Source organism: Epinephelus fuscoguttatus, linkage group LG19, assembly GCF_011397635.1.
Source record: "Epinephelus fuscoguttatus linkage group LG19, E.fuscoguttatus.final_Chr_v1".
NCBI lineage: Eukaryota > Metazoa > Chordata > Actinopteri > Perciformes > Serranidae > Epinephelus > Epinephelus fuscoguttatus.
The window spans coordinates 16,059,360-16,170,899 of NC_064770.1; the positions used below are offsets into that span (position 1 = coordinate 16,059,360).

The window sequence follows — 111,540 nt, forward strand, 5'->3', positions numbered from 1 at the left end:
ATAGACAAGACGTCTACTTGGAATGAGATATTTTTACTTTGAGGCACTGCTACTGTAAGCAGGCTGAATAATTTTAATACCTCTTTCACCACTGTTAAATACGGAGCAAAAAAACCCAGAAATGCACAGACTGTGGTTTTAAAGGTTGATGCGCTCACATGACCTGCCAAGCTGCTTGGTAAAAACAGACACAAGGTGTTAAAGCCATCATGTTCTCAGAAACCAGTGGCTGTGTCTGCTACCTTCAACAGTGAATTAATTATCTACAGATGGTGGCGATGAGGGTGTTAATGAGCATTCTCTCTTTTTCAACTCCCACTTTTGTAATTACAGGGAACTTCTCTTAGATCGGTTCTGGCATTGTTACTGAAGTTCTATTTGCAACCAAGTGCCGTCTACTTAAGGAAATAGAATAAGACACAGGAGAATTCGAGGTGACCCACATTTTAAGAATGACGTTTCTGAATCTAGAATCCAGCACCCACACAAAATGTATTTTTTCTTCATGAAAAATACATTTCTGCACCCCACACGTTCAGCTGTTCACACACTGTACAGTTACTTATTAAAAAGAGATTCACTTTCACAGGAAAAACTTATTAGGGATAAACTGTTTCGAAGAAAGTCACAGGCAAATGGTTGCTTATTGTGAGTCTCAACCCACCTCATTGGCATTGATGCCATTGTTGACAGACCAGGTGGCCTGAAAGTACTCAAGCATCCTCTGCTTCAGCAGCTGAGGCAGCCGATGCACACGGATGAAGTCCTTGAGATCCTTCATTCGAGTGTGGTAGAGAGAGCGCCGTGAGTACATGCGCTGGATGATGGCTGTTACATTGCCAAAGACCACAGCGTGCATCAGGGCTGGAGGTGGGAGAGGGATGCAACATTAAGATAATCTTACAATAAATCATATTTCTGGGAATGGTCTGTGATCACCAGTTAACTCACCACCCATGAGCATGATGCAGATGGAGAAGATTTTCTCGGCGTCTGTATTGGCGCAGACGTTGCCAAAACCGACGCTGGTGAGGCTGCTGAGGGTGAAGTAGAGGGAGGCGATGTAGGCACTAGGGATGGAGGGGCCCCCCGCTGTGCGGTTGATGTACGGTGTCTCCAGACGCTTTCCCAACTCCTGAAGCCAGCCTGGTGGATGAGATCAGAAGATGGTTGCATAAGACTGACTGAAATTGATTGTCGAGAATCAGTGTTTTCATGTCTGTGTTAATGAATGACTCTGTCGCCTTTGGTAGGTTATATGATGGATGAACTAATGTAGAATGATATAATGCATTACTGGTAATATAATGGAATTATTCCGTGACCTTCACTTCCTCTGGGCTGAAAGGAGACAAGCATGAGGTTGTAATGATGCTCAGGCATTCAGGCGTGACTAGAGATGTGCAGTACTGGCCCTTTGGGGTTGCCAAGTGAGACACTAAAAATGTCTTAGGAAAGCTTAATGAGTGAGGAAAAACGGTATGCTCTTGATTTAGTGGTGTTGGAGCTGTGAAACACACACACATAACACAATGTGCTCACCTATGTCCCAAGTAACAGGGTCACTGCTTTCTATCTCCTTGCGCCCGATGATGTACCAGACACAAGCCATCCAGTGAGCCAGCAGAGCAAACACAGACATGAGCAGGGTCAGGACTACAGCACTGTACTGGGAGTAGCGATCCAGTTTCTGCAACAGGCGCAGCAGACGCAGCAGACGAACAGTCTTCAGCAGGTGCACCAGCGAGGTCTGGGTGAGGAGAGGGAGAGCAGAACATACAAGCTGAACCTTTTGTGTCATGTTTGCTTTGTTTTCTATCATCTCTTTAATATCTTACCTATGTGGTTTTATTCCAAGCTTGTTCTATTTGGCAGCTTTGTTGGTACAACCTGTGACTCATCCTCTTTTCTCTTCTAACCTTGATTCACTGTCTTTTAATAGTCTCTATTGGAGAAGCACTTGCTCTGAATTTAATGTTACTGTTAGCAGGAACATTTTTATCCAGAGTCAATTTCAACAAATCCAAGGCTGTAGCTATGAGGAGGGCAAAGCAAAGCAAAGCGAGTTTAGCACCTGTAGACAAGGACAACATAGAAAGACATAAATGACAAGGATTTTAAAAAGAGTCAAACAAAAGACATAGAAGACAAAGTTACAATAAGACAAATCAAATGATAGAAACAAACAGTGCAGCAACAGTGCGGTGTAAGATAAGAATAAATATAATACAATAAATGAAAGCTTGCCAGCGTGCACAACACAGCTATGACTAGGAAGGACTAAGGAAGAAAGAATATGAGCCTATACAGAGACTGTAAGTGCAGGCAGTCTTAAAACAAACATCAGCGGACTCTCCACATCCTTTCATCTCTGAATATAACCTCTGCCATCAGGAAGAAGACTCTGAGAGCCAAAGTGCAAATGAGAATGCTTGAAGCTATCGTTTGTTCCAGCCTCCATCAAGCTGCTGAACTTTTATGCTTAATCTTAGAGCAATAGAGCAATGTTTATCTCTATCTCTAATAGGGCTGACCCAAATGCTTCGAAGCTTCAACTGTTGCCATGGTAATCAGCATTCAAATCAGTATTCAATTGCTTTGTTTTTTCTTTATTTTTTCACCAGTAAACTGTTGGAGGAAACTGAAAGGGGGTAATCAGTGTCAGACACAGATGAGGCCAGTGTCCTCAGCGCGATCATTAACCCCTGCTTCAAGCAATTAAATTGGCTGTCAGTCAAGGAAAAGGAAAGGTGAGATGAACTTGGCAACTGTAGTGAAGCACTTGCTTTGCATCAAGTGATGTGATGTGACCCGGCATTCCACACACACACACAAACACACACACACACACAAAGCAGTGTTACGTAAGTTGGGTTGGATTTGGGTAGCTGGTTAGTGTATAATTATGAAAGTGATTGATTACTATTTTAACTAAGGTTAAAGCCCTGATAGGGAGATGTCTTTGCGTGTCATCTGAAGCGGGCAGCAAAGTAAGACTAATCCATGAGAAGCACCAGTGTTTATCTGGAGGATAAAACTGAAGCGGACAGACAAACGAGAATGCTCAGTGAAGTGGCTGAATGTAGAGGGATAATAGTCTCCAGTCCAATGCTCAGGGGGGAACAATACTATTAGATCATTAATGGCAAGTCTCAAAGTTAGTGCACTTGAAGAGACAGGAAAGTCTAAAACCCGGGGACACACTGTACTTTATGATTCCTCAAAAAGATCCTCTTACCACTGTGATGTTAAAAGCATAGAGGAGGTCAAAGGGCAACGCTGCTATCAGATCCACAAAGAACCAAGTGGTGCAGTAATGGAGGTAGATGGAGCGGGCGTCGTACACTACCTGACCTGACTGACTCACATAGGTAGTACGAAAATTCAGGATAATATCTGAAAGGAGAGAAGCAAAAGAAAATGTATCACAAAACAGAATTAAAACCCCAGAAGAAAAATGTTTCAAGACTGGGAGTTTGGGAGTTTACTTGGTTACGTACAAAATAATTAAAATTTAACTGACTAATAATAAATACCTTGGAATTATAAAATAGGTGATTCCTTTGTATCTCACTAGGAAAAACAGTAAACTGTAATATATATTTAGCTGTCTTTAAAGCTACAGTTGGTGATTTTATGAAAATAACTTTGTGTCATATTTGCTGAAACTGTCACTGTATTCTGAAAGAAGTACATAAAACAGATAGTGTATGTAAAAGAAATCATGTCCCTCCTCCTCTTCCCACTACCTCTAATGGCATTCGATAGAATCAGATCACGGCGCAACAGAAACAACCAATTAGAGCCGAGGAGTCTCTCACACACCTCTCAATTATGTCAATCACTGCTCGTGAACTGAGGTCAAACTGTCAAATTAGGCAGCGCTGATCAAATGTGAATCAAGATTCTGTTACTGCATTACCTGTTTCTTGTCTCAAATGTTTTCAGAAACGTATTTTAGTGTACTGTTTAGCTATAAAATGAGAAAGTTTGTGAGCTGGCAACCCGACAAACATTGACTTTCACCCGGGAGATCGGTGTTTGCGTCCCATAATATTATAAAGCCAAACCCTGTTCTTTTTTCCTTAACCCAACCACACGGATTTGTTGTTTGTTGAAGGAGAAAAAAGCAAATCTGTGGTGTTGTACTGACATAGGTGCGTGTATTTTGAAGAGACAGTATGTAAATGTTAAATTTCCTGTAAATAAAGAAGGTGTAATTTGGAAGACAATGCATGTAACAGGCAGAACTTGACACGGTGTCCCAGAACATCAAAACCAACGCACCAGGTTACCTTGCACATCACATGTTGACGTGGTCGACCAAAAGTCAATATGTGACGAGGTTGGAGTGAGAATGTGTTGGAGCTGGTAACCATGCTGGAACACTAGACTGAAGTACTAACTAGGAACCAACTTTCTCATTTTTATTTCTAAATAAAATATATAATAAAATAAATAAATAAAACAAATAAAATATGTGGGAGCACATATGAAACAGGGGTTTGGGGGTTCTCTGCCAGAAAACTTTGAGCTTTAAACACTATGAATTTAATCTATCAAAATAAAAGTCCTCTGCTACTTTGATGTTTTTATTCAGAGGGGCAAAGGTACATGGTCTAAATAGTTGGGGGACGTGTCCTCTGCGCCCCCCTGAAATCTACACTTATGTAGTGCAGTAGCAGAACCTTGACTCATATTTGATCAGCGCTGCCTAGTCTGACAGTTTGGCTGGAGTTCATGAGCAGTGATTGAAATGATTGACAGCTGCATTAGAGACTCCTCTGCTCTGGCTGGTTGTGTTTGTTCACATGCGGTAAGACCATTAGAAACGCTACAAGGCAATATAGTAAGCAGAGGAGTATGACTTTTTTTCCCCTAAGATCTCTTTAAGTGGTATAAATATAGTGACAGTTCCAGCAAATATGACAAAAGTTATTTTTTTTATAGAAGTTACCAATTGTAGCTTTAAAATAATGGCTGCAGTAGCTGTTATGGATGTAGTCTGAAACATGAAAAAAAAAAACATACTACAGATATTAGGGGCATAATAAATAGCTGGAGGAGGTGAGATTATGTCAGTCATTTTCAATATTGCAGTAAACTACAGTATATTAAGCCGGTGGTTAATTATTTGAAAGCAAATGTTCAATTGGAAATAAAACCCTGTAGCTCTAGACTGATATTTAGAAAACACATTGTAATTCATCCATGACATTATATGACAACTAAAAAGGACAAGCTCTTTTCTTGTTTATTGCAATACGATTGAATCGAGAGTGTTCATGAATTTAAATGAAGCTGGCTCAGGGACAAGCATTTGTAGTACTCTACTCTAAATGTCTTCACTGACGCTTGCCATGAAAATGATTTACTTTCACCAACAAGGAAAGATGGAGCAGCAGCATACACCAGGCGAACTCATTTTGTCCAGATAGGAAGTCACAGAGCGTCATGACAGATGTGCTATCACACTTCGTTTGGAGGAAAAGTGGGACGAAGTGAGAGAAATCTAATTATGATTCGTAACCTGGGGCAACAGAGACACCCTGAGTGGGCGAGGGAAGGTGGGAGGTGTAGCTGTGTGTTAGCCATCGTCAGGGAAACTACTGCAGCTGCACTGGGAAATAAAGTTGTTTTTAATTTAAACTGTACTGCTGTTTCTTCATAATTCTGCTCAAGATGCTTCAGCATGAAGGTCAGCTAGTGTGTAGCATGCAATCACTGCAGGAGATGTTACTTTAAAATTATAGTGGTACAAGCTACCAATTATCCCACAGAAAGAAGAATACAACCACCCACTATCTGGAGAAATGACTGGCATGAGTGCAAACATACGCAACGATAGCGAAAATGTTTTATTCAAACATGAATATATCATACCAAGTATGAAGAGCATCTCCACTGCTATGTCACTGCCCATAGTGCTGCGGCTGACAAGTGAGTGGTAGTCGCTGCCCTCATCGTGACTGACAAAGCAGATGTCATAAGGCACAGCCACAGCAACATAGAATGTCGCCAGTAGAATGAGCCAGTCCCACAAGGCCTTGGAGATGCTGTAGTGTAGCAGGATGAAGCGTGATTTCTTAACAGCTGCCACCTTGTACTCAGGTAGAGACGGTTTCTGAAACACACTCTGAAAGACAATGGCACATGTACACCGCATTATAATCCTGAAAGCATCACAAGGATCTGAGCTCTGTGAAAAAAATGGAAGGCATGAGATTTTAAACTGCATTGCTCTCACTGACATCCCGGTGCTGAGTCAAACAGTACTAAATATTTATAAACTGATTTAAGATTACAAATCAGAAGTGCTTGGAATATATTTATAGCCACATCGAACCCTGATGTGTGATGAGTTCTTCTGATAAATGAAACCAAATTTGAAAATTAAATAGGACAAATGCTGCGTATTTTCTTCAGTGCCTACTGATGCAGCACTGGCATTAATCAGCTCAGCATGAAACAGTGAAGGTATCAAGTACACGTGCCTATCATTATCTACATAACAGTTCGAATATATTTTGAATAGACTTGAATGAATAATTTATGCTGATAAGACAGCAGTGGTTTAAAGGTTCTATATGTGACGTTCAGAACATTTATAGAGTGGCAAACGACTATTTGTTATGTATAGATTTAGTGGAATAATTGCAACCTGAGCAGAGAAAGACGTCACACTCCTTCTGTGTTTGCTGTAACCTGACCTTCACTGTTCGTTGTTGTGGGTGGAGGTCAAGCAACACGTGCATGGTATGCTATGACTCCCTGTTTTTGTATCCCATTAAAAAGCTCGTCACGCCTCTCTCCACTGCGCTCATACCCTGTCTCAACCATTATTGCAGAAACATAGCACCCACCTTCCGGTTGTCCCCTAGCTTAACACTAGTAATTTTCATATTTGAGTACTCACATTAAATTATTGTCGAATAAAAAATCGAATGTAAGAATAGGGTCCAAAATGAACACCCAAGTAAAAATGCAGGCAGGGGTAAGGGTTAGCAGACTATAGAGCAGTGGCTCCCAACTGGTGGATTGCGGGTCCATTCTGAATGGACCGCAAGTGACTCGCAAGCACTGACACTTTAGTTTTAAGTACACTGAATTTCTGACACAAAGATTTTATTTTATAGTGGTATTTCCTGCTGTAGATTAAGTGACCTATGGACAGCTACTTGACAGAGACAGCAAACCATGTATGGCCAAACACAAGTATGATGCTTAATGTAGTAAACTGTGTGGACCTTCAACTTATAACTACGGAGAAATCTGGACCCTGGGGCTGGACCAGTTGGGAACCACCGCTATAGAAAATAGTTAGGATATTATGCAAGTTTAATGCTTAATTCACTCCATTTATTTGGGCAAAATACTTGCAAACACCACTCTTATGTCTGGTCGCCATTCTGCCTGTAACGTTAGGTTGAGTTTAAAAGTTTAAAGTTATTAACAGACTAATTCTCTTTCAGGGGTAAAATATTATTTTTTTAAAGGATTTATCTATATGAAATAAATATGATTTATAAAATATTTTTGATCTGCTTGCATTTTTTAACTTCTAAACTTGTCCTGTGCCAAAAAAACACCCTTGTCCCAGACAAGAATTCACAACTTAAACAATTAAAAATTATGTTAAAATTGTAAAAAATGTTCCCAAAATGGCAGGTATGCTCAAGTACTGGTGAGCTTTCTGATTTTTTAATACTTCAGTAAATAATATTGCTATCGGGTGTGTCTCAACTATACCATGGCAACTCTGTAGCCCTTCTAAATAAAACTAGATAAGAATTATGGTTTAAAAATGAATATTTTGATCAGCATTAAGAGAACTTTGCAACTTTGAAAAATTCTAAATGGCTACTTAATAGTCAAGACTTTGATCTTTCAAAATGTATTTTTTTTTCAGCCTAATTGAAGTCTAAAAATCAAAAACCCCAAAAGTAAGATTTTGCCCAAATTCTTGAGTGCTGGCTCAGCCAATTCCGTGTTGAGAACTGTGAGGAGACAACCTGGATCAGGTTCTGAATCATAGATACGCTCTGAATGTTGCATACAGCTCCTTTAAAGATAATAAATGCTTACCCTAAAGAAAGTAGCCAAACTTTACTCAGTAATATGATAAATACTGAGACACATACAGATCATGGGTTTAATAATCTTAGTGATCCAGGGTTTTGCACTTACATTGGTCAGTTTCCTCTTTCCCCTCTTGGTGAACAGGTTGGTCAGGTGGTGCAGAATTGTCCTACCCCGCTCTCGAGCTTGGGAAAAGTGTGATTGATTACTCTTCCTGCTGTGGTGAGCAGCATCCGATAAACCTGTGAGCAAAATCATCATACTCACTGAATTAATAAAAGTGCTGTATTCCATTTAACTTTAAATTGTATAGATAAATGTGGCAGCATGACATTTTGAAGATGAATAAGCACATAGCCAGGCCTTACTGTCTCCTTGGCTGTAGTGATGGCTTTTCCCATATGACTCAGTGATGTCTTTGAAGGACAAGAGGAAGAGCACCACTTCACCTTTCTCATTTTTAATCGGCACAATATCCAGGAGGCACCAAAATTGATTTCCTAAGGATATTAAAAAAAGTTATTACTCTGAGATTACTGCTATAGTTGTTCCCTCTAAAAGGATGATTGGATTTCTATTAATGCTGGAAAAACATTTTTTTTTCTCTCATCACCTTATCACCTCACTCGCTTCTGTTTGTGATCTGGAGTTGCTTTATTTGAAAATAAATTAACCTCACACTAAAAGAAGGGTTCAAATTCGGAACACTATCATCAGTTCTCACGTGTACAAATACTTTTTAGGTTAGGTTTCAATACAGTATTAAAACATGTGTTTCAGAGTGCATGGCCAACTCAACATCTGGCTGATCACCTGAATATGAGCCTCACCATTTTTCCTATAGAAGCAGACTTCTCCCTGGTACTCCTGTTGGCCCTCCAGAGCTTTGTCTACCTGCTGGATTACACTCTCATTGGTCTCGGCTCCATGGAGGAAGCTGCAGGTGCAAGTTTTCTGCATCACCTCAGTGCGAACAAAGCCAGTCAGCTCACAGAAACCATCAGAGCAGTATACGATGGGGTAGCCATGACGACCCTGAGCATTTCCCAGCAGGAAGTTACTGTCTGCAAGGGAAATAAAGGTTAGAGGTAAAGCTATTGTGTGACCCTGAGCAATAGAAAAAATTGACAATATCTTGTGCTTTTCGAATTGCACTGCTCGAGATAGCTGCAGCTCTGAAAGAAAGCTCTGAACAAGTAACACTGAGATACAGCGACCAGGTTGTCCTCTCTTTCCCCATTTCCTCTACAGATTTCACTCCAGATTTGATTTGTTTGTTGATGCACCAAAAGAAAACAACTATTTTTTTTTTCTTTTTCAGAGTCATTCCATCTGCCTTCAGCTCAGAGCCCTGAAATCATCTAGTGCACATCAGAGAGGGCTTTGAAGTAAGCCGGTGGTGTGTGTGTGTATGAAGTCTAAGGATATATGCAGGGTCCAGCTGGCTCCATGGGGGACCAGTGCCTCAGTGAGGCTTTGGCCCTTAATTAGCATGCAAGGCACATTTTCATCCTGCCACCAGTTGTGCATTGGATTTTAGGCAAATTTTTACACAGCCAGACACACACACGCACAATATCTTTTTTAAAGATCCATCCATCCGTCCCTCTACCACTGATTATCAGCGGCCTTGTCACTGTGGCAGCAGGCTAAGCAAGGTATAGACGTCCCGCTCCCCAGCAACCTTCTTCGGCCCCTTAAGGCATTCCCAAGCTAGGCAAAATGTATAATCACCCCAGCATGCCATGGATCTGCCATGAGGTCTCCTACCACTTGGGCATGCTTGGAAAACCTCCAAAGGAGGGTGTCCAGAGGGGGAATCCTGATCAGATGCCTGAAACACCTCCACTGGCTCCTTTCAGCGCAGGAACAAGTGACTAGCACGAGTGCACAAGATCCCAAGAGACTTAACCTCCTTCACTTGGGCAGGAAATTCACTCCCAAACTGTTTCAGAGAGTTGGTTCAACTTTATAATCACTTTGGATGATGCAGTTTGTGGTGCTGTTGAATTGTGTCGCATTATGCTGACAGGTGTTTCAGTCATATTGTCCATTTATATCAATGAGTGTGGGTGAAATAACCAGATCCTCTCTGTATAATGCAATACAGTCCAACAGCTGCACAAACTACATCCTCCAAAAATGCCATAAAGTTGAAGCAATACCTCTGTCACACAGTAAAAACAAAAATTGAACATTCAAACCTTCATGAAGGTATAATTTGATATGAAGGACTGTAGTTATTAGACTGTATTAGCTGGATATGCTTACCTAATAAACTTGCAGTAGCCAGGCAACCAGACAGGAAGTTACTGGTCTTGACCAAAAAATTGGCTCATAACTTTCTTTCTTCATTTTTACATATTGCTTTTTGGATGGATTAAACAAACAAACAATAAACAAAATATTAACTGGTGAACTTTTGCTGGTAAGCAGATTTTGATGCCTTTAGACAGAGACAGTTTAACGGTCTCCCCGATTCAATCTTGTGCTAAGCTAGAGAGAGAGAGACTTCTATGTCTAAAAGATGCTTTCATTCCTGAGAAATGATGGTGGAGATGACAAGCTTTGCTAAATCCACTCAGACAGATACTTGAAAATGAAAGCCTATTTTTTTTCCCTTTAAGATTCATTCTTTCTAACTGCTGGAACACTGAGGAGTCATTGTAGGTCAGGAAGTGTAGGTGGTAAGGCAGAAGAAAATGATAATGAAACTTCAACTAGACAAATGACTAAATTCAATCTGCAGGATGTTCTATGTTTCTTTTGTAATAAACAGAACAGTTACACAACAGAGTTTCTTCACATCAGTCTTCTAGGAGGGCTGTGACAGGGTGCCATGTGGGTAGAAAGAATTTAACTGGGAAATAAATAGGTCAGACATGATGCTATGACATTAAGATTTGGTGTTTTCTGTCTATGGAAACCACACAGAAGGTGTGTGTGAGTAATCTCCCTGTTGACAAGCTGTCATCTGCTAAAAAGGAATATAGAGCTTGGAAGTGAAGTAGCCTACCTAATTTAATCCATTCTTTAGGAGATGCAAAATAATTTGTAAGAATATTTGATATGGGGTCATGCACTACAGGGTTCACTTTAAAGAAACAAAAGCAAAATCTCTCCATCTTTTACTGACTAATGCATGTCTGCTTTCACTCATCTCCAAATAATACTAAATATCCCTTCAATATTTAGACAGATGGACCGAGTCACTGAACGGTGTCTTCTTTCATTTATTTGTTCAGTCATTCTCTGAATGCCAGCTGATTCAATTTCAAACAAACATCTTTGTCCGACTATGCTGCAAAACACTATAATGATGAAAAAGCTGCAAAGACAACACCGAACACCTGTACTGCTGTCCATTTTAATGCAAGTGTTGCTTTGTTTTCTCCCCAATGCTGGGGAAGTAAACACATTGTGATGATACCAGATGCAGCTGTAGATTCACCTGTTCCATTCTAGGCTACATTATTTTTAGGCAGCATCTGGGGGGGTTAACAAGTGTTAACAAGTGTTAGTTCTGGAGGAAGAGACATGCAATTAGTGATATGTGTGGAAATTCTCTACCTGATAAGTGTTCAGTTAATCTCACAAGAAACTAAATTAAGATCCCTCCACACTTGTGTTGCCATAGCAATTTGTGTAGGAAAGAAAAGCATATGCCAATGCTGCAATTTGCATCTGCAGGGTTACTAAGACACTGAGCCCACTAAAGAACAGTTGTACACAATAAAGGATATGCAATATTCATACTCAACGCATTTAATGGATGTAAATGACTGATTACTTAAGTGAGGATTGGGTACCAATACAATTGCTCCTCAGCTAAAACTGAAGATCCTTGTGCAGATTTTCATCCATTATATTTTATATACAGTCTTTGAAGAAGACACAGAAGAACATTAGGCTTGCTCTTTTCTGGCTAACCAAAATTCACATTATCTCCAAAATATGTCACCAACCTATCCTATCTGTCCTTTAATTGTCCTTTAAGTCCTTTAATGTTATCACAAGAATAAGAAGGAAGCAAAAATGATAGAAGTTGTTGGGTTTCTTTACAACATTTTAGCACATAGCATATCTCAGTAGCATATATCAGTACAACAGGCAAGAGAAAAGTTGACTGAAGTTCTGCCGTGTTCCAGGCTTGCTCAATCATTATTGGACCACAGAGAGAAAAGAGACGGGACTTAGGACGGTTAATTTCAAAGCATAATCGAATCCCTGGAAATCAGTTATGGGTTTTGGTTTTGTTGTGCCACCCCAAAATTTTCAGTGACCCCTCTGGCCACCCCTAAGAAAAGTTTCTTGGGGTGCCACTGCCTAAATCTCCAGCTTTGATGGGAGCAGCTCAGACTCCACTAATGGATATAAGGTTTTTGCAATCTTTGGCCTTCCTGTCTTCAGCACTACCAAAAAATACTGCAAAGTTGTTTCTGTGACTTGCCAATCACCTTCCCTGCAATTTAGCAATCTTGGAGAACTTGTTTTTTGCTCTTGACACTCAAGTTGCAGTACCATGCAGTTATGTTATGCTTTTAACCAGGCTTTTGTATGCCATCCTAAGTATGTGTTGGCTCACACCAAAACTCCTCCGCTTCCTGATGAAAAACAAATTGCTGATTGGCTCTCTTAAAAATGCTCTCTGAGCTCTCATTAAAAGTTGGGGTCTGTTCAGTGACAGTCTGTAAGTACATGAAATGTTCCACTTTTCCTAGGCTGGAGTGTGACATGGAGGATCATATATCATATATAAATGTAGTCATTACTGATGCAAATCAGTCAGATTGCTCTCTCAACTGTAATCTTTACAAGCAAAAGTATATCTTGCTGTCTCTGAAATCAAACTCTTCCACTTTCCTCTACCACTTTTCTCTCCTTCAGCATGTTTTTATGGCTTAATGTTAATCCAGAGAACAGTATGGCTCACACTGACAGCCATAAATGCCTGACTGACCCAAGAATTGTTCATCAGAACAAGAAAATAAGTGCACAAGAATTTTTAATATCTTACCCAATGTTATGTCTCTAGTTCCACTTGGCCGTCACCTAATACATTTGCTTCCTTTCAGTTAAATTGCAGTCACTCAAACACAATGATTCTTACTACTAATTATCCGTGACAGCACTTATAAAGAGGAGAAAGATGAAATTTCAACATGGGCAATTAGTAGAAGAGATTGTAGATGAGGAATAAAAGGAAACTACAGCTTTCTATGGCTGGTACTGTACTCTTATATCACTGAAACAATTACTATGATTCTCCACAGTTCACAAAGTAAAAATATTATAATAGATATCATAAATGTTACCCTAAACCGTCAATTTAATTCTGTCTCTAGCTGACCAGCTGATCACCTATATTTAGAGGTGACAATCAATATTGAGTAATTATAATGTTTTCTCTGCTTTCAAAGATGATGAATGAGCAAAACCTCTGATGATATTTGATTGACTCTTGACCTTTACATAATTATTTTAATTCATTTCCCTGCAAATATCAGGGCTGTGTGAATACCACCTTCATTCCCCTGAGCCCAGCCTCAATTTACATTCACACTGTGGATATTTGTTTAATTTTTTTCTGCATAGTGATATGACTTGAAATCGTCATACCCTTGTCCTCTAAGAGATGTCATCACACAGAAAGGCTTCCGATTACACCAAGAGGGATTTAAGGCAGTTCCTCAAATCGAACAGCGCTCTGCTCTGAAGTCATCTCTTCTCAGTTGGCCCTTTCACCTCCCACTCAGCTACTTGGTCAGTCCGCCCACTTGCAAACTGATACAGAGGTATTGTAGCAGCTAAGATTAAGAAAATGTCTGCCGCACTATGTGCAAGACTCTATATGTGTGCCTCATACAGGAAGCACGGACAAGACGAGATAGTGTCATCACACTGAGTTGGTGAAGTTGTTAAGGAAATGGACAGTCTGACCTATACACACTTTGTCATACCTTTCATCATGTTATGGAAAAAGCTGACAAGTGCCTGCTGATGACTTTCTACTCTGCTTGTACACTAACAGACTGAGATGGCGGGAACAAACAGTATACAGCAAAGCAAGGGTCAAAATTAATGAACAGTGGGTGAACATCCTTACTGGCCAAGCATGAGAATAAACAACCACTAATTGTTAGACTGTATTTTGATAATGCAATAGCACAGATTGGTATGGTTCATGTGTGTCACATCTGTGAGGCTGCATCCAGGTAGGCCTACATCTGCTATTATATTGAGGTACAGCATGATCTGTGCAAAAAGGTTGTTCTGGGTAAAACACTTTATAAAACAAGGAGCCTGGCCTCTACAAATAGGAAAATGATAATGCTACCTGAGAACCATTTTGCATGTGTTTTTTTTAAGTTGAATTTAGACTTGCGGAGATATTGATAGTCCAATCGTGTCATGTTTTTGATGCATAATCTTTAATTTTTTTTAAACACAATAACAGCAAAAGACAATAGTAAAAATAAAATAAGACAAGCAAAAAGGTAAAATGTGTTATATTTTGTAAGTAAAGATTTGCTTCTTCAAGTCTACTTGTGATCGCAGATTGTTTTATTACAAGTTTTCAGTTATAGTATTTAGTATAATTCTGTAATAGTTGCCATACATTTCCATCAAGTATTTTTTGTGTCCTTATGGACCTATCCTGGTTAAATAAGGGTAAAAAAAGCACTTGCTGGCAGAAACACACAGTGACTGAAAGAGTGATACTGTACTGAAACAGATCTGCTCCTGACTGACATGGATCTATCTTCAGCAGTAACACAAAGCCAATTTTCACTAATTAACACCTCCGTAGTCTCATTTGCATAGACCTTCCATTTTGTTGTGCCTCTCCCAGGGTGTTAACAGGTATCAGACACTTACATTCAATGCTTTTGACCTCTAATAGTGAGTTAGGTTAATCTACATTTTGCCAACAGGTAACTTTAAATATAGTGTAAAAAGGTGGTACAAGGTTCAGTGGGTTTAAAAATCTGTAACATTAGAAATGTCGATTTAAATGCAGAAGAGCTTGACTCATTTTGACAAAAGGAAATTAAAAGATGGATAAATTATATAAGATAAAAATATTTGTTGCATTTACAACCTCACAATTAAGACTATTTAATGACTTTATGGCTTAATGTTAATAAAACTGAAATGAAGATACTTAAAGACTTTTTTAGGACCTGAAGATACCCTTTCTCCAGCTGTCCTTATGTGCCCTAAGCATGGCAGAAAAACATCTGGATGTGCAAAACAAATATCAACATCAAAATATTACCAACATACCGTACTGTACTGTTGTGGAAGTCTGTTGTGCTGCTAATGTTTTAAAGTTTAATGTTGAAGAAGAACATGTATAAGCAACATGTAAAACCTGCTGAATCCACACAGACATTCTTAGGCAAATGTATGGGTACTTCTTGTTTAGTAACAATAAATTGGAGGAATGAGGACAAAAATAAGCTTTACAGCCTTTGAAATTGCTGCTGAAGGATTTTACTTAGCACGTCTTCATTCTAAATAAAGACCTTGACTGAAAAACTCATGAATCTCAACAGTGAAACATCATAATAAGCAGCTCTGTGGCTCAACAAGTAGCTCCTCAGTTCCAATACATCATCCTAAACTGCACTGTCCGTCTCCATTTCTACTGTAGGTCTGCTTTACTGTCACAACTTGCAGTCTTTTAATTGGATCTCACAATTGTTGGACACATTTTTCGACAGCAGTGATTTTCATTGCCAGTCACTCACAATCCAAAACTGGGTTACAAAAATGCCAAAGGCTAAACTCCTAAAAGCTTAGTTGGTACAGCCGCTACCTTAAAACTGAGCGGAATCTTTTTGCAGCATCGCAATTTTAACATGGTGATGCATGTCTCTGGAAACAAAGTTTGCAACGTATTTACTGCAGTATTGTGATGATACAGTTTGCCCAAAGTCCCAACACAGGCAACTTGTCCAAAGATGTACACAACCAGAAAGAAAGTAGCCTACTGAATTTTTTGTTTGTCTCACAAATATCATTTAAACTACAAGCCTTTGTGCCTTTGCATAATATGCATTTTTTTTTTACCTTGACAAGGTATAAAGGTAAAGTCATAAATATGCAGGGAAAACTGTAGAGTGTCATGGAAATATCTTCTCCAAAAATATACTCACGAGTGCCATCAAAATGGTTTGCAATGGTTTCCAGGAAAGTGTTCTGTGGAGCGAGGAGGCCCTTCATCACAGGCATCTTGTACAAGCTTAGGAGACGACTGCAGACTCTCAGACAGCACTTTCCAATAGTTCCTCACCATTCCCCAAAGACGTTCTGAAATAACGTCCTCTCCTTGGGCTTGCTTCTAACTCTTCCACAATGATTTGATGAGAACACAAGTTGTTCCTATTCTATGCTGTCGAGAGAAAACCATTGACTTGCATTATTTCTTCTTCGGTGCAGAGCTTGAAGGTGTTGCAGTTCTCTAAAGCTTCTCTTTCAGTATTGAGTCAGATTTCAGCTGCGCATCCCTCCGCTCTCAGCGCAGCTCCTGTACCACAGTGAAGCCTCAGCCTCTCTTCAGTCAGTGTAACTCCACTCACCATGGTTCCTGCCATCTCCCAGTCCCCTGCCTATCGCTCTCTCTCTTTCTCTCTCTCTCCCTCCCTCTGTCTCTCATACAAAAGACTGTACCATCCCCCTTTTCCACACACAGTGAATTTATTAGTTCTATGTCTGTGTCTTTTCTGAAACTACATGATGCTGCTCTGTTGCTCAGGCTGCTCGCCTCAAGTTGTTGATCATTAATGTGTGTACAGTATATGTAACACTGTGAAACAATAAAAGAGTGTTTGCATGGATATCCTTCAAAACAGAGGACAAGACCTTTTTTTTTATTGTTAAAGATTTTTTTGGGGCATTTTGCCCTTATAGATAGGATAGTCAAGTGTGAAAGGGGGAGGCTGGATTCGAACCCAGGCCGCTGCAGCAACAGCCTTGTACATGGGGCACCTGCTCTGCCACTAAGCCACCGATACCCCGGGATAAGACCTTTTAAGTATCTGTACAAAGAAACTGCCGTCTTTGCTGCTTCTTTATGGACATATGGAGGTCAGAGGTCAGGTTTGATAAAGAGCAGCATTGGGTGATGATTCACCGTCTAACTCAATAACACGATAGCACATTAGTGGTAAATGTCTGTCAGCAGCTTGAAGTATCAAACAGCCTGCTGTCTGTATCACCAGCACATTTTCTTTGCTGCCTATACTGCACATAAACAAACACCCACACATACATAGCCGCTTTAACACACGGAGTACAAGCTTTCATGCACACACACACATGCACACACGCATACATGCACACACACACACACACACACACACACACACACACACACACACACACACACACACACACACACAAACCCACTGATGGCATTTCTAAATAACAACACGGAGTGGTTCTTTGTATAGCATCCATGCCAATTACTGCCTTTCCTCAAGGTTTCATGTGGAGAGTAAATTTGTTGTGCACAATCACACATCCACTTGGAGCTGACATTTCATTAATGCTTAGGTTATCTACACTTATTCATAGAAAGGTCAAACACACAGCCTGTTAAAATTGATAGAAGTTTTCTTACTACAAAAACACTTTTGTTGTAAACTGTCTGGTTGGTTTGTCAGATTCAGAATACTTAAGCAAATATAAGCAGTAATCGGTGCAAAATGGCTGCTTGATGTAACATGTTCCTCAACTGCAGTTCTCATGTGGTTTATATGTGTTAGCATAGTTTATCGTTAGCTAAAGAGTCCTTCATAAGCTTTCTCCTGATTGTGTTGTTATATTACATATAGAGAGATTATTTTTGCATATATTAATATCTGTACATAGTAGTTAAATGTTTATTTTCACCTTTGTTTTCCTTGCTTCAACTGTAAGTCTATTTCTATGAATAAACATCGAGGACACAAAGTCAGTTCTGTGTCTGTGTATGTACTGACTTGGCCATTAAAGCTAAATTTGATTTTGATTGAGCAACTCAATTCACGAACATTTCCACAACAGCTACAGTAATTCCAGCTTCTTATTATTTTTCTATAATGCTCCTATATCACAAAAGGTTGACTGCTGGTAAAATGATCAGAAAATGATTTACCCGACATTGTGGACAGAAAAAACCCATTCAGCATAATAAAGCACCGCTCAGCAAAAACACACTGAGCAGAGGCCTTAACAATGGTCAGTTCAATTCAAAAAGCAGATCTGAAATATGCAGATGTTATTATGACATCTGAGAGAAACTTTATTTAGGATAAAGGATATTTAGGATAAAAAGTAAATCGTTAAATACTGGGATGAGAGGATGTGAAAAAAATGTTTTCTGAGGAATATCTACAGTCTGAATGGTAATATTCTTACTGTAGTATTGAACCACCGAGATTATCCATGTAAGGCTTAAACAAAAATCATTCATTCAGCATGTGTAAATACAAACACACTGCTGTGCTGATAGATCAGTGCTACAGTACCACACACAGGTCAGAGCAAACGGACGTGATGGTGGAATAATTCTACATATCATTGCCTTTATACGGCATGCACAAGGCATCCTATTATCTCTATCACTATCCTTCTCACTTTTTATCATATCAGCACCATCTTGTGTTCTCCTTTATTCCCACACTGTGATGGACTCCTACTGTATGACCAAGCTGTACTAGATTGAAATAGAAGTCTAGAGTTGCTGGGCTTTGATTCAATGTAAGGGACTGTACAAACATTATGTATAGGTGTTAAGGAAAGCAGAGCTCCAGAAAAATGATATCAGTGCAAGTAGATTTTGACAGAAGTCAAAAGAGAGACAGCAAAAAGGTTGCAAGATGCCAAAAAAAACCTTCTGAAAATTCCTGTGCAGCATTATCCAAGTATCTTGTATTCATCACAAACACAGCTATTTTGCTAAACTACTGATAAGCAAAGCATTTCCAAGGAATAATCTAATCATCGGTGCTAGATGGCCTTTTTTTCCGCTGATTCAGCATTTTGAATCAGCCCGTCAGCAAATGTAATCAATTTGATTGGCAGTTTAGCTCAGCACATGAGATTTTCACTGGTACATGGTAGATACGCTCTGTTCTTTCAATATTGGATTGTGTTGTTAATGTGCTTACTGGCTAACTAGTGTCAAGAAGGTCTTCTGGATTTCCTTTTTGAATGACGATCACAGACGATCACCGTCTGCTGGTGTGGAGGAATATGTCCTCTAAGGTGCAGAACATACGTGCTTATTAGCTATTGGTTTGGTGCGTTCATGTGCAACTTTTTGGCCAAGCCATGGCAACTGGAGATGACCCTCTTGTCCTACAACATCGGTTTGGTGTGTCTTGGTTTGGGTTAAGTTTAGGTAGGTGGAAACAAATATTAAGGGGGAAACAAACACTGTGACTTTGAGATGGAGATGGAGAGGCCTTTCATGCAAGCACACAAAGGGTGGGAGCAGAAAATTTTAACAATAATGCTTTTTTCACAATATAAGGAGGTTCTGATGATGCTGAAGACCTTATTGACACTTTAGGTTGTCTTGTTGGCACCTGCTTCCTCACACTTCACCACTGCACTGAATCAAAACAATACCAGGCTAGGCAAGCCTAGGTGAGCTGGGACACTGAGGTACAGTATGCTACTGCCAACCACAACATATACAGTCAATCAGAGTTCTAAAATAGTTACAAATGCTCACACTTATATGGACACTCTGATAATAAGTGTTTATCAATATATAATTTTCTAAAAAACTATCCTACAGATAGAGCAAATAAAAACTTTGTGTTGGTGTGTGTAAAAGGCATAAAGCAGCTTATCATTTAAGTCAAAGCAAATTTTGGGAGACAGACACAAACAATCTCTAAGGTATACAGCCTTACACCTCCTCAGGAAACCCAAACAAATGGAGACTGTCCTCCCTGATCTCAGCTTCAAACCTCAGAGCAGTCCAGCAGTCATCAGTGGCCTAACAGTGGCCACAGCAACCTTGGCTCTTGGCTACGTAAAGATCTGATAGTTTGACAAGCTTTAGCTGCATCTTGCACCAACATCTTTGCTTCATAGCTCCTATTTTTCTGCCCCACACATTCTTTTTTTCTGCTCCTTTCTTCAATATTTAATAATGTTTATCACAAAAACTTTACACAGGTGGAAACTATGGACGTATTAAGAGACAATCTAGTACAGCTTGCTCATGGAGAGTAAGTCCGTCACAGTGTGGGAATAAAGTAGAACACAAGATGGTGCTGATATGATAAAAAGTGAGGAGGATAATGATAGAGATGATAGACTATCCAATAGGATGCCTTGTGTGTGTAAAGATAAAGATATATGTAAAATTGTTTGCTCTGACATGTTTGATAGCACGGATCTATCAGCAAAAAAAGAGTGTTTGTATTTACACTTGCTGAATTAATGATCATTGTTTAAGACTTTCATGTGTGACCCGCCCAACTGGAGGATAAGGCACTGTTAAACCCTTAACGTGGGTCCCCCCAAGATCTATTGACACCTACAGATCAACACACAGATACATTTAAAGAAAGTTAGGCCAAGACATGGCTTCAAGCGCAATTGTACAAAAAATATTTTTTAAAAAATGTATGTAAAATAGTAATTTTAATATAAAACTGAATAAAATGAAGAAGCAGATACTCAGATTTAAAACATCAATATTGTGGTCTCAAATATGCTATACTGGTTCTAGCGACTGAAATTAAAAAAGAGATCATTAATCTACAAAGGGAAATAAAAAGGTTTTAATTTGGACTAATTTTATCCAATTCTACTTCACCACGTGCTCCCCTCAGGCCATGAGCTCACACAAATACACACTCACTGCAGACGAGCACACCTAAGTGTCATGGGATGCTTATCTGCATGCAGGTGACCAGCCAAGGCAACAGTACAGCCTGGATGTTATTACTAAATAAATGAGCACAGAAACAGCAGTGGGCGGCACGGTGGTGTGGTGGTTAGCACTCTTGCCTCACAGCAAGAGGGTTGCCGGTTCGATCCTGGGCGTGGGAGCCCTTCTGTGTGGAGTTTGCATGTTCTCCCCGTGTCAGCGTGGGTTCTCTCCAGCTTCCTCCCACAGTCCAAAGACATGCAGACTGGGGACTAGGTTAATTGGTAACTCTAAATTGTCCGTAGATGTGAATGTGAGCTTGTTTGTCTCTATGTGTCAGCCCTGCGATAGTCTGGCGACCTGTCCAGGGTGTACCCTGCCTCTCGCCCGATGTAGCTGGGATAGGCTCCAGCCCCCCCGCGACCCTCAAGAGGATAAAGCGGTTAGAAGATGAATGAATGAATGAAACAGCAGTGAAACATCCAGGGTCTAGGGTTTGTGAAGCAGCAGTGACTGGCCAGGTAGAAATGGCTTGGCAGGGGCTATGTGGCTGTAAAAGGGAGCATTATTGGAATCACCCTGCTACACATGGATGATCACTTTTTAATGCAAGAACATTGCAGTAAGATTATCACTATTCATACTGTAAGTAAAAAACTCTTCTGAATACACCAATCAGATTTCAGCAAAAATGAGGATCAGTCCAAAGTGAGATGGGCGCTTATATCCTCCCTCAGTGTTAATAGTCATAGATTGGTGCTGTCTGACAGACAATGTTCCATTTTATGCTGTCTGTGGCTGTGAAGGGCAGCTGAGAGAATTTTTTTTGCCAGAAATGGATCTCTTGGTTAAGGTTAGAAACAAAGTTGTGGTTTGGGTTAAAAGGAATGGATTTCTGTTAAAAGAGCTTTCTGGGGAAAAGCCTACAAAGACAACTTCTCCTAAGGGCCTGTGAAGGCCAAGCAGCAGGTTGGACTATGGACCATACACAGCCGAGGACCATAACCACTGACATCAGAAATAAAAAAATTACCTGACAGTTTGGCCTGGAATGAACCAGCTGTTCAGGGGTCTTCCCGAATTTCCTGATAGCTAATACTATAGTGAATACTATATAGAATTTATATTATTGTTGGATGAACTATTCTTTTAATGTGTTAATGGAAAAACAATATTTTACATAACACAATTTGAACATTAGAAGTGGACTTTTTAGCAACTGCCAGAATTATGGAAAAATAATTATATGTTCTTTAGAAGGAAAGTTTAATCCCAACTAGCTACTGAGATCCATGTCATAGTTTCTCAAAACAGACAGAAAATAACGCCCTGGGACAAAGACATGATAGCTGTCCACTGCATATGGTCCGTAGTGCACCACACAAAGCAGTTAATTTTTTTAAGTAACTGTTCTGATGTAACCAACTATTCTTTTTTTTTAGTAAATCATGCACTGACAAATAAAATATAATATAAATATATATAAGTTATTTTATTTCCTCTGTCATGAAGTTGTTATTCTACAAGATTTTGAAGTTATTTGAACTGCAGCCTTTTTGTTATATAAAGAAATTGTATAAAAAATAGAATTATAATAAGTGACATGATTCTCATTTCATGGTTAATACAACATAAGCTTTAACCGTAATAGAATAATTACTGCATTTTAATCTTATCAAATATTTCGATGATATGAGCTTGCTGACAGATTTTGAACACTTTCGCCATAGAAAATGTAAGAAATATTGAGTTCTGACCCTCGAAACCCACACAAGAAGAATAATTAAAAACATGTCAGCTTTAGATTTTTTATTACACCACAAGGATTTTTACAAAATTACACATTGTCCTAATGTCATCTGATAAGCCAGTACACAGAGCATCACATTCATAAAGGCACAATGAAAAACAAAATCACAAAATTATTTCTACATGAGCAGGTAACACACATTTTGTGTAATAATGGTAACCAAATAGGTGTTATTTTTTCACTTAGATTTTAACAGAGTCTTTTGTTTATACCATGAGGTATTTAGTTTAAAATGGGCAGTGGCGTTGTAAGGGTTCTTGACTGAGTCATCCAGTCTATGTATTGCTCTCTACCCATCTCTTCAGTCCTCTTGCCCATTGTCAGGATCCCTGCTGCTTGGTTCCTGGAGCCTTGGAGGAGCTGGTGGAGTCGGCTCTGCAAGCGATCATCTTCTCTCCGTTTACCCAGGGTGAGAATGCCAGCAGCAGCGTCTCCTGTGAGCGTTCCCCCCAGATTTTTGCTGCCAGAGCGACAAAGTAACACATGGAGGCGACAACTGCGAGGTGGTTGTCTGCAGCACTCAGACACGCTGTGAGCATCACAGGCCAGTTGAGACAGCAGCAACATCAAAACCAGCACCAGGACTTTCTGCTGGGCAAAAGAGATTCGTTTACACCCAAATGAACTGATACAAGAGTTCATAGTTAAAAAAAAGTACAGTGAATATGAGTCACTGAATTTCCAACAAGTGGATGCTGACATTGATTCATATACAAAATAAACCCCTAACCTCTGGTCAAAGATACATAGAGTATCACCACGAGCAGCTGTTAGGATAATCCATACATAAAGGATAAGAGTTACTGAATCTTGACTAATATCATACTGACATTTATTCCACATATGCATGGTAAACAAAATCATATCCATCTAACAGAGTGCATTTTTTGTAAAGTTCTTGATTGATTATATGGGCATAGTCATGACTAAGCATTTTGTCAAAATACTAAACAAATTATTTTTGTTTATTTTTAGAGAAATAAGAACAGAATGGCACATAGGCTCATCTGCAACCATTATCTGTAGATGTCGACAATAATACAAAGCACAAACATGACATAGAAAAAAGGGGCAGAGCCAGATGTTGTAAATATTCAGAGCAAACCTAGGGGGTTTGACGGCATGCGCCCCCTGGGTGATTTGTCTCATTTACTGCAGCTATATGCTCTATTTTCAAGCCATTTCAGATGATAGAATGTCGAGAAATCTGTACATCATTTGGGAAAAAACATGACAGTCATCAAGGAAAAAAACTCATCCTCTAGAGCTTACATTCTTTTTTCTATCTATTTTTCCCCAGCTGTCTTCATTAGTCTGAAACCACATCACAACAACTGTTGTGGATGATTAATTTTCACTCTGCCACCTAAAAAGGCAAGAATTGTCTGATCATACTATTTTCAAGTTATATAACATATTTAGAGTAGGGATGTGGCATAAACAGCATTAATAACCTCACAGAATGAATGTTTAGCTAACAAATCTGTTACATTTGAATTCATACCATAATAATCTGGACTGCTCTATTAAGGATCCCCAGTAACGGCAAATAAATGAGGTCTTTAATACTCTGAATTATGATCCATATTGACCCCCTGACTGAAAAGATGTTTTGTAGAAAGGGATGCACGACAGTTCCCTGTAAATGCAATATTATGATTTCACCATGTGAATTTAGGATCACAGTGACATGGTGAAACAATGTCAGGAGTAAAATAAATGCAACATTTTTTTCTTACATAAATACTGGAACTTTGAATAAAAATCAACATCACAAATGTATTAAAACACCTTTAAGTCACCTGCCTCTGTCCAGGTGAGGATTTCAAAGGATATGAGAAAGACCACAAACCACAAACAAACTCATGAATGAATAACCACCCTTAGGCATCTTTAAAAACTACAAATTCATCATGTTAAAGAAATGAAGCTGAAGCTGTCTTACCCTGTTAGACATGTCCTTCCCAGCAGCTGTCTGTAAGTTGGTGGGGACCCACGGCATCTTCTGGCTTGTATGAAGGGAAGCCATCTTCTTATCTCCCCAGGGGAAAGAACAAGTGTCCTTTATATTGTCCTGTGGCGTCCAAACCAGTGGACGTCATTCAGGCCAACCACAAACATGACACAAAACCACACATTCTGCTCTTTGCTCATTTGAGGGGTTGATGTCATGCTCGCTGCCATTAATTAGTCTCCTTCAGCGGATCATCTCCAAGACACTTCTCTGGACCTTTGATGAACTGCAGGTATTTCTTTGTGGTTGCGTGCCACAAGTTTATGAAGACATACCATTATGATGAGTGCTGAAGGACGGTAGTCAATTAGCTGATGTGTCCTACGAGTTCCAGAACATAAATATATATTTAAAGAAGCCCGGATGCCCTTTCTCAGTGCTAATGACAACCTCGTTTAAAAGTCATGCTTAATAAGATTCTATGGGCTTTATTCTCTCGTACAAAAGGCGCCATAGTGACATATCAAGACCAGTTTTGTCTTGCTCCTACATCGTATTTACCAATGTGATAAACAGTATTGATATACTACATAAGTCCACAGCTAAAAAGGACCCCAAAACTTCAGAAAGGATTATCTTAATTGAAAATATAGAAAGCTTTAGCTATATTCCTTTGGGAGACCGGGTACTCCAGTGCTCCCACATGACTGTAAACTGTAGAATACTGGCACACTCAGAGGTTAACGTAACAGAATGACAAAAATCACTTGAAAGCAATTATTGACTTTCTGATTGCTGTTTGTCATCTTTTTGGTCCTCACATCCTAATTTACATTAATAACTGTTGCCATCTTATGGACAACAGGAAGCATTGCTTTGAATAGACAAATATATATAAATAAATATATATATTTATAATAAAATAGATGGCCTCCTTCTTGTTTATTGATAAGAGGAGAAGATCAAGAGAATTAACAGTGCATCGTAGTGCATCAAAAGCAATCAATAAAGCTTTTAGAAGGCTTTATTGATTGCTTTACAGTAGGTTCACTGTGAAAGCCGCTTTCAAAATGCTCTGAAGAGCTGGTGATGTCAGTTTGAATGCAATCGAATCAGTCACTTCACTCACAGTCAGTCTCTGAAATATTTTTCAGTAAAATATCAGCACAGGTACTTATTGCAGACTTTAAAGTCAACTGACAGAGAATAGGCATATTTAACATTCTTGTAATGTGATGACTTAAGATCCAGACATTCAGAATGTTTTAAATGGGAGCCAGATTATCCACAGAGGTCTCCTCCTCTCTAAAACAAACAGACCCAATGATTTAAACCAGTAAAAACACTGAATAAAGCAGTTTCATGTTAGAAATCTGGTTTTACGATACCGTTTGGCTCGTCACAGAGTGGTGTCGGACATGAAAATGCTAATGACTGTATCTAGAACCAGTGTTTCATTTGTCCATTCTGGGCTACAGTAGAAGCATGGTGGTCCAACATGGCGTACGAAGACCTGCTCCCTATGTAGATACAGACGGCCAAGGTAATGAATTTTCAGGTGACTATACACTAAAGAAAATACACTTGTATTTTCTTTCATTTCTGCCAATATATACCCCTAAATACTACACAAAGGACCTATAAATACATTTTCCTGACTGTACTTATACACTCTTACTTATGTAACATATTCAATGCTGGTCTTTTACTAGTAACAGGGTATTTTTTACAGCATGGTATTAGTACCTTTACTTAAGTAAAGGATATGAATACTTCCTCCACCACTGCTCGTAAATTATACTTCCATGTATCCCCATTTCAACATCATTAAAAAGAAATGAACGAGAGGAGACAGGATAAACAATGAAGCCAGTTTTAATGGGCCACTTAAAGGAGCTCTTACAGAATCCACACTCACTTTGCAGTGAAACACGTCAGGTTATTGTTTGACCCTTGTGTTGTGGCACTAACCAGTGATCCCTCCCTCCTGTCCCACGTGTACTGGTTGTCCTGATCTGCACCACAGACCAACAGGTGTCAAATCACTGTATATGCAGAAGTAATGTTAAAAAAAGAATCAGAATATCAATAGAATTAACAACAATTATTATAATATCAATCATTAATGTCTGTGTCTGCAAGAATTATTATAGCAATATAGTATATGTTCCCTTCATACATTTTACATACACTTTACATCTATATTCACTTTTGTGTTTTTATTGACAGCAGTACCATGTTCCTGTTGACCTCTAACAAGCAAGGTCAAATATTCCAGTTGTGATTGGCTGGTGAGCTTACGGACGTGGGCTAGCTCCACCCCGGGGACCAAAACACCGACTCACGTACAGTAACATCACACACAGCCCCTGGGGAAGAGATGAGGAGACCCTGTGGGGAGAGTGCAGGAATTGCTGGAGAACTTAAATCCTGTGGAATGACACGGGAGATGTGTGGGGGCTTGACACCAGCAAAGGATGCAGGAAGAGCATCAGTGTGACTGAAAACATCAACAGCTGCAGTTTGTTTTCCTATTTTGGCTCTATGGCTTCCTGATTTGTGCTGAAATGGACATCTGTGAGTGACACCTACAGAGCTCAGCCTAGTTGAGCTGCTCTACATTGTACACTTAAAATGAAAATGGCATCCTCCTCATCAAAAGGAGTGAAGGTTTGCACTTATCTTTACGTCTAAGATGGAAGAGGAAGAGTGTGAATAAAAAAAAAAAAACCTCAAAGACATGCCGAGACGTCTCTGAAAATGAAAAGGCAAATTTGTGGCAGAAAACGCCAATGTGAGGTAAAGCCTGTACCCACAGAGCTAGAGTACATAATGGAGGGGCGTGTAATTAGCACTGCCCAAAGAGAGACATCTAACTGATCCATCTACCGAATGCATTCCTAGCGAAAACACACACCAGAAGTTTGTTACCAGCTGTTACCCTTTTGGCTTTTCACAAGAGAGAAGACAGAAGAGACCTTAACTTTCTGGCTCAGATGGAAGATTATCTTCCAAATCTACGGCAGAGAAAAGTAAACATCATCTTTCCAGTTTTCCATTCTGTTTAGAAATGTGTAATTAAAGTGTGAGGTCTCTCTATCTTTTCTCCTTCCGCCCTCTGGCCAAATCAAACCTCCTCTTTTAGACTTGTGTCTCACTCCTAACACGACGAGTCTTCCTCACCATCATCATCTCCTTAATTCTCTCAGCCACCTCCTCCATCTCCCTTTCGATACTGGTCTCCCACTTTTCCTCTACGCCCTTCTCCATCTCCTGCTCTCTGTCTCGCTTTGGGTAGGATTCTCTGTGGGCACAGGCTGCGGGTCAGCAGGATCCCGCAGGATCGCCACTGACCATCTCTTTCTCAGGGGTGGCATCCAGAGGTCCTGCTGCCCTCTGCTGCTGGCTCTGGAACTGAAACTGGAGCTGTGGGAGGGGTGGGGGTTGGGTATAGGCAGGCGGTTTCGAAACAGTTTGAACCAGAGGAAGAGCTGGTAGCTGGGGATGTTGTTGGGGAAGGGGATGAAGGTAAGCCTGAGGTGCTGTTTGGGACTGGGGCTGAATTTGGGGCGGGTGCAGTGGTACAGGCTGTGGGTGGGCCTTGGCCTGAGGCTGTTGCTGCATCTGGACCTGCTGTGGCTGGTGGTGAGGATGGTGCTGGAGCTGTGGGGAAGCTGCTCCGTTCTTGCTGAGACCACAGGACTGAGCTGCACAGTGGATCTGACGCAGAGTGTCCAGTGCCTCACTCTTAGCGTGCTTCAGTAGGTCTGCCTGGCCCTGAGATTGAGACAGATAGAAGGAGATATACAGAAAGGCCGCTTTGTCAGCAACACACAATCATATCAGTTTTAAAGGCAACAAAAATAGCAGGAAACCTTTTAAACGTATCTGAGTTAGATAATATCATCTAACTCACTGGTTCCCAACCTGGGGTCGCCACCCCCGCTTGGGTTCGCCAAAGTTTTCCAGGGGGTCACAAGGCCTTCTGGATTTTAAAGGGTGTACGAAAACTTTAAAAAAGAACTAATAAATACGGAGCTATTTTTAAAGTTTACATTATCATTCAAAATACAGATCTTAGAAAATCTCACAGAATAAGGGCACAGTGAAGACCTGAACACAATATTTACAGAGCTTAACTCTCTGCTGAACAGACTTGTCCTGCAATAAAAAAGCACACAGTTTAAACAACCACAGAGCAAACAGAACAATGGCCAAGTGTCAGGGAGAAGAAAACACTGAATTTGTCTTTGATGCAACATTCCGAGGAAATAATCTGGTCAAAATTAATTTAAATCACGCATTTTGCAAACTTCCTGCAGTTACTGTATTCACTGTTTGAGTTAATTGTACAGTTGTTCTGTACTGTTTATGTTGTGCAATAAATATAATATGAAATATCCATAAAATATGCCAGTTTACTCAACAACACAAAGGGGGTCCTTTAAGGAAAAGTTTGGAAACCTGTGATCTTGTTCTTTGTTACCTTTTTTTGGCCTGATCTCTTCTAAAAAAAAAGATTTTCATCTCAAAATATAAATAAAGATGAAATAAGGGGGTAAAATCAGATAGAAGTGGTACAGCACAATTTCTCCTTAGTGTATTAACTTATACGATGCAGAAGGGGGCAGTATGAAGCCAGTCAATGAAGGCCTTTGGGTTGCATGCCAGCCCTTCATACTGCTCCTCTCAGCTGGTGAATAGTGCTGTCATATGGTGATAATATTATACTACATTTCTGCTCTTTATTTGGGAGCACCCCAGAGACGAATCCCTGCCATATGTGGAGGAAGTGGTCAGGCCAGGCATCCTGCTTTACAGCACTGTCAAGTCAATCTGGGCCACTGCCATGGCTGCCTGCCACCTTAAGCTAGCTGTCTCTGCCATGTGGAAATGTGGTGGAGTCTTCTCCACAGGCGGTTATTTGTGTGTGAGAGGTGCTTATATTATTAGAACTGGCCAAACAAAAAAAAGGAAATATCTGACCACATGCTTTTAAAAACTCTCTCCACCTCTACAGTCTTAAAATCCTTCACTCTTACCCTCAGGCCTTGCAGCCTTGCTGCACACACCCCTCTCTTTCAGCCTGTCCGGTCTAACACTTTCTTTACTCCTCCAACATCTGTTCACAAGCAAGTTGAAAGCAGTTCTTATCTGTAAATCTGTACATTTTCCCTCCCTCCTACTGAACTTCACTCTGGACTCAGTCTGACCCACCTTGACAGCTCGTTAAGTTAACATCCCTATGAGGAGGCACAGGCTGACCGGTACTGCACAACACAAAAGTGCACTGTAAATGTTGAAAGGCAGGCGCAGCACACTCTGACATATTGCAAAATGAGTAAAGGTGCTGCCCTGCACACAATGCCCCAACGCTCTATTCCCAGGTGACGTTAATATGCTGCAAGTGGCCTTTTACCTGAGCCACTCCAGCACGCAAAACACAAGCATGAATAAGTCATATATCTGAAAAAGGAAAAAAAAAAAAAAAAAACAGAAATTATGTAAGTCATGACTCACCAGGCATAAAATAAGACAGTGAGAAGACGGTTCTGTGCTGCAAGAACCAAATCACAACAGCTCCTGTGTTTGGGTAAATTCACCCCTACAGCTGGCCTAAAACTATCCACAGGGGGCTAAGCCCCAGCAAGGGCAGCCACCAAATCCCGCTACTATATCCTCATTAAATTTTCTCCTAATACCCCACTTGTTTACCAAAATCAGCGCACCCCTTTGATAGAAATCGGACAGTCAAAAACCAGCCTTTACTGTGTAATGTTTTGAGGTGGTAGACCTAGATAAAGAGTGGTATGTAACAGCAAAGCATGAGCAGGACCGAGAGCCATGCATCTCGACTTGAACCATTATTTATGGACTCAATAAATGCGTATTTGAATCATCATGTATATAGAACAAAATAAATCTGTGAGCTCAATGGTGAACAGTGCCGTACCAAGCACAATTAGTGTCTTAGGCAAGCTCCCCCTTGTGCACCCCCCCCCGCCCCAACTTTTATATTTACTGTATTTATTATTAACAAGAAGAATAGCTAAAAAGAAATCGACTCAATAAACAACTATTGTTCTTGTACTGTGCCCCAGATGGCTTTTTGCCTTTTTATTTTCTCTTACTATAATGCTTTCCACATACACTCCACCATTCCCCTTATTTCGAGGGGTGGGAGGCTGGGAGGAGCCTGAGGCGGTTATCTATGTTGCCTATAGTAAGATCCGTCACTGAGAGTAAAATAACATAAAATGTGTGCCGGCAGGACAAAAGGGAGCCAGCGTTATATTGGAAATCTAAGCTACTTTAGCAGAGGCGCGATTAGTTATGTAATGCAATGCCTAAAACAACAGTTAATTACAGTGGAAGCTGACAATGGTGAGTGATTTGGGAGACAACAAGAATCAACATGTTTTTGGAGCCTGTTATTCTTCTTAAAAAGCAACTACAATATGCTCGACATTTGCTTCAAAGCCTCCTTTTTTGTCTCTCTGGTTTTGCTTTTCTCTTGACAGCAAGGCACGATGAGTGACAGGGTGGTATCACTGGTAGAAATGGGGCAAATATCCACATTCACCATGACAGCTCTGATGTGACTGTAACTGTCAAAGTGAGGGCGAAGAGGGAGTTGGAAACAGGGAGAATACACAAGTCTTTCTCCCTCACTCTTAGTTCCTCACAGCTTCCTCACCATCTACCAGCGAGCTCTTCCAGGCCTGCTGAGAATCTGAAGAGGATGACAGGTGAAATAACTGCACATGGCTGCCAGCCTTGGCAAACATGCACCAGGCTCTCACCAAATGTTCAGTATGAGACACAGCTTTACAATCGAAGAATGGGAGGAGGAAGGAGAGGAGGAGGAGGAGGAGGAGGAGGAGGAGGAGTCATGTGCACGCCAAGATGCCTTCATGTAGAGACTGTGGCTCATCGAAGACATTAGAGGACTGGGGAAGGACGAAAGAGGGATCTGTGTGTTTGGACAGACAAGGCAGGGATGGGAGGAGTTCAGGGAGTGTGAGTGAGAAGGGATTATGTTTGGGTGCCCACCTGTTATGCCATTTCGCAATTCCACAGAGTGCTATGAAGCTTAATTAAGATAAATCTGGCTGTTGCACATACGACTGCTGTATTAGTGCAAGAAACAAAGCAGGAACATTAATACTTCGAACATTTTTAGTGCTATAGCCATAACCTTCACCAGTTCTGAGACATCTAGTCAGTTAATCAATGAGTCAAAAATGTTGGGGAAACAAATCTGATAATCTGTTAACCATTTAGGTCTCTCTCTCCACAGCTAATTTCCTAAACTACAGGACCAATCAGCCTCATATTTTGTGTGCACACTTATGACTGTAGGCTCAAGGACCTCTCATTGTTGTGATGATTCACAATTGTTGAAAAACCTGTTTTATTGACTATTTTATACCGTCCCTGACTGCTGACTCCTCACTCTTCTTAAAGTTTTCTAGAAATCGGCTCGGCTAAAATCAACAAGCCGAACAGTCTGTTAAGGGCTACATGTTGGCCTTTGTCATGGCTTGAAAATGGACTTTCAAGTTTGGTCTGAATCTGAAGCAGAACATCTGCAGATTAACTCCATACCCAATATGTTATGATCCACTTAAGTTAGGCACATTACAAGATGAATTACTACCCGTTTTTGTTATCTTCACCGCCATCTTCACTAAGCTAGGGGGAACAATTGGGTGAAGCTGCACCGTGTTCGGCTGCCATAGCTGTGACCCAGTTTTGTTCCATCCACCGCATAGCAAGCCAAGTGTCTTGCCTGCCCAGTTAGTAGACCTGCAGATTTGTTGATTTGGTCATTTCTCCTTTGATCTAATTAGTGACTTTTTTGTTTCCAGCATCCTAAATTTGAGAATTTGCAGCTTTTAATATTCTTTTCTATAATTATAAATCAAATCTATTCAGACACTTAATAGGGGAAAACAAGCAATCTTAAGCTGTCACATTGATTTCTGGGAACTTGTCATTTTTCACTATTTTCTGCCATTTTATAGATGAACCTATTAATCAGCTCATTGACAAAGGATTGATAAAACTAATTGTTAGTTGCAGCCCTAATCGTTAGTATCTAGGCAAACATGAAAAGGCAAAGAAGCATCAAGCAATCACACATCTACCTAACCTGGCACTCAAGCAAAAAGCTCAGCCAAGGGAGCTTCTCCACTCAATACTAAATGATTTCAGGGTGATGAGTTGAGATAAAAATATCCTGGCTGCTCAGTCCTTACTTAGCAAAACAGGCCCACTGTGCAGAGCACAGTCTGAGCAGCATGTGGTGTTTATCAGTCCTGGTATTACCAATGGTGTTCATAGAGGCAACGAGACAAGGGCATTAGGAAACCTTATCTCACCGTGTCATGGGGCAGGCATAGACAAGAAAGCATTTTGCTGAGCATCATCTTCAAGGCATGTCCAAGGGACCCAATGTACCCTTATGAGAAATAATAGCATGGCATGTGTGTGTCTACAAACAAGTATGAACAATCGTATCATGTCTCGTCAAGACAGTTGCATGAGCAAATAAATAAAACAGTGTTCGGCATCAACAGTAATTAATTAACAGATTAAGGGATTAGAGATGAGGCAAATACAATTAGCCCAGAGAGCTTTCTTAAGACACCATGTACTTTAATCACAGCAACAGAATCTGGGAATGCTTATTCAGCTGATTATAGTCTCTAAAATAATCTCACATGTTGACATCAATCAAAGGTATTAGCCAGTGCTTTACAGAGGCTGGAGGTATGTTGTGAAATTATACAGGGTTTTGTTGTGCTGAAAGCCACATGCCAGCAGGTGTGGTTCAGTCTATCTCACCTTGAGGACAGTGATGTTCCAGGCGTAGCTCTCCATGGCCTTTTGAAGTTTGCGGCCTTTCAGACCCTCCTTTGCTCCAATGCGATGCAGGTCCTCATGGAAGTCCAGACCTGCACACAGAAAGACAGACGGACACATGATGTGTGAATTATAAATAGAACACGCAATATTAGGTTTGGGTCAGTAAAGCCAAAAAAAGGACCGCAATGAAAAAATGACATATAAAAAAGTCATTGTCTGTTAGAGTATTGTATTTACATTCGCCTGTGTGGCGTTTGCATGTTCTCCCCGTGTCAGCGTGCATTTTCTCCCGGTTCTCTGGCTTCCTCCCATAGCCCAAAGACATGCAGTTTAGGTTAACTGGTGACTTTAATGTGAATGTGAGAAAGAATGGTTGTCTGTCTCTATGTGTCAGCTCTGTGACTGTCTGGCGGCCTGTCCAGGGTGTACCATGCCTCTCGCCCAATGTCAGCGGGTACATCCTAAACCCCCCCCCCCCCCCCCCCCCAAATCTGTACTGGGATAAGCAGTTACAGATAATGAATGAATAAAAACTGACAGCTGCTGTTGTATTTTATGCTATGTATCAATGTATTATGTCTAGTTTTCTATTTCTTATCTGATACCTAACTGTATGTACTGTATGTATGCATGTGTGTGTACGTCTATGCATGCGTTTAAATGAATAACCTGTTTATGATAGGGTTTTTGAAGTATCCTGTTTATGTCTTTGACCATGTAAACACCATATTCCATTTACGAGAAACCTAAATATGCTAGCTGAAGTACTATGAAAGAAACCAGGATGTATAAGGGGAATATAAATAACCCAATTTCTGTCCTCATGTAAACACCGTATCCAAATCTGACTATAACCAGGATAAGCTACAAAAACGGGTTATTCATGTCCATATAATCGCACTCTATATCACTGGTTCTCAAACTGTGAGGGGGCTCCCCTGGGAGGACATAAGGCCACTGCAGGTGGAGCGTGGATTACCAGGGCAAAAAATATGGAGTGAAACAAAGTTGAATATGATTTATTTAGAGAATTTAAAAAAACACTGTATATTCATGAAGGGGTGCATATGCATGTACACGAATGGGCTATGTGTATTTCTTGTTTCTTACTTACAGACCTATTGTACATTGTAGGGATGAGCCACAGCATGGTCGTATTTAAGAGCAGGAGTTAAACAGAGAGTGCATACGTCCTCTACATATGTTCTTTTATAAGATACAAATGCCAAGACATCAAAATACCTTTTAAACTTACAGAGCATTTTAAGTAGGGAAGATAAAATTCCAAATATTTTGAATGATCCTTAATCCTTAAAAGGTTTAAAAGGCTCACTTTTTTCATTTTTGCATTGTGCAACACAAAGTCTGCAGAACAAAAGACATCTAGTCAATGCAGTCTCAGAATGTGCCAAATATTTTGAATGATCCTTAATCCTTAAAAGGTTTAAAAGGCAGACCATTACTAATCCTCTGGGCTTTAAGAACAAACTCCTCCTAAAGCTGTATGTCTCAGCCTGCTTGTCAGTCTGTCCCTGACAACTGACCTTCTGCTTTGATTCACTGCAAAGACATTGAAGGCACATAATATGCGATAATGCACAAAAGCCCATCATCAAAAATCATTTATTCTAGTCATCAGCTCTTTTCAGTCACAAGTATGATGTGTATGACAAGTGTTTTTACAAAACAAGCTCTGTTGAATAATATGTATTTAACAGACTTATATGATATTGAATAATACAATTGTTTGTTTTTTATTTAATGCTCTGGTTACAATTTGCATGATAAAAATATCTAGTCTTGCAGTTACATTGTCTCCCTCTACACAAATTTATGCATGCATCAGAGCTCAAAAGCACAAAAACCTCCAAACATGTGTGTGCACATGTACAAATACATGCATTGGCCTGCTCATCTGATTAAAACCATCAAGGCAAGGTCAGTGTAGAGAACTATAGTTAAATATTTGAAGGTACCATGAATCCATGTTAACCCAAACGATCAAAAATACAGTATTTTAAGCCACAGCTCACTTTACTCACATCATCTGAGCCACCCCTGCTGTACACCTCAACACAAATTTCAACCCAGTTGTCTTTGAACCACACCAAACATATGCAAATGTAACTCGGGCAACTTGACATAATTGTGTTTGACACTTAAAACAAGAACAATTTTCCAAAATAATCTGCAGCACACTTAAAACAGATCAAGAGGTCAAGAAGCAAATGCAGAAAATATGATCTCTGGCCTTCAGTGCCCATCAGACTCAACCCTTAAAAAGAAAGAGCCAGGACCCCTGTTGTCCTTTAATTTCCATATAATTGCTGATGTAGAGCCATTGCGGAATATCTCTCTCTGAGCCTGAAAGTTGTGTTAACAGGGTTTAGGGCTGATTTGATCTTGTAATCTGGTGTAGTTAATGGGCTGCTGCTGGTGCAGAGCTGAGCCAAGGCGATTGCAGGACTTGGGGAGAAAAGCAGGCAGAGAGCTGAATAAGAGATGAAATTAGCTGGAGGCGGCTCATTGCAATACAGCCTCTTCAAGCATTTAATTTCCCAATTATTAAGCATTTCCTTCCCCCAACAGTCACACAGTTGCTGTTCCTTACTGTCACTTAAACTGATAATAATAAACAAAATGTGGCCCCCTAGCACACTCTGATGAGATGGGATCTTATGCGATGCTCCTCTACTGGAAAGAGAAAGAGTAAGAGTGAGGGGGTGCTTAGACAGACGGGAAGACAGAGGGGACAACATGTCTTTTCTGAGTAGACACACACATGCAGCCACAAAACCACATACACACCTCAGTAAAGGCTCACAGTCTCTGCATAGAGCAGTTTTTTGCCTTTGTAATGAGTACTGCAGTAGCACCTCTTATGCTCCACATACACATACACAGAAAATGAGACAGCTACATGCAGAGAGAGGGAGGGAGGGAGAGAGGAAGATAAGTAAATAATAAAATCAAACAGAATATCCAAACAGGATCTGATGAAAAGAAATGATGAAAACAAAGATGGGAAAGGGGCTGAGGAGGAGATACACATAGCCAGATCAGTGTGTCATTAATTTATCAAGTCATACACACTGCAGAGCCCAGTCAGAGCCCAGTATCATCATTGCAAACAGAGGATGGGATTTTCCAGCAGCTGATGAGCCTGGAAAACAATGACAGTACAAAGGCAGGGAAGATAAAGGAAGGGAAATGCCTTCATTCCTTGGATCCCCATAGTAATGGATGCCACATAGACTCAAACTACACCAACAAAGTTGGAGTGGTCAGTTACAGGAGAGAGTCATCAATAAATAAGCACAGTCAGGCTTGCAGAAAATGCAGCAGCTCCCTAACTCGTACAGTGAGCTTGCACCTGTTCAGGGCAGGCTGCAGGGCTATAGTCAAATGAGACACCTGAATGCCTCACAACTTGCAAAATGCAAAGAGTTGCATGTTGTATCAATAAATTAATTAAGCCCTGACTCCTCCCTAAGGTAGCAGGTGTTCCACCTAGCATCTATAACTCCAAGGGTTTTCTCAGCCTTTCAGAAATATATATCTAAAGGGATACTTTGCTGATTTTCAACCATCTTTGTATCATAACAATATAGGTAGTAAATTAACTGTAGTAAACCTCCCTTCATATTACCAGCACCGAGCTCTCCCTGCTCATCTTCTAGCTCAAATCTGCTGGATAACCTCTTTTGCAACATCCAGTGGAATTTCGCTGGCTCTGTGGCTGTCGCTCAAACTACTTGTGCTTCTGCAATTTTGTATGCCTTCAAAGATATTCTATAACAACAGATAACACATTGCAAGCTGCAACAATGATATGTAATGGTATACACTTCTGGTCTCCTAAGTAGGCGCAGGCATCTCTCACCTGCATACCCCCACGCAAATTTGCAAATCCTGGGATAGGAAAGGAATGACCTGCCCTAAGCTCCCCATGACTGGCTGGTACTTGTTGCCTTTGTTGGGTAGAGTGGTTAGGTTTAAGCAAGTGGAATGGGATTGATTAGAGTTAGGGTAAGAATGTCAGGGAAAGCCAATCAGAGGCAGAATAAGCCAGAGTAAAGTGGACCATTCCTTTGCTATCCTAGGATTCACAAATTCGCCACCCCACCTCATTTTGAATTGTTGTGAACATTGTGTGGATGCATGAAAGCAGATTAAAAACAACACAACACTATGTACACAGCAAATTAATGTTGTTCCTTATTTCGTGGCTCATTTTTCAACTGCGAGCTTAATAGTCTATCTGATATTTACCCAGTTATTGCCAGATCTTGCAAAAGTATGTTGCTAAAGAAGATATGTGGCTTGTGAAAAATAGATACAATATTTACTTCCTGGTCATGACGCATGCCATCACACAGATCATCGGTCATGATCCTGCTCCTGTTCACTTCTCCCAATGGATTGAATAGACTTGAAGACCTACTGCTAGTCTCCTGAAGGGGTGGGATACAGATACAAGAAATTATTCTCAAGTGAGCAGTCTTGGTTTATCAGTGGTCTCTGATATCCACAACTACGGTCACAAAGAGTATAGAGGTGGATTGACAAAAAGAGCTACCCCTCTCTCTCAAACTCAGATGAAACTTATCAAAAACTAAAACTAGGCATCGCCGGTCAAACACAAACCAAGATTCTGTTACTATATTGCCTTTTGATCACCTACAATGTCTTTCGAAACATATTGAAAATGAGCTTGTATGGCTAAATCTGGCACATTTACGTGACTTAAGTGATCATGTTAATTAATGTGCACTGTCCCTTCTTAAATAAAATAAACATAAACATAAACATTTTAGGGCACTGTTTGGATGTGATACGAGAATTTGTGAACAGGAAGTGGGTGCCACGTTTCCTGTATTGTAAAAACGGAGGCTGAAAATACTGAGAATAAACGCTAAAAGTAAGCAGTGTTGATCAAATATGAACCAAAATTCTGTTACTGTGTTTTCAAATAAGCATTTTAGCTTACAGTTTATCTGTAATTCATGATAATTTGTCACCAGCCAGCTCCTGTACTGTTTCCTATATTGTTAAAATAAGCTGCATTCCGCCACCATTGTGCATTGTGGTAGTTGTAGGTTTTCTGCCTCTTGAGAAAAAGCAAATGCCACAGCCCTTTTACTCAGTCATGTAGCACTGATTTCTTAAGTATTTGTGTCTTTCTATTGCATAGACAGTCAAATTTTATAAAAAGACAATCTTTCCAGCAGTGAAATACATCTTTAAATTGTTCAGAAAAACAGTTGAGATACTTAGTGGTTAGCTAAAGCTGGTTAGAAGAGGAAGTGGGAGTTGCGCTCTCCATACACAAACAGATTAGATATGCATGCAGACACATAAGCCAGTGTACAGAGTACACGCACAGACACAAACACACAGTGGTAGCATCTGGAGGTGCCGGAGTGTGCATCCCAGCTGTCTATCTGGTCCCCCATTAGCGGTGTGTGTGATGGCGAGCCATCAATAGTGCCCATGGGGGATCATCCAGCACCTCTCCATCCTCATCAACACGTCAGCTTCACTGCCCAAATTAAACTGATTAGCTGCAATAATGACTGGGCATAAACTGAACACAGGAAGGAAAGAGGATAGGGAGGAGGGATATAAGAGTCACAGCAACCCGAAACTGTCCCGCATCATCATTTCTTATACCCTACACTGTGTGAGAGGTGAATCCGCCAACGTGCCACTCATTCCACGTTGCTTAAATTCAAAATGAAAGGTAATTTAGGAGGTAAGAGGTTAGCTCAGGTCGCTCATTTCAGATCACAGCTAGCGTGTCATTGTGATTATGGCTTTGTCACAACAGCGTTTTGCTGATGAGCAGAGCACACTTTTAATAGCTAGGGCAAACGTGTTAGGTCCAATCAAAGGCCTTAAATTGAGCTTAGATGCAGCGTGCACAGACACGCATCCAACTCCATCCCATATTCTCTCTCCGATGCTGACAGCCTGTCCTCTAATAGCACCTTTTTACACTTCCCACACAGCCATTACACCAAAATTATACCTTTGGCTTCCGGATCGATCATAGGGACAAAACCTTCTATTCCATGCAAATCCACCATTTCGTTTTTCGTATCCCTCCACTCTCTGATTCTCTGTCTGTGTTCAGGCTGTTGCTATTGTCATCCTCAGTCTCTACATAATCATGTGGCTTATGAGATGGCTTCTGAAGGATGCATTCAGTGCCTGTCAGTCTATCAAAAGGGATGTTGTGCCAGCCATCACAAAGATGCAGCATTCTGTTGGGAAGTCATGGGTTCATCCCAGTGTCCTCTGCTCTCAAGAGGATAAAAAATGCTTAGAATGAACAAGACATGGGCTAAACAAGACAAAGATGACAGAAAAACGGAGAGCCCATTTAGGATACAGGAGAATGGGTTGTTGTTGCATTTGCGTAGGGAGACAGGTGAGTCTGTGTGGCATTTCATTAGATCCACTGATTGTAAAATGAGATTGAAGTAGCTTAGCTCAACCCCACTCAACCTTTCTATCTGTCACATATTCAGCATGATGAAGGTCAAGTTCAAGCAGATTTTAGAGCAGTTTCCCACTGAACAATACAAGTTTCCTCAGCAGCTCAACAATTTTCAAGAATGACAAAAAACAATCAATCTAGTTCTTCTAATTGGGCTACCGTTAGCCAATGCATTTAATTTTCCATTTACACTAAAAACTACACTTTAACGAACAATGTATAATTTTCTGCCACTAGGGGTCTCTCAGTCAAAACAAATAACAAAAGATGGATCAATGCTGTGATTGCAAAACAAACAGACCCAGTGATTTAAATTATTAGAAACACTTGGCAGGGGGTGGAGCTGAGCTGCTGCTAATGTTTGCTTGGCTTGTTTCTTTGATAATTTAAGGTCCAGATGTCTGATGACTAAAATCCATCATTCAATTAAAACATAGCCTATAATTAACTCAAATTACCACCTCATGGTTGTATGCTTCCGTGATCCAGTCAGATTCCAATTTACATCCATGTCTGTCAGACTCATATGTAACCATGACAACTGACAATGCTTCAAATATGGATGTTGCTGAAAAGAAGCTACATATTCTAACAAGTTCATGCTTTAAACACATCTTCAGCCTGGCAGCACAGAAGATCTGTACCATGAGCACAGTTTCAAGATGGACACCCATGATTAGTGTCACCAATTCAGTATAGTACCAGATGTCGCCCCTTCTGTTCCGCAGTTATCGTGCTGAATAATGGCCAGACAATGTGTTTGTAGAACATAATGATGTCACAGTAAAGTTAACCTTTGACCTTTTGGGTATAAATGGTCATCACTTCATCATTTTATCCTGTTACACGTCTGTGTGAAATTTTGTCATAATTAGTGTAAGAATTTTTTTTAGTTATGGTCTTTCTTTGACCACCAAAATCTAATCAGTTCATCCCTGGTCCAAGTGGACATTTGTGCCATTTGAAGAAATTTCTCTCAGAGGGTTCTTGGGGTATCATGTTCATGAAAATTGGACAGACGTGGTAAAGTGACCTTGGCCTTTGACCACCAAAATCTAATCAGTACATTCTTGAGTCCAAGTGGTAATTCAGTAAAGGCATTCTTGAGACGTCACATTCATGAGAACGGGACGGAGGGACCACCCGAAAACATAATGCCTCCGGCCATGTCTATCGCCGTCATGTAGGCATAAAAATGACCAACATCTAAAGAGCATATTGTATAAGTTTGGTTTAAAACTGGATAAAAAGTCAATTTATGACCCTGGCGCATGCTCAAAGGGGATATGACGCCTCTGACAGGCGACAGTGACCAAATGACTGTATCCTTGATTAAAATGACAGATTTCTGTGGGTTTGAACATTAGAAATGACTGGGATAATGTAAGTGCACAACTTATACAAATATATGAGTCTAGTTGTTTTTCGACATTTCATCATGGACAAGATACATATTTTAAAACTTGATGGACTGCATGTTTGCGAGCAAAAGCAGCAGCTGATATACAGACAACAGGGACCTGATGAGACAAGAAGCAGATGGAGGGAACAAAGAGCACTCTAAGTGGAGGAGCGGGACAGAGGTGTCTGATTTAATATGAGAAAGTAATTACTTTATTAATGCAGGGGGGAGATTATTATAGCAGATCTAAAAATGTTGACTTACGGAGGAAGCATGAGGAATAGTAATTTCCCGATTAAGCATTTTTCATATCTTGAAATGCTTATAATTGATATTCAAGAACTGCATGCACAGATACATTTTTGCTTCTGTAATCATAAATGCACAACAGCTTTTACTTTCTGCTTGCATGTGTTGATGGAGACAGAGCTGTTAAACACTAGCAACAAGAAAGGAAAGATTATAACAATTTTGAGAAGAAAAAATTGTACAACATGTTTTGTATTCTGATAAAACTTTATATTCCCTCAGGCCAACAAGGTTAAATTATATTAAATGTTTGGAATTGTTATTTCCCAATTTTGATTTGAGGCAATAGATTACATTATGTAGCCCTTTTACACATAAAAAGTTGAGTAATTGGATTTTGGTAAACAGTGCTGGGGCATCTGTTCCTCTGGCAGCCTGTTTGAAAACAGCACTATGCTATTTGTACAATACATTTTTCCTTTTTTTCAGCCTCACACATCACAGTCAAAACTACATTAGCTACAAGAAATGTCCAGAAGCATGAATGAACAGAAATGGCAGTTATGTACGTTTGAGAATGGCAGTTTGGATTAGGCGTGTGTGTTAGTGCTGGGGGCAGGGGAGTGGTAGTGGGTGATAGGGAAAGTGCTATGTTTGGCATGCAGCTGAGGCCCCTCAGGGTTGTCGCTCCAACCCTCTGCCTCATTGTATCATTCTTACATAATGCTGCACTTATGTAAAAAAACATTGTCACTCTAAAATTTAGGAATGACCACGTTTTCACCTAAATTGGATTGTAAGCATTACATGATCTTTGAGAAAATGCTTCAACCCCTGGGCTTTACAGGCCCTTTCAAAATTAATTACTTTGAACAAGCATACTTACCAGCCACAAAACAAGGTGGATTTTGTGACTGTAACTCCTGGAAATTTGACATTTTGGAAGCACAAGGTTTCACCAGACAGCAGCAGTAAGCTGAGCATCAGCCTCCAGTATCCAGCTACTGACATCGCTGTGAGTGTGGCTGTGGCTGTGTGGGGTTTAAGCTCTGCTTAACTCTGCAGTCATCGCCTTTGAAGATGCTTTCAGCTCTAGGCTGGGGAACCTTGGAGCCAGGGGACAGCTCTGTGATTGAAGCCCCAGCGTTCAACCTACATCCCTGGGTAACTGCACAGCACGAATATCAGCTTGGCTTGTTGTGGCAGGGTGAGTGAAGCATATGCCTGCCTCTGTGTGACACCAGGGAGTAATGCTGGGCATAGCGGGCTTAAATTGGCTTATCGGCCTCAGGATATTGGTTTGGCATGTGCCAGTGAGTGAGTGAGCATTCCCTGTCTACTCTAGGGGTTTATCATACACAACAACACACAAACACATAGCATTCCATGTATACACCAGCTAGTAAGCTCTTTAATAGGTCTGGAGCGGTAGCAAGGTAGTAATTTAATATGTATTCTTGTATGAATTTTTTTTTGGGAGGCATATTTAGCATATTCAAATATGCTCAAAATATTTCCCCCGACTTACTGATAAAGAATAATGAACTAGAATTACCGCATCGCCATTGTATGCCTCCACAAACCAGTCAAGTTGCAGTAACATCCATGTCTGTCCAGACTCATATGTAGCTATGACATCTGACAATGCTTCAAATATGGATGTTGCTGCAAAAAGCTACAAATTCTAAAATATGAATGCCTCACACACATCTTCAACCAGCAGCACAGAAGATCTATACAATGTCCAAGGTGGACACCCATGATTAGCGTCACCAATTCAATATCCGTCCAAATGTCTGCCCTTCTGTTCCTGAGTTATGGTGTTGAGTAATGGCCAGAAAAAGTGTTTTTGCAGAACATTATGATGTCATGGTGAAGCTGACCTTTGACCTTTTAAATATAAAATGTCATCACTTCATCATTTTATCCAATTAGACATTTGCGTGTAATTTATATCATAATCAGCATATGATTCCCCGAGTTGTGGACAAAAACAAGTTTTCTGAGATCACAGTGACCTGTGACCACCAAAATCTAATCAGATCATTGTCGATTCTAAGTGGACATTTGTGCCAAATTTAAAGAAATTCTCTCAAGGTGTCTTGAGATACCACATTCATGGGGGGGGGGGTCGGGGGCAGACAGATCGACAACACAAAAACGTGATGCCATACACCCCCCAGACTTCATGGCTACAGCTTTGATCTGCAAGTTTCACATTTGTTTCAGTCATGTCTTTGGTTGCCTACAGAGAGGATGTGAGGTATAAACATTCGAGATGAAGAAGTCAGTATTTGAGGAGCTCTTCAGCGGAGGCACTGCTCTGTAGCAGAGAAGCGAAGCAAAGCAAATGAGGAACAATTACTGCTGCTGAATGTAAAAGAGGCTGGAGAAGGCAAGCCACAGGATTTTTTGATTTGAAGCCATCTCTATCCTAATGATTGTGGGATGGTCAATTTTATCCTCACCCCTTAAAAGGCCAAACCTCTTACATCGAGCACCCTTCCTAAAAACGCAGCACTGGCGAAACTCTTTTTTAATTCAATCCTTTTCTCTCTGTTTTGCTGTCCCTCCCCCTCTCACGCCACACTCTCACACACACCTTTTCATTTCTCTCTTCCTCTCAAAGGATGTTTATGCTCTCTGTCCTCTCTCTCCAGTAGCCTTTTGTTTGTGTGGCTGGCTGATTGTTTTCACCTGCCCACTGACATGATAACTACTCGGTGCTGACTCACTGATGATGGCCTGTTCTATTGACAGCAGCCACTGCTGTCGATGTTGATGGAGATGCTGTAGCGGTGGACACACTACGCTCATTCTATTAGGCAGGAGGACACGACACATAATAGGTTTGGAGGCTGCAGATGTGCGTTCTTCCAGTACATGACTCAACTAGACCCAAAGGCAGAGCAACTGAAAACATTCATCTCCCCAAATGAATTTCCGTTGCTTTGTGTCTTATGATCTTATCTCTCATAATACAATTAAAGAAAATATGCCAGTCAGGTAATTCGATTTGTGTCTGACACAGTCATCGTCCTTACAGTAGTAAATCTACCTTATAAGGCTTTGTTTCATGGTGCTACTGCTTAAATTTCATAAAATGAGAAGGAATCATTACAAGGTCATTTAAAAAAACAAAACAAATATCAGCTTGGAAAGCTCATCCAGTTGTGATCAACATGATCGTAGAAAATGTAAAGGACAAACGGGGATGTTGTAGCAGAGAACTCTGCTCATCCCAAGATGCAGCGTACCTGCCCGTTGTGCTTGTGTGAGCTTGGAGTAGACGACATCAGCTGACTCAATCAGTGTTCTGCTGGTTTGGATCATCTGGAGGACAAAAAAGACATGTAATTAATTTGCATCACATCTCAACACTATACCAGGAGCACACCTGAAAAGCTTTGAGCAGAGGCCTGGACAAACACAGCGGACTTTCATGGTATAGTATATACTGTAAATACAAAGCAAAGAGAAATAGCAAGAGGGAAACACTTCATATGCTTCATATTGAGTGGTGCCTATCTTCCTAGATTTGATCCTGTCAACAGCCAGGGTTTATTTTAAAGTATTTGGGCTGTTAGTTGCTATGTTTACAGGCACACTAACAATTCAGTCTTAACCCAATTAACGCAACGCAGCTGTCATGTAAATGTCTTCATCTGATTACTTTAATTTTAATTGGGGTAAGATCATAATCAGAGCAAGCAAATTCTTTCCAATTAATTGGGCGTGTAAACAACATAGTTAAGATTTCTTTGGCCTTGTGTGCAAGTACAAAGGAAGGCTAGATAAATTCACAATAAATTCACAAATTCAAGATAACGTGGCATGACTAACATCATTTTGTGGGTGAAGTATTCCTCTAATAGACTATAAAAATCTGTACTTAAATTTAACTAGGATATTTTGGCTTCGTTTTTGTACAGTGGGAGGTGGAGAGTGAAGTGGAGACATGTTATCCATCTATACAATCTACACAGTGATTATTTATTTGAACTGCGTCATTAGAGTTGATTAGTCCATAAAAAGTAAAGTCCATTGAGAGATACTGAGAACCAGAGTCAGGTTCCTTATACGTTCTAATATATGGTTGATTCTGACTCTGAATATCTGAATCACACATGTATCGGTACCACAAGGAATCCAATAGTGGCAGAGATGCAACTTTCTGTTTTCACCTCTACTTTCGCATCTGACAAACACCATCTGACAACTCTATGTAGTTTGAGCCCTAAACATCATCCCACAGGCTGAGGAGAAGCAGCTGGACCAGCCCTGCAGCACTGAGGAGGAAGCTAATGAAGTTTCACACTCCTTGTTAGCAGGGAGACAGGAAGTAGACTCTCATACTGTGTGCATGTGTATGCCTGTTCTTGTTTTGCTGTCATTATGAGAACTGGTTTAAGTTTTGTAAAGTGAGCTCATTTGGGCAGTGCTTTCATTAAAGTACCTTCATTAAAAAATATGCAGAATCTTTGATGTCTTATACATTAAGTATCCAATAAACCTACACTTACAAGAATTTGTATGCACAGGTGATAGTGAAAGTAAGAGTCAAGCAAGCAAGAGTCTTGAATGCAACATGTCTAGAAGCTGCACTGCATTCTGGTCTTGAAAGTAACACCCTTTCCTCTACTGTAGTGGATTTCTTCCTGTGTGACTGTTAGTGAGTGAGTGCTGGTGCACGAAACTGTGAGTCAACAAAGAAGCTCTGAATCTCACTAAACTGACATTAGTGTCTGATCAAGACAATTCTGCTGCACTGTACATACATCAACACACAGTTGCATTGTCCACATTTGGCCAATTATCCATAAAAATAAAACACTAACAAAATGAATGTTCATACACAATGACTGCTTTATGTTCAAGACACTTGGATTCATTTTTTCTGAATAGTTGAGGAACACGTGTAGACAATAGTGTCAATGAAGAAACATATCTGTGTGCATTATGTGTATAAATGTGCAGAAACATATGTGTGTACATGAGCCTGACTGGCTTCTGGAAACAGAGTCCAGTGTGCTGACGCTTTGTTCAGTTCAGGGTTACAAGACAAGCTGGCTGCAGCCCACATGGGGGTAACTGAGGACATGCACTGCACACTGATATCCTACAGTAAATGGCTGGTTGTTGGCAGCCGTGAAGTCACATGCATTTACACACATGCACACACATACACTGGGTCCTCTGTTCTTGAGCGAGGAGTGTGCCAACTGCCAGCTAATGAGCCCTAAGCCTCAGGACAAGACCATATGTTGATACATGCATATGGTTTTATTAACTCCTTAGACTATAACTGACAAAAACTGCTGACCACTGATATAGTTAAATATATAGGCAAATTTGTATGTGCTGGGCAATTAAGAGGTCAAGAAAAGTGAATGCATGTTCTGATCTTTAAAAGTCTAAAATATGGACTCTGGGTCTGCTCTTCTGCCTGTCCCCAAAAAGTTTTTTGTGGAATGGAGCGTGAGAGTTACTCCGACAGCACCAAACCTGCTGCCTGGTGGGAGGTCTCATAAAAGCCCAAGCAGATTCTATTTGGAGCCTCTCACTGCGTCGCTCTTGATGTCATCGCACTCCTGTAGGTGTCGGCAGCAGGAGCGCTGACGACCCGAGCAGCGTGGATACGACATCCTTGTTCCTAGCTTGTGACCCACTTGCCCAGCTCCCACCAAGCCTTGCAGGAGGGGAGGCAGAGGGGAGAGGAAGCAGCGGGTGATAACTAATTACAGACAGAGTCCTCCAAGCCCCTTTTGGGCTGTGCCAATGTCAAGTGGTGAAAAATGCAGTGTTCGTGTAAAAGAGGAGGCAGGATGTAGAAGGACACGTGAAATTATACAATAAGTGGCTGCAGCTTGACAATCTTACTGGTCAAATAGGTAGTTTCAGCCATGTTTAGAAGCCTTGTAAAACAGACCCAGCTGTGTGCGTGCTTGAATCAAATGATAAGCAAACAAGTATTCAGGAAGGAAGGAAGCTAATCTCCTCTTTGTGCTTTTCTGTTTTCTTTTTGTAAGAGCAGCACCTATAAAGATCTGTACGAAGCAGGAAGTGCATACTGTTATCAGACTTAAATGCCTGCTGAGATATTATGATATTACACACCATAATCAAAGTGTTATTGTCTCACATGAACACCGTATAAGATGCATATCAGCGTGTATGTAGGCAAGAGTACTGAATTTGTACGTCAATACTGACTTTTAAAATGATTTCTTTTGTTCAGGAGATTGCTCATATGTGTAATACCACATTTAGTCTTTAACAACAGCAGTATAAAAACTTTTGTTTCCTACATGCTGGTAAATACACTCCTTAGTGTGCATGCGGGTTAGTTACCATGTCATAGGCGTTGAGCACTTTGCGCAGCAACTCAGGCACCGGACCCTGAGCTTCCATGGTGGGGTAAGTCTCGCTCAAGTCCACTGTTACCCTCAGTGACCGCTCGCTGTTCATCAGCCAAGTTGACACAGTCAGGATACATTGCTTCATGTTGGCTGCCGGGGTCAGGCCACACAACTCTTTGAAGGACACCATGGCATTCTGGGAAAGAAAACACCAACAGTAAAGGAAAGCAATTCAGGTATGAACATATAAAAAAGGCACAAATAAAAATAGTCAACGCTGTATGGAGCATTTGTACATATTTTGTTTTTACTTTAAGGTTTAGTGTGGAGTATTTAGTAGGCTAATTAATAGATAAACATTAAGTTGCCCTGGGAAGCAGCATTAACTAGGATTAAGTGTTCAATAAATTCAATATATAAATACACATAAATATTCTCTATTCTCTGCACCTCTTAGCTATAACTACAGTACCAAAGTTACCAAAGCGACTGATGCCGGCCTTACACCAAACAACTTTTCAAGCAGTTTCACTGCGGCAGACAAGAGATTGCTTGGTGTAAGGTGGTCATAAAACTCCAAGCTGTCTCAACTCTTTTTTCTCATATTGACATTTTGAGAAAATTAAATGTTTAATATTGCCATAAGTTTTTAGACTTGGCTCATGCAAATAATGAATTTCAATGAACATGGTCAGCAACCAATAGGTGCATTCTCTCCAGCACCAAACAAAAAGCATCAAACTGGGTAGATAGTAAACATGGAGGGAACTCTGGGGAGGTGCAAGAGTGTGAAGAAGTCTGGGTTCTCTTGTATGGTGGGAAAGGAGGAGAAACTGGTGGACTGGTGGAGTGAACAAGAGTGTTTAATTTGGTGTGTATCTGATCCACCAAACCAGCATTTATTTCAGTAAGAAATCTTGATTTTTAAAATAGTTTGCTTCTCATTACCACGGTCTCCCCCCACTAAAATAAGCAAACCAAAGGGGGCTGGCAGTGAATTGAGGTGTCAAAGTCAAAAATGTAAAGTTTGTACACAAATACAGTTCACTGTTATAGATTATATTGATGTTGAATTGACAAGAACACCGTCAACGTGTGATGTAAGTCGTGACCCTGCAAGATCCTCAGTCTTTGCACGAGCTTAATGTCTGTGACATTAAACCACATTGTCTTAAGATGTGAGAGTTTGTCAGACTTTAGACTTTGAAAAGTCTTTTCAAGGTCTTTTCTTCTGTGATAGGCAATGGCATACGGCAAATATCTGCAGAGTTATTGTGCTTGGCAAATGAAATGCTTGTGGTCCTAATGGAATGGCAAATATTGCTACCACTTTTTGCATATGACCTTGAGTGAGAAGATTTAATAAGAGGGATTGTGATATTCCCCTCAGACCAGAAACGAGATAAGATAGTGGCGAGTGTTTGTCTTGGTGACGGCTTGGTGATCGCTTTCCCATAACGTCAGTCTGCTCATTCAACAGCCCAGAGTTTTCAGAGCCAAACCTCTGACCACAGCCTGAGGGTACGTTCAGCCCCTAACCCCTCTCTTTCTTAATTTTTCCTTCTCTTTTCTCGCCTTTTCCTGCACATATCTGTGTATTTATCTTTCTTCTCTCACTGCCAATATCCATCTTACAACTATCAAAAATTAAGTAATCACCAAAGCATTCTTCTTCTGATGTTCTTGTTTCTACATGGACCATTTTAGCTCTCTGCTGCTAGATAAATAAAGAATTCCATCTCAACATGTCCTGTTTATTTAATCTAGTACTGATAGCAAATCTTATTTTTCATCTGGTGCAGCTGCAACTCAGTTAGTAGAGCGGGTCTGTAATCAATCACAAAGTCAGTGACTCGAACCTTGAGCTCCTCCTTTCCACATGTTTGAGTGTCCTTGAGCAAGACACTGAACCCCAAATTGCTCCCAAAATGTGTCAAATGCATCTACAAAATTAATGAAATGTAGAGTCATCACAGAGAGTGAAAAAAGGATGGTGATTTCACTTGTTTTCAGTCAAACCTGTAAGAAGAATTTGTTTTTTTTACACCTTCATTTCACAAAAGCCTCATTTGGCAGGTTTTGATGGAGATTTGGAAACAGAGCAAAGAACAGAGTGTGTTTTTTAGTTTACCGTCCAGTCCGATTTCTACACAGCCACCATTAATGCTTTTTATCAAGTAGGGCAGCATGATATGAGGAAAAATGTGCAATATATGATAATGATGTTAAACATTGCAATAACAATATTGCTTGCGATAAATAAACACGTTAAATTGCACTCAGGTCTGCCTTTCTGCTGCTTTCAGAAAGAAACAACAAATTGCTTGTTGAGTTAAAATTGAAAAGAATTTATTTCCAACATTCTTTTCTTGATCAAATTGAACACTGAGCTGAACACAAAAGGCACCAATAAGAAAGAATGATAGTGACACTTTTAAAGTGCAATTTTCTACCGATTCTCTCTACCAAATTAAAAATCCCTGAGTGCAATATTGCAGTTTTTTGCAATGTGTTTATTGCATAAGTGGACATCACTATTACAGCCCAACTCAGAATTGTGTCAGTCCAAATGGATTTGGATGTTCAATATGAATATTGGCCTATTCGTTCCTTTTTTCCATATAGAGTTTGAGAGTTTGAACAGGGTTCAACAGGACACTCAGAGTGATGTTCATGTAATATAGCAAACAAGCAAAGTTAGCTTTCAGTGCGTACTAACTGTGCTAACGATGAATCGTAATTTTTTTTTTTTTTTTCATTTTAATTTTTTTTCTGACATTAGATATCCATCAAAAGCCAGAGACAATATAATTTTCCGGCCAGAAGATAGCGTTATCTTGGAATCTGACCGGGCAAAGCTTCTCTTTCCCTAGGCAGCTACCTCCATCTCACTCAGGGTCTGGGCCTGCAGCAGCCTATACTGGAGAGCAGCTTGAAAGCAAAGAGTGATCACTCAGCTAAATCTGGGGACCAGAAAGTCCCCAGAAGTACACTGCACACTGACTAACACAAAAAACAAACAACAGAACAAAAAATGACTGCTCAACTCAAATAATCTCAATCAACTGAGGGGTCTCCGCCTGATGATTCACATTTATAACTTTAAGGGGGGTAGATTTGTGTGTTTTTTTCCCCCGATTTGAGGATTTCTTTTAAGTGCACAACTCTTACAACAGAGCAGATTCAGTGTTTGTGAGCAGCCAGCCTGCTCTCCAGTCCACCAAAGCCAGAGTTTCTTCATGTCTGGATTCAAAGGTTTTGCAGCCCCAGCAACTGGGCAACTGCCTCTCAAGGCGTTTCATTCCTCTGCCAGCATGGGAATTTAAGTGGCCAAACCAGGCCCACAGTTTTTCGCACAGCACCCTGTCAGTTTTTTTTTTGTTAAAAGACAGCCAAAAAAGAGGAGAGCGTGACAGAGTGAGGTGAGAGAAAAGTGAGGGACAGTGAAGGAAGAGAGCGAAAAAGAGCAGTTGAGGCTGAGTCTGCAAAGAGACATGAAGGGGGAGGGCAATTGGAAACACAAGGCAGGTAACAGAGCGTGAGAGAGAAAAAAAGTGCCAGTGTTGGTACTTGGGAATCCGTCCACATACTCGGCACTCTGCAGTGTGGGAACCAGCTGTCTCCCTGGGCAAGCCCTCCAGGCCCGCAGAAAATTCCACCCCACCACCCGCCTTCCCCAAAGGATGTGCTGTCACTGCGGGGCCCGACCTTCCTCTAGACAGAGAGGGTGGCCAGGGGATGCAGTCGGCATCTGTATGCTAAGCCTCAACCACAGTTAACACCTCCCGGGGCCATTGAGCACAGCCACAAGAGGAAACACAATGGTGGAAGCGGGGCAGCTCTGGGGCTCTGGATTAAAACCCGGTGTGTGTGTGTGTGTGTGTGTGTGTGTGTGTGTGTGTGTGTGTGTGAACTATGAGCATGTGAGATTGCATGTGTTTATGTCTCAGTGTGGTCTGAGCTGAACTTATTAGCATTCATTATGCTTTGTGTAATTCCACTTATGTGTGTGTAGGGGACCACATGCGTCAATGTTTTTCCGATAATTGTTGTGCTATAAAAGCCATACCGTTTCCAAGCCATGGTGTTAAAAAACACCAACAAGATGCTTGTGTTTTTAATTACCCCTTCCCCCTTCTTTACTCCCCGTCCAACATTCCCCAAATGAACGTCCGGGTCTGGTTACAACACTGCTTTTGTTTCTGTTTGCTCCTCTCTCTCCGCTTCAATCTCTCTCATCTTCTCTCTGGCTCGCAGCATTGAGTGGTGGTGAATGTGCCGATGATGGCGCACACACACACACACACACACACACACACACACACACACACACACACACACACACACACTTTTCATCGAATAAAAAAGAAACTCAAGGCTGGCAGCTCTCCTCCACCTCCATCAACACTTAAGTTCATGAGCAGCAGCACTCCGGAAAGGACTTCATTCAAGTCTCCAGCAGAAAAAATAATTGATTTGCTGCCTAGATCCACATATAAAACATGGCAACCTATCATATCTGCCCACTGGTCCATGTTCACGGATCTCTTCATCATCTTTTTAACAGTCAAACACACTTGTCTTCCTGTCATTATTCAAATCAGACCACCTGGCAGCTTCACTGTTTGAGCATAAAAGGAGTCCTAAAGGAACTTAGTGAAGTGAAATAACACTTTTGACGGCGACATCTGACGTGTGTGCACTGCTGTCATGGCTAAAGTTGTATGCCATGATATCTGGTAATTCTGTGAGTACGAAAGGTATTTCTTACACACGTTAATCTTGGCTTTAAGTCAGGGGTGGCAAACTTCCAGAGCCGGCCTGTTTGTTGCCTTGTGGGTTGTTGGCCACAGGCCTTGCTTCTGCCCCCCAGCTCTCTCCAGATTAAAGGCACCAGGCTCCTCGCAGCTGGCCTCTACAAAGCTCTCACAACAGTCTATTTTTTTTACATTTAAAAGGCAAAAGCCTTATTCTTCATTTATCCTCTTTAAAGCATCCCTCTCAACTTCACCTCTTTCATTTATTTCATCAACTTTTATCTCTTCATTTCAAAAAGAAAAATTTACATTTCAATCCCGAGGATGTTGTGGTTAGGGGAGCGGCTGTGGTGCCAGTGTTGTTTGATCAGGTTAAAAGGCACCAATTCACATCCAATCATGTGCTCCCATGTTTTTGTCAGCCTATAGATTCATTTACAAAGCCACAGAGCAGATGAGAGTGTCTGCTATGACACATGATATGCCTGTGATTATTTCATATGTAGCATAAGGTATTTGGAGTTTTACAAAAGTTAGTATGTGTTTAAAAGTCTGTGTCAGCTTGACAGGGCTGTCTTCACAGTGAGCAATATTTCATGTCTTATTTGTGAAATGTTCTCGTGCTGACTCACACCCAAACAAAGATAAGAGCCCAATCAGGACAAACTGTTGAGGTATCCATTTGTCGCTAATTCAAATTATTCAAACAAGCAACACTTTCATTGGACCAAATATTATAATCTTTTGCCTGGTGAGGAAACACTTTTTTGAATTGTTCATTATTTGCCTGTATTGACACTTTTATTTCCACTGATTTCCCTGAAATTACCTTCCTCGTATCCCATTTAGGCCGTAATTTGCTAATGCTACTACCTCTAAAATTACAGGATCAATTTCACCTCACTCGCAATTCACAAATATACTTCTCTTTGTGCTGGGGTCTTGGAGAGGAAAATGATGTCCTCTTTCAGAACCATTTCCACAACTGAAAAATGCATGACAGCATGCCACAGGATCTCTAATCACATCTCTGCTTATTTAGACTGGTCTGGTCTTTTGTTTGCTGTGCCATTAGACTGAGGTTACTGCTCACTGAAGACAGATGGACAGACCTTGGTATTTATGACCTTGATACATAAAAAGGAGTGTGCTACATTTGCCTCTGTTGGAACGAAGAAGAGTTGGTCTAACTGAATGTCTAACACAAGAAATAAAAATTACATATTTGATTTTGTTACACCTGCATCCTGGCTACTTGTGTGCAAAACACCTGGTGTAACTGTAGATATCAGTTTAAGGAGATCAGAGAAGATAATCAGGAATAACATTTGTCAATGACCTACTACTTCATTTTTAAAGCAAGACTAGCATAATTGTGTGCATTTATTAGAGCTGTCAAAATAACATGTTAATTTAGATGAATTAATCACAGAAAAAATAATGCATTAAAAAAAATTAACGCTGATAAATTGTTTTCCGTGGTGCCCTTTGACCCTGTGCGTCACTGAAGGCCACAGTGGCTTTGTCACATGATGGAGGCAGACGTGACGATGCTGCTTGGTCCTGTGAATGGAACATTTACATTTAAAAATGCCTAGATGGAACTGTTGATAGGAGCACCATTCTCTGCAATTTCTGCAGTAAGGAATTTTCGTACCATTGGACAAGGGGACAATTGTATCCATTGTATCCAAAATCAAGCAGCTTTTTATTACGACACATCTGCCAAAATTCATTGGAGTTGAAATTTTAAAAAAATACTTTCACAGCTATCAACAGCTGATATATGAGATTAATTTGGATTCATTAATCACAGAGCATGTGATTGATTAGATTCATTTTTTTAATTGCTTGACAGCCCCGGCATTTATATGTGATGAAGAAAATATTTTTTGTTATTTTTTTTGCCAATATGAAGTAAGTACTCTTGTTGGTTACTTGACTGCCAAGGCACTTTAAGAGCCACAAAAATAAATTGCATTTGTTTAGTAATCAGGGTTTTTTTTACATGGGTATATAAGGACCATTGTAAGTTAAAAAAAAATAATAATACAGAGCTAAGGGAGGAAGGTAATATCCCAAGAAAAATGAGATTTGTGGCACAGCAGAAAACAATATGACAGATCATCAAATTAATCAATCCTCACAGTTTCTAGGCACCAGCAGTACAACATTAAATTAAACTGCCTGTAAATGCAACCAGCGATATCTTTTAATCTGCCAATTGTGTTGTAGTTCCTGGTGCACAAAAGCTATCACCTTATTAAAAGCAGTATGTTGTTTTCCTCTAAATAGACCCAATTCAGAGCAATGTTTCCTCAAAGTCCTCATGATAAAATGGTGATTCTGGGCTAAAACCATGAGTTTTTCCTTATTGCTAAATCTGATGGCAAAGTATATTTTTAGGTCATCTACTGCAGGCATAATATATGGTCAGCGGAGGTGTCTACAATGTGATGAAGTTGGTCCAACCTTGTAAAGTGAAGCTATGTTGTTCCTTGGCAAAAAAAAGAAGAAGAAGAAGAAGAAGAAGAAGAAGAAGAAGAAGACGAAGAAGAAGAAGAAGAAGAAAGGAATCTGATGTTTTCTTTCTCAGAAATTTGTTACTTTGATCTGAGAAAATTTCTGAGTCTTTTCACTCAAATTTATCATAATCTCAGAGTGTAAATGTTAGCATTTTTAATTGGAATATTACCCTCTTCTCCCAGCTCTGTTTATTTTATTTCATTTTTTTAAACCTATAGAGGCCCTAACACGTCATTGTAGTTTTTTAACTACACAATTTGATTCACTCTTTTTTAAGGGTTGACAGAATCATTGTTGATTTAGATGTTTCAACAGTTAAAAGTGTACAGCATGATTATTTTTTATGTTGTTAGCTGTCAGAGAAGAAAAGCGCCTGCCACTCTTAACTGTCAACCAAACAACACCCAATGTGGCATTCAAAAAGGCTCACCGGCTCTCCCTGTGTTGTAATTTGTAGACTTAACAAATGAGACAAGCTTCATATCACACCCCTCAGTCATCACAAACAAAATGATACATGCAATGGAAGGCTTCTGGCTATTGGTCATCAGCCAAATACTCTGTGGTTACTAATCTTCATTTGCTCATCCAGAGGAGTTTTTAAGTAGTGCACTAAGTGCCTAGCAACCCAGTCCTCTCTCCCCTGGGCAGTAATTGTCCCTCATTAATGATTACACTATTCATAAACTTCATAATTGTAAAGCAATGTCACTTTATTACCGTTCTCTGCTAAAACATTAATAGAGCACAATTAGTGACGAGCCTTTATCCACAACAGCAAGTGAAATTAGTCTAACCAGCAACACTTACATCAGATTGCAGAAGCAATAAAGGGTTATAGAATTTTATTTGGTTGAAAAGGCTTGTCTGTCTTTTTGTATCTCAACTTATAGGTACACTTATAGGTAAAAAAAAACAAAAAAACATTTCAACTGCAGTATTGTTTATCAGTCTAGATTGTTTTGGTGTTAGTTGCCGAGTGTTGAAGATATCGGCCATAGAAATGTCTGCTTTCTTTGGACTTTAATGGAGCTAGATGGCACTAAGCTTTTGGTGCTCAAAGCTCCAAAAAATACATTAGAAAACTCAACAGCAAACTAGGAACTATTTTCTTTTTACTGAGCCACACCCAGAACCGTGCATGTAATGCTAGCTCACCTAGCACCACTGAGCTAGGTAACGTTACTTCTCAGCCAAGACGGAAGCCATTAATCTTTACATCTGATTATGTGTTATAAATACTTAAAGAAAATAGCTCCTTACCTGCACATTTTCTCTGAGGTCTGTGGCCTCCCTGAGGGGCTGGGTTGAAGCCCTGAAGAGCTCATCCACTACTTTGATCCCTGTGGTCTTAGTGGTGGTGTACTCCCGGGCCTTCCTACCCTTCCTGACAGAAATGCCTCTCTTATGAGCCTTTCCCCCACCTCGCCTGTTGGTGATGGCTACATGGACAAACAGGGTGGTGTTGGGAAGGAACTCTCCTGTCAGAGATTGCAGGGGGACATGTCTATAGCCTGGCTGTAGGCACTCAAATGGGATGGTGTACTGGCCAATGAACTCGTCTCCAATGTAGTCGTCATCCAGCACCACAAAGCGCAGTACTGCAAGTTCAGGTAAATTGATCTGAAATTCAAAGCTCTCTTCAAAAATGGGGTTGTCACCATTCTGGGACACAGTCTTGGTTCTTTGCTCAGCACAGTCAGCTGGGATGCCGTGGATCTCCACATATATGTAGGGCTCCACCACGTCACCCTTAGCTGCAGAGCCACGAGGCTTGGGCAGATTCTGCCCACTGATGACCTTGATGTGGAGAAGCTGTGCAGACACCCCTGGTAGGGAATCCCGTGCATTGGCACTGAAGTAGGACACTTCCTCCCTCATGATGGCTGGCCGTAAAACATACCCGCAGTTGCCATTCTGCCTAAACCAACCGAGGTTGAGGTCCATCATCAGGCCTGGTGTCTGGTAGTTCATGGCCACAATCTGGCAGCCACACTTCCAGAAATCCTGGGGGTTCATGTTGCTGGCATCAATTCTCATTGGTGTGGGATATATCCGGGAGAGAAAGCGTTTGTTATAACAAACAAATTCCTCCGGGAACTCATTGGCAAACCTGTTTGCATCTACCTCATTAAAGGAGCAAATCTCCCAGTATTTCTGGTCCCTCTTAGAGATCTCAAAATCCCTAAACTGGACAGATTTGCAGAGAGATACAAGGTCAGAGAGCTCCCTGCACAACCTGAGTCTCTTGTAGCCTAAGCCATTTATCTGGTCCTTCTCATCAGCTCCCACTCTTCGGGACATTTCCAGTCCCTCCTCCTCATCCGTCACATCTCCCTCAGTGTCAGTGCAGTTGGGCAGTAGCTTCTTACCCTTGATGAGGATTTTACCTTTGAGCTTCTCAGGGGAGGGTAGGTAGTTTTCCTCCTTGTTGGGGGGTTCAATGTACAGCTTGTCCCCAAGAATCTTTTTCATGTGCTGTGCCATGACCCTCTGCTGGGGGATGCAGCAGTGGGTCACTAAGCAGAGAATCAGGGGATACTCTGAGCTCTCAAAAGCATATTGGTTTATAATGTCCAGGACTTTAGAGAAAGCTAGGTGTGAGGCCACAGAACTACCCACATACACCACTGGTTCATTGTCAGGGCCATCCCAAACAATGACCTCAATGCTGCGACAGCCCATTCTTAGAGCTCGAATGTAGCTGCTGATGTCTGACGAACCCCAGAAATGGTCTTCCAGAAGGGAGGCATTATGTGACGAGTTGATGTAGTAGTGGGACAGAGGCTGGGTCATATCCTGGCACACACGTTTGTGTTGGGGGTCAAAGATGTGGCATTCAGAGGAGAGGAGGTAGTGTGTAAAGCCATCAATGGAGAGGTAGGCCCTGTCCCTACCTTCAGCAGATGGCTCAAATTTCTGAACAATTTCCCTGCACATGTCCTCCGTAACACCTTCCACACCCTGCTCCACCTCCACGAATAGCATTAGATCTTTACTGTCCAGATACTCCTTGTTACTGGAGAACTGCACCAGTAGGAAGAAGATCTCTGGTCGTGTGCAGAGCTCACAGTAGGCCTCAACAAAGGTGTCCATGTTAATTGCCTCTCCGTATTGGTCTTTAGCTTTCTGGAGCTCCTTGAACTTCAGCTCTATCCTGGACTCTTTCATTCCAGGGTTGAGCCCCTTGATTATCTGGGTAGCCCTGAACAGGTCTATGTGTCCCTCCTTTTCCATGTCTGCTAGCTCAAACACTGAGCCAATCCAAGATGTTCGTAGACTTGGTTGGCTGGGTTCCACCATGTCCACGGTGTGCCGACCATAAGACACCAGGTACCTCAGGCCCATCACCCAGGTGCTGACAACATCTGCTGTGCTAGCTACCAGATCTAAGGACTCATAGTTATCCCCATAGATGATTGAGAATGCACATTCATCGGGGAACTGATCTGAGAGACCATTACTGCGCAGAACTGGAGTTTTCTTTCCTAAACGGACCTCCTTAATGCCCTTGATCTCCAGTTTGGCCTTTTCTGAATCCTTTTTGGATGGCTCCCAACGGAGCCAGTGCATGTCTGGATCCAGCAGGAAGTAGCGGTTGTACATGCGTGAGTTGGAGCGCACCTTCTTCATCTCACAACCCTCCATCATGAAGGCCATGCAGGCAGCTGTGCTGTTGATCTTGCGGTCGCTTGGCATTGTGCTGAAGGACACTGTTTTCTTCCTCACCTGCCTCTGTTTGGAACCATCCTGGAAACAGAACGGGTAGGGGGAGGGTTGGGGAGGAGAAAGATTTTTTGGTTACACTTTGTATCTGAATTCAGGAAACAGCAGTGAGTACTTCAGTGAGATTATAATGAACAGAAGAAGAGAAAGGAGACAAAAGGCTAAGCTAGCCATTTCATCATAGTGGCTTCACACCTAGACAAATATATGAACATTAAATTAAAAAAGTCTTAAATTTAAACACAAGCTATTATGCTGCTAAAATGCAAAAATGGACATGATGTACCATTCCCATCAGTAAATTGCGCTGAGCTGCTGAAGGCATAAATATGACAGTTTATATTAACGGGCTGTCATTAAACTCTCAGTTATCAGCTACTTGGTGGAAATCTGTCTTTCTTTTATGCTCTCCAGCAGTGAGCCAACATGCTGGGGCCCATATTAGGGAGATGGGACACAGTGGTGAATGGGAACGATGGGGGTCTGCTTTGACATTTCACTATTCAAACGGCAAAAAACAATCAGTGCTTTTCATAATATATTTATGACAGGCCAACAGCCTCAGAGATAATTGTATGCTTATTTAAAATGCACATCTCCTTGTCTAATTATTCTGCTCGTGTTTTTAAACTGCATAACGTCATGTGGAGGGCAGAGTAACTTCTGGGGTTTTCCTTTGAGACAAATCGTAATGTACTGTAATGCATGCTGCATGAGGTCTGTTTCTTTTTTAAAACAAGACTGCTTGCTGTAATGATAGGATACGAAACTGGAAATACGATTTCGGCTTGGCTCAAGTCACAATGGTTTCATCTCTCAAACAAAGCTGAGTGCTTTAAAATTGCTTTCAAGTTACCTTATGAGATAAATATTCATCCTGTGGGTAACCTCTCACAAATACATTTCTTGCCAGCCGATTCCGAAGACACTGAAATGTCTTTGGAAGCTTTAATCTAGAGGGACTGTCACTCTACAACCCAGGCAAACACCGAACTTGTGAAAGTAGTAAAACAGATGCACCACACACCACCTGCCATGACATGGCTGAACTTTTGCAGCTTTTAGGTCATGAGCCTAGTTGGCAGAAAGCAGACAGACAGCGCTGCCCTATTTTCACACAAGGCTGTGGTTAGCTAGATAGCCTGAATGCAGATGGCCTGGTTAAGGCCTTGGAAAATAGGCTTGTTGAATAATGCATACCACATACAACAGTACATCAAAACCAAAACAAAACTAATCCACAAATTACTTTGACATATTTAAGATTGTATACAAAGCCTTTGAGACTCATTGTTGAAAAAGTACTTCCTGAAAACATGTCGGTGGTGATGTTTGATTACTTGCAACACCTCCAGTGTAAACTAAATGTAACCAAAGCCATCTCATCTCAATTTTCTTCTTGATTCTGTGTCTTTTGATTGTTTTTAGTTTGGAGAAACAAAGTTAGAATGGGCAGAGGACCCCAGGGCTACAGAGAGGTGAGTGTGTGTTCGCCCCCAAACCATAACTGCATGTACAGGTCTGATGGATCTCCCCTGAGCGTGGTTCAACTCTACCTACAGTGAAATAGCTCAGAGACATCCATCTTCCACCTGACGGGCAGAGGCAGATGACACCTGCCACCCCATTGCGATCAATGAGCACCACTCGATGCAAAACTGAAAATATGACACGATCATCGCTCTCTGGTTTTGCCCTTGTTTTTTACGACCTCTATCTCTTTCCCCTACACATTAAGTACTCAATATCATAATTTAGACATCTGTAATCTGTAATAGTGATCAAATCATTTTTAATGTGGATGAAAATACCTTTTGGATATTCTAGTCAGTGGTCTTACACCAGATAGTGTGCTATGGCTTGATGATACAGGGACCACCCAGGTCAAAAAGGTTGCTCTCTATGTGTTAAAATAGAGTTATTCAAGCATTTATTTTCTTCCCCTCAAGAAGTACTTGCATGCAATTGTTGTGAGAGCTAGTGCCAAGACCCACAGGCACATGGTAATGCATGCACCCTTGCCAAGAATGTGAGGGTTAGGAGGGTGATGTAGGTTCAACTGGGGGATAATACAATTCAAACTCTTTCGCAGAAGTAACCTTGGAGTGAAAATAACTTGTCAACCACTTCTCATGAGAAGCTCTTGCTTGTGTCATGCTCTCGATTCCTCCAACAAATCATCTGCCTCCAAACCCATCATAGTGCTCGCAGAGCGAGATAAATCTGGAGGCCGTAATCAAAAGATCACATTTCAACCTAAATGTCACGCTCTTTGATTTCACTAGCCTGCTTCTTTCGCCTCATGAGACAGAAAACTACATTTAACAAATCTAGCCTATTTTTTTAAGCAATCCAAAGACACAGGTGGTCTCTCGTCTGGTTTGCTATTCTGCTATTTGTGAAAAATCAAGCAGATGGACATCTATGTTAAGTGGGGTATTGGGGATATGTGAAGAAAGCTCTGTGAGACAGAAAGCAGACTGAGCAAGTGGCAAGAGGGGGAGGTCTGTTCAGGTCTGATTGTTTCCAGGCCTTCTTTGGGGAAGTGCTGTGGCAACAGAAGGTCAAAGAGTAGCAGGCTAATGTTGTGTCTCATTAACATGCTGTTACAATTAGCCGGACAGCTAGGTTGGATGACATGCTGTTCAGCTCCAGCCTCTCAATCAAAACCAAGCAGGCAAAATGTGTCTGTTAGGGGTCACTTCACACACTATTGAAACTGAGTACTATTTACTCAAGAGTCCCTTCAGGATTTTGCAGGCTCTTTTTGGGATTGTAGCAGCCTGACATGCCTGATTTCACAGCAGCTTTTCTGAAAAACTGCAATGCATGTTGTTGTTTATAAGCATTTTCTTGCAATGAAATCAGGGTGCAAGTGAAAATGATACAAATACTGTGATATAGTGATGCTGTCACAGATTTTTGTGAGCATTTAGTGTTTCCCACAGAATTAGAATCTATCTGTGATGGAGAGGCACTGATAGCTGATTGCCGCCGGTCAGCTGTTAACGCCCTTCAATGCAGTGCTGAGGGACCGTCTTCGTCCTGCTCTCTTCTTCGTTTGCGGTGTGATGGTAACAGTTAGCCCAGTCACTCTGTGTGTAACTCTGCCCCAGGCACAGACCCCTCGGTCCTGGAGGGTCTGATAGAATTTAAATGCAAAGTCATAAAGCTGGTGACCGGGAGGTGATGGACGAATCAGTTGCTGTGGACATGTGCATAAATAACAAAGGTCAGGCCCAAAAAGGAGAGAAAAAAAATCTGTTGTAATTTTTTTTAAAATTTACTTCTAACAATTCATTTATTAACCTTTTTTTTAACAGTTCTGCCTCTGGTTTTTCCTACATTGCTACACTGTCTTTTTTCCCTTGATCGATCGCACCTCTGCTGCACTCTCTCACCATCTATTCACAGCCCTGGGGATTTTCCTGGTAGAGATGTCAGTATTTCTGTTTATATGCGTGCATGTGTGCACGAGTGCTTCTGGCTTGGCTGCCTGTTGCTGCCGCAGTGATGTAGGGGTATTTTGGTAGTCCTCCACACCCCCCCCACCCTCTCTCCTGTGGTGACACTGGCTGCCCCGGGCTGGGTCAAACAGTCCCTGATGGAAGGGTGAAGCTTCTGGGGACAGGGCAGGCTGTGAGACAAGTCGCCCAACATCCTCCGAAAGGCAGTGGCATGTCACACTCACTCCACCTCCTGTCACTGTTGTCACACCCTGATGCTGGGCATCATACGCAGTGCAACATGAGGTACTTAACTCCAGGGAGGCAATTAATGCAACATGAGCTCTCAGGTTGCCTGTTACACTGCAGTGCCCCACTGAGCGGAGTGTGCCAAAACAATAACTCTTTAAAATGGTACTGCAGGGCACAATGGAAAAGTTATTTTCATAGACTTCCTATCTTTGTATAATTTCATAATCATTATATTTCCAATGTTATGGTTATATCATCTCGAAAACCAATATACATCTAGTTGGACTTCCTGTATCCCTCAGTCTGCTGTGTATCCTGGAGTGCAGCACTATCAGAACAGCTAATGCCTGCTTTATCTCTGGAGAGTATGTATGTTTGTGTGGGTGCAACACAAGCACCCCAACAAAAAAAAACCCAAGGGCTTCCTATGCTGCCTGAACTCTTGTTATGTCAGAAAGCACAAGCTAAACTAAAAAGTCCTCTTACTCAGATGGAAAAATACAACACTGTACCATAGCTCAACATTTTAAGGCTACACGTAAAAAAAAAGGTGCAAGTTTCAGCCACTGGACTGTCAAATGCCCAACCTGTGTTTGAACACATGGAGGATGAATCTCTCCCCTAAAGGTCTTCCTGTGGGACTCTGGACATACTGCCTCTCTCACTACCCACTTCCTCCCCATCCTACCAAACCTCAAACCATCCCACCTCCTCGTCACGGCTGGGCTGGCTGGCTGCCACTCGCTACTCCTCGCTCCTATCATATCTCAACTCTAAAAAGGGGTCTGCACAAAGTAGTCAGGCACGGCTCAGTTCCTCTCGCCCACAGAGCCACTGTGTCATTCATGTGTGTGTGCAATGCGAATCGGTGAATAAGGCAACAGGGGAGCGTGGGTAATGGGGAATGAAGACAGAACAGAACAGAGCAGAGCAGAGCCCTCTTGATGACGTGCTCTCCAAGATGTGAGTCACAGTATGTGTGTTGTGTTTGCCTGCATGTGTGATGGGGGATCATGGGATCAGTGTCTACACACATATATAACACCCTGACAGACAACTAGTCACAGCTAAGCCACATTACACATCAAATGCACAGACTGACATATCAAACACTGAGAACTCAAACACACAGAGACATCACAAAGACACATGCTTACTGTGTTTTGATGGCAAAGCGTAACTGTCAAAGTGCCCTCTGTTGATCTGTGTAACTAATTACTTTTTCAATTTCTGATAATATTACAGGCGAGGCAAAATATCTTATACTCTAATTATCAGATTAATGATTTTCATCATAGTAGCTGCTCGCCTATCTGGATGAAAAATTAAGCAATAAATCACTCTCTCCAGGTCAAATTATTTCCACCATCTAATCTTTATACAAATATTATGCACATTTTTAAAAAGGTGTCGTGTGTAGGATCTACCAATGTGGTCTCACTATCAACTCGTCAAATACCATCACTTAGACAGCAGCCCTTAGCGTCAGATACAGATGCACAGAGGCACCCCTTAGCAGTGGTATGAGACGTCCCAGGTGTTGACATTTTTTGACAGCCCGAGCAACTGCCGTAGTATAAAGTATGTAAATGGCTCATTTTAAGGAATTGAAAGCACGACAATTCTTATTTTTAGGTGATTGTAAACTAATCAAACCATGGGTCTGACTATTATATACCATTTCTGCCATTATATGCAACTAAATCCTGAACATTGGACCTTTAAATCTTTTGGCTGTGTATCTGTCAGACAAGGGTATCGACACGGCTGTACTCCATACACCTTCATGCAATCATTTTAGATTTTCTTCATTCTCACCCTGGTTTTGTGGAATTAGAGCTAAACGTTGCAGCTCAGGCCAGTCGTGTAATGATGACACTCGTTATCCCAAGAGGCTGGAAGGACATATATATATATGTTTCTTTCCTGTTCCAAAACCAAAATCAAACCCTGAAAAGTGAAGGGTTGACTAGCTTGCTACTGAAGATATAGCGTACTGAATGCTACTTTTGCATTTACACGATTATAACACAGAATAACTATCTGCCCCACTTTACAGGAACCAGTGAAGGGAAAGAGAGAAACTTGCTGGTATTCAACTGGCTGTGTGTCATCACAGTGTGTGCAGATAAACAGTGTTATGCTTCAACCAGGGCTCCCTGGCTGTCCGCCAGCAGATGTTTATCTGTTCATCTGCCCACACTGAGATGACACATAGCTGGTTAAATATTGGCAAAGTTTCCCTTTATCGGCAGGTGATGTTGTGGTTCACTTATACATTGTGATCTTCAGCCTTTAACATTAGCTTCTCTCTTAATCTTTTTAACCTGTTTTTTGCTGCTGAAAGAGTCTGAAATCTTGGATTTATCCTTCAAGTTCATGTTATAGACTTATCTGTCTGCTTCTCTCTGAAATAGCTTTTTCGTTTTTCTCAGAAATTTGTTAATATTTTTTCAGGGAGTGCACTTAGTTGCAGTGTGGGCTCCATGCCACCTCCAACAGTTTGATGGACCTTCACAAAGGGGTGGGGCACCGCGAAGGGTCACTTACTAAATTAACAAGTGAATTTGATCTGATAAATATGCGTTTTGTCTTTTTTTTGGAGCAAGCCCAACACTGTTCCCTTCAGAGGCAGTGGACCTGAAGAGCCAAAGATTTCTGGCTTTTGCCTTGAAGGATTTCACAGCTCAGTAAGCCACAGTGTGCTTGGATGAGGTAGGTGGGAGGTCATCATCGGAAACATCCCCCCTCCCTTTCCCTCCTCAAGTCTGGGCTGCCCACCACTACCCCAAGGCACCACACTTCCACCATCCAAGATGGTTACACAAACTGACATCTGAATCCTGCCACACAGAGCTCAGGGCAAACATAATTTAGCCTCTAACAGACTCTACTTCCTAAAACTGGGAGGAAAGAGGCATCTGATGAGAGAGAATGAAGGAGCGATAGAGAGGTAAAGTGGATGTAAGATTGTGCATATGCAAGAAAGAGAGACAGAAGGAGCAATTGACAGAAATTGAGAAAGAGGGGAAGTTTAATGATCTTAATCTTAACTTAATCTGTTTAGATGTTTCGGCAGTGCTGTGCAACCTCAATGCCAATAAAGCAAATTAAATCAAATTGCAAAACTACATTCTCATAGGGGAGAAGAGGGAGCGAAGGAGAGGGATGTAGAGATAAATACAATGTCAGTAACATTTTGCCTTGGCAACACATCATTGTTATCTGTCATGCTCATAAAGCATCTCCGAAGTGAATACAGATTTTGGTTGTAGGAGAGACGAGGGAGGGATGGAGAAAATAAAGAGAGATAGATGAGGGAAAGAGAGTCAGGGGGAGAGAGAGAGAAGTCGGGCCTGTCACCGTTTGTCACTGTAATCTCATGTGGGCGACTGCTTTAATTCTCACAGCGGTACTCTCAGCCGCACATCATGCAACTCATCGCACCATCTTTGTGCAAGTTTCGCGGAACACGAACATAATGTCTGAGTAGGCGAGAAAGTCGAAGGTCTGAGAGGGGATGTGAGATGCTGGAGTGTGTGCTTGTGTTTGTCCCAGTGCAAGAATGGATTTACATTTTCATCCAGGTGGTCCTTTTGTGCACATTGCTATCTTGAATGTAGAGCCCCTGCTCTGCTGTAAACTCTCTCTCCAAGCTCTGATAATAAGTAATAATCCCCCAGAGGACTCTGAACAAGCTAAAGAGCCCCAAACTGTCTTACTAATTACTGGCCCACAGAGAGAGTGGAGGTCAATGCTATCGAGCTGTAGAACCATAGAAAAAAAAAGTCCTGCCATCCAGCTTAGATAATTCAGTCTCAAAGCATTTGTGTTTAGGAGTCCATTTATTTCCACTATCAGTCATGAGCAGGGTTGCCAGGTCCACTTGTTAGCCGCGACTTTGGTCTTCTGTTTTTGCAAAGTCACTTACAAATATTGGTAGTCGCGGGTTGCGTTCTTTTGGGCTTGTTTCTAAAGTAGAGTTGCTTATTTAGGCTTGCTCTCTAAATGTCGCCTTTCTCTCTATATATCCATTGCTTCTTTTGGGCTTGTTTCCATAGCCCTGGTTGCTTGTTTCTCTCCCAAGATCTGGCAACACTGGTCATGAGGCCACTCAATACATCGAGTATGGCACATCTATAGGTTGGGCCATAAATCATATTGAACCTTTCTGAATTCACTGCACATTCAAATCCACACACACACACACACACACACACACACACACACAGACACACACACAGGCACACAAACACACACAGACACAGCGATGTCAGGCTCTCTTGTGGCTTCTCCATCACGCCACCCTCGTTCTCCCCAGCTGCTTTCTTCATGCTTTCCATCATTTCCCCTCACCAATGGGGCCAATTATTTCCTGCAGAACCTATTTCATAAGCTCAGTTCAGGTGAGTTTGTGTGTGTTCATGCGTGCATGCTTGTTGCTAAGCATGGGGAAGAGGAACAGACAAGGAGAGAGACAAAGAGAGAGAGTCTTGTTCCTTTTGCAGGGGTCAAGTCACATCCAGTTCAAGATTCCCTCACGGTTAGCTTCCTGTCTTTTCAGCCTGCAGTTGTCCTCTTCCGTGGGCAAGGTGTTTGCTGTCAGTCTCAGCTCTTGCTCGCTCTAAGTGATTGTGTGTGTCTGTTAGGTCATGTTGGTAATTCTGTAGAAGCTGTGTTAAATAATAACACAATAATCCTTGTATATGGGAGGTGGGGGGGGCAGGAAGGGGTTGTTTGTCCCTGGATTCCCTTACAATCTCCTGCCGAATATACTCTGTTTTCCTGCTTTAATGGAGGATGTTTGAAGGTTGTTTTATCTCACACCTCCTCCACTGACTATGCCAATTCTGTACAAGCTCTGTGCCCCCATTCAACTAATGTGTCTGAGTGTCCCAGAACAGAGTCTGCCAAGATTACAAGGTTCAGTTCTCACTGGAGACACACATACATCTAAAAATGCATGCACCCATGGCACTGTCAGGAACTTTGGATAAAACTATTCATAAAATGGCACACTGTTGCTGTCAGATGAAAATCTTTATCTCCTACAGGATCCAAAGGTTTTCACTAGTAAAAGCTGCATTTGGGACCTTTGCACATTGGTGTTTTAATCTCCAAGTGACAGTGAAAAGAAGTAGTTTTAAAGTTTTGAAATAACTTTAGGTTTTGAATACTGGAGGCACCAGAGGGACAAGCGAGGTCTGGTGAGTATTTGCTTAGCTTCTGTGTATAAATTAGTTCATTATTTTGCTTTAAGGCTTGGATTAGTTACTTCCTGTGCATGAAAAATACTATATAAACAACTTAATTTATCTGGGCAAACAAGCTGAGATTATGTACTCAGTTAATAAAAGGATGCTTGTATTTAATGCAGCACTTCCTTGTGTGAGTGAATGTTCAGGAACATTTCCTGCATGGGGTCATGTGTGAGTGGGAGCATTGATATTCAAGGAAATTTGTATCGCCAGTGTGTCATCTCAAGACTCCGTAACATTTCAGGGAAAAAGCCGCTGAAGTTATTGTGTGAATGAAAGCTGATGAAAGACGCTTTCATGTTGAGCGAGCTAACCAATCACAAGACTCCCTAATGACGAATGACGTTTGAATCCGCGACTTGTTTATGTTTTAGCATTTACGCCAATGTATCACTTGCGTGTTTCTGATTCCAACGAATCATGAAAAAAAAAAACATTACTAGTCTCACAAACTTGCTGAACACTGAATACAAGAACACTGGCATTGGACAAAAACAGCTCATCGTCTGCCATATTCTTAAAAATATAAGAGACATCTTCCACTGTGTACTTGTGCACATCTAGCCTTTCGCACATCTTCTTCTTCTGTTGAGTTTTATAACAATTGGCATCCATAAGTGTTAAATTACCCACTGTCCCTTGCTTTATCTACAGGGTAATTCAAAGGAGGCTAGGACACAAGATGCGAGCTATGGGGTATGACACGTGCAATGTAACTGGAGCTGCGATGTTGGAGGGTTACAGCAGATGGCACTATGAATAAAGGCATGGTGTCCGCTCAGGTACTCTTTGGGTGCTCATTTTAGCCTTTTTGGATATGCTCAGCCTGACAGAACCTTTTGGGTACACTCGAATGGATGGCGGCCGATATACAAAAGAGCATTTGTTATGTTGAAAGCATTTGTTTTAAGTCTTTTATCAGGGATCTTTTCAGTAATCGCAGAATTGTAAATAAATTTCAGACTGAGGACGCCTCAGTGTAACAAATCAATCATCCATGCATTTCTATGATATTGCACCAACTATTGAGCCTTTCGTATACCAATAATTTGATGCAATATGCTGTGACTTCTCCTCTTTTTTTTTACCTCTTTGACTATCTATTCCCACATTGCCTTGACATTCGTTAAAAGGCTCAAGACTGAAATGTTATCCCAGTAATTTAGTAGGACCTATGTGTAAAAGAGGCTTAATTTTGAGCATCCTGCATTTTTAAAATCATACATGAGGCTGAGGTAATTTTCCCTTGAGCCAAGGACTAATTGAATCTCACAGCACACTGACAACTGTGTCTCCTTCCAACTCCAATAAAATTATGAGAGTCAATAAAATGAAGTTGCAGGGTCTTTATTTGACAACAGCCTAATGCTAACAAACTTATAGCTGTGTGCCAAGTCCCTCACAGCAATCACTACTGAAGGCACTCATCGACTCCTATCAGATATAACTATGTTTAATACTCCCTCATGGTCTGCATTGCTTTAATTAAACAGTGTTGTCTGATCTCAAAGCATTCCTCTCATTGCATTCATTACCGCAGTATTTTCTCATTTCCCCAAATGGTTTTCAGCCACAGGCTCCAGATCTGTGGCTGTGTTTGCCAAAGATGTGGAGGATGTGACATGGAAGTGTGTTTGCCCAACACCTGATAATGACCAATGAAAGGATAATAGTTGACAATGGTGCTTTGACACCCGAGTCTCGTCATCAGTCCTCTTTGTCTTTTGCGTGTCCTTCCACTCTCTCATGATTGTTTGCTCTCCAGCTTTGTCTTTATCTCTGTCACTCAATCTTTGCATCTCTTGGTTGTTGAATTAATTTCTTTTTTCCAGCCTCCGTCTCTCTGTCTCTTTCTCTACATACATATATTCCTTTATATAGCGTCAATAAAGAGATGCGATTGATACTGAGAAACAATTAAGGTCAGACTAGCGGTGTGCTGAATGTTTCCACCCTGTGGGAAATGATCTATCACTTCCTCAATAACATCTGACAGAGGCAGCTGTTTTGAAACGGCTCACAATGAATCGTCTGCCTGAGCCTCGGGCGCAACAAAAGGGGAAGCCAGAGGAATTCTTATGGGTACATGCATGCGCACACACACACACACACACACACACACACACACACACACACACACACACACACACACACAGGATGTGGAAATTTGGCTATCCTCCTCTGTCTCCCCTCTGTGTGTCTATGTAAGACTGCAGCTCACTTTGAACAGGAAGTGAGAATGTTGCAGTAGCTCTTATGTGCAACACAACCAGATGTGGCTTTTCTCTGATCCACGTCCATTGTAACTATGCACAGGACCTCTCCAGAGCACTGACCATACACAGCCTGCAGTCCTCAGCGTTGCAGCGCGGCTGAGACTGACATGTTTATCACAGCCAGACAGCGGAAGCTGAGGATGAGCAGGAGGCTGATTAACAACAAATGTCACCCTGCCAGTCCATGTGCCACACATCTCCGCGGCATTTACCCTCCACCTCAGACACAATGCTCGTATGAAATGACAGCCTGCCAGAAGATTACAGGCAACTCGGCCAGAAAGAGGGAAATAAGAGAGATGTTATCTGTACAGTGTAAAAAAAACAACAAAATGTGGCCTTTTAAAGGCCCAGAAACATCAAGTGCTATTGAAGGAGTTGATATGGGATTTGTAAGTCTGAGCATGAAGGTTCTATGGCTATAAATAAAACCATTACAGTACAACCAGGCCACAAGTTTCCCGAAGCTCAATCGTTGTCTCTCGGACTGCATGCCCCGGCATCCTCAATACTTCAGCTTGTCAATGCGGCCGCACAGGCATAACCTTGAATGCCGTCTGCAATGCAGCGAACGGCGGGGAGAAAAGAGTGCCCCTGCCTGCCACCAGAGAGCTGTGCTGCTGCAGTACAGGACACCTCTGCTACACTCCTCTCCCCTCCTCCACCCTCCCCACACCTCACCTCGCTTTTTTACCCTCCTCTCCTCTACTCCCAGAACAGGACCAGAGCGGAGAAACATCCTGCACTGTCCTCTGACAGATGTGCCTCGTGGTGTTCACAGACCAACACACACAGACACACACACACACACACAGACACACAGACACACACACACACACCACTGCAGCCTGTCATTTGATAGCAATTCTGTGTTTGTCTCCATCTTTTTTAGATGTACATTGAAGAAAAATTCACAAAGTGACAAAGCACAAGATCCGAAATCGATGCCTACAATTCTTGTGACACAATCCAAAAAGACACACACAGACACACAGACACAGACACAGAGACACAGAGACACAGACGCACAGACACACAGACACACACACTGCTTCGTTGTAAAGCCCACACATTTTTGTGGAGGTACGCACCTGCCTCCAGGTGCAGCACACTCACTCTCCAGACGCCCACAATGAATGTATTTTAAACATCCAGGGCTGAGAAGCTAGTTAGATGCAGGAGTAGAAAAAGAGGAGAAGGAGGCTAAAATTGGCAAGTGTTCAGTGAAGTCCAGTCACCTGTGTAGGTGCAGAGGACTCTGTGTGGGTAGAAGAGCAGGCGAGCTTACTATAGCACAGCACACATGGAGCCTTTGGTAAAAGGCTATTGTTTTCTTCCAAACCCCCGTCTCTGCTCAGCGTTTGGCAAAAATAAGACTACATCTCTGAGCAGGCTTTGATCAATGATGCATTTTCTCTCTGACACATTCCACGCCTGCGTCCGTGAAGCCCACTCAACTCTATAAATAATCCCTGTGAGCCTGATCCTTGGCTGGGCTCCTTCTGTCTCGTCAAGAGGCTGGCAAACCAACTCACGGACTGTTCCAGTGCCAGTGAAAAAAAACAACAAGACTGGTTTGGTATCTGCACCCGCTTCTCTTTGATCTGCAGGACGATGAGCCTTCTTACACAGCTCCTTCCCTCTCCTTTTCTATTAGATAATCACTCTCCACAGCACTTAATTGGTTAGGCATACTTGGGCCATTCCTTGAATGTTTTACATTACCTCTAAAATGATATCATACCAGTAGATGGAAGGTAAGTGAGCACATCCAGTTCTGCACTTCTGATGTATATTCCATGTACTTTATACTTTATTATTATATAGCATTTATACTTTATACTACCTTAAAATTTTACCAACTAGCCACACAAAAATGCTGCTTGCACATTAACACATCAGTTATTACAGTCCAATTATGTAATGTGCAATAATACACATAACACTGCCAAGAGCCATTCTGAACAATGAGTTATTTGAATGCAGGATTTGAATAATGTATCTCTGTGATGTGTAATTGCTACTTTTAAGTAAAGCATACCACCACTGGTTAGGGCAGACTGGGGATAACTGGCAAGAGCTGGGAGCAGATCTCTGCTGAATAGCTGCTGAGATGAATAACAGTTTCATTAGCTTTTTCTTCTAGTCCTGGAGACAAATGTAGGACATGGGAGGAAGTGGGTGTGTTCGTGTAAATGCACAGTGAAGGGAGGGTGGAGGACACAGGAGCAGAGTGGTTCAATGTGCCCACTTTGCAGAAGAGCTTTGGGTGAAGGTGACCTTCATGTTTGCCCTGAAAGCCTGAGTGACAGGACTGCAGTGATGAGAACGAGGACCATCCTGCACTGAGCAGGCTTGATGGATTCGGTGATGTGATGGATCGGCAGAGGAAAGGGGTGCAAAACAGGGGGTCTCTTCAGGAAGAAATAAGGCGGTTGGCATGTGAGGGAAGAACAGGGAGAACAATGATTCCTATTTTTAGGTCTGGCCTCACTCCTCTACTGAGAAGAGGGGAGTTAGGATTCCCTAGGAGAGAACTCAACAGCAGGAGGGGAGGTGAATCTGACGAGGATGCGTAAGAAAGCCACACTAATATCCAGGCCCCGATACAAGCTGACCCAGTTTCACTAAAAAGCCCTGGCCACCACAATAAACTGAACTCATCTCTCCTAGCAAGAATGTGCTTTTGCTGCTAAAGGTCATGTCAAGGTGATGGAGAGAAAGAGAACAAGGTTGGAGTCCTAAATCTCTTGAGCTCTCATATATAATCTGGACAATGTTCAGAGAATCAGGTCCAAACAGGAGTTTCCCTTTCACACATGTAGCATACAACAGGACATTGTCTGTGTCAGAACAGTTCTCCCCCACTGGAAATACTCAATTTATCATAGGCTAGGGATGGCACCTGGTTAGAGTGTACACGACACAGACTACATAGTGGTCACATTGCCGATTCGTTATTTGGTCATCTCTTGCCATTTCTTGAATTTGTCTGACAATTTCAGCTTTAACCTTGACCGACAGACGTTCCTGAATCTCGTCATCTCTCCGGTAAAACATTTTCGTTTGTCTTTGTGGAAATGATCCTTCTTCTTCAACCTCAGATGATTGTTTTCTTTCAGTTTTGTGTAAGCCACATGACAGAAAGGAATTCTCCGGTCAATTACCTGTTCTATTCAGACCTGGGCTCAATCAGATATTATGCAGACTTAATACTAGGGAGCTTGCAACACAAAGTCTGATTAATGTACGATCCAACTGATTCAGACATTCGCATTTCACATACAGCTCCTCAGGTTAATATCTAAATGATTTCAGGTTTGCAGTGCATGTGTGAAAGTGATTCTACGGTATTTTTTTTAATAACTCAACTATTCTGCCATCTTAGGGTGCTTTCAGACCTAGAGTTCACTTGCTTTGGTCCGAATCAGGGACTAATTTCGTTACAAAGTTGCATAATTGCCTAGAGTTGGTCCGTGTTCTCACAGCAGCATTCAAAAGTGGACCAGATAAAATGCTTTGTGCGAGAAAGCTTTGTCAGAATTTCCATGCAGGAAAAATCCAGGAAGTAAACAAAATGTTGAAGAAGAGTACACTTGCAAAATAAATGTGACACTTTCTAATGTCACAATGGAGGGACAACTACATGGGCTGATTTTAGCGCTGGTTATTGTGTATTGTTCACTTTAGGCAAACCATACAGTTTGAAAATGAAGCACAGCTGCAACTAGAAAACAATTTTTCAATGCATTGGATTCACCAAATGTGCATATTAAGACAGTACAGGAGGAGGCGCACATTAACAATCCTCCGGGACTGTAACATGCTCATGCTTATTTAACCCAAACAATTGCGTAAATCCACACCTGAGTTCATTACAAACCGGATAGAGACTTCCTCTTCAAGAAGGTCTCGGTTCAGTTGTCTTGGTGTGCACCTGAGTGCGATTGCTGTGTTCACACCTGCCCAAACAAACTGCACTTAGGGGGAAAACAGACTTGAATTTGACTGAATTGTACCAACTAGGGCAGGTGTGAAAGCTCCCTTAATATAAAACAAATTCTGTAAGGCATCACCTGCGTCATTTCTCATGCTGTACCTTTTTCTTTGACTAGATTCTTACTCTCAGCGCAGTATAGCAGCAGCAGGCCTAAAACAATCAGCTCACTGTATGTAATCTTATGCAACGTGATCCTCGGGAGTTCTTTGGTGTAAAAACTGCCATTTAATTGAATGTGGAACTCAATCTGCTACATTAAAAGAAACAACTAGGGAAAAGATGAGTGCCTTAGCCACAATCCTGGGCTTCACCGAGATCACCATCTCAATGTGCTTCTCAAGAGTCGGAAAAGTCTAGGTTTACTTTACTTAATCACAAAGTCTCTTTTGTCTTGAAAAAGAAGCATGGACTTTCAGCCGCTCCTTTTGGCTGGCTCAAATGGAGTCAAATTCACTTTGAGATTATTTGTAACCCCTTTGTGTTTGTATGACTTGTAATGCAAGCTAAAAAGATCATCTTAGCACTACAATTCTAGCCTACAAAGATCTACTTAGATCCCAACTGCACACACTCCCACACAGCTTCAGAGAGAAACTGAAATCCATATCAAATGGAGGAAGCACAAAAATGAGTTTGATACGTGAGAGAAGCACCGTTATGCTGTTTTGGTCTTCTGTTGTGTTATCTCTTCATGTGGTTGACTTTACAGCTCCCTGTGGAGCACAAAAAAACCTGTGTAAGCCTTCAACCAGCAGCTACAGAAGCAGTAGTTCCGGCAGCAGAACCACATCAGTGTTTAAGGGAGGACGTGCCAGGGCTGGGCCCTCAGCCCTGTCATTAGCACTCTCTGTGGGGAGATATAAGACCTGGTTTCTGAAGACTGCCTGAAAGACAACTTTTGCCCCAACCAGCATCACTTCAGTGAACACTTCCTGCTTTCCTGCACCCCTCTCCCATTCCCTGAGCAACATTTGTGTTACCACTCTTGAGAGATGGAACATGAAATCCAAAACAGCACATAAACATAGTCGGGGGCCTTATTTTCAATGGCGGAAACTATGCCCAAAGTCAAAGTATTACTCACATCTCTCCAAGGACAACAAAGGCTTTTGTTGGGCATTTGCTTAATTAATTATGGAGAGAGAAAAAAGTGCAGTGTGTGGTACTCGATGTCCTTCAAAAAGGAAAAATAAAAATCCCACTGCGGAATGGCTGCTTTGACATAGCAGGCTGGAGTGTGTGGGTGTTACAAGGGCATGAAAGGGGGAACCAGGGTCAGAACAGCTGTTGAGGGCTTCGAGGGGGATGGGGGGTGGGGGGTAGCAGTGGGAGAGAAAAACACAACACAAAGCTCCATTAATTCAAATAAACAATCTCCCCCTGCAGTGACAAATCCAGCTCAACCACAGCTTAGAATAAAATTTCTGCATTTCACAATGTAAGACCCAGTAATTCTTCTACCCTGAGAAAGAAAAAGACCATATCTTTGCTGTATGCTTATACACGCAGTGAATAAAATTCCTACGTGAGCTTGAAAAAACAATACTCTTACAGTGCAGATGGTTTTGACGAACTCAGCAGCATTTGAGTCTGGTCCACTGAACGGTCACATGCAGTTGGGATCCTACAGGGCACTCCTCTCCTCATCCATCTGCTGTTCCCACTGACCCCTCCCCTCCTTTCTTCCCTCCACTTGGCATCTCTTTTTTAGGTCTAAACAGACACATCTGCAGGATGCATCCTCATCAGAGCTAAATATGACCATCATTTGTATAGTGTCTTTGTTATTTCCCTCCGCCTGTGCTGTTTAGCAGAAGTTGTTCAATCACTGGGCCGTGCAGGTGGAAGCTCCTTTGTCACTTCCCGTACAAAGGAGTTATTGTGTTTTAACATGCTGCATCTGCGAGAATCCTGGCTGATTTAATACACTCATTAAGGACAACAGCAACGCCAGCTCTGCACTGCTCCACTGTACAGGCTTACTGTGCAGGTGGGATTTAACAGTATTGTAACACTGCAGCAAGGTGATAATGATTCTGAAAGTTTTACTACATGCCTGCAGTGGATGTTAGGGAGAAGCATGTAGGGCCATTGCTTTTATTTCTGTTATGTTCTATGCATATATGTTAATATCTTTTGTTTAGATCTCTGTTTGCATGGCAAGAGCACCTGAAGGACAAGAAATGTCACACACATACATATATGCATATTGCACACACAACATAATGCAAATACTCAGCTGCTAATCCAATCAAACATAAGGGAGGCAGAAAAAACACATCTCGCTGCATAATCCGATAAGATTGTCATCAGTGAGCAAACAATGCTGTGTCTCTCGTCTCTTCTTCTGGGACGAAGTTTTGCTCACTTTCAAGAAAAACAGGAAGCAAAACAACACATACATATATATACATTTCATACAGTTCTTCCGCCAGAGAGTAGCAGAGGGTACCTATTCTCACAACACTTAATCAGAGATCTGCATGCTATTGATTTCACAAATGCCTCCTGTGCAGTGCCCACAGCCCAAACAGCTCCATCTGCATCCCATCCTTCACACACAGACATTTTTCTCATGGGCTATGAGTGCGTTGTGTTGTCAATCAAAATGCAGTTGACTACGTTTGAACCGAGATTACAATCAACTGCCAATTTGTGGGTGTTTGAGTGATTGAAATTCATCAGCGGTGACCTTTTTTTCCAGGGAAGCTAGCTGCATCCAGCATTTTTATTTTATTCACAAACCTGTCTGTGACAGATAACAGTGAAATTATGAGCAGGAAAAGGAAATGAGATGTACTAAATGCATACAATTTGCTCTCTTTTTTGCATATTGTCAACACATTAATTAAATGATAATTCACAGATAGATTCTTACATGATTTGCCACGTACAGCAGATAGGAGAACTCATCAGGTGATGAATGAACAAGCTTTGTTACGCAGGTATGCTGGCAGGCAGTGTGCTGGAATGATGAGTTTTCATTTACATCTAATTGCAAAGTGAAAGTTCAGATAAGAGAGCATTTTAAACGACATTTAGCAAGCAATGAAGGCTTGTTCACACACACTGTGTAAAGGGGCCTTTCCTCTGGCTGTAGCTGCTGCTGTTCCGGTCCTCCCCAGATAACAAGGTCATGCGAACAGAAGGGGAGCTCGATTTGGGGAATCCCTGCATCGTGCTAAACCCATCAAAGCCCATATTCAGGCATCACAAGGGCCAATACAAAAACAAATGGCAACAGAACCTGAAGGAAATTTGAGGTAGGGCCTAAGTGCATTTTCAAGATTAAATAAAGGGGTAAGTAGAGCGCTGAAGTGGCCTGATCTGCTTTCCTCTGTCATGAGAAGAGAGAGGCCTTTTGAGATAAAGCGTTTTGTTGTTTTTTTTCCTTGAAGAAGCTTAGCCTATTGGCATTCATACAACTATTCAATGTAACAGCTTAAGAGCTTACATGTTTTGTGGAGACTAAGAAGCCTGCACACCCTCCCCATCCTTCCACAATACTGTGGAACTGGGCTCAGTGCCTTTCTCTCCACCTATAGTACATTATTAGTTTCTCAGAGCCTTAACAACATGCAAAGCACTCAGCAATGATGGATTGTTAGACTAATTAAGTTAATTTATCTGAAAAAGAAATCAGTTCTAAAATGTTAAAGTCAGAGCACACCCTTCTCACAGCAGATATATTGATCTAAAGGTATAACCAATATCATTAATGACTAATAACATTAATATGGCTCCATTACATTTAGAACAGAGACATAAACAACTATAATCTGGCTGTATCTTAGGTTATTCAGCAGCTTATTTGCTTTACATGCATCTGAAAGTACTCGCACTCACAACAATTACATTAACTGTACCACATGGCAAATGCAGTGCTGCTGCGGGTGCTTTATTGGAACAGCTTTTCTGAAAACACTGCTGTCACAGCAAGGCTGAAGGTTTTAATTACATAAGCTTGTTGTCCAAACTGATGTCTTTTCTGCTGAGGGAAAAATAAAACATGATTGAGCAGCAATGCAGGGGCTGATTCACTAACTCGGGGCACATGGGAAGTGACCTCTTACAAGGATACAATTAAAAACAGATCCAATAAAAATAATCATATCAAATGACTTGTGAGAGGAGCAAATTATTGTCACTTTCCAGCCAAAACAGCTTTGTCAAATTTCGAAATAAACCAGGTCTGTCCCCTACTAAAAATGAACAAATAGCCTAGTGAATGTATGTTAGCTAGCTTAGTATTTGCTGTACAGGCATGAGAGTAGTTGATTTTGGCAGTGGTGGCCCCAAGGCATGACCAGGGTGGGCACATCCCCCCTGACAGTAAGTGAAAATAATTGGAGGCCACCATTACAGTATTTAAGAGGCTGTGGCACACTCATCTTTAAACTAGTGCTATGGTAGTGGTATCTATAAAGCTAGTAAACCTTTGGCATTGTTTGGTACCAACCATGTCATGCTAGCTTGTTAGGGAGGGGGTGAAATGACATTACAAACGTAGGCTAAATTTTGGTGAGAGAAGAAACTGGCATGGCCATTTTAGAAGAGGTAGCTAAATTCAGTTATGGTTTTTGGGATTGGTGTGCCACCCCAAGATTTTCATTGGCTCCATCTAGCCACCACTATGAAAAAAAATTGTGGGCGCACCACAGAATTCTTGGCAGAAAAGCAAATACGCCTATTTTCCAAAATGTCAAACTACCCCTTTCAGTGACGCTGAAAGAAAAATCTGCAAATGACCAGTAAATACAGAGTTTGATCTTTCACTGATGATACTTTGATTCTTTCTGGCATGAAGCACATTGTTGGATCTTATTACATAATATGTTTACGTGTTTAATCCAGCATTCCTAGTATAATTTATTAATTTGAGATGGAGAGAAAAATGTACAAAGAGGTTAACAGAGTGGCCTGGTTGCCTAGCAACTCAGCAATGCCTTTCATGTGTTAATTTACACTCAAAGAAGGTCAGAAACTCAAGGGCCCACAGAAGGAAGAACGACTTCGATATGACACAAGAGGACAACAAGAGTCTGGAATTGTTACAACATACAGTCAGTCAGAATGCAAATGCAAACTCAACCTGCTATTAACTCTTTATACTTTGCCTTATATCACCTATACTCTATAGTTAAATACATAATTGATATTGTTATGTAACCTTTATTTAACCAGGTCGAAGTCTCATTGAGATTAAAATATCCTCTGACGTTACAATATTTGACACACACCATAAGCAGGCCATGAAACTTATTCATTATGGAATGGTTAAGTAACATTTTGGCACATTCATCACTAAATATTTGATGCATATTTTCTAAGAGCATTATGCATACATCCAACACTTGATTCTATGGGGGAATAAAATTGATCATACAGGGAAATATAGCTGCATATGACGAGCATCAGCCAGGAAAAGAGATGTGGGTGAGAGACAGAAGCCAGTCTCACTAACAGTGGGGAAGAGAAGCAAAAGCTGCTGTGCACCACTCACTGAGCCTAGTACATCCAGTTCCTGAGCTGTGCAGAGGTGGTCTGAAGGACACCAATCTCAGTGTATACTGCCAGTGCATGAGGAAAACAATGGACACGGCGAAATGAGTCATCCTGTTTTAACTCTGTCCAAACACTGTGAAAATGCAGAGGGGAATCAATACACAGGTTGATGGGAGTTTGAGAGAAGGTGAGTGAAGCTGTGGGCGTTTGCTTCTGCGTTTTCCAGCACAGTGGCTAATTCTGACAACGTCAAAGGGCAGATGTCTGAAAATATAAAGGGGGGGCAGATAGATCTCTGTTGGGAAGCAGAGTTACAAAAGCCAAAATAAAAAATAAATGAAATCTCACTTTTTCCCCCCTCACTCACTTGATGTTCTCATCAATCTGTCAGGATTAATTTTAGTTTGCACTCCTGCAGTTCTTTCACATCGTGTTACATCGTGAGGATGCAGGGAGAAAGGGGTGATGGAAAGCTGTCTTTAAAAGAGTTCAGCAAGGACATTAGTGCACTTACAGACTCTCTCTCTCTATTTCTTTCTCTCTGAGTGCTGAGTCAGCATGATGCAAGCATGCAAGGCATAAATATCACATCAGTTGGTCAAAAGATATCAACTGCCAGCCGCAGAGCATTGGTATTGAAGCTTTTTTTTTTTTTTTTGTCTTAGTTATAGTCTTGTATCAAATGTCCTTGATAGTTTTAATTAGATGCCATTAACCTCATCCTGTTTTTGAGTCAAGTTTTAGTTAATTAAAGTTGTGTTTCCATCCAAACTTATCACAAATTTTAATCAGAAAATCAGTAAAAGAAAATGCGACTGTATGAGCTTTGCTATCCACTACTACTCTGCGAATCGGGAGGTGGTTCATCAACATAAGCAGTTGGTGGTGCTAATTCTCCTGCCAAGTGCCACTGCAGAAGACAGCACAATGAGATGGCATAATTAGAGATGTTCCAATATCATTTTTGCCTTCCAGATAATGATTTTGATACCAGAACTTGTGTATCTGCCAATACCAAGTACCGATCCGCAACTAGACGAACTTAAATTGCAGCAATATTTAGTAGAATAAAAGACGATTAAGTTTTTAAATAGCACAGTAATGGTATAAAACACTGGTGTAACAGCTGCTTAATGTTCTGGAAATCAAAAGTTCTTTGTTGCTCTAAAACAGTAGTTGCACAGTGCAACTTGCTGTTTAGGCTACTGTTTTAAAGTGGTGAAGAATTGATTTCTGGGAAAACTGCCATCTTAGCCAGGTATGAAACTACTTTCAAGTTTATCAATACATTACACAGTATTGGATCAGTGCATACTTACTGATACCCGATCTAGGGTTTTAGGCAGTAGTGAAGGCATTTCTGATACTAGTATTGGAACTACTCGAGACATAATTAAAAGAGCATCAGTTGAACCTCAAAATGAAGGACAACAATGGATGTAAATATGGAGAGAACACTGAACAAATAAAAAATGAGTTTTTGTACAACTAATATTAAAGCTCTGTGCTCTGTGCTAACACACAAGTGTGTTAAAAACCATCCAGCAACAATGAAGAGAGCTTGCAGCGGTCTATGCAATGATGGTAAGTCATGACTGTACTTAATCACTTATTTGCTGAATCTGTTCCCATTGTACTTGGTCACATTTAAATTTTAACAATATACAAACTGTTCTACCTCCCCTAAGCATAAAAACTTTTTTTCAATATTTTGAGATTTTTTCAAATTTCTGGCATCTCCACTTAGGTTTTATTTTATTTTTATTTTATTATGTGCAAAAAAGTGGATGGAAACACACTAAGTCTTATCTTAGTCAAAGAGAGTGGTCTCTGTTTTGGTTACCCATCTAGTTATGGTAAAGTTTTAGTATATAAAAACTCTTGTTCTCTACAAAAACAAACGTCGATTAAAATCTTATGTCGGGTGCTTGTAGAGAACGTAAAACAAGATGGACAAGATGGCAATCCCGAGTCCCGAAACTCCAAAAAAAAATATAGAAAAACAAGGAAGGACATATTAAAAAGCCTTTATTGTAGTGGCTAAATCATTAAAAGAGCCAACATGTTTCAACCACTGTAGGTCTTTGCCAGGGCTTTCAAAACATACAACACAGGTATGGCCCCACCTATATAGTGGCAGGAACCAATCAGAGGCCATCACATGACCCATATAATGGCATGACAGGTAAAACAAATAGACAGTAATGAAAAAATAACAAGTTACTAAAGAACACAGAGTGACATGAGATAAGATAAACAAGAAAAAATAGATTCAAATATATACACACCTGTCTTAAAATATCCTGGTCTCATTGAGGATATAGACAATTTCTGTGATTTGTCATTATTCTCTACAAGCTTCACCACTTTTCTCACAGCCTGTGGGTTAAAATAGGCGTGTATATATTAAAATTTACTTTTCTTATTCTTCTTGTTAAAAACTCTTGACATTTTAGTTCTTTTTAGATTATATTGAATATTTCAGTCAATATAGTCTTGCCAAAACCAATAATTGTGTCAATTTAGTCACATAAGATTTAACCTCACAGACAGTTAAGGATGCAGCTTCACAGAAAGTGTCTGATCTAGTGGTTTGATGGTATGATGTTCTGATTTGCATATTTATTTTGATCCAACTAAATTCCACAACTGGTCTCAGCCCAATTCTCTCTTTAAAACTATTGTAAAACAATGAGAGCTGCTACCTCTATGGTGCATGCAACACAGGACACAAAACTGCTGTAGTGAAAAAAACAGTCAGTAAATATTCCAGCCCCACTTTCTGTTGATGAAAATAAAGAGAGAGTACTTTTTTTTCAACTATATTTTAGTCTTGTCTCTTTTCGTCAACAATAGTGTATGTTGCTTTAGTCACAGTTAGTGTTTAGTGAGGGTGCTGTCTCATCTTAGTGATTGAAAAAAAGGTCATTGACAAACAAATTTTTCTTTTAACGAAATTAACATTCCAGAGCATGCAAGTTTTTAACTTTCTATTGCCTTTGGGTTGCTGTTTGTCATTTTAAACCAGGTCCAGCTGTTTTGTTTGTCCTGTCCCCAGCAGACCCCCCTCCCTACAATGTCCCTTGTCCCTCCAAAACAAAACCAGACACACAGAGAAAACCTCATGAGGCATTACCTCACAGATGTCTTCCCTTCTCTGGGTCTCTCTCCCTCTCACACGCACAAACATGCACACACAAATACAGCCGACTCACCACTTTTTCCGGCTGATTGTTCAGCTTTCAGCTTCTGCTTTTTTAAAGTGAAGAGAAAACAATTTCCAGTGGCACATCCTCTTTCACTTTCTGTCATGCTCTTAAACCAGACAAAGCTCCAACTAGACACAAATAAACAGCCAAAAATATGCCTGAACCGAAAACAACAACGCTCACATCATTATTCCAATTTGAGTTTTGGCTGTTCATTTTCAAAGCTCTAAGTTGCCAGATACCCGGGTATCAACTGATCAGAAAATTTCCAATTTAGTCATGGATCACTACAGGTGATTTTTACACCTTTGAATGTAAACATACCATTTTTACAAGATATGATAACCTTACTTTGCTCTAGTTTCAACTGCGTGCCTGACACAACAGTGCCCTGCTCCCTGTCATAAAGAGCATGCAGGAGTTGTTCGGCTCATATGGCTGTCTGAGGCTTGACGAGGCTTATGTGTGTCTAATGGGCTTTTTTCCCCCCACAGATCTCACTGATGACACAATAGCACACACCACAGCCGGCTTGATACAGATGAGCTTTAATCAACAGCAGAATGAATTCTGATGGATGACTAAAGTGGAGAGTCACAGTCAGGTGGCACTGCCAGTCTTCCATCAAGGAATAAATCAGATTTTCGGGGGAATTGATGAGAACATTGACACACAATGGATGTTTGACTAGAGGCGTGAAATTATGCGTCTCTTCCATCTAACATCTTGCAAACGTGAGGAAATTAAGGAGAAATATTTCTCATTGATATGCAAGCAGCACTAGCACTCTGAGAGAGCAGAGAAGGCCATGACTTAAAAGGTTTTGGAAATGTACCTGTGGCTGTCATTCAGACCTGAAAAATATTTCCAGACACTTTTATACCATACTATCCGAGACCCCTTTTAAGAAGCTGAAACATTAAAAAACAGACTCACGGAGCTAACGTTAACTTAATTAGCAAGCAAGCTAATAAATTTGGTGCCATGCCATTGCTCTGACGGACCAAATTCCAAAGCCCTGTTAGGCTGAAAAATGTTCCATTGGGCCGAAAGGCCGTTTCTCCGACAGCCCACTATTCCCCAAAACAAACACCCACTGCTCTGAAGTCCCGGTTCTCTAAAAATACACACTCCCTGTCGGTGTTTTTACAGACCCTTCGCAGCGTTTCACAGTGGCATTTGAGCCCCTAGTCCCGGGTGTTTTTTCCTGACCCGTTCCTGCTTTTCCAGCAACTATTGTGCCATCAAACATCTATGTTTTGAGCCAATAACATGATCTTTTTCTGAACATTACCAAGTAATTTTTGTGCCTAAACCTAACCACATATTCACCACAGCATTGTTGACAAAGGTAAGGTATCACGTAAACATACAATACAAACATTTTTTGGGGCGATTGTGTTGTCTAACAGAAGGGAGTGTGTATTTTCCAAGGACTTTGGTGCAATGGGCACTTGTTTTTGGGATAACAGGCTGTCAGGGAAATGGGCTGTTGGGCTGTTGGTCCAATGGGACATTTTTTAGACAACCGGGGAATCAGAATATTGGACTGTCTGAACAAAGGGCAGTCCCCTTCAATTCTGCCACCAACAATGGTCATTTCAGTGTGCAAAATCAATGGTTGTTGGCTAGAAATTAGAAGCCTGCTTTTGCCTACCTTTGTCTGAAATCAAAGATCCACTGCTTCAAAAATTAAGAATTTTGTGGTAAGACTGCCACTGTTATTACTGTAAACTGCATTACTGTATGTGCCGTACTACTGTATGTGACTAAGGGGACCTAACAGTAGGCCTACAGAGAGTGGTGTGCACATCTTCATTCTTTTAAAGATGGTAAGACCCTCTTTTTACTGCCAGAAGTGTGACTAAAACTGTCTGAAAGCTTCTGTATCACAGCAAGTCAATGCTGCTGCACTGAGGACTGATCTAAACTAATTTTATGTTCAGCCGTCGGTGGGCTATTAAGTTAATACCTGCTTTCTCTGATGGGCTGCAATTTTCACAGCTGACAAGACGTGCCGTTCCAAACATTGCTGTTATTTTAGGAAGTTTGGCAGTAAATTCTACTGGTTCTTGTTTATTGTGTCATTCCTGGGCATCACCCTGGTATTTTCTTTTTATCTTGGTTGTCTCTGTATGCTCATCTGTCTCCAAAATACATTACAAATTTGTCACCTGATGGGTCAAATAGACTGACAAACACAAATGCATAGTGTGCACCCAGGATTTTTAGATAGATAGATAGATAGATAGATAGATAGATAGATAGATAGATAGATAGACTCTTGAAATACATTATGATAAAATGTAGCCTATTTAATCTTCATATAATCATACAGGGTCTGTGGCCCTCTTATTTTGCATTGCTGAAAGCCGGGGCCCTGTAGGCGTGCATGGCCCCTCCACCTCATGTGGGCTGCAGAGATATACTTTACTTTACAGCCCAGGCAACATCAATTCCAACACATTTTCACAGTGGGGGCATCTTTTTCAATTTATTTCCAGTCAAGAGCTTTATCAATAAAGGATGCAGCAATTGACCTGATGCGACAAGCATACTAATGGCCCTACATACATGACAGCCATAACATACAGGCAGGGCAGGCAAACACACTGCCAGATCTACGCTGGCGATCACAACTCCTGTCAGTCTGAAATCAATACTTGAAGTGGGGGTGGAGATTGTGGAGGTTCTTGGCATGGGCCGGGCTGGAAGATGCTTATGACTGATAGCTGGCTGCCAGGTTCCTATATCACCTCTGCAGCGTTGACTCTGGGAAATGCGATCCTCCTTTCTCTCCTCCTCTATCTCCCTCTTGCCTGGCAGCGAGTCTGTACATGTGAGGGAGGGGCAGAGCAGGAGAGGGGGGAGGAGTAGCACATCTTCTTGCAAGGACAAACTCCAGCGTGGACAGGAAAGCGTTTAACAACATTAGCAAACAGTGCACGTGCATGTGTGTGGGGTTGAATGTATGCTTGTGCTTGTAGTCTGGAGTCGCCCTGGGATGTGCAGTTTGGCCTTCACCTGTGTTCCACTCCAGTGCTCCTAGCATCACTGTGTGATAAACTAGCCTTTAATCGGATTGCTGTGCAGTTATCTGCTAATCAAATGACGCCTGACCAGCCTCAAGATTTAGCTGACCATCACGTCAACCCTCCCACTCTACCCCGATGTTCTTCTCCGCCTCCTTCCCACTTTTCTTCTTCTGCATCCAACTGTATAGCTGTCTACCTTGTAAACACCCCTCACTCCCTCCAGCTTTCACCTTGACCTCTGCAGACTCGTGCCAGCTTGCTCTCTATCTTCGGCACCACCTGGATTTTTCTCTCTCACCTCCACCCAAGTTGTTTGTTTTCCATTCCCTCATTTGTGGAACACGTAAATGCACCCCAACACCAAAACAATGTTGTTTTTCTTTCTCTCTCGCTTTCCCTGTATCCTAAGCCAGACCTCCTCCTCTCATCCTTTCATGTCCTCTTTTTTCCTCCCTTCCCTCTGCTCTGTGATAGCAGGCAGCTCCATTGTGTGGGCCAGCAGTGGTGTTTTGAAGCGACACAAGCGCATTCACACACACGCACACATACACACACATTATGGGTCTACGGGTCTCTGGAGTCTGTAGTGTAAGTGGCAGGTGGGAGAAAGGCTGCACCACAGGGGCTAGTGTTGTTGCCAGCACCATGGATGCTTCTTCCACAGTAGAAACAATAACATACACACATACACACATGCATTCACAGTGTACCCTCCTCGTAGCCACAGGACATGTAAACAAACGAGGATATTCACACCTGTTTCCCACACTAAACACACACACGCACATATGCAAGACCTGAGGGAGATTTATCAATCTCAGCATGAGGTGAATACAGTGTGAATACTAATTACCTGGAGTGATGGAGAAGACTGACACGAATTCTCCTGTCTTCTCCCATCCTGTGCTCCCTCCTGACCTGCAGTTACCCCTGTCACATGACCTCCCTCACCCACCTGCACACTTGTTCCTACTTCTCATGCCTAGTATTGACTTTTGCCTGTTTTTAACCACAAAATAAAAGAGAACTTATTAACTTTTCCGTCCGGTCTCTGGGTTGTGCGTTTGGGTGCAGACCTGAGCTGTTACAGCTGTTTCCTGGAATACCTCCCACGTTTCTCAGAAACAGAACCTCAGTTGGTGACAGAAATCAGTTGTGATCTTTGCTCATCTGCGGTCACACCCATGAAAACACACACACTCTGAAACTGACGAAAATAAATGTTATCAGATAAACATGAAGTAGAGCATCTATTCTCTCAACAATGAATTCTTTAAAAATGACAGATTTAGAGTGATGAGGATGCTCTATTTGCAATCAGCAGGCAGTCATGGCCTACTTTGCTGACTTTGTCCAGTTGTCTGCTTGTAATGTCCTCAATGAGTCACTCAAGATTCAAAACTTTGTCATTTGGGGAATAAGTGCACTGCACTATTGAATTCTTAAGTTCCTACTCTCTTTAATTGCTTAAAAAATACAAAAAAGAATAAAAAAAACACAAAACAAATGTATTAATAGTAAGCTATAAAAAGTGCAGTTACATTTGCATGTGTCACATACACAGTTTCAGCTGAGAGAAGGGTACTTCTGCTGATTTGATATCTAATTGGTTGCGGATCACTCTGCATGTTGCGTAAACAATTAGGGTAAAGCGCGTGACTTAGATAAAACTGTGAAAACTAGAAGAGGAAAAAGAGAGAAGTGAAATTGGAACAGCAATATGATTCCTAAAAGCACAAACAGACACTCAACCACCTCTCGGTTTCTTCATCAGTGAGTCTTTCATATAAGACAGTAAGAAAAACAAAGAAGAAAACATAGAACTGCTACTGATGTCACAATTTTGGAATTTTGTTTTTAATTATTACATAATTGTAAAAAAGATTCAAACTCAGCTAAAGCTGACTGACAGAAAATTAATCCACAATTGTTCTGATAATCCATTCATTGTTTAAAGTACATTTTTTCTATCAAAAAATGCCAAATACTGTCTGGGTACAGCTTTGCAAATGGGTACAATTTCTGTCTTTACTTGTCTTATATTAGAACAAATTAAACATATTTGAATTTTTGACAGCTGGTACAAAACAAGCAATGGACAACATTTTCCTGGAACTTCTGATGGGCAACAATTATGTGATCAAATGACAAAACTAACTGAATAAATTAGGGCTGCAAATAAGTTTTTAGTTGAAGCCCTAAACTCAACACAAATAATCTAGTAATGAATATTTTAATAGATTAATTGATTAATCTCTGATTCGTACATTAAATTGAGCTTGCACACACATACACAGGCATACACACACAAATACATTGACACACAATACCTGTGACTGACAATCTCAATCTGCTGGACACACACACACACACACACACACACAGAGTTTTGTTTTGCTTGACAAGCCAGTTATTACACTTCATTTCAAAATGGCACCTTATAACTGCCAAACAACACACACATTTGTGAGAGTCTCGAAGCAAACAGCGTCCGCCCAGTCCTCACACAAGCAGCATTTTCTGTTAGAAACAATTGGTTGAAAAAGCTGCCTTTGTCATTTCAAACCTCTTGTGGACGGGAGACAAGGCCTATACTCAGGTGAAATGACAGGAGGAGCACCCTCGTGGCTTCACTGAAGTACGCACATGCAAAATGTATGGCTTTGCACCTTCGCTCTCTCCCTTCATCTGTGTCTCACCATCTCTCTCTGCATCCTCCTGCTTCGTGACTGGGCTGCTGGGAGAAGACTGCAGTCCTCGCAGTTCAGGATGACTGCCAACTGAAGGTGCTAATGGCCTATAGCTGTAGAACAGACAATGCCCTCCCAGTTCTTCTATTTCTCCATCTCCATCCCTCTGCCTTTTCATACTTCTCTCACTGACTCTCTCTCCCCCTCCCTTTTCTTTTCTACCATTGGTGAGCAGTATTTAACAGAGCAGCCCGGCCATTAATCTGTATGTTATTCTCTCACTGCTGGTCCAGCACGGGACATTTAACATCCAACAAAGTGTTACATTTGCACAGAACAGGCTTTCTGCTTCACTGTGTTTCCAGTCTTTATGCTAAGCTATGCTAACCAACAGACAGTAGCTTCATATTTAGTGTACAGACATGACTCACAGCAAGAGAGCAAATAAGCACATAAGCTAATGTTGAGGCCCAAATGCCAGCCTCTCCAACCAAGGGCCTCTTAAAGTTTGACATTCCTGAGGACACTACTAGTATGGACCAGGGTGACTGCCTCACTTCTTACGTTAGGGGTGTGATGGAAGGCATTGATGTCTTCACATTAGTGTACTCAGGGACTTCTGTGTCATTAATTAGTGCAGACTTCCACGTCTGTCTCCCACCCTGCAGAACTGCCCCCTGAGAAAGAATTTTATTGACTCTTGTGCAGTAAATGGATAAACGTTGGGCACCACTGATGTCATCTTCCGTGTTCTGTGGGCCTGAACTTTCTAACCAAAAACCATGCACCACTGGACTTACAGCGGATGTGTGACAGTTGTGGGACATTACTGGGCCACTGCTTTGGGGTGGTGAGTTGGTCCCTGAATGCTGTAACATGTCCCATGTCAGGTGGTGCTGGCTTGCCTGCCGCAGGCTTTGAGGGGTATCTGGAATCAAATATCTCAGGAACGACAGGACTGGTGGTAGCTCACACAGTCAATAGTGTGAAATACAGTGTAACAGCTCCAACAGCAACCACTGTCCTTTTATTTTCTGGACCAAAACTCCCACACATGCATTAGCCCCTAAAACAGTGGAAGTCCTCCAAAAAAAAACTTTTTTCTGCCCTATGACAACTCAAGAGAGTGAAGCTAATGCATCAAGCCAAGCTACACCTGCTCCCGACTTAGTAGCTACAGGTAAGCACAAATGTGAGAAGACCAAAAAATATTCATATAATTATCTCAAGTGCAACTCTACCGTTTTATACCATATATGTAGTAGGGGGTCCCTGCTTGGTCTCTCTTTTACCTAAGGTGTCCTAGGCCTGAAAAATGTTGAAGAGTCCTGCTCTAAAGAGAATAACCCTCTACATAATCTTTTTTTTCTTTTTTCTTTTTTTTTTTACTGTTAATAGTGGTTAACATAGTGGTGAAGAGTGTCTTCTTGCAACAGAGAATTTGGATGTGTGGGAACATTAAATCAAGTTGAAAATCAATCTGTCAGAAAATTATTCTCTGCTTAAAAGATATGGCTGCATCAAATCTTTCAAAACAGTTATGAGCCTAAACAAACTACACCAAGCATGGAGTTTATTATTGTCACTCAAAGCTTCCACTTAAGCAACACTTTTGTTTGAGCACTATAACAGCTATAAATGTGTCAGCTGATGCTTTAAGACAGTTGTATCCTTTGTCAGGATCAATCCTGAGCTTTCAATTAGTTAGATTGAGATTCTCGTGTTTATTTTTGGCTCATGCTGTGTGCCACCCACATCTCTCAGCACCCAGCAACCCGCTGACAATCAGAGCTACACACTGACCTTAATTCTGCCTGATTACCAAACTGACTTCCCCATTGCATGAGTGTCTGACCTTTTCACACGTGACGTGCATACAATCATGCAGTCAAAATTAAACTTAGCCATGTGCGTACACCCACCCCTCCAACAGCGTCTCACAGACAAACACACACATACAAGCACACAAATAAAAATCAAATTCCCGGTACAGTCTCTCCTCCTCCTCCTCCTCCTCCACTACACCTCTGCCTCCATCTAAAAAGGGCCCATGACAACCAGTGCTCCTCTCACATGCATTGTCAAGGCTTTTGACAAAGGGGTCACCCTGTGCTGAGAATTTGTACCCACTTACTCTGACTGACCTGCTCTGTTCAGGCTAATTGGAATCTGACATTATGCAATGACATTAATAAGGTGCCCACATAAAAAGCACGGCTTGGCACTGGGAACTTATTTCAGGGCCATGCTGGTTATTTGGTTTTTGCCCATTAGCTACAAATTGCATGCACTTTTCAGTTTTCAGATTCATTCACCTGCAGGCATCCAGTAGTTTTCCTTCACTTCACTACAGCATGAATATCTAATATGAATAAATGGAAGCACGAGTGGTTTTCAAAACTCTTCCCTGATGATACATTCAAGTACTTAAGGAAAAAAATATCCTATATTTTAAGACTTCAAAGTGGCCTGCATCAAACAGCAGCTTTTTATTGTGTAAAGACCAACCAAACATCTGAATGTTTATTATTGATCTTACTGTGGACAACCTCCTGGAGCTCATGAATGATTTTTTTTCACAGTTTCCAGGAATGTCGAATGCCAGAGAATTCCTTGAATGGAGCTCCTAGAAGAGTTTTCGAACAGTTTATGCTCAAAACTACCTCGCAATGACAATCAAACTTTTACAAAAAGTGGACAATCAACATTTTCCATGCGATGGATTCAAGTCTATGGACAAAAAACGCAATAATGGCTTTATGGAAGGTGGGAAATCCATTTGGGTTGGATGATTGGACAAATGTAATGCGTGTCAGTGATTGGCTGAGTGCATTGCCGGTTGTTTGTTTCGGGCGATTTTTTTGGGAGACTGTGGTCTTTTTTTTTGCTAATTTAATGGTTTGCGTCCATGTCAGTGAAAGAAACTGTGAGGAAAAACAACGTATAGAATCGGCATTTTTTCAAATGTAGTTCAGCAAATTAAGGGTTTATATCAAACAAACCAGAATTGGAGATTTTTAAAACAGTGGCAAGACTAAACAAGATGGTTTTGGTGAGTTTTTATTTTGTTTTGTTTGAATGAAGTGTGTTTTATGGTGCATTAACAACACAGTTATGCTAGTTCTAGTTTAGTGAATGGAAGCAACTTCAATTCAGAAGGTGTTTATTAACTGTGTTATTTATTATATCTACTTGAATATGTCTGCAATTGCAGAGTTGTTGGTCTGACAGTGTCCAGTTGGAAAAAATCAACATATCCCCCAATCCATCTCACAGTATGCTATCAAAAATGGTTGACTTTAAAGCCTTAGGGCTCAAAAATGGAAGATTTGGTTGTTTTTTGGGGGAGGAAAATGAGGGGGTGGAAGGTGAACCACAGGGATTCTACTGTTCTGAAAGGATCTGCGCTTTTCACCACTTGTTCACTGTTCTGTGCCTTTTATCGACCCTTTCCTGACTCATTTTTCCTCTTGCTGCGAAGGAAAAAAGGTGTTTGCTCCTCGCTGAGAGGCTCAGCTGGAGCTACAGCAGCCACAGAAGCAGAAATAAACATGAGATGGTGGAAATAATATTCACTCCAGTTTAGCATTGAGCTAGTGTTGGTTGTCCAACTGTGTTGCACTTATGCAAAGATGGTGCTTGGAGCGGCATTTGCAGGTTGTGGTTGGGTCCTATTGTTCTTTTACTTTACTTTGATTTGTACCTTGCTTTAAATCTTGCATTTCCCTTTTCTTTTTTTAGTGAAGTGTTCCCAAACTTTCCACACGCTTTTCATGTTGCTCTTTAAAAGATTAAAATCTTATGAGGGATTAGCTTTGGGAACCTGGGTATTCTACAAACAAATGGATCTAAAAATGTTAATTTGAACCTTCTTTTTGCAATGCTGCTTCATCTTCATCAAGAAAACCAACATCAATGAACTCCCTCTCTGTCATCACAGCCTTCTACTTTTCTCCCTCTCTCAATTTCCCAGCTCCAGGGGAGAGCTTACTGCACAGTATCACATTTCACACAGTAAAGTCCAGATCTATCTCTCTCAAGACCCCTACACATGCAGGGCAAAGAACAACCATACAATCCTTCACTCTGAAGTCACAGCGAAGCCCATCCTGCTCTCCCTTCACACACTAACTGTATACTTTCAGAGAAAACATAAATATACAAAATGATATGCAGAACATTCAGGCTGACTGAGGCCGGGCAGACCAAAGGCCCAGAGCAGATGGAAAGCTGGGATCCCACGAGACCCCTGCACCTAAACCTCCAATCCCCAAACTCCTATCTTATATATGCTCAAGGATGACTGAGGGCTTCCTCTGTCAGTAACTACCACTGCACACATACTGCACAGTACTGCCAACATACATAGTACCGTACAGAAGAGATGAACACACACACTCACACACATAGAGCTTCATACTTGTAGAAGGTAAAAAAAAGTGTTTTAGTGAAGCCCTGGAGAAGAAACTGTAAATAATGTATTCAGTTTAAGCTGCAGAGAAACAAACTGACGCTGCAAAGGAAATGCTTGCAATGTGTGCGTGCGTGTGTGTGTGTATGTGTGTGTGCCTGTTTCGAGCATCAGTGGAATGTGTGAGTGACATGCCCGTGCTTGCACTGTAACCTGCAGACAGACACCCCGGGGCACCACACACTCAGGTCACAGGCGGCATGAATGATGACACGAAAGGAACAAGAAGCAGCCAGTTTGACATCTTAAAAACAAACCAGGCAGATGGCTTCAGTAACATCTGTGCAAGATCTGGGGTGAACAGTAATTAGTGATATTATGAGAAACAAGGTCTCCTGTGGAAGAGGAAAGTCCAATGAGGGAGCTCTGAGGTACACTTGGTTCCATCTCATGTTCAGCTTGTGTAGGTGTTGCAGTTTAAGAATGGCTCATCAATAAAGGCACATGAGATTTCTTCTAATGTGTGGGCAGCCACCACAACTTGCGGTAAATTGTAAAAACATGGAACAAAACAGACAAAATGCATGAATGGAAGAGCGTAACCTAAATTATCTTTTCATCTTTGACTTATTCATTTCCAGACGAATGTTGAGGTTGATTTCTAACAACCTAAAATACCGAAAAAGGGTCAGTTATTGAATCAAACAAGACAGTTAAACTGCATGTCACATCCCCCACCAATCACACTCAGCTCCTGTGCTTAAAGCCCCCAAATGTCCTCATTCTGTGCCATCTGTACCAGGGCAAAGAGAAAAATGGCACCATCTGTGAATCCCTGGCAAGATTTGTGAACCAGTGGTTGTCACCGACCACAACAGTAAAAAGACATCAGAATACAACAAGCATCTCCACACACACCAACCCATGTTGTTCATGGAACATGGTATTGAATACTGACACTGTTAGAGGTTCCTTTCACATTGGTGTCACCTTAGTGCTGCAGAAGAAATGAACCTGATCTCATTCAATATTAGCAGGTGATAGATTTCTATGAGCTGTTTTCAGTGTGATGCATAATGCATTGTGCAATTTGCATCAGGCTTTTGCAGTGCATCGAGCTCCATAAAGTGGTTCAGACCAAAGATTCATGACTAGACGAGTTGAAGCTTGCAACTACTTGCAATGCGCTGGTCTGCAGCATTCTGAAAACAGGCCAGTTTACACCAATGCAACTAGACAAGACAATGTGTCATCTCCATAGCAACAACACTCTCTGTACTTTCCAGGCTTATTTTGTAGCTGAATTTGATTTGTAGCTTTTTACAATATGAATGAGGATAATGATAGTGAGATACTTGCTACAATTTAGTTTAGTTTAGTTTATTTGTTTATTTGAAAAGGGACAATGTACATTAATCAACATTTAAAAAAAAAAAAAAAAAAATGTAAAATGCACCCGAAATAGCTGAGAGGCTAATTTTCATCGGTAGTCCCTTTGCCAGTTGTTAAAGGTATCAATAAAATACAACATCCAATATATATAAAAAAATAACCCATTAAAGATAAACATTATATACAAGATAAACATTCTGTACGGCACACACATACCAATTGCATTTCTAGTTGTAATGAAAGGGCAAAACATTAATAAAATGATCCAAGCTTAAGGCGGATTGTATCCATAATAAATATGCCACAATAATTTAAATAACCAGCGCTGATTAATCAGTCAATGAGTATGTGTGTGACATGAGCACATACAGCAAGAAACAGCAGTGACCCATGGTCTGACACCGACACATCATGAGGACAGAGACTGACGTATGTGTCAATAGCCACAGGGATTTAAATTGGACTCAGGCTTGGCGGGGAAAAAGCCGTCTATAGACAGTTTGTAACTGACTTGGCCAGCAGACGTCACTACAAGTTGATTGGCTGTTGAAACAGGTGATGTGCCTTACGTTCTAAAACCAACCACTAGTGACCTGACAAGCTGAGTTGCGGGTGATGTCATCATCCAGCTTGAGTCGAGCTGACATAGGCCAGTTCACACAGCTGCGTCTCACTGGGAATCTTTGATCTGAGCCGTGATTAAGACTTAAGAGCCATTCTAACAGTTCTGTAGGGCTTGGGAACATGCTCACAATGGCAGTGCTACAATGTTCATGGTTTACAGGTATAATATATACCATGTTAAGCATCTTAGCTTTGCATGTCAGCATGCTTAGATTTTCTAACTATCGCTGAACACAAAGTGAAGCTGAGTCTGACAGGAACCGTATTATTACCTTGTCTAAGGAGGTTATGTTTTCAGTTTGGTTTGTTTGTTCCTTAGCAGGATTATGTAAAAACTACAGGCCCGATTTTTATGAAACTTTGCGAAAGGTTGTAGTTTGGGCCAAGGAAGAACCCATAGTATTTTGGAGAGAATCCAAATCAAGGAGCAGAGACACAATTTATTTTACCCTTCTGGTAATATTGCTAGATAGGGCCTTGGCAGAGGTCTCCGTTCTCTGAGTGCCCTTCTAGTTTCTGCATGTATTTCGTCATAAAACTGACATGTGAACATGTGAATGTGCTTGAGAAGAAGGCAGAGGAGAAGGCAGGGGATCACCAAGGTTATTAGGATTCATCCTGTGGGAACCATGAATGTAATATAAAGGACAACAAAGGAGACCTATATCGTTTACAGGTTTTTTTTTTCCTACAGCCACATTGACTTTAAAGGCACAGTTTTACCTGAGGTACAGAGGGTTCTTCTCTGTGCTGGTTATTGTTTGAGATTGTTTTGCTATAATGGACCTACACCTGCACTTGTATAGCGCCTTTCTAGTCTTCTGACCACTTTTTACACGATGAGTCACATTTGCCCATTCAAACACACATTCACACACTGGTGGCCCAGGCAAGGTGCCACCTGCTACTCAGTTTAACACACTCACACACCAATGGAACAGCCATCAGTTTGGTAAATTGCTCAGGGATGCTTTGATGGGGATTGCTGGAGGAGCATGGGATCGATCGGCTCATCTTCTGATTGGTGGACGACCCACTTCTCCTCATGAGCCACAGCCACGCCAATATTTTATTTGAATTTTGGTACCAAATCCGAAACACTGGATGAAGTCGAAAGTAGGACAATGAATTAAGAAAACAAAACTTTGCTCTGTAGCTTTAAGAATCTGTTTTTTATGGGCTACCAACGTGTTACAGTCAGTACCAAAAAAATATTGAGGTTTGACACTCAGCCCTGTTGATAACGTGACTGAAAGCTGCAAACTGATCATAAGATAATCTCATTATGATGTCTGTCAACGACACCTTGAAAACACAGAGGCCTGCTCTGCCTTGTAAACCTCAAAAACAAAGATAAGAAGCACTTTGTGTTGTTCAGCTTTCAGAGTAGATGATTATAAGATCAAGCCCATGATTATAAAATCTATAAATAAGCTGAGGCCCGTGGTTAGTTGGGTCTTGACATGGTGCAAGGTTAGACAGAATGCAAGAGTCGAAGAACGCAATGACAAAAAAAAGCAAATATAGCAAAGCGGAGTAGACAGAACCCAGAATCCACACTGACAAGGGAGAAAAAAATCTAGAAACCAGACAACATAAGAAAGCCAGTGGGGTTTTTTTTTTCAGTAGCTCCACAAAAGAAGTTTCCACTCTAATCTATGGAAGTTCAAACCTCCAAACACAAGCTGTATTTGACCTGTGGTGAAACTGCAAAAAAAGGGCAGCAGAATGTGCTTTCAGTAAAACTAAAGATAACTTTGGCGAGTGATCAATATTTGTTGCCCACGATTAGGTCTGAAACACACTGATTATGACGAGCATATCTACATATATGTGTCGAAAAAGCTGCCAGACAGTTTGACTTGTATATGACTCAGACTACGTACACACACAGTATACTGTAACACCTAATAATATCCATGACGTCCTAACATCTCACCCGCTCTGGAATGCCTTAATGCACATCCACCCACAAGGTCTTATGGTCATGTTGCATCACTTCCTTCCTCCTGCAGTTCTCTCGTCTTATCTTTAGTTATTTGTTTCCCCTCATCTTATTGTACTCTCTCAGGAAGCAGGTCTGAAGCTTTTAGTTTTCTGTCACAATTAACTTTCAGTAAGGAATCTCCTGCTTCCTCCTAGCACTTTGCAAGAATGCTGCAATATTCACCATTAACATTCACTGCTGTCACTTTCGATATTGGAGTGTCTGCGGCTGAAAATGACCACACACATGCACAAAGATACACATGTCCTAATTCATCCATCGCACCATTCATTCTACTAATTGTTCTCTCTCTGTTCTGATCTCAGGCACAGGGATAACTGCACTAGCCCACCCTGGGTCGCAGGAGGAGGAGAAGGAACAGAAGAATGAAATGGTGCAGACGTGAAGACAGTGCGCTCCCTCCGGCTAGCCAAACCTAACAGATTGACTGTCTGACTAAATAAAGCAAGGCCGATGAGGACTTGGCGCTGGTCTTACCTGTTACCATCCTTTTCTGCTCTTTTTGATTAAGCTGCACAATGAAAGAAACCCAAAGAAACAGAGCCAGCTCCATCTCCTGTGTTTCCTTCCCATCAGTGGGATAACCAGGGGAAAACATCGGATTCACACAGAAGTCTGTAATATAACCTGATGCAAAACTTGAAGCACAGGTGCTACACGTTGTGAACGAAAAAAATAGACAAGTGAGTATCGCACATAATTAAACATGACTCTCCTGAATATCCTTGAGTGTTGCACAGGATGCACTGAAACAATGCATTCTTGGGCTATTACACAGATTTGAAATTGTTTTCAAATGGCGATGTTAAAAAATGAATGTGCAACTTTTTATTTTGTTGAGCTGTTGCAAACAGTTTCATCATCCTTAGTCACACAGCACTCATCTGAGTGCGCTGGTACATTCCCTTCCTGTCTTACTGCACATTAACAAGAGGAAAAAAATGTGATTGAGAGGATGTGCCACATGTTCTATGTACAGACTGTAAAAAACATGTCAGAGCAAAGCCAGGTGGAGCATCTTTCTCAGACATATTGTCTCTTTCATCCATCTGAACCTCGCTCCTCTAGCCCAGATGAACCTGGCAAACATCCAGCTGATAAATCTGAATATTACTCATCCTTACTTATGTCCTTGAAAACACCTATCCTGGGAGACCCTTCTGGTATCATCCCCTGATCTGTCCTGCTCAGACATTTTTTTCTGTCACGAGGTCAGACCACATGCACAATAAAGCACCAGCATCCTGCCTGGCTGTGGTCTTGTTGCTTCTGCACACGTCCCGCAAGCATCATCAAGATAAGGCATCACCTCAAACACACCCTGGTGGTGTCCAATCAAATCAACTGGCCTTGTTTGAAAGAGTTGTCTTTGTCTGGGGCCCAATTTGACACCTGGGTAACTGAGGTTCCAGCTCAAGTCATTATCCTTTAAGGGAATAAAGGCAGAGGAAGGATTACGAGGCAACTTTGGACAACTCCACCCCCGTGAAAAAAGAGGCAGACAGCCAAAGGACAAGAGGAACTCTATTGGTCTGTGTCGTCTATGCTGTTAAGGGAGTGGAAAAGTCAAATATACCAAATCCTTGTCAGAGCTGTGATAGCTGTTAGCCTAGTCTAGTGTTTGCTAATTAGCATTAGTGATTTGAAACTGTAGCTACGGCTAAATAAAGAGAATGGCTGAATAAAGCGTTCTCATCCCAAACATAAGCTGAAGAGGTGACACATTTCTCAATGACAGGGGTTTTCCAAATCTGACACACACTCCTGTTATAGAATGTGTTTGAAACCAAGCTTCTCAGATATAGACACCCCATATCACTCTCCAATAGAAACTTGTGACTGATCTGTTTAATTTTTCCCTTCTTTAAGACACCTTGTCTTTCTCTGCTCTGATCTGGTAGTTAAACGACAGCAATGTAGCTTGAAGCGATAACACATTTTGAAGAGACAACAGAAACTTGCCAAGTCTGCCAAATAACCCTGAAGTACACAGACAAACAAAAAACATAAAACTAAAAAATATATGAATCACACCTCCATCTCGCTCTGCCGAGACATTAATCACTCCTGGTAATGTATTTGGAGCTCCTGAGTTCAGTGTTTCTCTGTGCGCGAGTGACCTTTATAAAACTTGCTCCCTGTTTGATGATAAACTGTGAACTCAGATACAAAGAGGCCTATTTGAGATGTTTGTATTTTGCAGATTGTTGCTTTGAGAGAAGCAGCCAAGAGAGCAAGCAATGATTCAGCAGCCCCAGACGTCTGTAATCACCACTTCACATCTTCTGCTGCCGCCTTTCCAAAGCAGTGCAGATCTCTGTTTTCCAAAAATATCTAAGCGTTCAGTGCGGGGTGCTGCTGCAGGAGACATGGGAATCACATTAAAATCCTTAGAAGACACGTGGATTTTATTCCAACTTTCTGGATCTCTGACCATATTCCATTACTTTGAATGAAATTTTTGGAGGGAGCCCTTAATCTATATAAAGCCTATGACAAGAGCAGTGAAGCGTGGATAGACTCTTATTCCAATTCTCATCATCATCATCTCAGATGATCCCACTAAATGTAATCAGTGTTATAAGTTCAGGCTCGTACCGAGGTGTCCTAAGTCCTTGAGAGGATCAAACAAATCTCACATTAGCTAAACAATAGCCAGAAGCAGAGCCAGCCTGATGGTGGGATCCATCAGGGGGCAGAAATTTGTGTATTGGCAAGAATTTGGGGAATCGATATGTTGTATGGTTTTTTGCCAACACTAGATATCAAACAAAAGTCTGAGACTGTGTCATGTTAAATTGCTAAGAGCTGAAAATTCTTCTGTGAAGAAAGCAGAAGATAAAATATCTTGGAGCCTGAATGGGCAAAGCCTCTCCTCCTCTAGGCAGCTGCCCCATGTCCACAGCTGCCTGTACCAAGGAGCAGCATCAAAGCAAGGAGCGCTCACTCTGCAGCTAAATCTGGAGTTTGAAACATCCACAACACTACAATGACAAAGACAAACAAACAAACAAACAAGCAAACAACAAAAAGAACACAACTGCTTGACTTGTAGTAATCTCTGTTGATTGAGGGGTCTGCGACTGATGATTAGAATCTTGGAGGGCAGTGCTAAAAAACTTGTGCTTTTTTATGCTATCATAACAGTGGGATCTGCTTTTGTATTTATCACAGTCCCTGTAACACATTAATGATATGCTATGTTATGTTGGAGGAGGAGTCAAATGGCTGAAGATAGATTACAACACCGAAGGATCTAGCAGTTGAGGGTCTAAAAACAACACAAAATGAACCACTAACACCAATTATTTATTTTCTTTTTTTTTTTTGAGTCAATACAGTATCACAAAACACAATATCACAATATTCAAGTGTACCTATAATTTCTTACATACCTAAGACAATGTACTCTTGTGTGACAGATCCCCCACAGCTATGCTCCTAAACAGGTTTTTAAGTAAACTTTTTAAAATGTCACAGAGGAAAACACTGAATTGCTTGTGTTTCCTTCACCAGGAGGCTTCTGGAAAATATATTACACGGTAGCTAAATGCAAAAGTAAAAAATCAATTACTATTGTGCACTGCTTCTGACTGCCAGCTGGTACTACTGACATTATAAGGCAATCCACATATACTAAGAATTTTGATAGTGATCAATTTGTTGCTGCTGCTTAAAAATAAATACAAAGAAGACATGCACTTGTGTTTGTTGATTGCATCAATTAAGATGTGAATGGCCATACAATCACACCTACCTTGAAACAAATGAAACACAAATATATCAGCACCTAGAGGCTGCAGTGGACGAATATTTCAGAACATCAGCAGTCACTTGTTGCAGCTACTGAGCAATATATCAAGCTGAGCTTTCCAGCAGACAAACTGACAAATATTGACAAACTAATTTCCAACCCAAGTGAGTTTAAACACTTTTGGGGATATCGAGAAAAAAACATCATCGTTTGGATACAAATAAGAATTTATGAGAGGTCTTTGGACACCCGAGGAGGACTTGGGGAGCCGGAGCAATGACAGTTAGAATCTACATTTCAATGCAAACAACATGCTGCGCATAAGAAGCGGGCCCTCCCTTTATGTTTGCATAAGCCTATATGTCACTAAATAAACAAATGCCTGCAACAACAGCTCTATACTTGTTTTGCACATGAGCAACAACTGACAGTTGGTGTCAAATAACAGGCAAAGCCATAGTTGTTGGTGCCTCAACTAATTTCCATGTTAATGTTACACTACAAATTTGGAGTACGGTGACCGATTCTTTTCACAGGGGCTTTTATTACTTGTAGAATCAGAAAAAAAGAAGAATTTAAAAACCCTCCTCCTGCAATTCCCTCTCTTCTCTGTCTGTCCTAAGCCCCCTCACTAGACAACTACGGGCATACGCTCATGTTGCATACGGTAACCCTGTGTTTCCCGTACATTGATTTGTTTTATTTAATTTCATACACAGCTCATTCACTCAGCCCCTCTTTGCCCCACTCTCTCTCTGTTAATCAGACCACCAATGAGACAAGAATTAGCTAAGTAGCCACTCCATGGTCCGCTTACCTCACTCCCCCACATTGCTGCGGCTGCTGACTGGGTGTCCATCTCTGAAGCTGCTGCCTGCTCTTGTATGGGAGATTTGGTATGCAGCAGCGGGAGTGAGGTGGAGGATACACTGTGATTTGAGGATATAGCTAATGTTTGTTCACATAAAAGTGAACCTGAAGCCACAGCCATGAGCCTTTAGCTCCGGTTAGTGAAAGGCTAAACAGTTAGCAACATTTTCTTTCCATCTCTGAAACGCCTTGCTGATACCGACACATATTTTATTTCATAAATTGTCAGACTCTCTTTTAAATAAGTCTGTCTTACTCTTGGTTGCTTTGAAGTGTAGGCACTTGTTGCCAATGCTGGTATAGTAACATTCTCTACAAGATTCTTCGCCATTAAATCAGGTTTTCACAGAGGGGACGTTTGCATTTGTAGAACAGCCAATAAGAACATCCCATAGCGCACTCGATTTTCTAAAGCCTGAAAACAGAGCCAAGAGGAGTTTTCTCTCAGTCCCCTTGAATTACAATATGCTGAAGGTTTATTATGGGATTTTTGCCCAATGATACCAAAATTAAATTGCCTACCCCAGCTTTAACTAAAGATACCGACTTTGGTTGGCTTAAATGGAAAAGAGTAAATCTCTTTTTTATTTATGGGGCTTTCACACCACTACACAGTAACCTAAAGTCATTCCAGTGAGGGGAAGGTGACAGGGGGGAAGTGGTTTCAAACACAGCAGTAGAGGTATGAAGCAGTTGATGCCCGTGTGAACATGCACAGGTTTTTTTATGTTGTGCAGAATTCACTGCATCGAACTTCTGGTGGTAGCTGCCTGGATTTCGGCAATTTAAATAGAAAGGGGTGGGAATCACGAAAAAGAAAGAAGACAGGATGGAGGCGCAAATAATGCTGCTGTCTAAAGACCAGTTGGACAAGATGGCGCTAACAACTTATAAGGACAACCAAAACAAATTTTAAGCTGGGATAGCATTTCCACAAACTTTCAGCTGACTGCTTAATTGTCCAAATATGTAAAAATCTTTGGTAATTTTAGTCTTGTTTAACTACAGTGTGCAGCAACAGGCTAGCTTGCACTTCTGCCAGTGGTGTTCACCAAAGCACCTGCCTGTTAGCCAGGCTGTGGACTGTAGCAGCAGCAGCAGCAGCCACTTTTAAAAAAGCTCTTGCAGGTAGGTGGTTGTCAGGGCAGTTGCTGCGTGGCAGTAACACAGCGGCTTTAGACTGATTGAAAATCAAAGCATCACTTCCTCCTCTAGGATGTCCTCTTTTTCACTCATTCGGAGAAGCTTTAGCTCTCAGTCGACAGGACTGACCCCTCCATAAGCCCATCATGCATGTCCCTTATTGAGCATCCCGATACACTCTTGAGTTGATGAGGGGCACACTGGGTCATATTGGCGCCCAAATCTATTATGTGAGGTCATGAACGAGAAGATGAATTGATATCCTGCCACTCATGGAGGCAGAGTGCGGAGGTGGATGGGAGAGAGGACCTTACGCAAGACAGACTGATAACCGAGTCTGATCTTTATTGATCTTAATTCCGCACGGACATTAACGGTGTTACATCATTGATGTCTTTCTTTCTATTTGGATTACTTTTAACCCAGCCATCAACTGTTTTTTTTTCTATCTCTGAAAATAAATGTTTGACCTTTAATCTGCTGCTAAGGTTAAAGGCTCAACAAAATGTAGGGAAGAGGAGAGGGGAAAAGGTAATAATGAAGAAGAGAAAGATATGGCAAATGTTTTGGAGAGCTGCAGTTATAATAAGATGCGATAGCGTCAGCCCTTAAATTCTGCGTAAATTCATGCTCTTTCTCTAGTCGTGCTGGCTGTCAGTTCCCTCCACCCAGCAGCCAGGCTGGAGCCGGCCTTGCAGCTGTCCACAGTCCAGCATTACATAACGAGGCTGCATCACAAACCCCCCTCTAGACACTTTGCAGCCTCTCCACGATGACACTGTCACCTCCGCTGAGGAAATGGCAAGAGGACAAAGTTGCATGCCCGCTTCAGGGACGGACGCACTAACTCTCTCTTCTAAGATTTGCTTGTCGAGGGCCAAGTTAATGAGGTAATGCAGTACGGTAATTGCTCATTTGCTTCCCTATTCCCATGGACCCATGGCCCCTTCACCTTTTAAAACTCTATTCAAACACACACACACACACACACACACACACACACACAGCAAAGTGTTGCTCAAGTGTGGTTGGCATGCAGGAGCTATACATGAACCAAGTCTACAGAATGGCTGACCCAGTTTCCCGCCATGCTCTGCTCGAAGAGTGCATATCATTTCGTGACTATAATGTGTAATGCCTCTTTCCAGAGGTGCTCAAGCAAATCAAACCCCACTTAGACACACCTGCTGAACGTGATACAGTGTCAAGTGGTACAAGACACATTTCAGGCAATGTGACAGGAGAGCGTCACCTTGAGTATCTGAAATGCTCAAACCTGTTCTACAAGGCCATGTGATCAACATAAGACAGAGTGACTACAATGATATTTGCTAACAAGTTATGGCTGAAGGACCTTTGTCAACTTGAAACTGTTCCTGAAAAGGAGAAGACATTGAACTGGTGATTTGTTTGAAAACTGTCTATTAAAATCATTTTAAATTCAATCAAAATAGCAGAAGTTTATAATAGTTTCATATCTGAAAAAGTGTTAGAATGGTCTGAAGTGCAGCTGAAACATAAAAGAAGGGAATTCCTCAAGCTGTGCAAGTACATTTTCCCTATGTGACTATTGTCAGCTGATCAGTCTTTCACATATGAAGAAGAGCCTTGGAAATGTCAGCGCATTCAGAGAGAGTATAATGGATCACTACTGGGGTCATTAGAACAACTGTAGAGTGACAAGAGTCCAGCAACACTTGATGTTATTCAAGACAGTCAAACACCAACAGTATGTTGATTCTTCTGATCTCCAAATCTATTACATAGGCCATTTCATTCCAGTGCAGTGAGATCATGTCTCAGTTATAGAAACACATCGACACAGCCTCAGGTTCAGTTAATGGGTTTGTGCACCACCACTGATGAACTCATTTTTAGAGCTGTCCTTGGTTATTTTAGGAGACAATACATGAGAATTCGCTGTACTTCATCACACCATGCTACCGAAGCTCAGCAGGATCACTTTCTGACGGCGTGTGAACACGATACTCAGAGAATCAACCTTTGAAGATTTGTTATCAATCACATTTAGACAGTACAATCCCCTCCAGCTTTCCTGTCATGTTTTGCTCATGAGCTTCACATCCGTGGGCTGATTGTTGTGGAGGCAGAGGAGGGATGTAAGGTTTTCAAGACATGTAATATTTCAAATTTTTTTGTGTTTGCTGTAAACACCATGGAAAAACCTCAGGATAAAAACAGCAAAGAATTCTACCTTTATTTATATTCTATTACATTGACAACACTCAACCAACATTGGCGTCTGTGTTAATACAAACATACATGCTGTTTGTGGGAGGGTACACTGTATTTGCCCACATCCAAAGGGAATCCAGTGATGGGGGCTACAAACAATTAGCCACTGTTTTGTGTCAGTTGCTCAATAAACTAGGTCTAATATGACAGAACGCAACTCTCCAGTGTGTCCCACCTACGCAATCCTTGTATCTCCACCAAGGACCCCATAATGCAGTCTGCCATGATAACAGATTGCACTCTGTGTTGTAAAAGCAATTCATTCTTGTGCATTAAATTCACAGCATGGGGTACCATTATTTAATTCATATGAGGAAACTTGCCACTTTGCCTATGTTCATGTGTGGAGGACCAGTTCATTAACCTCCAGTAATGGGAGCACAAATTCGGGTTGGACAACCACTAAAATTTTAACATTACACTGTCCATTACTGAAAGAGCTACAGCATATGGAGAGAGAGATGGTCTACAAATTAAGTTTATAGTGGCAAAAGTTTCAAAGCACGCCAGATTCTGTGCACCTTCTGTTTAACCAAAACCTGCTATTACTTCAGCACTGTCAGGTGTTAAAAAAAATTACACCCGGCTGCACAGCAACTCAACTGAAAGCTTGATATACTGACTACTGAATGTTTTACCTAAATCCAAGGGTGTAGCTTTTGTTTCAACATTAGGGGGCAACACATATAAAATGAGGGGTTTGGGGGTCCTCTGATAAAAAAAAGAGCATCAAACACTTAATTTCCTGCATTCTGGTGAATTTTCATGCACCAGTTTGTGCCTTTTCTACATCAATGTCTTTAATGTGGTCAAAATAATAGTCCTCTGCTTTTTTAATGTTTTTATTGGGAGAGACAAAAGCACATCCACCCCCCACCCACAGTTTTTTTTATTTTTTTTTTAAAAGGCTACACCTATATCTAAATCTAAACTTTGGCTACTGCAGATGTAGCAACTAATTCCAGAGAACGCAAATTCTCAAACTCTTTTTGCTTAAGTCTGAATTGGCATTAAAGCTCACAACCTGCAGAGATTAGGTAATAACTAAATAAATACAGTTTTTTTCAGATAGCCAACTTCATGTCAGAGAGTTCATTTAATCAGATTGACATATAAATGCAGGGACATCCACATGTGAAGGATCCAAAATACAGGAGAGCCTAATCCGTTATTCTTAACTATTGTGTCATATTTGTGTTGTTGCAATAAGTGGGGACATAACGTCTGATTCAGGGTCATTCTGGGTAATTCCCTTATGCATGTGATTGTGCTAAACTTCTACAGTGAGTTGCTAAAATTAAAGCATCTTAATCCTCATGTTCCTGGGGTACCCAGTGGAACTCTAAGGACCCCTGGAAGTGTCTGGACCACACATTTATAAAGCCCTTTCTAACGCTATAAAGTGGCAAAGCCACTTAGCAAATTACCCTTGTGTCACCTTGACAATCGCTGACAAGGAGAATTAAGTGTTTCAATCTAGGCTACCAACCTTCATGATGCCGCAAGGTGTGTTTCCAGCTCCCTGACTTCTCTCGGCGGAATTATCACGGCTGCCACTCCCGATCCTTGGACTGCTGTGCTCCCTGTACCGTCCATTGGTGTAAACTCCTTCGGCGCCGTAGCCCTGGGCGGCAGCCGACACCTCCAAGTATGCCCGGGTACCGGTCAGACTCACTGCCGCCGCATCGCCGGTGATTCCCGCTGTATTGGTCGCGCCCTGGGCTGGCGGGGCGCCGATGGTAGGATCCAGAAAATGTCCCGACACAACATCTGAAGCGTGTACCCCTGCCATGATCCGCCGGTGTTACAGCAAAGCCCTCCCCTCCTCAATGTAAAAACAGCCCATTTTCTCACAGTACGGTGGACTTGTTGACGTCCAGGGCGGCTCGCCTTCTTCTCCGGATCACCAGTGCTGGTCCATCATCGGGGCGCACGGTCGCGTGTGAAGCCGGGCAGCGGATGGTTAGACTGAAGCCGTCCTGGTCAAATAATGAGCAGACGGCGTACCCCGCACGCGACCTCCTCCGAGAAGCTTTCTGGAGCCGTCTGCTGAAAAACACTTAAGAGAATGACTTATGCCGGGGGTTTTGCTGCTGCCGGTTATGTTTACGGCTTGCACTTTCGTCTCCTTGTCCTCAAAAATCTGTTTCGCTCACCACGTCCGCTTCTGTGGACTCTCCGCTGTGTGCATCGCCTCGCGTCCTGCTCACTTTTGCAGTGCTTGCAGACGGGAGAGAGCTTCCCCTCTCACATGCATCCGCGGGACAAATTCAAGACTGCGAGAGCGCAATCGCAATGAGCCCCAAAACGCATGCACACAGGAGCGCGTGTGGGTACAATTCAACCCGGCATCTCTCGCGCGCAATCACAGTGATTGTTCAGACGTGTGCGCGCACCACCTCCCCACTACTTACAGACGATATTGAATGTTTGTGCGTTCAAGGCCAAACATTGGATCCTTTGTTATTCACTTTAGACTCTGTAGTTCTATTATAGAAAACAGCAACGTTCTGTTTAATGTGAAGAACACTATACAGCTCTCAACTCCCCCACAAACTCACTCTCTACCAGTAAGCAGGCTCTCCATAGGAGGGCGCTAGGGAAAAAATAATTAAAACTGGATTTTTAAAAGTATAAAATAAACATTTTATGAAAATCAGATTTTAAAATGATAATTTATATATATATATTTCTCCTCATTTTATTTTAGTAAAAATTTCTGAGCTGTACACATGAGGACCCATTTATTGAAATGATGCAGTATCCTCTTGGCAAGGAAAAAAAAGAGAAAATGATCAGTGTTATATACAAGAAAATAGTAGTTTAAACCCGCAGCCACCTACAGCCAAGTAAATTACTGCTGCAATCATAGGTGTAGATTTCAGGGAGATGCACGGGACACGTTCCCCTCAATGTGCATTTGTCTCACCCAATAAAAATATGAAAGTAGCAAAACTTTCATTTTGACAAAAATTAAAGACATTTATCCCCTTGCCATTCCTGTAAATTTCGCCTAAAATGCCATCACAAATTGATGCAGGTAAGGCACAACTTGTTGCATAAAAAATCACCAGAACAGGAATGAGAATCCCCAAACCCCCCATTTCAGCAGCAACTTCCTAAACTGAAAAATGAAGCCATAAATGCCAATAACTGTAGTTCCTTGAATGGCCACTTGAGGCTGGCTCTAGACCTGAGTCAATTCCATCACTCCCCATGCTAAAAAGCCCAACTTTTACAGCAGAGATAAACATGTCCACAGTATGGTATAAAAAGTGGTTTTGGTCCCTTATTTCAACCTTCATGATTACTGTGCGGCAGTAAATTTTTATATAAATCACCCATTTACATTTTATTAAGGCTTAAAGTTACGAATGTTTGCTTGAGTGACAGGCTGTCTGCAAGGCCAGATCTACCCCTGCTCATCCACAGCTCCACCCACTCATCCAAATTTGGTCCAAAAAAAAAAAAAAACAAGATGGCAATGGTAAAATGCGAAATTAAGGCTCCAAAATGTCAGTCCACAAACCAATGAGTTAGCTATGTCCATTATTTTATACAGCCTGCGGTTTAGGCCACGGATGCTGCTTTACCATGGGGCCAGTTTTGCAAAATGACAGGAGGTCAGGGGTCAATCAATATAATGAATGAATTCCCTGTTTTCAAACTTTCAGTGTTTGCTGTGCTTGCTCATCTTTGCTTGGATCCAAATCCAGTTGCAACAGCCCAGTAAAGGTCAGGTACAGGGGCGTTTCTACGGTTTGAGTGGCTTAGCACCAACCTCTTTTGGGGGGGTCGAGGGATCCTCCCCTGGCACTTCTTTTTTTAAAGATCTATTTTGATGCTTTTATTGTACTCTTATGGATCTTATTTACATTCAGAGTACCACCAAATTCCTAGTGGGAATCAGTTTATTTTGATTGTGAATTAGAAAATGGTTGGCGGGTCATCCAGCACCCTATCAAGGACCGTAAGTTCAGTATCACTGTTTTAGCCCTTTGGCCACATATAGCCACATTAAAATAAGTACTGCTGCAATTTTTATACACCACCCGCAGGTTACTTGTTATTGCAGCATTTTAAAGATGTGTGAATGAATTCAGCATTCACTGTAAATTCTAATTCACTCACTCAACTTCAAATATTTGGAAACAGCTTGCACTCAAAACTTTTAATTTAAAACGATACAGTAACTACGGTACACCAGAAACAAAATAAATGTGTCACATGACCCTTGTCTGACAGGAACTTTGTGTCCATTTAACATAACTTTTCTATTATTTGAGCATTTAATTCCATGTCATATCACCATAAACTATTGAGCACACATTTTACAACTTCTTTATTTCATTAAATTATATAAGCATATTGTGGCAAGCTTAGGTTTCTCAATGCTGTATTGACGAAAAGAGAAGAACTCTGAAACAGGAAGTGCTCTTTATTTCACCTTAGCAGAACTTTAATTTGGACATTCTAATATCCACAGAGACAGGTGGTCACTGGCTGTGTAACTTAACTCACGGTGTAAAATGTCTTTTAACACAACATTAACTGTAACCCTAGAACCACTGTGAAATACATAAACATTAATCACTCAGTAATGTGTAATGTCCCTGATTTAAAACACATTTAAACACAGTTTTCTTTGGCTTATGGCCTTAAACACATTGTCTCATGGCATGCTGGGAAACTCCACCCATTTAACCCCAACACGCCACAATATGCTAAGTGTACAAGGATAGTCTTGTTTATTGGCCTTAAACTAATTGGGTGAAATCGGCTTCATAAATTTTAGTCAAATTAACTCAATACTCATTAAACTTACTTCCCACAAATATAATCTTGCCAGGACCACCCATCTCTGAAGTCATCAGGAGACAGTGATCTATGGAAGACCGTTCATTTGAGAGTAAAACTGATACTCTCCAGTTAACAAACCTTAATTTTATAGGTTTAAATTGTAAAGATGTACAACCTCGAACAACAACTATAAAAAACAAAATCGAATTGTAAGAGTCAGCTGTTATTTTCTTTCCTATAGGTGGCACAGGTTGGACCGAAACAAGCAGTTCCATAATTGCAGGTCTAAAACTGCTGGTGCTGTAGCTCTGCAACTAAATGATACTGGCTGAGCCAATAGATTAGATTAAGTCCAACACTTGCAGTTCATCTTTGTCCTGCTGACGAGACTACTGTAAACTTTTTGAAAACCGCTGCATCTCTGATCCTCTGTCTTCTGTCCAAGCACATGGGTGTCCACGCTGTAATTCTCTCTCGCTATTTTCTCCTTGCCCTCTCTTTTCACTCAGGCCTCTCTGTGCTGGACCTCGCACCCCCCCAGCTGTTGGTGCCTCATTCCAGCTGTTTTGGATCTAGATCCTCATCCTCTACGATATTCAGACTCTCCTCTTGTCTCTCTCTGTTTGTTTCCTTTCTCCTATCTGTGTCTGAATGGTGAGCTTGAGCTTTGCCTCTTGTGAGTCTGCATAGTCTATCCTCACTCCAGGTCTCCATGGCAGAGAGGCAGTCATGTGATGCAGGTCCTATCTGTGTCGCTCCTACATTTTCCCTTGTTAAAGAGTTTTGGGATGTGAGGTTTTTCCATATCCGCACTCTAGAATTGTGAATTTAGGGTCTAAGGACAGAGGGTGTCCTCTGCTGTACAGACTGTAATTTAATTTAATTTAATTTTTTAATTTTATATACTTTATTAATCCCCGAGGGGAAATTCAATTTTTCACTCTGTTGCCAATTACACACAGGTCCGAACACACACATGCACAAACTGGACCTATACATGCACTAAGTGGAGAGATGATGTCAGAGTGGGCTGCCCATGACAGGCACTCTGAGCGGTTGGGGGGTTCGGTGCCTTGCTCAGGGGCACCTCGGCAGTGCCCAGGAGGTGAAATGGCACCTCTCCAGCTACCAGTCCACGCTCCATATTTCTGGTCCGGATGGGGACTTGAACAGGTGACCCTCCGGTTCCCAACCCAAGTCCCTATGGACTGAGCTACTGCCGCCCCTTTAGGCAACTTTGTGATATTTTTCATCTTTTAACAGCTATTGTAGCTTTAATTATGGTAATCCTGCTCACAGTCCACCTCAAATACTGTTTTACTCAGCAAGCATGCTGAGAATAGTAATGGTTAATACAGAACACATGCGTCGACACTCCTCTGTAATTTCACAGAATCACTCTTCATCAAAGATGCAAGGATGCTCTCCCTCCACCCCACCTCCCCTCTTCTTGGTTATCGATTTGAAGACAATCAGCAGGAGGAAACAACAGAGTG

At 41.3% G+C, this 111,540-nt stretch overlaps 3 protein-coding genes across 3 annotated transcripts in view; all 3 read right to left on the bottom strand.

The window, feature by feature from the left end:
* kcnh4a (potassium voltage-gated channel, subfamily H (eag-related), member 4a) overlaps positions 1-16,413 on the bottom strand; it is a 22,451-nt gene extending 6,038 nt beyond the window's left edge. Inside the window, exons 1-9 of the mRNA XM_049560977.1 lie at positions 16,242-16,413; positions 8,910-9,143; positions 8,448-8,579; positions 8,188-8,321; positions 5,884-6,136; positions 3,239-3,396; positions 1,543-1,750; positions 952-1,146; positions 665-864 (exon numbers count right to left, since the gene is read on the bottom strand). Of these exons, the coding sequence (XP_049416934.1) occupies positions 665-864; positions 952-1,146; positions 1,543-1,750; positions 3,239-3,396; positions 5,884-6,136; positions 8,188-8,321; positions 8,448-8,579; positions 8,910-9,143; positions 16,242-16,317 (1,590 nt within the window). The 5' untranslated portion in view covers positions 16,318-16,413. The remainder of the gene's footprint in view (positions 1-664; positions 865-951; positions 1,147-1,542; positions 1,751-3,238; positions 3,397-5,883; positions 6,137-8,187; positions 8,322-8,447; positions 8,580-8,909; positions 9,144-16,241) is intronic.
* A 6,578-nt stretch (positions 16,414-22,991) lies between these two features.
* Positions 22,992-25,154, bottom strand: hcrt (hypocretin (orexin) neuropeptide precursor). The gene is made up of 2 exons (XM_049561362.1): positions 24,715-25,154; positions 22,992-23,357 (listed from the first exon to the last, which is right to left on the bottom strand). The coding sequence occupies exons 1-2, from the start codon at positions 24,796-24,798 to the stop codon at positions 22,992-22,994; spliced, it is 450 nt and encodes a 149-aa protein (XP_049417319.1). The 5' UTR covers positions 24,799-25,154.
* A 1,443-nt stretch (positions 25,155-26,597) lies between these two features.
* On the bottom strand, positions 26,598-107,588 carry plcl5 (phospholipase C like 5). Its single transcript, XM_049561378.1, has 6 exons — positions 106,734-107,588; positions 56,653-59,139; positions 48,099-48,302; positions 45,005-45,080; positions 33,574-33,683; positions 26,598-28,500 (listed from the first exon to the last, which is right to left on the bottom strand). The coding sequence occupies exons 1-6, from the start codon at positions 107,034-107,036 to the stop codon at positions 28,048-28,050; spliced, it is 3,633 nt and encodes a 1,210-aa protein (XP_049417335.1). The 5' UTR covers positions 107,037-107,588; the 3' UTR covers positions 26,598-28,047.
* Positions 107,589-111,540: the final 3,952 nt, after the last annotated feature.

Coding starts and splice junctions, on each gene's coding strand:
- hcrt (XM_049561362.1), bottom strand. CDS start 24,798: ATGGCTTCCCTTCATACAAGCCAGAAGATGCCGTGGGTCCCCACCAAC. Junction 23,358..24,714: donor GGAAGGACATGTCTAACAGG/GTAAGACAGCTT, acceptor TTTGCCCAGCAG/AAAGTCCTGGTGCTGGTTTT.
- plcl5 (XM_049561378.1), bottom strand. CDS start 107,036: ATGGCAGGGGTACACGCTTCAGATGTTGTGTCGGGACATTTTCTGGAT. Junction 59,140..106,733: donor CACCTTGCGGCATCATGAAG/GTTGGTAGCCTA, acceptor TTCTGTTTCCAG/GATGGTTCCAAACAGAGGCA. Junction 28,501..33,573: donor GGAACATCACTGTCCTCAAG/GTGAGATAGACT, acceptor TCTCAATCTCAG/GGCCAGGCAGACCTACTGAA.